The sequence below is a fragment of the Nuphar pumila genome, chromosome 5 (genome assembly GCF_984573655.1).
Source record: "Nuphar pumila chromosome 5, dmNupPumi1.hap1.1, whole genome shotgun sequence".
NCBI classification, from domain to species: Eukaryota; Viridiplantae; Streptophyta; class Magnoliopsida; order Nymphaeales; family Nymphaeaceae; genus Nuphar; species Nuphar pumila.
Window position 1 is genome coordinate 106,499,911 of NC_143253.1, and position 144,179 is coordinate 106,644,089.

The window sequence follows — 144,179 nt, forward strand, 5'->3', positions numbered from 1 at the left end:
TCAATCGTTCAAATTCATCATCTAAACGGCAGGGATCAACACATGCCAAGGGATGGGATTCTTTTTTTTTCTTGAACCCACCTGGTTTTGATGATGTTCTCTGACAAAGCGAGCAATTTCCAAGTGGGGTCACCGACACCCAAGCCCTTACACAGCCCACCAGACACGACCAGCAAAAGACCTGAACACAGCACACCCAGTTGGAGTCGAACGTGGGATAAAGGGGTCATCACCTCATCTCAGAGTCTGCTACCACTCGGGCGCTCCGGAGCGGGTGTCTTCGAACCCACATGGCTACTCCCGACTCCCGCAAGCTTGCTCACAATGTACAAAAGAGGGGGAGTGTCAGAGGCCTATTTCCTTCAATGGGCCAGCGCGGTGCGACGGTCCTTCCTTACCGCCGCAAGCCTACTCGTCAGCTCGCTTGCTGGTCGCGGAAGCTTGTAATCAGAGTGCAATAGAGCAAGAGAGAATAGAGGGAGAGAAATTGCAATAACAAGAAGCAATCACAATGAGGGTGAACAAAAGAAAGCTCAACGCATTTACTTCATTCACAATTTTGCCTGCAGGCTATTACAGTTCAAGTATACGGGCTGCCCCTTCGGGGCATTGATTCACCTGAACCGGCCAGCTTATATCAGACTCAACAAAAGCAAAACAGACTCTAAGCGCAAATGTACACTATAAGTCGCAAGGGAACAGGGAGAGCATCAAATATAAGAAAGAGTTGCATTAGCTGACGTGTGTACTCTCATCAAACACGTTAAAAAGGAGCGTAAACCGTGAGTGGGTATCGACGTGGCATCGACGCCCATTTGGTGTAGCGCCAAAACAGTCAGCTTGGGCAGTCAGATGCTTTATACCAAAGCATCCCCCAAAAACACCGAAATAACAAAAATATCCCTCACAGGGCAAAGTCCACTTAAAGAACTCGCAACCACGAACTCAACCGAGCCCACGAAGATATCGACCTCAAATGGCTGAGTTGACTATTTGACTAGGCTAGCTTCCTTATCTCTCGAATGACTCACTTGATTCCAAACTAGAATGACTTGCGCTCCATCTATGAGTCAAAGTCAAGCATGATCAGATCCAGCTGTGATCCTCTTGAGTTTGTGAGCGCGGTTCACATTTGTCGATTTTAGGATTGAAAGTCAGGACTGGATGATTTGGATATGAGGTAGTTATATACGAGTTGCGCTCAATTGAGCTCTCAGACTCGGACTTGAGCGATGGATAAGGCTATCAACAGGTCCTCAGATATAGAGCTGCAAATGGTTCGAATCTGGAACGGTTAAATACACCGAGGTTCGAATCAAAATCGAATCTGGAACAGCTCAAGTTTGCAAAACCTTCTTGGATCTGACACATTTGCACCCCTACTCAGATACCTAAAGAAAATCGTAACAGGTCCCAATATAATTCGGATCGGGTTAGAGTTGAATAATATCTGGTCAGTATTGTGTCTCATATCCGGAAGCCTGGAATGCTGCATTTCAATTTGGGTAGGATATACGGAACAAGTCCGACCCGTTGATGGTCATGCCTAATGCCCATTGGCCATGACACACCTCGGTCAACCTGAAGCGTCAAGGGCTTGTTTCCGTCATAAATAGTGAAATGATGTACATAAAAGTACTTTCGTCTCCCAGCGTCACCCATAAATAGGGCGAGGGAATGTTCAGAGCTGAGTGATCGTCTTAAATCTTACTGCGGAAACCACAATGGCCACATCGAATGCCTTCGTTTCCTACGCCTCTCTCCGACGTCTCAGGCCAGTCAGTCCGATCATTCCGTTGAGACTCTCGCACTTCCCTGGTTTCGGAAACCTTAATTTCTCTGATCTCGATCTCAAGCCCGCCAGGATTCGAGTTGATCGATCCATCAGAAGGTAAGAATCTCTTCATTTTTCTTATTCGGATCGATTTGAGTTTTTTTCCCGTCTTCTGATTGCTGGTAGAGATGCGAATCTATTCGTTTTATCTATTGATTTGTTTCTGATTCGGATCCACACTGTCAGGATGCTTATACTGGCTTGTTTTTTCGTTGAAATGACGAGTAGGATAGGGATTTAAATGCTGATTGTTTGTTTCTCGTTTTTAGAATTCCGATAGTGATGACCGTAACATGCAATTGAAATTCCGGTTGTGCCGGTGAAAAATTCGGATATCTGATTTGTGTACACCGCAAATCTATTTCAGTAGCTTCTTATTTGTCAAAATTATTGATTAGTTTGTCGTTTTAGTTATAGATCGTTGGAATTATTGTGTTTTGGAATTTCTAAACTGATGATTGTGGTAGGAAAACATGAATTCTAGTTGCACGTGTAAAATTTTGGCGCGCTGATTTGCATGTGTCCGGTTAGTGATGAATTTGATTTAATAGTTTAGTCTATGAGATAGTAGGAGAGCGGTCTAGTTGTATTCGTGTAAATTTTTGTCCATTGGTTTGTCTGGCATCCAGTTAGTGGTAAATTTGGTTTAGTAGTTCAGCATACAACATTGGTCTAATCTCTCTCCCCCTCTTTCCCCATCTCTGTTAGATTTTGGAGGGTTTCCTTAAAGCTTTTGGATTTTGTGATTTAGTTTACACTAATATGACTTTGTAGGATGACTTCTAAATACTTCTTCTTTCTTAGAAATTCCACAACTCATAGGATTTAGGTCCTGGAATTGAATGAACATTCCATGAAAGCAGTAGTTGTTTTCCCCCACTGTGATCATGCAAAATTTTTCCTCTCGTTCCTCTTTTCTTTTTCTTCGCTTTTTTCTAACCTCTATTTCTCTTTTTAAAAGGGAAAAAGACAAAAAAAGAAGAGAGAAAAAAAAGGAAGAAGAGAAAGGAACTCTTTCGCAAGGTCTCATTTGACCAAAGAAACGTTTTGAAAATCACTCGTCTCCGTTTTAAAATATTTGCGGGAAAATGGAAAGACGAGATTCGCTCATCGGTACGAGGTTCGACCGTTCCTAACGCCTTTACTAGAGGTAATCGAACCAAAGATCAAATTTATGCCTTTTGATTTACTGAAAATATTATCTAAAAATTTATCTTAAGTCTAAAATGCACAAAGAATCATGCTTGTGCAATGCAAATGCAGAAATGTATGCTTTTGAGAAAATAGTTTGGAAATTTGGGATTTTTCAAGTGATTCTGAAATAATTTTGATCAAAGAGTAAATAAATATTTTTTTGAAAGTTGAACCTAACTTAGAACTTGAGATAGATCTGAAAAAATATTTTGAAGTTCTAAGTCTTGAAATAATCAGAGCTGGGAAAATAAATCTTGAATTTGAAAAGAATGAAGAGAAAGGGAGATTTGAAGTTGAGATAGAAAAAAAATGAAGTTTCAAAGTCAAAATGGACTTTGAATTTGAATTTAGATTTTGAAGTAGAGATGAAATTTGAAATGAAATTGAATTTCAGATTTAAAATTCGAAATCAGGATGAAATTTTGGGTTTTAAGAAATCCAAATGGAATTTGAAAATAGAATTGGTTTTGAAATTTGGATTTTTGAGAATGGAATTGGATTCGAAATCTGGAATCCAAGATGAAATTTGAATCCGAAGTCTGAATCCTAAATGAAATCGGATTTGAAGTCTGGAATCCAAAAAATAGAGTTGAATCCGAAATCTAGAATCCTAAATGGAATTGGATCCGAAGTCTGAAACCCAAAATGAAGTTGAATCCAAAATCTGGAATCCTAAATAGAATTGGATTCGAAGTTTGGAACAAAAAATGGAGTTGAATCCAAAATCTGAAATCCTAAATGGAATTGGATCCGAAGTCTAGGATCCAAAATGGAGATCGGATTTGGAAAATTCAAATGAGACTTTGATGGATCTGGATTTTGAAAATCCAGATTTGAATTTAAAACTTAGGGAGAATCGGATTTTGAGATTCAGAATCAATCTCAAGACTTTTGATTTTGAATTTAGAATCAAGACTCAATGAAAAATAAAGGATAAGCTTGATTTAAAGTTTGAGTTTTGAAATAAGAAGATGAATCAGGAATTTCAAAGTTAAATTGAACTTTGAAATTTGATTTGAAATGTTAAATTGAATTTGAAAATTGAGTCCTGAAAATGAATTTGGAATTCTACAGTTGAATTGATCTTTGCATTTTGATTTGAATTGAAAATTGAATTTTGAATATAAAAATGAATTTGAAATTTTCAAAGTCAAATTGGACTTTGAAATTGAACATTAAATTTTTGAAATAAGATAAAATTTGAGAATAGAAAGAAGAATTTTGAATTTACAAGAATTGAAGATTGATTTGAGAAGTGAAGAAGATGGTTGAAAAATTATCACTTTGGACTTTGAAATAATATAAAAAGAATTTTGAAGATATGAAGCAATTCTATCCTAAATGATGAATGAATTAAAAGAATTTGAAATTGGGCTTTGAAAAACATATTTCATTCTTTAAATGAATTGAAATAAGATTGAAGATATAATACATCTCTAACTATGGTCATAAGATGTATTATATAATAATCATATTTAAATTCAAATAAAGAATAAAACATATTTTGGTGCCTCTATAGAGTTTAAAATGAAATTAACTCTCGTGATTGATATGAGATAGTGCCAAACCAAAGATGTAGCAAGGAAGGTCATCCTAATTTTGAAGTGGCTTCACAACAATCACAGATCTTATTGTACTTAGGCTACACTTATATATAACCTGAGATAAAACTAGAACGAGAGGCAAGATACAAGTTGCAACAGTAAGAACACAAGGGAAAAAATTAACGCTGGAGTCTAAAGATGCTGATGCACAATGTATCTAAAGTAAAATGCTCTAACACGTTAATATTCAAAATTGCCTATAGAAGAAGAAAGAAAAGGAAAGAGAAAATGAAAAGGAAAAAAAATGATGCACTTAAATAAAAAAAATACTTACAGTAGTAACTATTTAGCATTTGACTAAACTTATGTATAAATGCACTTAAATAATAAGGAAAAAAAATACTTACAGTAGTAACTGCAGTTAGAGCACGAAGGTTACCAATTAAGGCTGGCTCCCTGGGTAAAAATCTGTCCACCAACGAATTAAGGCAATGAAAGTAGGGAAAGTATTTAAAAGAAACACGAAACATCTGGCTTTATCCTCCAGCAGAAAAATAAATAGCAAAGTTGGAGTTATCAACGCTCCTGTGGCAAGATATGAATTCAACTGGCTTGACAACAATGCCTTGGATATTTTACGAGCTATTAACCGACCTTAGCTCAACCTGGGAACCGCATGTTCTCGCTTGGTTGTAATTCTAGCCTTGATTTAGTATGCTCATAGATGGATCGAACAACAAGGTTTATCTTAGGCTCAGGCAGAGCAGACAAATTTTGAATTTTCAATCACAGTCGTGATTTAGAATTATTCTCTCGTGGGTCTTTCGAACCCAGAATCCCTTTTGATGGTCGAAATGCAAAGGCACAACAAGTCGGTTCCTGCAGATGATGTAACTGGGGCGCGTTGGAGACACCACAGTATTGAATGGAACTGAATCATCCTCAACGATTTTAGAAAAAACCTTGTGGATATTAACCACATTTCCACGCTTTGAGAACACGGTCATGAGTGGATTTTACAGTTTGTTTTCTAGAAGACAATCCTAATACTTCAAAAGAATGACTGATTCTCATGATCCTGTCAGTAAGATAAAGCCTAAAAAAAAAATCTGGAGCGCAGGATGTAGGACATGCATACGCCGAAGATGAGAGGCGATGATCTAACGTTATATAAATACCACAGATGAACAGAGGATCAAGTCTGACACATGATGCAGTGGAAAACAGAAGGTTAAGCTATGTCACAGGGATTCGGCTAGGAGGGTGCCGCACCCGCGTCGACGCGGGTGCGGTCAACCCGATCCTGGGTGCGTTGACCGCACCCAGGATCATTAAGGTCCATTTTTTTTTTTTAAAAATTTGCCCAAATGGGCTTCGATTTTTTTTTTAAAAAAAATTATGCTGACAGTCTGTCAGCTGTCTGTCAGTTGCTGACAGCAGCTGACAGCTGCAAAATTTGAAAAAAAACCCGCCTATTCCCCGACCCCCTTTTATATATATATATATTACATTTTTGCCCCTGCCGCAGCCCCGCACCCGAGTTTTTTGGAAGTGCCGAATCCCCGCACCCGCGCCCGCACCCGCACCCGCACCCATGTGACATAGAGGTTAAGTATAATTTGAAAACCAACATTGGCATAGGAAATTAATAATGAAATGAAAGATTACATGTAATGATCAAACTGAAAATGAGAGAACGATGTAGGAGGCTAATGGATTTATAAGGCGCAGGGCATCCACACCCAATACCGCATGCTGGAGAAGAGATTAGTCTACGAGGATGATTTCCTCCATACGATCCCAATAATGCCGAGTAATCAGAAAATGAAATATGAGGATGCCAACGGATAATGTCCCAAAACCAGGAATCAAATATGAACCGAAATTCAGGGTAAAACATGAAATCAAAAGTTGAAATAAGAAAAAGAAAAGTAGGATCTAATTACCGGGACATATTGGACTAACTAATAATCATCGAATATCTAAAAAAAATGTAATTGAACATTCATTCAACAAGGGGATCGGTCCGATCTTACTGAAATGGGGCAACATACATAAAACAGATAATTCGATATGAGTATCAATAATAAAAACAAGATGATAGAAAAGGGGAAACAGGATATTAAAACAAGAGACGAGACTGGATGTATTAACATTCAAATTTGCTTAAGCGTAAAGAAATAAAAACAAAACAAAACAAAACAAAGAAATATCAGAATAAGGTCATTCCGTTGATGTCGCCATCTAGAAGCCGATTCTATTATATGTAGACCAACATTATAGAGGGGCTTACTAAGAAAAAAGAAAGAAAAAAAAAACTCAGATGTTCATAAAACAAAAAGAAAAGAAGAGTGAATGAAGTTCTTACCGAGGTTCTATCGTGGGATTTGTCCCCTTTAGTCAACTCGGGAGGAAGATCAGAGAAGATACAAGAGAAGGAAAGGGGGGAATGTGAGAGACGCCGACAGAGGAAGGGGTCTTATCTGAATCAGGCTAGGTTGAGGAGAAAGAGGTCTTCCTCTGTGTGCTGCTAAAGGCTCGATCGAGCTTCTTCACCTGCCGAGTAGAAGAAGCTACCTGGAGAGAAAAAAGAGAGAGAGAGAGAGGGAAAGAGGAAGAGGAGAGGAAGCGTATGCCAGAAGGGTGGAGGGGTGAAGGCGATCGTGTAAAAAGAAGAGGGGTGCGGTGGTGAAGAAGCGGTGCCTAAGGGCTTCTCCTGTGCTCATTCTTATAGAGGGGAAGTAAGAATCTGGAAGGATGGCAGTTGGAGATGAGCGGGGGAGGAAGAAGAGGGAGGCGTGATCGGGAGAGATCGAGAGAGCTCGAGGGAGTGAGAGAGAGCGGCCTCTGCGGCTTCTCTCGTAACGGAAGGCCGTTAGGCCCATTTCGAAGGAAGTCCCTCACGTTTTTCCGAATTTTCAGAAAAAGGGTTTTTCAAAAAGGGTTTTAGCTAAAAGGGGTTTCAGAAAAGGCGAGCAAACTAATTTTCCAAAATTTTTGAAGGAAAAACCCGAAAATGTAAGGAAAATGTGAGGATTTTAACAAGCGGGACCCAATTGAGGTTTTTGAAACATTTTTACAAAATTTTTGTTTTAAGACTTTAAGATTTTTCTAAAATGAGTTTTTTTGGAAAATACTGGGTTAAATTGGGAATCGAGTTTCACAAATGGATGTGGGTCCAAATTTTTTGATAAAACATTAGAATTCAGATCTCAAATCGAGATCGGACCCTGAAGTGAGAAAAACCTCTGAGAAAATATGGAGAAATTGATTTTTTTGAAGAATAGGAGATCCGAGATCAGAATTGGATCCGGATATCCGATTTGGATCCAAGATTGGGTCAGATAGGGAAATTGAATCTAGATTCCAGCGAATCCGAGAAATGAATGAAATTTTTGATTGAAAATTGACCCGATTATTCAGAAGATGGAGCCAAGGGCGAAAAGGGAATTTTTGAATTTTTTGGGAAAATTTGGGGTGTTCACACCCACCCCCTCTTAAATATAGAATTCGTCTTCCACAAATGAAGAAAAGCATTCCCGTGTCTTAGTTAATAATGTTCTTTCCTTGTATTCTCTGGAATACAGATACCACAGGTTACAAAAAAAATTAATGTTTCTGTACAATCTTAAATTCACAAACTGACCATGCTACATTATACTCTTTATGGAATGTACCAGATCATGTATAAATCAAGTGAAACCACATTCAAGGCCTTTTTACCTCTTCATGTAACTCATGGGCTTCCCCAAATATTCGCTGTCAATTTTTTATTTATTTAATGTTCCGTTGATAAAAGAAATAGGACTTACCAGGATTTCACAAAACCCTTTTCAAATTTGTTCAAAAATGTGGGATGCTCATTTCAAGCTTTGGCTGTCCTTAGGGGCAAGTTTTTTGATCTCTGCAACTTGAAGCACACCGTCAGGATCCAAGATATGAGATAGAAATCAAACATGTATAAGAATTCTCAAAACAAATTAAATATAGAAGTTAAAACAAATGAATAACAAGCTTATCGATCAGAAAATCACATTTTTTGGACTTTCGGGGTCTGCTTAGTTTTTTCAGGCTTCAACTGACTTTTCTCGGTTGTCAGCACCTCCGCGTAGGGTATGACAGTTTAGGAGAGAGAGAGAGGCAAAGTGAGGGCAAGGCTAGGGCTCATTCTGTCTAGGAACATCACTTAGGTAGAGAATTTTCTGATCATCCAAGCTATAGGGCTGAGCCCTTATTTATAGGAATCCTGGATGGGATACAAATCAAGGGCTATGTCACATGGGTGCGGGTGCGGGTGCGGGAGTGCGACAGGGGCAAAAATGTAAAAAAAAAATTATATATATATATATATAATTTTGAAGTTTTAACAGTTTAACATTTAACAGTAAACATTGTCATAAACTCATAATATGATTCATCATGCATGCAATATATCAACCTAAATATCAAATTATCAATCAAATAAGTAAAGCAATTACATAAATCGACCTAAATATCAATCAAATAAGTATTGCATAAAAGAACTAAATTACATACCAAAGTATATCCTGATGAAGTAATGGATGCTAATAATTTTCTTCTTCATCATCAAATGCATCATTAGAAGGAATACTGGGCTCAGCTAAATCCATGTTTGTTATGTTGAATTCATGTTCTCCCTCGAAGTCACACTCTTCTGGGTTTACATCCCAAAATTTGGATGTTTCTTGTCTGCATTATAAACCCAATTTGAAAATGATAAATACAATACAAGTATATTTAAATGAAAACTAAGAAAGAATCAAATAACTAAGAGAGCAAATTAGTACCTGTATTCATCATTGCTTCGCGAAAGTAATCGAAGATTTGAATGAACATATACTAAATCCTCTGCACGCTTGCTGGTGAGTTTATTTCTCTTCATGTTGTGGATTTGAGAATATGTGCTCTAATTTCTTTCACAACAAGATGAACTAGCAGGCTGCGATAGCAATCTTAATACAAGACGTTGCAGACGAGGTGTTTCTGATCCAAATGTTGACCACCATGTGATAGGATCTATATTATCTTCTTCTCTCGCGAATAATGCCGGTGCATATAATCTCGAAGATGAAAAATTTTCAAACTCTTGTGTGACTTGATGTAGAAGATATGCTTCTGAAAAAAGTCTTGTCATACACATATTTCTATGTCTTGATAGCTCTGAGTCTAAATTTGGAGGGACACGACCAATACCACCAGCCCACCACTTATTTGCATAATATTTTGGATTAAGAGAATGTGACATGCAATGCAAAAGAGTGTTGCTCTTATCCCATCTTCTGACTAAAATTGAATGAATATGATTAAAAAAATCTGAATCATCCAATGCAGGATTTTTTTCTTCATGCATGAAAACTATAGCTTGTATTTTTTCAATCATATTATCCCACATTTCATAAACTCTGTGAAGCATGGACTCATCCTTATCAACTTCTCTTAACATTTCCCAAATAGGTTGCGTAAATTGAAGGAAGTATACCACTCTGTCCCAAAACTCATCATCAAGAATGAATTTCTTAATTTCTTGAGCCTTCATATCATCATCAACACGATAGAATGTCCAATTTTCATCAGTCACCATGTTAATCAAAGCATTCTTCACTCTTTTAATCCTCTTCATCATCACAATGATGGACGCAAAACGTGTTTCAGCGACCTTCAACAATTTCAAATCAGAATGCCTATTAAATATAGCATTAGCACGATGGTGGTTAACAACAAAATTCCTAATGCTTTTGACATTTCTTTCTAAATCTTCAATCCATGAACATAAAGCATATGCTTGTGAATTTTCTTCTTCTTTGGGATTGCATATGCTCTTTAGGGCTAGATTTAAGCTGTGTGCTACACAGGGAGTCCAAAAAATATGAGGGTACTCACTCTCCAAACTCAACGCTGCACTTTTACAAACCGGAGCGTTGTCTGTAATGATTTGTACCACTTTCTGATCACCCACTTCTTTTATCACTTATATAAACAATCCCTTCAAATACTCTGCATTTTTATATTCCCCAGATGCATCAACTGCTTTCAAGAATATTAGGCCACTAAGCGAACAAGCAATGAAATTGATTAATGGACGCCTTTGAATATCTGTTCATCCATCAGACACAATGGAAACTCCATTTTGCTCCCATGAATATTTTTTAATTTCTAGCAACCTCTCCACGTTTGCCCTCTCTTCTGCAAGAAGTGTGGTTCGTATTTTTTCTGAACTTGGAGGCACATAACCACTCAAATTACAATTTGCCAAGGATGTTACTAAATCCTTCCAATAAGGATTTCTAGCCGCATTAAATGGGAGTGAACCAGAATAAAAATACCTCCCAACTTTTCTATCAAATTCTTCTCTTCCATATGTATTGAATGCTGCTTGTATCGTTCCTCTACCTCCTAGATTGACTTTTCTTTTTTTTCCAGCATCTTCTTGGTGGCTTGCAAATGGCACACTGACTGCAGAAGAATCGGCCATTGCCTTTCTCTTCTCATATTCTTCTTGTATTTTCTTGTATTGCCTTCGCATTGCCTCATCAACTTTTTTGCAAGCTGAAATGCCATGTCCTGGTATCTTCAACAAATGAGCCTTCACTCTTGTGTAAGACCCAACAAAATCTTTTTCGCAGAGCTTGCATCGAAATCTTTTGTTTCCACCACCTCCTTCTCCAGTTTTTGCAAGTTTATCTACATGTATCCATAGTGGCCCCACATCATCAATCCCACTGCAACTATCAGCAAAACTAGCAGCAGAACTCACATGTTGGGATGAGGATGACGCAAGTCCTTTCCCTTTATCCGTCATTTTTATCCTGAAAACACAAAAAAAAAATACATTACAATTTTCAAATCAATTCGAAAACACAGGGAGAAGGGGGGGCTCAGCCTCTCCCCTGCCAACCCAACAAGAGAGCGAGAGCGAGGGGGGCTCAGCCCCTCCTCTGTTGACCCAAAAAAAAAAAAACAGATGGGGGAGGGGCCCCATGTCGACCCAAAGAAAAAAAACAGATGGGGCTCGACCCCTCCCCTGTCGACCCCAAAAAAAAAACAGATGGGGGAGGGGCTCGGCCTCTCCCCTGTCGACCCAAAGAAAAAAACAGATGGGGGAGGGGCTCGGACCCTCCCCTGTCGACCCAAAGAAAAAAAAAACAGATGGGGGAGGGGCTCGGCCCCTCCCCTGTCGACCCAAAAACGAAAAACATAAAAGGGAGGGGCTCGGCCCCTCCCCTGTCGACCCAAAAAAGAAAAACATAAAGGGGAGGGGCTCGGCCCCTCCCCTGTCGACCCAAAAACGAAAAACATAATGGGGAGGGGCCGAGCCCCTCCCCTGTCGACCCAAAAAAGAAAAAACATAAAGGGGAGGGGCTCGGCCCCTCCCCTGTCGACCCAAAAAAGAAAAACATAAAGGGGAGGGGCTCGGCCCCCTCCCCTGTCGACCCAAAAAAGAAAAACATAAAAGGGAGGGGCTCGGCCCCTCCCCTGTCGACCCAAAAAAAGAGCTAGATGGAGGAGGGGCTCGGCCCCTCCTGTGCAGAAAAACGAGGGAGCAGGGGAAGCTCAGCCCCTCCCCTGCCGACCCAACAAGAGATCGAGAGAGGGGGGGGGGGGTGCTCGCCCCCTCCCCAGCCGACCCAAGAAGAGAGTGAGAGACATACCTGCGAAAGGAGAGGAGGAGCCTGGGAGGCGGAGCTGGGGGCGGCGGCGCTGGGAGAGCTCGAGCTCAGGGGGAGAGAGAGGAGAGATTAGGGCAAAATTTTTTTTTGCCCTAATCCTCCTCCTTTTCATCGGGGGGGGGGGAATTTTTTTTTCGCCCAAAATTGTGGACAAAAGTGACCCTGGGTGCGTTGACCGCACCCAGGGTCGTGTTGACCGCACCCGGTGCCGCACCTGCACGCGATCCCGCGTTGCGTCGCGTCGACGCGGGTGCGGCATCTGTTTTGCCGAGTCCCTGTGACATAGATCAAGGGTTTTCTGGGTTTGAATCCAACCCAAACAGATCCATGCTTATCTCCAAGGGGGATAAGGCTCATCCAAAAGAGTTATGCATGGAATACACGCCTGAGAGTTTGAGTTTGACTGATACACACCTCCTTTTGAAGCTTTATCCGCGTGCTCGATGGGGTAAACAACAGAGATGGATGCTGTCCCATGGGAGGACGGCACCTAGGAGTGCCGTCCCAGGGGAGGATGACACACGGGGTGCCGTCCCAGGGGAGGACAACACACTGGTGTGCCATCTGAAGGCAAAACAGAGATCTTTTGATTTCTCTAGTTTCAAATCCTGATCTTTAAACCCTGAGCGCATGTTTTCTCAAAAGAGGTTAGCATTTTGGACATCCTAAAAAAATTGAGTGTCTACATGTTCCAACAACATGATCAGGATATTTTCTGAAGGCTTGTCTATCGTGTTTGGAAGCGACACAGTGAATCGTCACCATATAGACATGTTTGCATGTCACAAAAATGCAGGGGTTTCCACGAGAATGCATGGAAACCTGTGCATTTTCATGGGCTCCACTGCTGCAATGCAAACAGCAGACTCTTTCCTTGTGGTAAGGAACCCTGGTCCTCAATGAGGAACCCGGCCCCCTGCCCTTGTGCCCCCACCCCCTGTTCTATGGCTGGAGTTCAGCGGAAGAGGGTGCTGACCCTAAAGTGGAAAATAATTATAGTAGACGGATTTTGGGCTATAGGGTTCCTCTACAATTTCTGTTCTTTTGGTCATTCAATTGTGGTTTGGGTCCAGCAGCCCTGCTTATAAGGCTACATTAATTCTATTCATATCTAGTTGTATGATATGTAAGGTGTAACACAAATTTTCATCTTTTTCTAGCTTTTCCTTGAGCATAATGCTATGCTTTATGTGTTTGATACCATCTATTTATTCCTAGTTGTAACTCTTCTGGGTTTACTTTGTGATTTTCTGCAGGGATGTCTGCCAAGCTTCTCCAAGGTCTACAAGTGTTCCTGGCTCACCATCTGTGGTTAGTGATTGATTTTTCCTCTACTTTGAAGCTTGTCCTTGATCCTAGAAATCTGAATCTTATTGAATACATATTGTTGAAAACATCCTAAATTCTCATGCTTTTTTCCTATGTTTTTAAGAAATGAGATTCAGTGCTATCCCTGTTTCTAAGTTCTAACCTTATATATTTATTTATTCTGTTGTAGAACAGCAAGTATACACACTGTAGGAAATCAAGTAAGAAAATGCAGCATATGAAAGATATATGATATACTAAGGGAAATCTTTAGCTATTGGATTCTTCTTTTAGGTTATGTTCCATCTTTCAAATCATGCTCTGGTCTTCCCAGAACACTTTCATGGTTTGTCATGTTCCCATCCGATGGGAGCATGTTTCTGCGAATCATATAACAACCAACAAATGTGTACTCTATTTAATAAGTAAATTGCAAAGATGGTAATCTCAACAAACTCTAGAATAGACTCTTCTCTAAAGCAAGAGTTTATGCATAATCTTGAATGTATGTCCATGTGTATATCTTATAAATCAAGCCAGACTTCAAAAGACACATTAGAAACCAATACATATAAATGTAACATATCTAGGGTTAGTAAATTAACTGAGCCAAGTCACTCTGCTTGTTCCCTCACCTGTTCAGGTTCTCAGATATGCTCAGCAAGCAGGGAAAAAACTTGTGTTTTTGAGCTTGCCAAAGGAACCAAGCCCCAGACAGGGGATGCTCTGCTTGGTCCAGTTCGTGTAAGCTCATTAGTGCAGTGTATATGTTATTTAATTTAGAAAATAACAAACATGTTAGGACAATTGGTTGGAGTGCGTGACTGTGATAGATGAGATTAGGTTTTCAAATTCCTTCTCTTTCTTTGTTTCATCTTTCAACTTTAAAATTGTAAAAAACGTAAACAACTAATCAACATGAGCCAGTTCATGCTTGGATCGACCTTTAGCAAGCTGTGCCTGAGCTTGAGCTCAAGGTGATTGTGGCTATCAAAGGGCCAGATCTGAGGTCGAGTATCTGACTAACCCAGTTTGAAATTTTTGGATTCAGATAAGGAAAATAAGACTAAAAAAAAACAGTGGGTTTGGAAGTGATAGTTCAAACAGGCTCTTGTTTGGTGTGCTTAGAAAAGACTTGGAGTTGATAGCTGATCTGGTTAATTTTGCAAATATCGGGTATACGACCCTAAAAGTGCATGTTAACATTTAACATTGTGGCCTTGTGGAAGATTGAACCAGGGTAAGTTGAATAACAGCAACCTAGGCCACCATTGTGGCATGCACACGTGTGTATAGCATACACATCCCAAAATGCACAATTATGCTACATTCCACAGGATGCTCTTAATATGAAATTAAAAACACTGTTCCTTCTTTTGAATGGAGTTCTAGATGGTCGGTTATGGATTAGAAGTTTAAAACATGTCGAAGATGTGCAATAACAAACCAATAATGAACAACAAATATTTATTTAATAGCAAACACTTTTGATGTTGAGCATAGGGCGCAGATTGATTGGATTATATGAGGGATAAAATGAGTTGAGTTAAGTTTAAGACCTAAATGACCCGTATTCAGGTGTACTTAGTACCAGTACAGGTATGACAGGTACAATGTGCAGGGGCTTGGTAGAAGTACCCATGTTACATAGGCTATTCAACCGAATCTGTTCCAACTCAAGATTGACATTTTTTTCTAAAACTATTTCGCATTTTAAGTTTCAGCATTATTAATCATCATTTCTTCGGATTGCTATCACAACTTTTTACTTTCAATATGGCAAATTTCATGCTTTAGGTTTTGATTAGTATTCAACAAAAAAAAAATGAAAGGAAAGAAAAAATACACTTGCACAAATATATACCACTCGTATGTATATATGTCTCATTATATTTTGCTTGGGACCTATGTCACCTGGGTATGGGTGCGAGTATGGGTACCGAGGGTACGACACAGCAATTTCAAAAAATGTGAGTATGGGGACACGACTATATATATATATATTAAATATCACATAAATACAAAATAAATTCAAAATAAACTGAATATAATCTAAATATATATGCTATATCTAAAATATATATTATATACTGAAAATATGAAGTTATAAACTGAAAATATAATTATAAATTATAAATTAAATACAAACTTGTATGTACGGATACAGAGTGTAAAATGGCGTGTCTGGGTGTCAACGCTACGGAGGGCAAATTGGAGTGTCCGGGTGCCATAGCTTGGGACATGGAAACACATTTTCTTATCATATTTCTTGATGCTCCCAGTGTGACTGATGTATTGATAATCATCTTTTTCTATGATAGAAAATTGATCAAGACATAGATTCCATTCCTCTGCCAGTGGTTTTAATTGATCAAGATTCAGATTCAGATGCAACAATTGTAGAGGTCAGCTTTGGAGACCGTTTGGGAACTCTGCTTGACACGGTGAGATCCATTGCTTTTCATTTGACAATGGTAGCACTGGTACATGTTGCTACATATCGATTCTGGTTGTGTAAACTTTGAACAGATATTGCAACCTTATGTCTACTGTCTTCCAAGACACTATTGTGGTATACATTGCTATTATTTGAATACCCATGTTTTGTATAATAATATAAACTCTGGACAGTCTGGACTGGGTTGTACTATGTGTCATTTCCTCGTTCCCCTGGATAAGAGGACATTGGTGGCATGCTTTTACTTTTTTGAGAATATTTTCAAACAATTGAAGCATGACTTTTGTCAATTGTATGTTGGAGTGGGGCAGCATAATGCAGTTTTGAACTTGATATATTTTCAAGAAATGAACAAGACTGGCTGGGATATTCATAATGGTGGTTTTCCTTCGAAAGATATTTGTTAAAAGGCTGTTGCTGTCAAACATCGAATGGTTGCTTGTATCATCTCCACTTGATCAACTGGCCATATTGATCAAACTCTGTTTGTCACCATTTGTGATTAATATAATCACTTGCATACTTCAACATCTCAGAAATATCAAAACTTCATGAGCTTTCCTAATATTTTTTATTTTTTAGCTGGGAAATCCACAGTTTTCACCATTAAGATAGGGCATCTCAGGAACAAACATTCACTAAACATCGAATGATTGCTTGTATCATCTACACTTGATCAACTGGCCTTACTGATCAAACTCTGTTTGTCACCATTTCTGATTAATAGAATCACTTGCATACTTCAACATCTCAGAAATATCAAAACTTCATGAGCTTTCCTAATCTTTTTTCTTTTTTAGCTGGGAAATCCACAGTTTTCACCATTAAGATAGGGCAGTTTTCACCATTAAGATAGGGCATCTCAGGAACAAACGTTCACTAAACATTGAATGATTGCTTGTATCATCTACACTTGATCAACTGGCCTTACTGATCAAACTCTGTTTGTCACCATTTGTGATTAATAGAAACACTTGCATACTTCAACATCTCAGAAATATCAAAACTTCATGAGCTTTCCTAATATTTTTTTCTTTTTTAGATGGGAAATCCACCGTTTTCATCATTAAGATAGGGTATCTCAGAAACAAACAGTCACTATCTGGATCCATTGTTGCAGCTCTTACTCTGGTTTTTGATAAAAGCAGTTGCCTATTCTTGAACTGCTCCCGTCTGTTATCTAGTTCTTACGATGAATTGAAAATTGCAATTCTTTTGCTTATATTTCATACATAATCAATTGTGTGATTTTTTTGTTTTAATTCTTGCAGATGAAAGCTCTCAAGGATTTGGGGTTGGATGTGTCTAAGGGAACTGTATCAACTGAGGCCTCAGTAGTTCGAACAAAACTATTCATAACACGCCTGTATGTGCCAATGCCCATATTTGGTAGCCATCAGTGTAATTTGTGGTGTTTTATGGCTATAAGTTCAATTTATTGGTTTTTGTTCTCTGGAGCATATGGATAATGTTTTTGGTTGGTCTTTAGTGTTCGCATTGTAGCTTTTAAGATCATGTGTTTGTGTGATTAGCAACAAGAAGCCCAAACTAACCGGACTAGGCGGGACAATCTTTGCCAGACTTTGCTGGGAAATTACAGAGGACTCAACCGGAAGTCTTATGGATCTTCTCTTGGAACTACATCTACTTTGGAAGGACCCTCTAGATGACTGAAAAGTATTTAAGCGAGTTACCCATATCGGCTAGTCATGCAAACCACTTAAGCATTTGTGCTTGAAATATGGCCCAGGATAAAAGTTTGAGTTGTTTGAGATCGTGGCATGTTATTGAACTTCTACAGTTGCATGCTTCCTCTATATAAATTGAAGTTGAAGTGGTGAAAAATTTAGCTGTTCTTAGTCCCTCTATATTTGGCCTAGTTATTAATTTCCCTCATAGATGAGGAATCTGCAGCTCCTGTTTCCTCTTTTTTTTTCCTAAAGTTTTTTCTTCTTGGTAATAGAGAACCTAGCTTAGGGGTTGTTGGTTTCTGCCATCATAGGTTACCAGACTGTGAAACTAGGGCTACAATGGTGCTAACACCAAGCATGCTCTTGAGAATGTCTAAAAACCCTAACCTGTTCTGTCCAACCATTGTGCAATGTGCCATTGCTGTGGATCCTGTTCTTAATAGATTAGGCAGTATCTATATGTGTGGGGCGGGTAGGTCGGTGTGGGTCTGCATTTCATTGTTCACTTGTTGCAAAATAGAACCCGTCTTGCCATTTTAAATGGTTGTTATTTTCTGAATAATGAATTGTCACAAGATGAAGTGTATGCCTTGGTGCGCCACTTATGGGCAACAAAACACTTAGAAAAAATAACCTCTTATGGGTGAATACATGAAAACACAAGAATAAGCCACTAAAGGCTCAGAACACACATGAAAATACTGAATATTATTGTCCTTTTGAAAATACATACAAGAGAGAGGGGTCTCACCCCTTTAAATACAAAAGAAAGTCTCTAGGGAGACATTGGGACCTACCCAACGACTAGAATTCTAGCTGTTGGGTAGGGTCCAACGACTCTCTACCCATTTCCCAAAAAGCCCTTCAAGGCTGGGAATAAATAAAAATAAATAAATAATAAAAATAAAAAGAATAAAAATAAAATACTTATTTTGAATATACATGTAAAAAGACTAAAATGCCCCTGAACAATATATGTATAGACATACATATGTAAACACATATAAACATATATATGTTTATATTATGTGTATAGATAACACTCCCCCTCAAACTTATGTGGAATCACCGAAAGTTTGTCCAACAAAAAGTGAAACCTCGGGGAGGGCAAAACTTTTGTGAAGAAGTTTGCAAGCTGATATTCTGAAGTGACATATGACAGTGAAATGGTCTTCTTCAAAAACTCTTCGCGAACATAATGACAATCCATTTCAATATGTTTAGTTTGCCTATGAAAGGTGTGATTTCGAGTAATGTAGATGACACTCTTGTTATTACAACATAGACTTGCTGGATCTATCACGAATACTCCCATATCTTTGAGAAGGTGCCTCAATCATACAATTTCAGTTATAGTAGTTACCATAGCTCGATAGTCAGCTTTTGTGGAGGATAGATACTTTCTGTTGCTTCTTACATTTTCATGAAACTTGAGAATCTCCTACAAAAATACAAAAACCAGTAGTTGAACATCTGTCATTTGGGTCTCGCCCCAATTAGAATCAGAATAAGCAATTAAATTAAGAGGAGAAGACAAAGATAAAAATAATCCTTTATAAGTATAATTTTTCAAATATCTAATAATACACATCACATCACTCATGTGCATAGTGATAGGAGAGTGCTGAAATTGATTGGTCGTGTGAATTGCATGCACTATATCGGGTTTGATAATGGTCAAATACATCAATGCTCCAATCATCTGCCGATATGGAGTAGGATCATCTAGAGGTTCTCTATAATCAATCTTCATCTTTGCATTTATCACCTCTGGAGTATCTACTCTTTTGTCATCAGTAATTCTAGACCTATCAATAATTTCAGCTGCAAATTTGGATCAAGATAGCAGATACCCTCGAAGGCAATATGCAACCTCAATCCCTAAGAAAAATTTGAGAAAACCAAGGTCAGTCATTTCAAAACTTTGCTTGAGAATAAATATATCTTGATCTACTCCTTATTTATCTGCTCCAGTTATGATCATATCATCAACATAAAGTAATAAAATAATAATACCTACAACCGAATTCTTAACAAACAAAGCAGTGTCAGTATAACAAGAAGTATATCCAAGCTTAAGCATAACAAAACTAAAGCGCTCAGATCATACAGAGCTTTTCTAAGACGCAAAACTTTTCCCTTAAGAACATTATATCTAGGGGGTGGATCTATATATACTTCTTTTAAATCACAATTTAAAAATGTATTTTTAACATCTATTTAATAAATTGGTCATTTACTAACAGATCTGGCTGTAATAATTCTAACAGCAGTCATATGTGCTACAAGAACAAATTTTTCATCGTAGTTAATACCGTATTCTTGAGCATATCATTTAGTGATTAACCTAGCTTTATGTCTTTCTAGAGATCCATCACTTTTAGTTTTGACTTTAAAAACCCACCTACATCCTATTGATTTCTTATTGGTTGGTATATCAGACAATTCCCAAATTTGAGATTTTTCTAAGGCTCTAATTTCTTCACTCATTGCATTTTGCCACTCAGGATAGTCCTTTGCTTAATTATATGTGGAAGGTTCAAAGTATGAATAAATTTTTGCTAAACAAGCTTTATAGTGAGGTTCGAAAAATTCATATGGTATAAATCTATCTAGAACTCTACGTGGTTTCTCTAAGTGTCTAATTCTTGTGTTTTTTTGTTCTTCTATGGTTGAATATTTTTAAATATTTTGTTGTTCATTATCTTGTCTTCTTTGAAATTAAATGACATTTGGATGATCATAGGACTTAGTAGCTTGAGATCCGTTGCAAGTTATCTCATTAATGTCTTTAATTAGTAAGGATATTTCTAAGAGCCTATGGACTCAGTACTATTTAACTCTTTCTCAAGCATATTTTGAGGTGGAGTGAAGATCAGGCTTTGCCTCGAGAAATGTGCCTACTAACCTTCTTGAAGATTGGTCTTCTTATGAATTCATAGCGATTGTCACGGGCGTAGGATTTTTCGCAAACTCGCAATGCGCCAGACTGCCTCGCTCAACGACCAATGGCCGCACACCGACATTTTTTCATGTGCTAAATCATTTTCATTGGCTCTGTGCACCACTTCGTGTGCAACTGCCTAGCGAAAGTTGATCAAACACATCTTTAAATGCGAATTCCATCTAGTCCATGCCGCTTAGTGCATAGCCGTTCCATACCAGCTATCACTTCCGAAAGGAGCACAAACTTACCTTAGCCTTGCGTGCCATGAAGCGTATTGCGGCTCCATGTGCACGACACAACAAAACCTCACCACTAAATGAACAAGACCTTGCGCCCCCCAGTCCGAAGACCAGTTGATGATTGAACACCATAGGAGCACCACCCAGACTCATTCGTCGGCGCCTAGGCATTCACTCGCCTGGCCCTGAGTCACCATACTCAGTTGGAACCACCTAATGTGATTCCTGGGAAAATTAGCCCTAACTCGCATGCACCCCCGTGCGTCCAACCGCTACGCGTGAGAAACTCTTGCAAGCCGAGAGGTCTTTAACTAAATCTCCAAATGCAACATCCTCTGATCCACTGGCACTACTTAACTAAACAATGCTCCATGTCTGTGCCGTCATACAATGATGCACTAACGATGATACCGTTGCCTATCACTTGCCATGCTACCATCGCACACTACCGATCAAGCCAACGCACACTGCTCGTTCCTATAGTCGATATATTTTCTAGTCAGTAGAGCTTCACACTGCACATGTCCTATTTCGAAAGATCGGCCCGAGACATTCTCATCCACCCAAAACCATTGTCAGCCTTGACAAATGCTGGTGTAGGTAAAAATACAGTCTTAACTCATATGCCAGTTTTCCTTTAGATTTATCTTTGGTTTACTTCATTTCTTTACCCTACTCAACTTGTTCTGGTTTCCATCCACCATCGCCGCAACCTTTAATATGCCAAGTCCCATTCCTTAACGCGCCTCCGATCACTTAGAGCGGTCTTCCGCTCTATCAATATCGAGCATCATTTGCTCGTAGGACCTCAATGCAGTCCCAAACACAAGTAGACCATCCTCGCCCGCACGACAAACTTGTCGTCTTCATGCTCATGGCTGGGGTGGCTTCCAACCCTAACAAGGGCAATTCCAAGCCCTTCGTGGTCCTCACAAAGAAAGACGACCACCAACACTTGCCTCAATAATATCAACTCCCTTAGGCACCAACTTGCGGTTTTCCAATGATCCAAACTAGTCCTCAAGTGAGGGACGCTTACTTGCATATCACCATAAAGCGGTCCTTCAAAGCGTCTTCTTGGACACTCGTACACATAAGAGGCAACACGGCCCAACGCTGCAACTCTTATCCGAAGTCAGCATGCTGAAACTCTCATCCGGAGCCAATAAAACGTTCCTACAAGAACCAAATCGACGAGTCACGAACAACTTTTTCCGCACACATAATCCAAAAAGAAACTGCCAACTCAAAGGACCAAAACAATGAGCATTTTGCTCAACATGGACACTCCGCTAACCTATAATCTTGGGAGAGAATGTAGAAGTTTAGTTGAGTCTCCCATACCCAAAGGTGCAAATCCATCCAGCTGAATCCAACGTGCATTCTCTACATGTACAAAAGGCAAACATCACGTTCTACCTGTGAGCTTAACACACAACTGGTAGGAATCTTTGGCTTATTCACGTTTCCTTAGCCAACTGAACAACAACCTTACACTTCTGCTTGTCATCGACAAGATGACTCATACCAACCTACCAACATCTTGCTTTCTGTGCTCGGTCAACCACACTTCAGTTGCGCAAAATTGCGTAACCAAGATAAACCATCAATGTCCTCTTCAATGTCACATACAATGAACAACAAGGTCCCCGTGAATCTTTCTACTCTGATGCTAATTTGTCATGGGCTTACTTTTTTTAATAAGCCAGTGCGGCGCGACAATTCTTCCTTATCGTCGCAAACCTCTCTATCTATCTGTCACGGGCATAGAATGCTTTGCAAACCTGCGATGCGCCAAGCTGTTCGGCCTAACGGCCTGATCAAGCGTATCTTCAAATGCGAATTCCATTTAGTCCATGCCGCTTAGTGCATAGCCGTCTCATACCAACTATCACTTCCGAAAGGGGCATAAACTTGCCTCAGCCTTGCGTGCCATGAAGCGTATTACGACTCCATGCACACGACACAACAAAACCTTGGCACTGAAGGAACAAGACCTTATGGCCCCCAGTCCGAAGACCAGGTGATGATTGAACACCATAGCGAAGAGCACCACCCAGACTCATTCACTAGCGCCTAGGCATTCACTCGCCTAGCCCCGAGTCACCATACTCGGTTGGAACCACTTAATGTGATCTCTGGGGGAATTAGCCCTAACCCACGTGCACCCCCGTGCGTCCAACCGTTATGCGCGAAAAACTCTTGCAAGCTGAGAGGTCCTTAACCAAATCTCCAAAGGCAACATCCTCTGATTTGCTTGCACTGCTTAACTAAACAACGATCCACGTCTGTGCCATCATACAACAATGCGCTAACGACGATACCGTTGCCTATCGCATGCCATGCTACCACCGCACATCACCGATCAAGCCAACGCACACCACACGTTCCTATAGTCGATGAATTTTCACTCAGTAGAGCTTCACACTGCACATGCCCTATTCCGAAAGATCGGCCATGGAGAGAGACATTGGTGCTTCAAAAAAGAGTTGAAAGTTTGCTCAAGTATTTATTTCTCTTCCTCTTTCTTCTCTCTTGTTTTGTTTTCTTTGGTTCTATGGTTGAAAAAGAAGTGGTGACGAATAAAGTTTGATGGAAAAACTACAATTTATGGTCTTCCGCCATCAAAAGAATCCTTATTGGTATGGGATTGTGGGAGTATATTGATGGTTTCGTAATAGAACCACAACTCACTCTCACATAATCCATTAAAGAAAATGATGGAACCATTAAAGAGGAGGTTATTAAAGGAGAAGAAAAGAAAAAAGCTCTTATAGGCTATAAGAAAACTTTGAAGGAATGGGAAATTGCCCATACCAAGGTATTTTTCTTATTTATGGAAAGTATGAACGAAGATACATGTGAAACTATTTTGGAGTTTGAAAGAGCTAAAAACAAATAAACAATGACCAATTCTTTCAATTTATGAGAGGGTTGCGACCTGAGTTTGAACAAATGAGAAACTTCATACATAGAAGGCAAGATGAGCTTCCTTTTATTCAAGAGATTTTAACTCAAGTTTTCATGAAAGAGATTAGATTAAGGTCTCAAAATGAAGCAAAGGAAGCTAAGGACACTGTGTTGGCCATTTCAAAATCGGGTGCCAAAACTCGTAGATCTATGTCACACGGACTCGGCTAGGGGGTTGACACACCTGCGTCGACACGCCTCGACACAGGGTGGACACGGTCAACCAAGTGTCAGACTCAATCAACGCGCAGGGTTGGAGTCCATCCACATTTTGGACTCAGTCAACTTTGACCGAGTTTATTTTTGTTTATTTTCGGACAAAAACCTAAAAAAAATCATTTTTTATATGTTTTTTAATATATATATATATATGTATATGACTGAGTCTTATTATTGTTATATATATATATATAAAAATATATAAAACCGAGTTCCCGTGTCCAAAATTTTTGAAATTGCGCCGCACCCGCACCCATGTGACATAGTCGTAGATACAAACCCCCACACTTTTATAAGAACAATAACTATGAGAAGAATCATGTGTATAAAGGAAAAGGAGATGGAAAGAAAATATGAGATATTTTTTGCCATAAATTGTGGGGAATTGGGACATATTAGACTATTTTGTCCGAAATTCAAGAACAAAGATGAAAAAAAGTTGCTTCAGTTGAAATTTCACAAGTTGACCAAGATTCTTCAAGTAAAATCAATTTTGAACATGCCTCTTTCTTAACTCGTGGAGGCATTGCAACCGCCACTTAAAGGACAATCTGTGACCGGCGTCACCGTCTCCTTCTCTTCTCCTTCAGGTATGACTTCTTGGCTTTTAGACTCGGGGGCATCATTTCATATGACATATGATAAATCTATACTTTCTAATTGTAGAAGTTCTACTAGTAAAAGAAATGTTTGCACTTCCGATGAAACCTCTATTGATATTAATGGAATTGAAAATTTTGAAAAATGTCCTAGTTTTAGTATTCCTCAAATAAGATTTATTACAAAATTAAATTTAAATTTATTTTCTGTTTATCAAATCACTGATCATGGATGTAGAGTCTCCTTCACTTCTAACCAATGCTTAATACAAGATCTCCAGTCCGGGAGGCAGATTGGAGAAGGGTATAGAGAAGGAGACTTGTACTATATGAATTGGTTGAAAATTCATGTCAAGACTTTTTTCTTTAATGTTCAAAAATTGGATAAAGTTTTATAGCATCAAATACTAGGACACCTTAGTATGTATAAATTATCCAATATTCCTCATTTGAGGATATTTTGTAATGAACAAATCTCTTGTACCGATTGTATTCTTGCAAAAATGAAATCAATTCCACCTCAAAAGAGGTCTTTCTTTGCTACTAAACCTCTTGAACTAATTCATTCTGATGTTTGGGGTCCTACCCCTCTTGCCTCCAAGGGAGGATACATTTATTATGTTATTTTTGTGGATGATTACTTCTGCTATACTTGGATATATTTTCTCAAATATAGACATGAAGTATTTGAGAATTTCAAAAATTTTCATAAGTTAGTGACAAATCTTTTAAAGTCAAATATATCTATTTTTTATTCCGACTTAGGGGGGTGAATACATGTCTAATGACTTTCAACAATATCTAAGAGAAAATGAAATAATTCATCAAAGGTACGTGCTAATACACCACAATAAAATGGTTTGGCTGAAAGAAAGCATCGACACATAATAGAGACCACTAAATCTCTTTTTATATATAAAAGTGTTCCCAAATATTTTTTGGGCTGAAGCAACTCTCATCTCTGTATTATAAATAGGTTACCTTAAAAAATTCAAAATCTTTAATCATATGAAAACATTTATAATGTCTTTCCTGATTATCCTATACTAAGGATCTTTGGGTGTAGATGCTTTGTTCTCCCTCATAAGAATGATAAATGATCTCCTAAAACAATTTGATGTATATTTTTAGGATACGGAGAGAGCCAAAAAGGATTTAGGTATTATGATACTAAAAGTAACAAACTTTATATTTCTAAGAATGTCGCATTTCTAGAACAAAAAATGGTTTTGATACTGTCTCATCCAAAGATGAAAGTGATGCCATGTCAAGAATTTAAGTATATGCCTTGGTGCGCCACTTATGGGCAAGAGAACACTTAGAGAAAATGACCTTTTAGGGGTCAATACATGAAAATACAAGATCTTTGGGTGTAGATGCTTTGTTCTTCCCCATAAGAATGATAAATGATCTCCTAAAATAATTTAATGTATATTCTTAGGATATGAAGAAAGCCAAAAAGGATTTAGGTATTATGATACTAAAAGTAACAAACTTTATATTTCTAAGTATGTCACATTTCTAGAACAAAAAAAATGGTTTTGACACTGTCTCATCCAAAGATGAAAGTGATACCACGAGAACTGAAGTATATGCTGGCGTGCCACTTATGGGCAAGAGAACACTTAGAGAAAATGACCTTTATGGATCAATACATGAAAACACAAGAATGAGCCACTAAGGGCTGATTACACACATGAAAATACTGAATATTATTGGGGAATAATCCCTTTGAGAATACATACAAGAGAGAGGGGTCTCACCCCTTTAAATACAAAAAAAAGGCTCTAGGGAGCTGTTGGGACCTAGGATGGGAATAAATACAAAAAAATAAATAATAAAAATAAAAAGAATAAAAATGAAAATACAATTATTTTGAATATACATGTGAAAAAATAAAATACCTTTGAACAATATATGTATCACATCTAAACATATATATGTTTACATTATATGTGTATGCAACTATGCATTAACATGAATAGCATGTCATTTTTAGTTACATAGCAGTATTTGGTGATATCACATTAATTTTCATTTTTCTTCAAATTTGGCAAGATTTCCTTCTTGAATATATAGTAATATATCAAACAAGGTAAGCCTTTTTTTTAGGTGAAATTAAATATTTGAATGTACTGCTTCAATATAGAGAGCTTTAAATCCATTTTCTCTTTTCTTCTTTGAAAACAGAGAATTTATTGCTCATTCTTTTTCCTCTAAAACAGGAAACTGCTGTCTCCCCATTTTCTGTTCTCTTTCCAAACGAACTTAATATTATAATGTCATGACATGTAACTCCATCATGTTACAGCTTTACTTTTTGTTCAAGAGTAAGTAATTTACCATATATTAATTAATGTTAATACTATATATTAATCAATGTCAACTTCTTCGTAAAGTCTAACTTACTGATACCCATAAAATGAAACAGTGAGGGTTTGACAAAAGATTCTTAGATCTAAACAAAACAGAATTAAATTACAGAAATTGGAAATGTTCTCAAAAGGACAGAATGAGAACATAAATAGTTCAATAAATTTGGTTATTAGTTTCTTCCTTGTAATTTGCAAAAATAAGTAATTAATCAGTTATAATAATTTTAAGTTTCGAATAACTTGTCATAGAAGGTGAAATTCTTAAATATGAAAATTGTTAACATCATTAAATATTAGATTCTAATATTGGACTAGATGATGTAAATAAATGGAGAAACAGCATTTAACATCTTGAAGCTTCGAGCAAATTCTTTCAAATAAACATTGACAACGCTATTAAAAAAGGAATCTATCTGAAAAGAAATTGAAAATAGAAATTATGAAGCGCCATGTAATAAAATAAACTGAGATAGTTTTTCAAAAGTTAAACATAACAATGTTAAGGACTTAACAAATTTTAAAATTCCATAAACTAGTAGTTGTTAAAACAATGTCATGTTTGAAAACATTATATATTAACCAACTTTGAGTCGCTGCTACTGCTGATGTTGCTTCTATATATCATATGACTTAGCAGCCATCATCCTCAAGAGCATGGAGGTTCGAGTCTTCTTCGAGGCATAATATTGAGAATGCTCCTTCAATGAACAGTTCAATGGCTAATGCCATATCTAGTTAATATATCAAGTACCTCATGTTAGGATATATTTGTAATGAAATATGCAAAAATACAAAATGAGGGCCTTTACGAGCTTAGAAGATTATAAACACAAAGTGCACATGCACTTACATACATCCAACTAAGGGACAATACATGAACACAAAGACACAACACAAGCACCAAGTGCATTCAAGACATTAAAAAACTAAAGAGAAGAACACAAAATATAAAAAAATATTGATATTATTGAGCACAAATGCTTAAGAGAAGCATTTTACAATGGGGAGGAACAAAGTAAAAAAGGAGTCGTCATTTATGATGAGGTTTGGATCTCAGATCCAAACCCAACTCGAATTTATTTAGTCATATGTTCATTAATGGCCTATTATAATTTTGCTTGTTGTGTAATGGGTATTTTCGTACCCTAATATTTGTACCAGCCTATATATAATGATAAGCCAAATACCATATACCCTAATTGGGGCTTACTGCAGCCACCACGTTTTCTCTCTCTATTCTTTATTCGTTCTTGTGATTGAATGACATAACCCATGATTTCTAACATGGTATCAGGGCAGAAGATCCAATCTTGAAGATCATGTCCTTATGAGCCTCAAGCCGAGTTTCTCTGTCTCTTTCTAAGGTATCTCTGAATCCAATTTCATCTATTCTCCATTTTATTCTCTTGTTCTTAAACTCAATCTTAAATCTATTCAAGTTAACGTGTTTCCTTTCTTCTAAAATCCGAGTTTTGGATTTGTTCATGTCGACTTTTCTTTTCATCTATTTCTTTTCTTTGCTTTTCTGTTCTTTTTTTCTCATTGCTGAACACGATCTTCCCCAATAGCAGTTTTGATAATCACGCAAGATCACATTTGATCTTTGCGTGATTTCAAGAGTTGAAATCACGTCAATCTTGTTTTCTCATCGTTTTCAAATTAACGTCAGATCAGATTCTTATCTGAACGTGAACTCAGATCTGTTTTAAATTGATTGATATTATCTTTGAATCTTTTTCAGATCAGATTCACCCCTTGGAACTTCTGTCTCTTTCCATTCCGAAAACGAAAACACGTTATTTTCAATAACGTGCCTCTTATTGGTTAACTTCATTCAGAATAGATTTTAATGCATCGCCTGATTTTCTGCCTCGGATCTGTAGATCATTAAAAAGGGGGGGGGTAAATCACTATGCGATTTAAGGTGTTCTTCAGCAAATCGCTACGCGATTTACGGTGTCCTTCCGCAAATCGCTACGCGATTTACGATGTTTTTCAGCAAATCGCTACACGGTTTTGACTCTTTCTTCTTTTTAGTTTTCTCTTGTTTCTTGTTTTCGTCTTCTACCGACTATGGATTCATTTTCCTCTTGTCATTCTGGTCTTTCTTCCAACTTAATCAACTTGTATATGAGAAACTGAACAATTCTAATTTTCTAACCTGGAAGAGACAAATCATCCCATTCATAAGAAATGATCTTTCTGGACATTTGGATGACTCTGCTCCTGTTCCTCCAGAGTTCATATAACAAGAAGAAAATAATGGGGAGGGTGACACTTCTATTACCTTTGTTAGAAATCCAGAGTACATATCCTGGATGAAGCGAGATCAGGCTTTGGTTGCCTACATCACTTCCACTCTGTCACAGTAGGTGCTTGTGGCAATCTCAGATGATTGCTCAACCATGCACTTATGACACCGACTTGTTTAGACGTACTCTCAAGTTTCTCAGGCCAAAGTTTTATTTTTAAAGAAAGAGTTTCAAATGCTGAGAAAGGATTCCATGACTATCATGGAGTAATTCAACAAATTGAAGACTATCACAAATCAGTTGGCCATCGTGGGTTGTGCGATCAGTGACAAAGATATGGTGCAACAAACTTTGAGTGGGCTGAGACCCGCTTATCATATGATGGTTACTTCCTTATTGTGTTTACCAGACTTGTTTTTGAAAATCTTCGTGCTAAACTTTTACAGTATGAGATGACTTTTAAGGGATTCTCTAAAGATACTCACACTCACATTGGAGCACAATACGTTCTTGCCACAGGAGTTACTTATGGTCGAGGACGTGGCAAGTATAAATCTCGAGAAAGAGGCAGTCAAGAGAGGAATAGATAAGGAGCTCGTGGAATATTGCCTACACCCAATATTCCTCCTAATTTGCAAAGGCAAAGGACAATACCCACTTGCTTTCTATGTAACAAAAAGGGGCACATCAAAGCTAACTGTTGGTTTAATCCTCAAAATAGAGGAAAGCAATCAGGGACAAGAAAGGGAACAAATAAATTGAATAATAGTGGAGAAGTCAAAGAGTTCTTATTATCTGCCTTGGCTGACTTGAATCTGAAACAGAATGATCAAGGCACTTGGTATGTTGATTTCGGAGCAGCTACTCATGTTACGGGTGATGCTGGTAAGCTCCTAAATCTTGTTCCTTATGTTGGTAGAAATTGTATAGTTACTGAAGATGTATCTCATCACCATATTTCTCATATTGGAAACTCTGTCATCCCTATGTCCAACTCTTCACTTGCTCTTTCAAATGTCATTCATGCTTCTAATATCAAGAAAAATATTGTTTCTGTCTCTAAGCTTGTAGATGATATTAATGCTTCAGTTGAGTTTACTTCCTTTTCTGTTCGTGTCAAGGATCTTCATACGAGGAAAACGTTCGTTGAAGGAAAATGCTAAGAGAATATGTACGTGTTCCAAGAGAATCCTTCCACTCGTGTTCAGCCTGTTGCTCCCACCTTGAAGCTCACATCTTCTTTAGTTCCGCCTGAGAGTGTTTTTAATATTTCTAAATGTATTGAGCCAAACCTTTGGCATGGTCGTCTGGGTCATTGCAGTAGTCGTTTCAAGCAGTCTTATTCCTAAGTCAAGTCTAAGTTTAAGTCTCAATGATAAAAAATGTTCTAGTTGTCTTCAATGTAAGAGTCATGTTCTCTCTTTTCATTCTATTAATAAAAGAGCTTCAAGACCGTTTGAAATTATCTGTTCTGATGTTTGGGATCCGGCTCCAGTTCCTTCCATGTCTAGCATTCGATATTATCTCATCTTTGTTGATAGCTACTCTTAGTATACATGGATCTTCTTTATGAAATGTAAATATGAAACCTTCAAGTTACTTCAGAATTTTCATTCTTTTGTTCAAAATCAATTCTCTGATAATATCCTTTGTTTCCAATGTCATGGAGGGGGTGAATTCTCTTCACATGACTATTAATTTTCTCCAGACTAATGAAATAAGTAGGCGGGTGTCTTGCCCTCATACACCTCAACAGAATGAGATTGCTGAACAGAAGCATCACCATATTGTCGAGAGTGCAATGAGCATGATGCATGATAGTGACCTTCCAGTTACTTTTTGGGCAGAGGCTTTCTATTCAGCGGTCCATATCATAAACCGATTGCATATGAATATCTTGGAAAACAAATCACTCTATTTTTCTTTGCATGATGTTCATCAAGTTATCATGATTTACGTGTCTTCGGGTGTGTATGTTATGTTCATGTTGACAGTTCAATGCGGCACAAGTTTCAGGATAAGGCCTTGAAGTGCAAATTTGTGGGGTATATTGATGATTATAAAGGATATAAATGTTATGATCCCGTGACTAAACATATCAAAATATCCAGGAATGTTGTATTCGATGAATTAAATTTTGACCACAATGCTAACAATTCTCTTGAAATTGAAGTTTGTCACCCTTTGTTGAATTCTGATCTGTTTTCTAGCATTGATGATGTTTGTCCTTCAGAATGTAATAAAAGAGATGAGGAAAACATGTCTGAGTCTGCCCAAAAGACTCAGGACAGTGTGATTTCAGAACCACTCTTAGCTCTCGAAAGGTATAAAGGCATTGTTTACTCTCGATGTGAGAAAGAGACCCCAACTTTGATCAGGAGATGAATTATTCTTCTGTTGATTCCTTTGCTTCCAGAAGATCTACTCGTTCTCGATATCCTATTGATAAGTGGGTTAGTTATGAGAATTTCTCGATGGATTTCCAACTCTTCTTAACCTCTTTAGGTAAGGAAGATCAACACACAATATTTTATCAAGCAACAATTTTTAAGAGATGGATTGAAGCTATGAATAAAAAAATGGAGGCCCTTCATGAATATGACACTTGGGATATTGTTCCGAGACCACATGATCAGAATGTGGTTGGGTCAAAGTGGGTGTATAAAACAAAGTATAAGCCGGATGGTACTATTGAGCGATATAAGGCTAGACTGGTTGCCAAGGGCTTCACACAGGAGCAAGGACAAGACTACGATGAGACCTTCAGTTCGGTTGTGAAAATGGAAACTATCCGCATCATACTATCATTGGCTATTGAGCATCAGTGGACTATCAGTCAATTGGATGTGAAAAATGCATTTCTTCATGGAACTCTGAAGGAAGAAGTGTACATGGAGCAACCCACTGGGTACACAAAAGGGAACTCCAAAGAATATGTGTGCAGGTTAAAGAGATATGGTTTGAAGCAGGCGTCTCGATCTTGGTTTGATAGTTTTTCTCTTGAAGTAGAGAAATATGGCTTTAATCGGTCTCTTATTGATCATTCTCTTTTCATATTCAAATGCAAAGATACAGTTACCTTGTTATTGATATATGTAGATGACATTATCATTACAGGTAACTCTAATGAACATATTGAGCAGGTCAAAGAACTCCTGAACCATAGGTTCAAGATGAAGGATCTTGGTAAATTGTGATATTTTCTTGGAGTAGAAGTCGGCAGGACTACTAAAGGCATGTCACTCACCTAACATAAGTGTACCATTGATGTTCTCGGCAAGGCATGTATGAAAGATTGCAAGCCTCTAAACACACCCAGTGTACTTCATCAGAAACTCAATTCTCAAGATGGAGATTTGTATGAAGACCCTACAGGGTATTGTAGGATAGTAGGGATGCTTCAGTATTTCACCTTCACTCGCCCTGAGATTGTCTATTCAGTCAATCAAGTATCTCAGTTCATGCATGAACCACATATTGGGCATATGAAAGCTGTTAAACGCATTCTTCGATATTTGAAGGGAACTATTGGGGATGGTCTTAAAGAGTATGAATGAGCATCACATGCATGAACTTCTTGTTTACACAAATGCAGACTGAGCAAGAGATCCATATGAGCGCATGTCAGTCTCAGGATACTGTATTTTCATTGGCCATTGCCAGGTCCAGCACAGAAGCTGAATATAGATCAATGACAGCTGCTACAACATAAGTAACATGGATTAGACGCCTGTTAACAGAAGTAGGAGAATCCATATCTAGATGTATTCTCTTATGTGACAATCAAAATGCCATCAATATGTCGTTTAATACTATCTACTACAGTCGTGCCAAGCATATTGAAATTGATCAACATTTTGTAAGACAGAAGGTCGAAGAGAAGGAAATTGAACCCAAATTCGTTCGGACTGCTGATAAAGTTGCTGACTTGTTTACAAAAGGGCTTATCAAAGATCGATTTTGAATGTTAAAAGGCAAGTTGTTCATGGTTTAAAACCATATACAACTTGAGGGAGGATAAAAAGGAGTCATCATTTATGACTGGGTTTGGATCTCGGATCCAGACCTAACTCGAGTTTATTTAGTCACATGTTCATTAATGGCCTATTATAATTTTGCTTGTTGTGTAATGGGTATTTTCGTACCCTAATATTTGTATCAACCTATATATAATGATAAGCTAGATACCGTAGACCCTAATTGTGGCTTACTGCAGCCACCATGTTCTCTCTCTCTATTCTTTATTCGTTTTTGTGATTGAATGACAAAACCCATGATTTCTAACACAAAGCCCCTATTTATACACATTACAAGAGAGGATAACCAAATGAGAGCTCTCAATAGAGTCGTTGGGAGCTCCCAATGGTCATATTTATGATCATTGAAGAGCCCCCAACGACTCTATGGTCAAAAGATCATAGAGTTCTTGCTTAAAAGGGCAAAATACAAAAAGAAAAAAATAAATAAATAAAGGAAAAACTGTTCCTGATGAACAATCTCTATTACATTAGTAAAATAATAAAAATACCCCTAGAGGATATTTACCTATTACATCATTATAAATAATACATATATATACACACATGTACAACTTTACACTCTCCCTCAAACTTAGTGTGATATACCGAAAGTTTGAAAATAAAAACAAAGATTCAATGGGAAGGATCCAAGTCTTCAAGTGTCTTTAAGGGAAATCTTCATCTTTATGACACATCAGATAATTTTGCAAATACTAGTCTTCAAGTGTCTTTATTGGTGATCATCCCCAAACGCCTTCATCGGTTATTTTGATCTTCATGATATGATGCATCAAAGATATTCCTTTCTCAATCCATCACATCTTTAAGAAATTGTAAAGAGAACAAAAACAAAGATTCCAACTACAAAAAAAAAAATTTCTAACCCAATAGTTATAAAGTTTTAAAACCAATATATTTTTAAAACAAGAATAACACTTAAAGTAAAAATTTCAAACAAAGTAGCAATAATTTTTAGAAACATTAGATAATCATTAAGAAAGATAAGAGGAGTATTCCTCATGGATAAATTTTTATGAAATCAAATCATGAACCCAAAATCAATATATTTTTCAAGAAAACATAAATATTGATCATAAAAAAATTTGATCACTAAAGGATGTTATAAATTAAGAAGAGATAAACAATTATGCGTAAATAATATCCTAAGATTTTCTTTTAGAAAAGCATTTCAAATAACAAATCATCAATAACAACATGCATGTAAAATATAACAATTCAAAAAGAGACCTCAAGAAAAGAGAAGCTAATTAAATTCATGCATAAAATAATGTGAACAATATAATCAATATGAAACACACATATATCCAACATGCAGTTAAAGCATATTTAATGCACATGAAACGACAATAAAAAAATTACTATTTTTATCAATAAAATGCACACAAAATGCATGAATTTAATGTAAAGAACCAAGTAGCCTTCAATAATGGACCAAGGTGTCCACGAATATCAATTGGACAATACACAAGTGTTCTCTTAGGGAACACACTCTCAAAACCCACAAAGGGGGGCACACACAAGTGCCCAAGAAGGCTCACAATATAAAGAATAAGATTTTTATTAAACATCACAAGTATGCAAAATGCATGAAATTTTTATCAATAAACATTTTTCCATATAAGGAAACACAAATATAATAAATTTAGAAATTTCATGGAGAAATTCTTTAAAAAATCTCACACAAAATAGTTCGACCACCACAAGCAATTACCTCACTAGATTTTCAAACCTCAAAAATCAAGTGTATCAGCTACTAGAACAAGGGCATAATCACAATGCCACTAATGGGCTAAAACACACACAAAAAGTGTGAATAACCAATATCTCTTGTCTACATAAATTGACACTTAAACAAGTGTATCAACTACTAGAACAAGAGCATAATCACAATGCCACTTTTGGGCTAAAACACGCACAAAAAGTGTGAATAACCAACATCTTTTGTCTTCCTAAAATAACACTTAAAACAGGTATATCCGCTATTAGAACAAGAGCATAATCACAATGCTACGTATAGTAAAAACAAACACATAAAAAATGTGAATAACCGATGAGTGCACATAACTCACCACATTAAAAGACATCTCTTGTTTATATAAAATGACACTTAAATAAGAGGCATAATAGGAGGAAACACACGTGGTAAGAGAGCTTGTAATGAAAACAAACTAATGTCATCAAGAAGGTAAGGACAAAATTTATAAATCAAGGCAGAAATATTAAATTTCCTAACCTTTCAAAACACTATGGTTTCAAAAAATAGATAGCCATCACATATAAATATAATTATAAGCATCCATAATACAAATATCCAAATATCCAAATGAGTGATACAACATACTCACAAAACCAAAGATCAAACAAACATCAGTTAGAACCAAACTATAAGTTGACAATCTAAACTGATAAAACCGAGATGCACACAACTTACCCTAACAAACAACTCTTGGTTCAACAAAAGCAACATGGATCAAGGTTTTAAAACCTAGTGACTCGGGACTCGACTCGTTCTTTATTGACTCCTGACTCGGTGGGTCAACTCGGTGACTCGGATTGGGTTTTGTTAACTTTTGATTTTAAAAGAAAGATAATATATAAATTGTCATTTAAACATGTAAAAGTTTGTAGAATGACTTAATTACTAGTTTAATTGATTAATAAGTAAAATAACATCAAGTAAAACTGCTCTTAATTCAAATCTCACATTTACTAAAGAAACTACACAAGCAGGAACAAGTCTTTCAAATTTTCTTACAAATAATCTTTAGCCGTTGGTGGCAATATCTGCAAATTGAAGACTTATTCCCAGATAAATGAAAAGCCAAAATGAATATTTATTTATGACAATTAAGAATCATAATCACATTACTTAGCAAAAAACTTGTCAATAAAATCTGCAAAGTGGATTGTTTGTATTATAAGTGGTACCATCGTGAGATCGACGACTTAGAGAAGAAAACTATGAGAGGAAACATAGAGTGAGGGAACTTAGATAGTTTTGGCATTTGTTACAAAAGATTTGAAAATCAGAGATAGTGACAAAAGATGAATGCTTCCAAAACGTCACTTGCATTGTGACTGAATTTGTCAGCAACTTACTGTTAAAGATCAATCAGAAGCCAATTTGTTGAGGACTACCTCATTTTTGAGAAATCATTTTTTGGTGTGGAATCACATATAAAACACATTTTCACTGCAATCAGGTGTTCTATCTTTTATGGTGAATGTAACCGAACATGACCTTTTTTTTTACATGCTTTATTAGAACAAAGGTATTGCACTCTAATCATTGTATAGCATCATGGCACTTGGAAAAAAATGCCCATAGACTGTTACTAATTTTGTGATTTTATATTAAGTTGGTAAGCCTATTGTTATTATGATATTTGTTCTTTGAAAAATGAACACTTACATGTGGTTAAATGTTATCAATGTACACTAAGGTAGCTGACATTTATTAAAGAAACTACACAAGAGGAACAAATCTTTCAAATTTTCTTAAAGACGAAAGTGCCCAGAACTCGCCCGAGTCAAGCCGAGTCAACAACCGAGTCAGGCCGAGTCAACAACCGAGTCTTCGCAAACCGAGTTTGCCTCGCCGGGTTGACTTGTTGGAGGGCTGAGCCGAGTCGAGTCAACGGAATCACCGCGTTGACTCGGCGAGTTTTAAAACCTTGACATGGATTGAGAGGCTAATCATATATCAATTAGATTTAAGACATGTGTTAACATGACACTCATAAATTTTGATAATTACAAATTAATAAGATGACTTGAGGTGCACACATGACTCACCTCAACGGCTAACTCTGACTCAACAACAACAAAGCCAAAAACAAAAGATGCATCATGTAAAAAATCTGTGATGAACAACAAATGCTATAAGAAGACAATAAATACTCACGAAAATCAATTTCCAAATAAGTGAGTTCATATATAAGAAGCGATTTGAAAAAATAAAGTTTCAAATCAAATCCAATAACGATAGATGAAAACTTAAAATGAATATAGTGCAATCATATGCACAACAAGATGTCAATTGATGCAATCATATGCATAGACAATATAAGCGAGGTATATAGAGAGATAACTCAATCTAGATTACAAGTCTACTATGACACAACAATGACATATAACATTAAAGAGGGCCAAAACATATATAGATATTCTCAAAGAATCATATAGAAAACCAAATGCATACACAAGTACGACCAATCATGGATACTCGCAAAGAGATAAAAAACTCATGTATATGCAATAAATTAAGAGTCTTTAATCAAGAACACACATGTCCAACAAAGATCTAAGTTAACAAGCACGCCCATCAATAATGAACAAGTACTAAAGTGAACCATGAGGGAAACACTTATAACATCCATTGAGCATAATATTTTATTAAAAAATAAGTATGCAATAAAAACATAATATTTAATCCCATGCAAAACATGTAAGATAATGTTCATTAAAGAATGAGACTAAGAAAATAACACAATCATAAGGACCAACAAGAGACATTTATTAAAGTGAATGACTCATAAAAAATCATGCTCAATACCTTATGCACAAATAGACAATCTTATCCATCATGTAAGGCAATCACAAATGCACAACAATGATCAAATATCAATATAAAAATTATTTATTCATAAGCTAGATCATAAATTTTGATACTTCAAGAGCTACTTTAAGTTTCACATAAGATTACACCAAGAATACAAAGAGAAAAATTAAACTCAAGTTAAGCACAATTTCATAAGATCATACTTATGAAAGACATAACACAATTTCAAATTATTTTAAAATATATGATAATTTTTAAAAAAGAAACAAAACAAAGTTCAATAATAAATACGAACATGATTTGGTATTTATAACCATGAATTGTTCAAATGAAGCATTTAAATGCCAACAATACATGCTCAACAATAATATACCTACATATCAAATAAAGCAAGTTTTAAAAAAAACTAAGATTCAAACTAGATCTCATAAAAGCATACACATATATAATTTCACAGGATCAAACAAATATTATAAACCTTATAAAAATAAATCCAATGATAATTCTAAAAGGAAACATTTAAAAAATTTAATTTTTTATAAAAATAACAAATAAATTTTCAAAGATAAGGAAAAAGAGTGCTTTCTCATAATTCATGAGATAGATACCACAAGAAACACTTAAAGATATAGGTTACATACTGGGGTCAAGATTTCTCTTGAATCCAAGCTATACAACGATCAATCCTTCACAAAATATGAACTCAAACCGAAAAATTCAAAGACTCAAAAGAAGCCAAATACCAAGAAGGATTTCTTGGCTCTATACCATGTAATGAAATATGCAAAAATACAAAATGAGGGGCTCTAAGGGCTTACAAGATCATAAATACAAAGTACACATGCACATACGTAGGTCCAACTAAGGGACAATACAACAGCACAAAGGCACAACACAAGCACTTAGTGCATTCAATACATTAAAGAACTAAATAAAAAACACAAAATATAAAAAATATTGATATTATTAAGTATGAATGCTTAAGCGAAGCATTTTACAATGGGGGGAACAAAGCCCCTATTTGTACACATTACAAGAGAGAGAGACCAAATGGGAGCTCCCAATAGAGTCATTGGGAGCTCCCAACATTCATATTTATGATCGCTGGAGAGCCCCCAATGACTGTATGGACAAAAGACGATAGAGCTCTTGCTTAAAAGAGCAAAATACAAAAAAAAACTAAATAAATAAGGAAAAAACTGTTCTTAATGAACAATCCCTATTACATTAGTAAAATAACAAAAATACTCCTAGAGGATATATATATATATATATATATATATATATATATATATATATATATATATATATATATATATATATATAACTTAACAATATTCTGGCTAGCCTCACTATCTGAGTCTGAGCTGTTGGAATATATTCAATGTTCGACAGCAGATCACAAAATCTCAGCAATTTTCTTTGTCTAATGAATGAAGGCGCCTGTTTCAAAACCGCTCACTCTGCATCCACTACCAGATATATGCTTCAATAGAAATATTGCAGGGTAGATTGACTTGATAGAAGCTTCTGGTAAATTGCCCACCTGTAATCCAGCAGATAAAGTACATCACATGACCAGTTCATGTCAGGGATTGGCAACTTATCTATTCAGTGGCATTGGTGCTGGATTGGATATGTTGCGTACTCTAGGCTTCCTTCTCCTTTTAGGGGGGAATATCTGAAAGAGAACCCAGTGCCTACAGCAACTAGAAGTTTGCAATTCATGAGAGAAGCATGGACAATAGTGTTCTAATGCTTTCAATGCAAACATTAGACAACGACATCATGTGACTGTCCTGGACAAGGTCAAGATAAGACTGGACAGAACATGGTGTCCTTGTCCAGCGTTGTCTGTGAATCAAACACCCCCTAAGGATTGACTTAAAATGTTTACAGCAAGAGCCAAGATATAAATTCTGAGCCTAAGCACATTCATTTGGACCACTCCACAGTCTTTGTCTTGCAGATTCTCTCAAGACATGCTTAGGACTCTAATTCAGGCACAATATGCGTCCAATTAGATTTACTAGCCTTGCAAAATGCGACCGTGTCTGGCTATGTCTCACATATGCTTTAAAGTTGGAGTTACTCTGTTCAACGGCCATATGTTTTCCTGCCCATCTGTCTTGGTCTAACTTGTTCGATATTGGATTTTATTCATGTCCCAACAAATCTGGTATCGTCTTGAAATGTAAGAGGGTAATATAAGTTGCATAACTTGTTGTTTGGAAGCCTGTATGTAATTTCATTTCCATAGCTTGTTACTTCGTCCTACAAATTCCTCTATACATGATATATAACATATTTATTCCAGTCAACAAGGTATACTTCTTTCCACATGCTTGATGTTCTGCCTTCTCTTCCCATGCCTATTTATTGCTCTCTTTTTGTATATACGGAATGCATATTCTTGATTATATGTCAACTTCTCTCAACTGCAATTTTTTAACAGTTTCTTTAAGCATCGGTATTTCTTGAATTGATGCCTTTAATTTGGTAAAAGCCCCCCCCCCCCCCCCCCCCTATTGTAAGCTGGATGCAAATGTAACTCTCCATCTGACCTTGGATCTCAGGCACACTGGCCGAAAAGTTGAGAATCCTGATGTGTTAGAGAGAATTCGTCTTACTATCATTAACAATCTTCTGAAGTATCATCCAGTATGTTTCTTTCAGTTCAGTTGATTAATACACTTGTCTAGTTGGGATGACATTCTTTAGTTCACCTCCTTTAAGCTATCTTCTTGTTTCCCTAGGAATCTAGTGAACTGCTGGCACTGGGTGAGGCTTTTGGAATAAAAGCACCTCAGAAGAAGGTCCCATTATTCAGTAAAATATTAATTTATTTCTTCTTTACCATGCTTTGATTCTGGTCTATGAATGCACGTTATTACTGAGCAATGTAGTTTATTTCATACATTGTAATTCAAGGAATCATTTCCTTGCCTGCAGTTTTATTTGGTATTCTCCATTCTGACAAATATTGTGAGATTTTTTAAAATTTTCATGAAAAGGCATGATTTTTGGTAAAAATAAAAACGATACAATAGTGGTGTTTCCAAACTATCACAATTTATCAATAGATCAGTATCCAGTGATTTTATCATGCTATGTGCGTCTCTATTGGCAAATACTGGGGATTAACTTTCATCTTTTTTATTCAAATTTTTATTCTTCTATTTTTGTATTTTGAAATTTATTTTTTGTGAGGTTAAATGGAAATATTGAAAATCATCCGAGAATTCCATGGCAGATAAATTGAACCATGCTTTGCTCTAGTTCTAAAATATAGTAATATAGCTTGTATTTAGAAACTTTCAAGTATTTGGCATGTGCTGCAGGGAAACATTGTATATCTTTTCAACATCTTGGCACGATATCAATTGGAATTGTTTGCTAGTAGTTGCCAGATCCCATCCTTATGATTTTTTAAAATTATTTCCTTTGATTGTACAATTTTATCATTCTGCAGTGTCTAGACATACCATGTGCATACATTCTTTGCATAAGGCAACAATATCATGAAGTGCACAAATTTTATATTTTTTCGTCAGTCATGGTGATGAGCTAACTAGCTCCATTAACATTATTGGACTTGATTTATTGATATTTCTATGGAGTAAACTTCTTTTATAATTGTGTTGCTTGTAATCAATGCATATGTGTGATGTATTTGTCACAAAGAAAAGAGTGTTTCCTAAATTTTGACTTGAATCTTTCTTAAATTACAGATTGACATTGACATAGCAACCCATATACATATTAAGGACGATGGACCTAAAAGAAGGTTTGTATTTTGTAGTTCTCCTTTGTAAACGAACAACTTGAAATGGCCTCCATATCGCAGAGGCCTAAAACTTAATCCGCATTCATAAGCTTAGTTCAGAAGAATGATGTCCTGAACCTACTTATGCTTGCCAAATGTGCTTTTTGGTAATGCTGATTATTCTTCATGTTCAGTTTGCTTTGCATAGAGACGGCTGATCGGCCTGGTCTTCTGATGGAGGTTATCAAGATACTAGCAGACATCAATATCAGTGTGGAATCGGCAGAGATTGATACTGAAGTGAGTTTCTTTTTTGGGCATGCACTCGTGAAGCTTTTTCAACTTAAATGACCATTTTTCCTGCTGTTACAGGGTCTGGTAGCTAAGGACAAGTTCCATGTCAGTTACAGAGGGGCTGCATTGAACAGTTCTCTCTCACAGGTGGCCTTGCTTGTTTTAGTTACCTCTTCAGTTTTGTAAACCCATCATCCTGAGTGGAACTCTTTCATAATGAAGAAAAGGGTGAAATGTTTCTCTCGTCCTGAATTGCAAGCCTGTAATTCTGCAGGTGTTGATGAACTGCCTGCGCTATTACCTTAGGCGACCTGAAACGGACGAACACAGTTACTAGCCAAAGGCATTGGCTTGACATGCTGTTGCGTCCAAACTATGGTGACATCAAAAGGACAGATTCAAGTACTTGAACCCTTATGCGGCGACTCTATCTGGCGATCAACAAGGTAGGCCTGACAGATTTCTTCTGGAAGCCCTTGCTTCCTCCGTGTTCATTATTGGGCCACTGTTCTCTGCCATTATAAAAAAAACACACTATTCCGTTTGTAACATTGGTCAAAGCCTTGGTACTTTCATTCCTATGTAACACTCGCCACTGTAGTTGCAGCATCTTTAACCGACGGTGGGGTACCACCGCATTAACAGTGTTACACAGGATTGGACGTGAGTTGCAGTTCAGCCGTCTCTCGTCGTGGGTTGGATCCTCTAGGTCGCTCGAAATCTGTAGACTCCCAAAGACCCGAATGGCCTGGTTGCAGATCGATCCAAGGCCCAGACAGAGATTGCGTTTCGCTGGGTGGACTTTAATGTTTTTGGCAGCAAAGCGTTCTATCCATGCTCGTTATCACCGAGGATCGATCATTTTCTTGTGTTCATTCTCCCCTTTCTAGGCAGCTCTTAGTCGGCATGTCTTCTCTTAGCCCATCGAACACGCCCAGAAGGGAGTCACCTTGAAGCTACAAAATATGTCAGGAGGAATAAGACCAAGCAATTCTAACATCATAACGAAATGCCCACAATGCTTTGACTCCTTTTGTTTCCCAACTTCCTCTTGCTTCCATAATCCCAAATATCGCCAATGTTTCAACATGAATTTGTTGCTCGATAGTTTTAAAAACAGGATTATGTTGAAAAAATCCGATCTTTTTCAGATCTCATCAAATTTGAAAATATCATAGTTCGTTAAAAAAAGAATTTCTAGTAGTTTTGTATTATTTATATTATATATATTTCATGTAATTTCATACTCTTATTTTCCCAAGATCTTGACTAAAAACCCATGAATTTTGAAAAAATTGAAAGATTTTTTTGAGAATAGGATGTGATTGCGATTACTTCCAAAATAGATATAAATGGCCGGACGCAAAACCTGCCTGGGGTGAGTTATTGGACAAGCGCACGGCCTTTAATATTTGAATCGATCTACATTCTACAAAAAGCTGGCCAACATGATCAGCAACTATTTACAAGAACGTTAACTATTTCTCAGCTATTACACTTTAGGTTCTCATCGACTTTTACAAAAAATCTAAAATCAATCAGTTTACTCCAATAGTCAAAATTCCCTACATTCCAACTCGATGTACAATGAGTTATTTCACAAAGAACAAATGTTGTTTCAACAGGCCTTGTTTTTTTACAATGAAATAAGTTGGCATGTTCTTGCAACTAATTGATACAGTGATTTGCAAAAGAGGAACGAAAAAGAAGCCCAAATATCGTGGTTACATCTAATTGCCTATTTTATCTGATGTATATCATTCTCTTTTGAGACAAAACATTTTTTGTCCCTCTTATTTAAGAGCTCACCTTGACATGTCATTTTTTGGTCTTCCGCTTGCAGCTCGAACGCTGAACGAGTAGGCCGCAGGCGGTCCCACGTTCGAATTCCACGGTGGTTACTCCTCCAGCTTGCCAATAAAACAAAAAAGTCGTTTGTTTTACAAGGACAATTCTGTCCCACCGATGCATAAAAAGAAAGCATCCCATGGATATGTCCATGCCCTTGATCATTGATCACACTACGCGACAAGGTTTCACGTGTGAGCTGCAGATAAGATTACAAGTATTTGCGCCGACGACATGGCTCCCCAACCACCCACTAAACCTATCAAAATATGTTGACGAGACCGACGGACGGAGACTAGAGAATAATGAATAATCATACAATAAACGCCATGCAGGCCCACATGATAGTGCCAGCCTGCCTGCGCCTGAACCCCCCAACCACCACCCTCTCACCATCATCATCCGTTCCACATTCCAACGTAAACGCAGAAAAGACCAAAAAAGAAAAAAAAGAGACGAACCCCGTCACCCAGAGAGAGAGAGAGAGAGATTGATCGTATTTATTGCTCAATCTTTAGATAATCTATAAGGCTAGACTGCTCCCCTGTACAAAAACCAGCGTCTATACGTATATGTACACAAAAACCTTAAGACGCCTCAAATTACGGAGAGCATCTTACGTAAGAAAAGAAAAAGCATTACTTTATTGAGTATATTGTAATGACTCGGCCATCATAATTCACAATCACCAGGGCCCAGTACGGGTCCTTCTGAGTGTCTGCTCTTCAGCTGCTGCCGTTGGCGCCAGGGCCTCCAGTAGCTGTTTGGCAAAAGACATACGAACACAACATCAACATCATACGACTCAGTACCGTAATATAACGGCACAAGCATGATATAAATAAATAAAAAATCCACTCAACGCCCCATTGTTCGCGTTTTATTAAAAAAAAAACGATTTCATTTATCTGAAAAGACGTTTCAGGACCAATATTTTAAAAGAAATTGTCAAACAGGAACATCACTAAGTTCCGAAATCACTCGCTAAGTCACTATGACTAAACCACGTTTACCCTGATCTAACTGCAATAAGCATACTACACTGTCCTTACTGTACGAGAACATAAGGAACGAGCATAAAAAAGATACTTCACACGTATCTTAGCCATGAAATTAGTTTCAGGTCACAAAATGTCTTTTCGGATAAAAAGGGTCTTTTCAGATAAAAAGGATCTTTTTTTTTGGATTAGGATGGGTCCCAAAATGGAATGGAATTATCCCAATATCAAATTACAACCTATCATTAAAAAGAAGAAGAAGCATAAGACAGGTTACCTTCTTTTTTCTCTTCTCCTTTTCTTCATCCTGCATCACCATGACCACAAAAGGACACATATCAACAGCAATCCTCTATATGCAACAACTCTAAATCCCTTTCTAACCAGAGTTTTTTTCGTTCCAATTCCCAAAATTACTTATACGGAGATTAGCCTGAGAGAGAGAGAGTGTGTCACCTGAAATTTTTTGAGCCCCATGTTCTCCTCCTTCAGTTGATTGAGTTCAGCTTCAAGCTCAACAGTGTAAGCCTGGTGCATGAAACACAAACTCTTAACCAATACTAGATCTACAGGACCAAATACAAAACTTGTATTAGTTATACCAATGACATGGACAGTAAATCATTGAGGGCTGTCAACATGGGTTATGTCATTTCCTCACCTAATGAGATTTTAGACCAAAGGCCTTGCCTAAACGTTTTCATAGCTCATAGACCCTACTATGGTCAATGGCGCTACTAAAATAAACCAACTTGAACTTATGGACAAGGACTGGCAGGAAAAATGAGGTCCAAGGGACTCCGAATCGGGAGACGACCAGGAGCCATCTCAGATAGAAGTCATTCTACCTACCCAATCTTCCGGTTGACAATAAGAATGATAAGGAGGATAGAAGACCCAATTCATCTACTTCACGCCACCTAAATCCTCATAATACTAATGGTAACAGATATCTCCGAAATCATAAAGGGTTTCTGAAGCGTAAAGCTGGCTATCCATGGCCCATTTCACGATGTTATATATAGTAGAATGTCTTGGTCCTTTATGGATGGTTGGTGATTATCTGAGTTATCTTTCGTTTGTGCAACAGTATTTGGCCTATCCGCTGGTCTTCAACCCACAAGTGAAAACCAAGACAATCAGAAAACAGAAACAAGAAAAGATTGACACATCAACCAACTCAGACGGTATATGATCATGAAAAACCAAATGTGTAGCAGCATAACACTTTCCCCAAATGACTACTTGGCTAGTCCAATTATAAACCATCTAAAGGACGGGAGCAGATACAGGCAATGCCACAGAAGTGCTTCAAGGTGATGGCAAGGACTTCAAGAAAAAAAAGGAGACCAAACTCGAGTAAGATTAAGGACTTGTTTTTAACTGGAAGATTGTTCAACCAGAGGAGTAGCATTGGTTAGGTAGAAATTCACGCAGAGCAGCAGAATTGCAATACAAATTAGGGATGAAATTAAACAACCACGAAGGGGGGAGGTTCACAGTGGCACCCAAAAACAACCAGCAAAAACGAATCTAACAAGCAATGAATAGAAGTTTCAGTGACAAAATTCAAAGGACAAAAAGGCACCTGCTTCCTTGCTCGAGATCTAGCAGCAGACTCCCTGTTCTTAATCATCCTTCTCTGCCTCCTCTCCACCACTTTCTCCACCGGCCCATCCAACGCCCTCTTCCTCCCCCTCATCCCCACGGCCATCCCATATCGCACCGGCGACATCCCGGGGTCAATCTGGCTTGTACACATCCCGTCCGATGAACGCGGACTCACCGGCGAGCCACACCCCACGGCCCCAAATCCCCCATTAGAGAATCCGCCCACTGCAATGCCTCCATTCCCGGCCCCACCCAAACACCCATTGTTACTCATCCTCCTCATCCCAGCATCATTGACACCCAGTTGGTGCTGCATCATCTGCTGCCCCATAGCCATCGGAAACCCTGGAATACTGACCGGAGGTATCCTATTACCACCCAATTCCCCATTTCCGGCACTCCGATCACCGTAACCCAACCCAAGGACCTGCCCAAAGTCGGGCTCTCCTACCGCATTCCCTTCATTCCTGAACATCGATGCAGCGGCGTCATCTCTGACCACCCCGTCATCTCTGACCACCCCGGCTTTGATCAGGAAATCCTCAAGAGTCATCTCGCCGAAGGTGGGTTGACGGGTATGAGGCGGATTAGCTGAACCACAGCCATTGTTGTGCCCGTGTTGCAATTGTTCTTGCTGTTGCTGCTGCTGATGTTGGTCCTGGTCCTTATGAATTTCAGACCAGACCTCTTCTACCGTCTTCCTGCTAAGGGGATCAGGCAAGGTGAAGGAGCCCTGCCTGGGCAAGCTGGGCTGTCTGGAGAGCAGCCCCTGGCCAGCCCACGTCGCCGCTGCGGCAGCGGACATGTCGTGGCTATCTTCGGCCGTCCAGATATTGGAAATGAACTCGTCCATGTTCATGGACCCGAAGTTCTTGCCGGGCTCGCCTATGTGGTTTTGGAACTCGTCCAGGGTCAGCGAGTAGATGCACGGTTGCCCCGCTAGAGAGAGAGACCCTGCCGGCCTCTGAAGACCTGAGTCCACAGACACCATGCCGCGGGAGTCGGTATCAGAACTCATCCTTTTCCGGCCTTTATACGGCGGGGAGAAAAAGTGCGCTTTCAGCAGAGAGCTTGTCTGGCTGGTAATGCCTTCCAAAGCTACAAAAAATAAGGGTAAAGCATGTTGAATATTATATAATTTATGTAATGTATGACATTGAAAATCAATAAACAACTTGTATTCACTTCATGATTCCTTTTGTGATTATTATAAAACCATGAGGACATGGTTAATAGAAAGGAATAAGATGCGCATAATTCTAGGCAAAGATTGACCAAAATTAATCTAAAAAATGAGAAAAGGAAAACCTAGAAGTACAATTACAAGTAGGGCTGGGGAACAAGACGAGCAGCTCCCCATTCGGCTCGGTGAGACGAGCCACGAGCCATCTCGTTCAGGTAAACGAGCCGAGCATGAACATCGCAAACTCAGCTTGGCTCGGTTCGTATAGGCTTGTTTTACATATTATAAATTTAAATATTATATATATTATATTCATAAAATGTATATTATATATGTTTTATACATATATTTTTCATGCATTATATGTATTATACATATATTTTATATATTATCAAGCATTAAAAAACACTTAAAGAACAATTTTTTTAGAAAATAAGACAGCTCGTGATCGGCTTGTGACGAGCTCGGGCTCGGCCAATTCACCGTTTTCACCTGCAAATTTGATGCCGTTAGTCTTAGTTTCTCCAGCACACTGGAATAAAAAAGAAAGCCTCTACTGAGAGAGAGAGAGAGAGAGAGAGAGACGAAAAAAACAAAAGCAAATCGGAAGATGACCATCAAAGCTAAGGTAACAGAAAGAAATTTTCAAAATTTTCAGACTAAAAGACCAACATTAACTTTTACCCAAAAAAAATAAGAAGGGTTGATAGGATTCTACAGTACAAGGACTTAATACTTGTGACTTCTCAGCATAAAGATAGGGGAAAAAAGACAGTAATGTCGTCAGAGGGTGCTTTGGACGCGTTCATCCAAGAGACTTGAACAGCAACCTCCCTTAGCCGTTCATTTTTTGTGCTTTAGATGCTGTTCATCTACGAGATGAATGACTCGGACAGTATTTGTGGGGATCCATATGAAAGGTAAACTATCCAACCATGTTGTTTGGGTTGCCGTTCATGAACGGCATCTAGCCTGATCCTGCCTAAAAAGAATCATGTCCAAAATTTGTTCTTTTACTTTTCTTGCTTGGACCCCTTCTTGGGTTCGGTAAACATAGCAAAACTTCACTCAGAAGTCAAGAAACCCAAGTGATCGTCCATTGAAGTAAAAATCAGAAATTACAATCTTTGACTCATGACCAAAACATGCAAATAAAGCAAAAACCTATGTAAAATACAGAAACCCTTACTCCAAAGCCAAAAAAACACTACCCAAAAAATATCTTGTGGGTATCAAAATATCAACATCACCAATAAAGCACACATTTACAAAAGAAAAATTACTTCAACCAAAAATGGAAAATCGCAACTCCTTCCCCATGAAACCTTTCCCTTAAACAATCAAAATAGAAAAATTCAATTAGAGCCCCACCCTTCGCCTGGTATTCCAGAAAGAGCTAGACCCATGTTTTCTGAAAAAACATTTCATGACCGAATTTTACTTAAACTGTCAAATAAACGAACTTCGGCCACATAAAATATCATCTTTATATTTTAACCATTGGTCTGTAAAGGAACAGCAGCTTAGAAATTTTAATATGCACAACTCACGGTTAACAGCTTAACCTGAGTTACTCTCCACCTGAAGTCGCTCGACTCCACTTGAGGTCCAGAAATGTCTTTTCCTTCAAGAGGACTCTTTCTTGGTATATCAGGCAAACAAGTGTCTATATAAATGAAAATTTCCCTATCAAAACGATTCGCAAACGCCCTCAAAAGGAGAAAAACGAAAAGGAATATACTTCCAGAGGCAAACTTGAAACCGACAAACAAGACAAAGAACACATAAGCCAAAAAATAGACACAAAATACAGATAAAATCCGAGGCGATCAGTCCGGATCCGGGGGAGGCCTTAGCGGCAAGTGGCGTTGAAGATCCGGAAGGCATATGCGTAGCGATGCGTATACATCCGCCGAAATATAATTTAGGTACAAAAGCATTTATGCACATAAGAAAACAAGCCCTACTTCATAAAAAAGAAAGCAAGCAAGCAAGCATGCACAGAAGCAAGTTTCAAAGCAAGCTTGAGAACCATCCATTTTTCTTTACAAACTCTTCCACACACACACACACACACACACACACAAGAACATGCATGCAAATGAAAAAGAAAACAAGGAAGCGAATCCCAATTGGACCAAACTTGATTCTTTCCCACATGTCGATTGATGAGGCACCAACACACACACACGCACGCATGCACAGGCACCAATCATCATCAACATGTTTTGAGACGAACAGTGCATCGAACAACGGAAAGACGCCACAAGAAGAAAGAACACATACATGCAGGAAAACAACACTCCCAATCTGACTGCAATAAATAAATAAAATCCAAATTCACACATTTTTTCCCTAAGAAATCTTCACATAAAAAGGAGAATTTTCGCAAAAGACGCACTCAAAGACCAAAATCGAGACCCGATTTCACCGGAAAAGACAGAAACGTCCATCCGAGCCTGTATAACAAATAAAAGCAAAAATCGACTCGGTCAAAAAATAAAAAATCGACGCCAAAATACCATAAAATCGGACAACCGTCCGATTGGCCTACCTCACATATCAAGCCATCATCCCCACCGTCCGATCCATACCAGAAGCTTCAACCCCTAACTACTCGCGAGTTTTACCCCACCTAAACCCTCACCTCTTAAACTCAGCCAAGATCTCCAGCTCTAACACTGCTCTCACTCGCATGTCGCCATCTTACCCCCAAGCTTCTCTCTCTGAAGATTCTCAGCCATCGCCGCCGCCAATCGGACGGCCCAAGATCCCCTCCTCCTCTCGAACCAATCGACTCCACAACAGTAGAGAGAGAGAGAGAAACCCTACCAAAACCCAGAGAGAGAGCCTCTACTCTCTACCAGATGGTACAAGCGTCTAGCAGAAGCCTCTCGTCCTTTCGCCGTTTTATACTTACCCCCACTTTTTTTCACAGATGCGATACATGTATATTACTGTTAAATTTTATTGTCAAGGCAGTGGTTTTTGCCTTGCCACCTGTATCCCCTTAATTTTCAATTCCCAAAACATTCATCACCGACTCTCCACTAAGCTCTATAACGAGAGGATTCATCTGTAAGGCTCCTCCGCGGTCACTCTTACTGCTAACTGGCCCTTCCTATAGTTATCCTCTCGCATAGTTGTGGGACCCGCACTCTTTATTTCTACTTCATTGGACGGATTTAACTACATTGACTGTCGGCAGTGGGCGCGCAGCCCGAGCATGGCTTCCCTGTACGTCTTACCGACACGTGTCTTACGCGTGTCGCCTGGGAGTGCCCTTTTGTCGTGAACGGACATGGCGGGATCCGCACGTGCCTCATGTCGTGAAGGTCTGTTTTCTTTTTTCGCGGGAATGAAAATTTTGGCCTTTCTCTTCTTCGGAATTACGGTCGTGTCCGAACCGCTCCGTTCGGGGGGGGGGGGGGGGGGGGGGAGATGAGTGGTTACGATCTAAATTACTGAAGCAAGCAGATCTATCATGGACCAAACCATGGTTGATTCAAATCCAAACCCACATTTCAGCAGTAAGTCCAAGTCCAAGCTCTGAATTTGAAAGTATATTTGAATCCCAAACCAAAATTTTATACGGAAAGGTTGGATCTGGGAAAAAACAGGGTGGAAATATGCTTTAAATGTAGAATGTAAAATGGATTAGATTTGATTTGGGATCTGAGACACATCCAATGAAAATATTTATTTGAATTAGAGAAGGGTCCAAATCCAGTACGAAATCACTCTCTGAACGTATTTTAGGATCCATATAATAAAAATGATGCATCTTTCTCCAAATCAGAAATCCAACCAAATCTGATCCATTTGCACTACCCCTCGCCTAAATTGACATGTAAAATGGGCTAATTGGAGATGGATCCTTATCCTATTTGGACTTTTTTTCTACATTTTTATTAGATTTGGATTTAAAACAGTATTCAAATCCTGATGTTTCTACTGGTTCTTGGCCTGGATGATATCCAGCTAATTGAATTCATGGTGCTTGGGTAGACACAGATCCACGTAAGGGTACGTGGATTGTACAAGTTCGCGTTTGGTATTTAAGCAACTCCATTTAGTCATATTTGTATCTACAAATTAGAATCAAACCAAGACGAGTTAAATTTGCTCAGATCCTTTAAACCATCTAATTTAGGTTGGATTCATTTTTGGGCTTTTTATGTTTAAAACCAAATCCTAATCTGACCCTCAAAATGATGAGACCCGTACTCCCTTTTTGCATTTGGTTAGGAGCTAATAGAAACCTGGTTAGGTAAAGTTTTACTTCATCTGTATCCAAACATGAACAAGGATGGACCATATGCTATTAAGAAAGATCCGGGAATGCATCTGACCTAAATCCGATCCCTCACATCCAACTGTAATCAGAATCCGATCAAATAGCTGTAATCAGAATCTGATATCCCTCACATCCAACTAATGGGAGTCAAATTCGGGTCAGATCTTGGATAACATCCGAACTGGTTGTCGTCCGCAGATAAATCGATTGCCGAATCGTCCCAGATCCGAGTATCCGTTCTCTTTAACGGTAACGAACCGTTACGGGGATATCCGTGCGAATATTGCCAAAAGTACTATCTAATATTGTCATTCCGGTTGCACCCAAAAGCTGGGTAGGCGGTGGTACGCTTACGGAATCACGCCTTGTTTTTTGTGAAATTCACGATTTTACCCCTAAAGAAGTGAAAAATAACGAAAGCGTCCTCCCACCGACCTAAGGCTAGGGGACAACAAAGCGTGCCGCTTGACGAAAATGCCCTCATCCCCTTTTTGCAGCTATGAGCTCTATCCCCCCCTAGGGGTTGCCTAGGACAGAAAAAACAAAAGATCTCATATGGGTGAAAGTGGATCGGGTTTGAGGGGGATACTTGATTCGATTTAGATGCATTATCTTCAATAAGGATCATTAGCATTCAGATCACATTCGAATTCGCTTAATAAGAATATGTTCGGATTGTATTGATTTGAGTCAATCAGTATTTAGAGTTCGGACATAATCCCGAATTCGATGAGATAACTTAAAAAACTTGATTTTAGCATTTTTGTATTGCCACATCTTTCGGGCCACAATTCCCATTGAATACTTTTAGGGATTGGGGCGGGTGCTGGGACCTCACCCCGTCTCAAAATTTTGCCCTCCATCCCCAGTCCTGAGAACTTTGGATATTCACTCCTGCCCATCTCAAAAACCCGGTCCGGTTCCCTCATCCCCTTTCATATAAAGAAAAATGCCAAAAAAAAAAGGAAATATAAAAAAATGTCAAAAAAAAAAACAAATGGAAAGGAAATATATGTCAATGTTTTTTTTGAAATCCTCAGCGCTTCATATAAAGAAAAATCCAGGAACTGAAGTCCTTAAGAGTATCATCACTGTTCATTCAAGAAAGAAACCATGAACGATTAGGTTCAAGAGGAGATAATTATGAAAATTTGCAGAAAGCAACCTCAATTTTGAATAGATCCATATACAGAATCAGATGATCGTTGCTTAATCATGTCACCAAAGCATTGTCAACTAATGAAATGTTGCTTTTTCATGATTTTTCTCCAAAATTTTCTTATCTAGTTGTAAACAGCACAACTAAACCGAAGATGACGACAATGATTAGTTCTGGGAGGAGTATCGTTCCCTCAGTTTATAGAAGCGAAAGAAATAAACAATTCTTCATAAACTGAAGTTTTTTCCAAGAAAGAAAAACAGCATTTAGAGGGCCTAGACGCCCTCAATCAAGAGGAATTAACAAATCAAAATCTCCCGATTCACTTTCATCGGCCTGATTTTCAAAAGCAGAGAAGAACAATCATTTGGACTTAATTCCAAAAAAACAAAAAAAAGGACGCTAAGAATAGAAAAACATAGCTGTTGTACCAGGGCTCAAATGAAAAAATTGCGCTACCAACCTATTTCGAACAGAAATCGACCGAAGAGAGGAAAGTGATGATGCCAACGGCAGTACCCAGCCAGTGTCTAGTTCCGCCTTCCTCCGCTAGGGTCTTTCCCGGTAAATTAGAGTCGTAAGAAGAAGAAGAGGAGAGAGAGAGAGAGAGAGAGAGATCGTTTTAGAGTTGAAAACTTAAGGTTAAAAATATATATATAAAGGATTAAATGTTATTTTATAAAATAATAAAAATATATTAACAGCTAGTGAGTCTGGGACAGGGTAGGTCCACCCGCGCCTGAGAGAGAAGAGAGAAAGGGATCGTTTTAGAGTTGAAAACTTAAGGCTAAAATATATATATATATATATAAAGGATTTAAATGTTATTTTATAAAATAATAAAAATATATTACCAGTTTTACTAACGAGGATTAGGGGCGAGTCGGGGCAGGGCAGGAGAAAGGGTAAGTCCACCCGCGCCTTCATTCCGGTACGGATTTTGATTTTCACTCGCATAGGTGCTGATTTTCACCTTCATATCTCTGTTTCATGTCCTCTATTCTTGCTCTAAATGGGGCAGGTTCATAAGGATTTTCATTTTTCTCCCAATCCACTACCATTCCTAAATACTTTTTGGGTCTGGATTTGGATTGATGGTATGGCATGTTCGATTGACACCTCACGGCATGCTGCACACGACGATCTGCACCATGTTGCTGCCCAACTTAAATAACAGGCCGGGTATATGACCCGTTATGGTACGCCAAAGAGTCCCAAATAACTAACTAGTTTCGGGTTCGGGTTCGGGTTCGGGCTCAGGTTGTATTGGGACCAGAAAACGCAAGCCAAAACTGACCTGATATAATTTAAAAAGCATTTACAATACATCTTCCCCCCGCAAGAAACTGCCTAAGGAAACACACCTATAAGCCGGGTCGGGTTGGATGTTTGGAAAGAAATACTTTAATCCGATCCACATATTTCTTGTGTCTGGTTTTGGCGTGAATCCGTGATCCAGAATGATATTGGGGTCGAATTTTTTTTAACTCGTACCCGGATATTTGAATTGGATCGGATCGGATACCCGATACAAACTTTACCCGTTGACGCCTGCACCTGCTACGGAATGACGTTCGATCATAACAAAAGCGGTCGGAGTTAGAAGAGACAATTTAGAGGGTGACACGTGGCATGTCATGAGGACGTCATCGTCACGTGATGAGATGCTTGCACTACACGATTCAAACCGTACGATTGGACAATCGTCACGTGTCCCTTGAGGATGGTTATCCACGTATGCAGAATCCTTCATCCTTGGCGACGGAGCGGCATCAAATTTTGTACCGAACCGAGTGCGTGGCCACGCGGGATGCGAACACCCTGACTTCCTTGTTTTCCAAGCTTTGTTGGAACCAGGATACGAATCTTGGGGAGTTCCGATCAGATCGAGACTGGAACCGACCCAACAAGTCTTGCGGAATCCTTCATCCTTGGCCCACTTATCTGGCATGGGCACTTAGTGCACGTCGACGTCGTCACCATGTGTTGGGACGTTGCAAGTTCAAATCCTAATGGTATGGTTGTATAACCGAGAGGGGTCTGCCCAGAGCCGTACCTGTGTTTTATGGGGCCTGAGGCGGAGGGAAAAAATGGGCTCCCTATTAATAGTAGGAATTGGGGGCAGCGCTTTCGATTTTTTTTTAAAGAATCAAAATAACAATAAAATTTGCATTCACATTAAACAAATATAATATTCCAAATATTTATATTATATTAAATAAAAATATATAAAATATTTATATAAACCACCTAAACAATACTTGTCTGATTGTTTTAGAGGCAAAAATAGTTATCAAATCAGTTTAATCAAGTTGTTCAACATTAATTAACATAGATTAACTAATACAAATATTTATATTATTTTTAGATTTAACTAGAAATAACATCAATTAACAGAAATTAACTAACAATAATTAATAGTAATTAACTAAAAAAAATTAACTACTAACAGAAATTAGAAATCAGAAATTACAGTGAAACAAGAAAGTCAAGAGAATAAGACACAACCTGATAGTATCATCATTCAAATAATGATAAGATTTATATTTTTACTAAACAAATATGATATTCTAAATATTTATATTATATCAAATGGGGAGCTCGGGCCTTAAAAATGGCCCCCTAAATTTTTTTTGGGCCCAGGGTCCCTGAGGCCCAAGCCTCATTGACCTCTTTACAGGTCCGGTTCTGGGTCTGCCTAACCCGAGCTTTCTCGGTTGAAAAAAGAAAAAAAAAATTGACTTGTGATTTAACGTGAGTTGAAGGACAATAACAAATGTAGGCGGGAGCGGATCCTGTCAAACCCTGAGTGATATTAGCAAAATGTCACCCAGCGTTTACAACCACAAACCCCGCATCTGTGCAAGTGGGACCCACAGAGTGGAGTTTGTGGTTGTAAACGCTGGGTGACATTTTGCTAATGTCGGCTATCAATGTAGGCCCTGTTTGGCAGTTTTCAAGAAAAAACAGAAACCGTATTTGGAATTTCAGAAACGTGAGGCCCATGTTTGAAATTAAGAGCAATTCTCTTTTTCTTAAGATCTCAAAATTTAATTTGTTGCAAAAGTTGCTCCCAACGAGAAATCCCAACTCTCAAATTCCATGCTTGGACCAAATATACTGAATCAAAATCCATGTTCGATTGAAGGCGCACGTACATCTCACTATTACAAGAGGTGGTTGGATGGATACAATGCTTCTGACGGATGGGATATGGGCTGAATCATGGTTGATTTGAATGCAAACCTGAATTGTTCCAAGCAGTAAGAATTCGAGTGCAAATCTAAAATAAATCCAACGGAGTAGATAGAAAACCCGAATACCAATTATATGTGATATCATTGGTTCCCAAATAAATAGATTGAAAAAACCATGTAAAAATTATAGGCTGATTAAACTTTATCCAGATTTGAACACAGATCCAACAAAAAATGACTCCCAATTTGGGAGTCCAGCCATCAACTCACGTTAGAGTTCTCTTTGAGACCTATATTCAAAATGTGTCATGTTCCTCTCACCAAATTCCCCAAAGTACTACCAACGAGAGCACTCACCTGGCGAGATGTCAGTGAACTCACGCGCACCAAAAGGCATCACTAAAAGCTTTAGTGGCGCTTTTGAAGCCTAAAGGAAACATTTTTTTACCTTTAGCGGTACTTTTGAAGCACGCTGAATCATGTTGATCAGAATACTTTTTAATTTTGGATGGAGATTCGGTGGTCAGAATTTTCCAACCCACAGAGTGGGCTTTCAAGTTTCAACTCCACAAACCAAACTTGCTACAAGTGTTCATAATGAACCTTCATAGTGACATGTTAAAAAGATGTTAAACAAAAATCTAGGATAATATACAGCTTTGACCATCTTCTTCCACTGAGAAAATCACCTTTTCATTTTTCCCCAACAGAGTCTTGAATCTAATGAGGATGAACAACAGCACAAGATCGACTTGTCCAATTTCACCTTCATTTCAACCGAAACTGAAAAATTAAAAGGAATGGACATAGGTCAATACAATTCTTGAAAAGCATTATCAAAACACACAGTCTAACTGAACCAGGACAAGGTTGCAACCAAGAATAGTTTGGCCACTTCAAGTACATGGAAAACGCTATGGTTAAAAACAACTGTTGCCACGATCCAATCGATAAAATCATACCGCTTAACCAACAAAATTTCACAAAATTATCCATGAAACAAACAAAATCTGACCTACTTTGCACCAAGATGGCATACAAACTTTCAGAGTAAGGAATGAAAATCCAAACCAGTAACCGTCTCCAGTCTAGAAAATCAGTCTCTAGAGCATTATAGTTTTGTTCATCAATTGATATTGTCTACACGTACAAGATCTTCTAGCAAGCTTAGGATGTCTCCCAGTAACAACATAATATGGGTAGCAACTTAGCAGACCGAGGCTCTAGCAAATTTGACTAGACCAGAATCAAAACTCCAAAAAACGGCAAAAATATGGTCACCAAAGCTTAAAGTTAGGGGCCATTTGGATTATGCAACTTAACAGTGCAGCTAATGAGTTCACTGGGTTGTTATGATGTTGGGGTGTCACACCACCAACAATGTTAGCAAGAACACAGAAGCACAACCAAGGTCAACACTAATCAGTGTCATCCATCATGGCATTAGGCATGAGACCCAAACTGTGCAACCTTTTTCTTGATAGTGATATGTGCTTTGCATCATACATACTTTTATAGATTTCTTACATAGGGCTCCGATATAGTGTTTGATCAGTTATAATCATACTGATAAATATTGGGAAATTTGTCATATTTAGATCCCTGTCTTAAACCGCCAAAATATCACATTATTTTTAGAATATTGTGATATTATCATTTTAATGAAATATCATGGTTTTATCGCAATATTTATGTTTTTGTCTGCTATTCAAAATTTGTTCCTTTTTACATATTTTTATCCTAAGTTTTCCATTTATTTATTTTTGCCAATGAAAACCTGAGGATAACATAAACTTGCAATACAAAAGAAATACAATATAATCCATGACTTACTAATAAAGTTAGCAATCTCTAATCTAATGAATCTGAAATTAAATATACTGCTCCTTTGCAAAACCGGGGTGCAGAATGCAACCAGAAGGACCATACTTTCACCTTATCTGAAACAAAGTATTTTTTCAAAGTCCAGCCTCACCAAAATCACTGATATTAGGAGGCCGACTTGGAGCTCTAACAGGCAATATGATAATCAGATCCCACAATAAACTGCAGCAGCTCAGTATTGACTTGAAAAAATTCCTCGTCAAGTTGCTTGATTAAGGGGATCTAAATCACAAAAAAAAGAACCTGTTGTCAAGTTGTTCATCAAGTTCAGGAACAATGGTGAATGATACTGCTTGAAGTTTCAAATTGACTGAAGCAGTTCCAATTCAAGTTATTCAGTCTAGATAACTACAAAGATCCAAAGATCAGCACAAATCAGCACCAATAGTGTAATACACTCTGATCTAACCTGGAAGGTATGAGTTCAAATCCAGAAGCGAAGCACTCAAATTAAGCCTTTGAGAATGAAGTGATCTGATAGGATGAAAATTAGCAGGGTTCAAATGAGATAGCTGAAAAGAATCATTTATGGATCTGGATCCAATCCAGACCCGTATCCATATAAGAGTTGTGTTATGTTGTAATTTTAAATATTCATTAAAGGGTATTTCTGTACCCTAATCTTTGTAATCTCTTATATACGTATGCTTTGAATAGATCAGTCATGCATGCTAGATTCAGCCGTGACCTGCAGCTCTCTTTCTCTTTCACTCGTTTTCCTCCTTGTGCAGGTAAACCTAGAGTTCACCTCTTAACATGGTATCAGAGCAGTAGAAAGCTGGGCCTGGGATTGCTTCTCCAAAAGGACTGTCCAAAGAGATCTTAAGTTCCAAGCCGAGAAATCTGTGAGTTCAATATATCTAATCTGCGTCTTCTCTAAATCCCTCTCTAAATCCAAAACTGTGTCTTCTTCAATCTGCATTTTTTTTTCTAAACCCAGAATCAATCTGCGTTCCTTTTTTTCTAAACCCAGACCTCCAATCAATCTACGTTTGTTCCTCCTTTTTCTTAAATCAGCGTCCTTTTAAATCTGTGTTCTTTTCTGAACTTATACCTGCGTCTCTTCTGAATTTATATCAGAGACGTCTTTAAATCTGTGTTTCAACCTATAAAGTGTTTTTTTGTGTGTTTGTTAATCAGCGTATTCCTGTTCCTTTAATCGCCAATTTCTGAAACTACTTTCTCTAAAATCAAGAACGTCTCTCTCCACGCCGAAATATCGACTCCCATCTTCTTCTCCTGTTGCCTTTGCTCTTTTAAAGGGATCAACGATCTGCTGCCAATCTGGTTTACTTGAAATTTTTCTGTGTTATCTATATCATTCTTACTGTTCGAGATTACAGGATTTGTTGAAGACTAGTTATATTCATTCAACAAGGGATTTTTTATCAATCTGAAACCGATTCATCGTTGACAGCATCAGACCTCTTATGTTCGCTGGCCACGACAGGATATAATTTTCCTAGTTAAACTCTGCAAAAAAAAACAGGCAAAATATTAAAAGTGATTGATTTTTTATCAATCGACTGAATCTGGTCCAGAAATTCTCCTTTTCCTTTATTACCAATCTCTTGTGTTTCCCTCATTCTCACAAACGCCTCTTTCTTCTAATCTTCTTAGTCAACTCGTCTCTGAGAAGTTAAACAATAGCAATTTCTTGACTTGAAAAAGAGAGATTGTCCCTTTTATAAGGAGTCAAGATCTCTCTGAACATCTGGATGGGTCAATTCCAACCCCTCCAGAGTTTATCTCGCAGGAAAAGGAAGATGATAAAGGGGCATCTTCTACCGTGCTTCTCAAAAATTCAGATTACATCGCATGGATGAAGAGAGACCAAACATATAAGTTACTTCAGACATATTCGCAAATATCTGAGGCTAGAGTTGTGTTTCTTAAGCGAGAATTTTAGATGTTGAGGAAAGATTCCATGTCGATCATGGAATACTTAAATAGAATGAAGAGTATCACGGATCAGCTGGCTATCGTGGGATGTGTGGTTAATGATAAAGATAAAGTAAAGCAAACTCTAAGCGGATTGGGGCCAGATTATCATGTTCTAACAACGTCCTTATTGTGTCTCCCAGAGCTTCCTAAGTTTGAAGATCTACGTGCAAAATTGTTACAATATGAGATGAGTCCGAAGGGGTTTTCTGAAGAAAATCATGTGTAATCTGGGACTCAAGAAGTTCTTGCTATAGGGCTGGCGTATGGCAGAGGAAGAGGATGTGGTGCTTTTCGAGGCAGGAGTGGACATGGAAGACCTGGTTTTGGGGGTCGTGGGCTACTTCCAACGCCCAATGTTTCTTCCAATCAGCAAGGTCAAAGGCCCATTCCTACCTGTTTTTTATGTAACAAAATGGGACATATTAAAGAAAATTGTTCGTTCAATCCCCAAAATAAAGGAAAATCTTTGCAATTAGAAGCCAAGAAAGACACAGAAAATTCAAAGGCTTGGGGAGAAGTAAAGGAGTTACTATTGGCAGCACTGAATATGAAGCAAAATGATAAAGGCACTTGGTATGTTGACTCAGGGGCAGCAACCCACGTTTCAGGTGATGCGGGTAAACTCCTAAACCTTATTCCTTATGTTTGTAGAAATAGCAGTCACAGGAGATGGGACTCACCACTCCATCTCATACATTGGAAATGTTGTTATACCCATGTCTAAGTCTTCCCTTCAACTTTCAAATGTTCTTCATGCCCCAAATATTCAGAAAAATATTGTTTCCGTCTCAAAACTTGTTGATGATATTAATGCTTTAGTTGAATTTACTCTCTCTTCTGTTTATGTCAAGGATCTTCGCACGAGGGAGACATTCGCTGAGGGAAAAAGGCGAGGCAATATGTACATTTTTCAAGAGTATCCCTCCTCCACAGTTCATTCCACTTGTTCATCCCTGAAACTCTATCAGCATCTATCATTAGTTTCATCTGAGTCTGTGTTCGTTATTTCTGAATGTAATAAGCCAATCCTTTGGCACAGTCGATTGGGTCATTGTGGTCATCATTTCATTGAAAAACTTGTCTCAAATAATTTGATTCCTAAGTCTAGTCTGGGTTCAGAAACAAATGAAATAAAATGTCTGAATTGTCATTTATGTAAGAGTCATGTTTTACCTTTCATTCAATCAATAAAAGAGCTTCAAGGCCTTTTGAGACCATATGTTCTGATGTCTGGGGCCCTGCCCCAATTGCTTCTGGTTCTGGAAGTAGATACTACCTTATCTTTGTTGACAACTATTCACGTTACACTTGGATATTCTTCATGAAGCATAAATCAGAAGTCTTTGGATTATTTCGAAAGTTCTATTCCTTTATCAAAAACCATTTCTCTAAAAACATTCTACATTTTCAATGTGATGGAGGGGGAGAGTTCTCCTCTAGTGATTTTATTGAATTTCTCCAGCATAATGGAATAAGGAGGATAGTGTCTTGCCCACACACACCTCAACAAAATGGGATTGCTGAGAGGAAGCATCAACATATTGTTGAGAGTGCAATGAGCATGATGCATGATAGTAATCTCCCTATTACTTTATGGACAGAGGCTTTTCACTCTACAGTGCATGCGATAAACCGCCTGCCTATGTCATTGTTGGAAAACAGATCACCATACTTTACACTTTTTGGCATTCATCCTGATTACCATGAATTACGTGTTTTTGGATCTGTTTGTTATGTGCACATTGACAGCTCATTAAGGCATAAGTTTCAAGACAAAGCCTTGAAGTGTAGATTTGTGGGGTATGCGGATGAATATAAGGGGTACAGGTGTTATGATCCTTCGAGTAAACACATCAAAGTGTCGAGAAACGTTATTTTTAATGAGATGAACTTTGATAATCAACCAACTAACTTTTCTGGCTCAGGATCCAATGTTGAGGTATATTATCCATGGCTAAGCTCCGAACTCTTCTCCACCATTAATACTGAATGCCCTTCGAATTGAAGTCAGAAGGAAGCATGTGAGGAGTCAGAAGATTCATCACAATCAGAAGAGGTTGATGGTCAACCCTTGGAAACAAGAAGGTATAAAGGCATCGTCTACACTTGACGTGAAAAGGAACTTCCACCTGTCTCTACTCCCTGTCCGGACCTTAATATGCTTCCTACTTCCTCAAAGATGTTGCCTGTCAGGAGGTCTACTCGGGCTCGACACCCACTTGACAAATGGGTCAACTACAAAAAAATTTCACTGGATTTTCAATTGTTTTTTACAGCCATAACCAAAGAAGATGAACCTTTCACCTTTTATCAAGCTGCCAACTCAAAGAAGTGGATTGAAGCGATGAATGAAGAAATTGAAGTTCTACATGAATGTGGTACTTGGGAGGTTGTTTCCAGACCACCAAATAGAAATGTAGTCGGATCAAAATGGGTGTACAAGATTAAATATAAACCTGATGGGAGTATTGAAAGGTACAAAGCTAGACTTGTTGTCAAAGGATTCACACAAGAGCAAGGGCAGGATTTTGATGAAACTTTTAGTCCTATGGTGAAAATGGGGACCATTCGAATTGTGATGGGTCTAACTGTTAAACATGGATGGATATTAAGTCAGCTAGATGTTAAAAATGCCTTTCTGCATGGAGATCTCAATGAGGAAGTTTATATAGAGCAGCCCGCAAGATATACAGAACAAGATACTGATCAATACGTGTAAATTGAAACGAGCGATATATGGTTTGAAACAGGCATCTCGTTCTTAATTCGAGAGTTTTTCGCTTGAAATACAGAGACATGGCTTCTCTAGGTCTCTTCTTGATCATTCATTATTCATCTACAAGAAGCAGAGTGTGACCACACTCCTATTGATATATATATATAGATGACATCATCATTACAGGTAACTACGAAACTCATATTGAGGAAGTAAAGAAATTGTTGAATCAGAGATTTAAAATGAAGGATCTCGGAGATCTACGATATTTCCTTGGGGTGGAGGTCGACAAGACATGCAATACACTTACTCTCACTCAATACAAGTACACAATGGATATTCTCAGTAGAGCGGGTATGATGAATTGCAAACCCTTGGCAACCCCAAGTGTCATACATCAGAAACTGAGCTTTAAAGAGGGAGACTTATATGAAGATCCTACTAGATACCGCAACATAGTAGGTATGTTACAATACCTAACATTCACTAGACTCGATATAGTGTATTCTGTCAATCAGGTATCTCAATTTATGCATGAACCTCGTACATCACATATGGAGGCAGTTAAGAGAATACTAAGATATCTAAAAGGCATTGTCGACGATGGACTTGTGTACAGAAAAAGTGGGTTGAATCAAGGCGCACATGAGATCATTGTTTATGTTGACGCTGATTGGGCAGGGGATCCAGATGAACGCCGATCGGTATCTGGTTATTGTAGTTTTCTTGGGTCAAACCTGGTCTCTTGGAGCAGTAGAAAGCAGAAAGCCATAGCTAGATCGAGCACAAAGGCCGAATACAGATTGATGGCTTCCGCGACTGCAGAGGCTACATGGATAAGACATCTCCTCAGAGAGAGGAGAATCGATTGCTCGATCACTCTTACTATGCGACAACCAAAGTGCCATCAATATGTCCTTCAATCCTATTTATCATAGTCGAGCAAAACACATTGAGATAGATCAACATTTTGTAAGGCAAAAGGTCGAGGAAAAAGAAATTGAGCCCAATTTTGTCGGAACAGAAGAACAAGTTGCAGATATATTCACAAAAGGATTAACAAAGGACAGGTTTTGGATGTTAAAAGGCAAGTTGTTCATGATCCAAGATCATGCACAACTTGAGGGAGGGTGAAAAGAATCGTTTATGGGTCTGGATCCAATCCAGACCCGTATCCATATAAGAGTTGTGTTATGTTGTAATTTTAAATATTCATTAAAGGGTATTTCTGTACCCTAATCTTTGTAATCTCTTATATACGTATGCTTTGAATAGATCAGTCATGCATGCTAGATTCAGCCGTGACCTTCTGCAGCTCTCTTTCTCTTTCACTCGTTTTCCTCCTTGCGCAGGTAAACCTGAAGCTCACCTCTTAACAATAGCTAGATAGTTAGGTCACTCTATCATAACCAAAGGGTCTTGGTACGAATCCACAAGGGCTATCCCCCAGCTTGTATAAAAAATTAGCAGCTGTGTAGCCTAGTTTAATATTTTATCTCCAAAATGTAGGAAGTGGCTGAGATCGCTGAAGACAAAATTATAGAGGACATAAATATACTTATCTGGATATTCATGTTTCCAATACTGGGGGAATAGAATCACACAACTTGTAAATCAAGATTATGCCACTTAAAACTGATTACAAAACCATTCACAGTTATCAGTCCATAAAGAAGACAGGGAATAAGTGGAAACCATGGAAAGCATAAATATCTTGATAAGCAAAGTAAATGACAACTCTTACTGTGCTCACAATTCAATATGCAACTTACTCAGAATTAATAAGTAGCTTACCCGCCCACTATAACAAACTACCATTTAGTATTTAATATTTTTGATTTGTGAGTAACCATATTCATTAGTCAACTGTAATAGAATATATCAAAAATAATACTTCACAGAAGAAATGAAAGCTGAAAATAAACAAAGAAAATAGACTAGATGTAGGGTTGCTTACACGTATGAAGCAACTTGTTCCAGCTTTTCACCATCAGACATAGCCACACACATATCCTTTTCTCTGAAAAATAGAAAATATGATGAAGACCTTGAGCTAAGCCACCAGCCTAAAATTAGTCCCTGAATACACAGAAAAGAAGAAGTTACTAATAATCAACAAAGAAGTACCACATCTAGAAATAATAGAATTTTCAAGCATGCAAATAAGTAGAAAGGGAAACATGAAAAAATACATCAAAGATGCCATACTGAGATACACAATATAAATGTAACTCCAACGCCACCAAGATGGCATGTGGGTTTTCACAACAAAGGAAAAGAAAAAACATGCCAACGTTGATATAATCTGCACTTTTCATGCGTAGCAGTTCACGGGCCAGAAGGTAGTTTTAACTAAAGATGTGATGTACAATTATGCAGTGCAAGTCAAAATCCAAAAAGATTGCAACAGTCCTCAAGTCGAATTCTCGCTAATAAAAAAAGCAAGAGGATCAAACTCTAAATGATGATGTGTTTAGAATAAAGGAGGCATCATCTATATACTAAACTGGTGACATTTTACCAAGTGATAAGTTCTTCTCAGATTACTTAAAAACATTTCTATCACATTCATTTTACAATGGAGTACTTCTGCTTCCTCTACCTGTATATTAAAACTTCAGTTAGACACCCATAGCAGAGATCCTTCTAATCCTATTTGCAGTATTTCATGATCTCACTACCCAAAAAAGGGGTTAATGAAAGCCATAATCTCCACATTTCCATATTAAAGATATCATGGCTAGAAGTGTATCACTCAATGGATGGTTAGTGATGATTAGCTCCCCAGCACCTTCTTATAATTTGCGATGGAAAAAATTCATATAAACCAAAAAAAGAGAGGAAGAAGCTAAAAATACAAGTTCATCAATCAAATCAATAAAGCAATTACAGAGAATAAACTGGGAGAAGAATCCAACCCAATTTCTTAACATCAATTGTCAAGAAGAAAAATGTCTTAACTCCACAAGACAAAGATCCGCCTAAGATGGAATTTATATCCCACTGAACAATATAAAAAGGAATATAAAAGGGAATTCACAATTTGCATTGCAAACATAGATGGAATTTAGAAATATTCGACTTTGTACTACCATACCAAAAACAATAATCTCCTACTTTAGAGTTGACAATGAACATAAAATGACGGTATCATACCAGTACTTGATCATTCCATCCCAGCCACAAGTAGCAACTTTGCTTTGCTCCAATGGATGCCACTCACAACCAATGCAAACGCCCTCGTGACACTTCAGAGTTCGGAAAACCTTGCAACTCTTCCAATCCCAAAACCAGCATTTTCCTTCTCCATCCCCAGACATAACAAACCGTCCATCAGGTGAGAAATTCACTTGACAAGCATACCCAGCAACAATATGCCCAGCAAACCTCTTCTTCTTGTTCAGTTGAAACCTCTCTCTTGTACTATATATCAAAATCTGATTATCCAGGCTCTGAGCAGCAAGCCAGTTCCCATTTGGATGAAGTGAGATGGATGGCATTGAATGCATATGAGGTTCACTGATATACTTTATAACAACTGGAATTCCAAATTCCCATACTCTAAGAGATTTGTCATCACTAGAAGTAACAAATCTTCTATTATTGTCAACAAATGTAATCGTGTTAACCGCTCCAAGGTGCTGATCATACTCTTGAGTGATCTCTCCGCTATTCATATCCCACTGAACAATCTTTTTATCACTCATTCCTGCAAGAAGCACATTCTGCTTGTCTTCATCGGGATTGAGCTTAACCACATACGGAATTTTACCTGTAGAGAAGGTGGAGATCACCTTTCCGGTCTCGGTATCCCAATACTTGATGTTCTTGTCATAGCCAGCACTCAGAAATTTCGTGCCATCGTTTGAGAAAGCAATATCGCGAACAGCCTTCGCGTGACCCATGTAAGTTCTCATGCATTTACCAGAGTTGAAGACGTCCCAAATCTTCACCTTTGTATCCATACCAGCTGAAAGAAGAAGGTGCCCGTGTTTGGGGAAGAATCTGATAGCAGAGACACCCTTGGTGTGCCCACTCCAAGTGTGCACCCATCTCTTCGGAATGTAGCAATGATCATTCGTCGCCTTTGCATCCTTGGGAGGAAGGATCCAAGACCGCCCCTGATAATCCCTCTCTTCCTTCCCATGAAAGGTACTCTTTTCTGTGAATTCTGTGACCCCACTCTTCTCCCTCTCCGCCGCCGCCTTCTTCTCCGCGTACTCCTCCGCGTATTTCTTCTGCTCCTCCGTTAGTTCTGTCTGCACCCCTTCTTTCTTCCCGGCCCACGGGCTCTTCCGATTCTTCAACAGCCATTCTTGAGTCTCCGGGTTGTCGGCCTCAGGATCCAAATCTTCCTTCTCGCCGTCGTCGCCGTCCTTCTGCGACTCCGTTTTCCTCCTCTTCTTCTGCTCGTGCTTCGGGATGTTGTAAACCGACAACCCACTGTTCTTCTGCAATGCATCCAGATCACCAATGTAATTGTTGCCCACATACCCGGAAGGGTCTGCTGCATAGCCATACTTGTGGAACGTGTTGTACTGCTCATCAAAGAGAAACGGCTCGATCGCTGCGTCTTCGACGAACCCTAATTTGTGGTTTCTCATCCCCTCTGCAACTCCATCCTTGGCGTAGGGATGCGAGGGGCCGTAGATGGGCGCCCATAGTTGATCGAAGGTCGGATTGAAGGAAACCGCATGCTGAACGGGATCGATGGGTTTCTGGAAATCGCGGGAGAGGTTCGGATCGGCGACTCCCAGAGCAACCACGGCGTCGTCTACTCGAGGAGCGCAGCTCTTCGAGGGTAACGACAATCTCAGCGGCGAAGAATCCGGCGAGGACGGCGCCGATCCGGAATCCGGTCGCCGTTCCGGGCTCGATCCCTCGCTGTTTTCTTCTTGGTAATCTCGTATCAGATTCATCGCTGACAAGAACAGAAAATCCACAAGAACGGGAAGGGAAATACCAAAACCCCAAGAAAATTCTATCAAACAGAAACAAGTCTCGTGAATATCTGTACTTAAAGAGTTTTCCAGGAACCAAAATTCCGACGTTTGGGTAGGGATTCCGGAGAGGAAAACCTTCAGGCAAAGAGGCAACCGAGTTCACGGAAAGGGGAACAACAAATCCCCAACTTATTCCGGGAAAAAGAAAGAAGCCGAAGAAACCCTAACCCCAATTTACAGAGCAAAACACTCATCCGGGAAGCTCCCCAACGGAGAAGAAAGGGCTCAAAATGAAAACCCTAATTTCTCAAAAGGTTGGGCGGGCTTCTGTAAATATGTCAAGGGTTGAGCGTGTTTTTGTAAATTCATTTTTTCTGCTTCCTCCTGTTTCTTGAATGGGTGGGTCGGAGTTTTGACCTGGATTTGAACTTGATCCGACTCATATTATTTGATCTAGTAACTTATACCTGAATTTTGGGCTGGAAACAAGCCGAGCCGCTCGTGGCTTGGCTCATGTTCGGCTCGTAAAGTAGGCTTGGCAAGCTGAATATGAACAGTAGATACTCGGCTTGTATAAACTTGTTAGGTAATAATAAATATAATATAGATATATTTTACATGCATTATTTTGTAATCTTATTTTTTTAGCAAGAAAGCAGTGTATTTTTTCTATAAACAAGCTGACTTGAACTCAGCTCGTTCAACTCGGGCTAATTATAAGTGCTCGCCACAAGAATGAGCCAATCCATTAAAATCGGCCGATATCGATTAACTTGGTGCATAGCTTAACTCTACATGCCTGCTCTGAATCGGCCGATATCGATTTTCAAGTGAATCGTTTTGAATTAGCCAAAAAACAATTAAAAAATATTATGTTTTGACACATGTTAAATCCATTAAAACAATACTAAAAAAATAAATTTAAGCTATTTTTTTATATTTTATTAAAAAATAACTTATTTAGGTAAGTATTATATCAATTTTTTGGAGGTACGTAACGTATCGGCCGATATGCACTGATATTGACAACATTGCCAAAAACATTTAATGGTTAATTCACTTAAGCAAAATACACATATACAATACTAAACCACAAAAGCTACCTTACTAAAACTTCATAAAGAAAAGATTCAACAAACCAACTAACAAACAAAACACGGAAAGATTCACAAACGAAGTCAGAAGCAACATATCATACAAGAATTTAAATCCAAAGACCCACCTTACAAGAACCGGATAAAGCTTCATAAATAAAGGATACGCCTAGATAATGAACGAATAAAAAACCAACATATCCACAAAAGAAACTAGAAACAACAAAGCATATAATAATTCAAAAGCAAAGAAATACTGAAGTTGCATAACTTTCCTAAGTTTCTTCCTATTCTCTTCTTTTTTCCTAACCTAAAAAAAGAAGAAGAGCTTCGACTCTTCTTAACCTTTCCCATCCATTTTATACCTTGTTCTGAACACATGACTACACACATAGTTCTGTCATGCATCATAGCTTGGGGGTGAGTTGACTCTTAGAAGAGACGGCTCATATTGTTAAGAATTGACTCTTTTAAAGAGTGCCTGTGACTAAGAGAGTTGACTTATGAGTAATAAAATACAAATTTCTCCTATCTTAGGCTCGAGTTTGGGTTAAGCATGAGATTCAAGTGAATCACCTTGAGAACAGCTTGAGAGGCTTATGTTTATGATATTCTTTTATTGCAAGAAATTATATTTGGTGGTCTAATGATAGACCTGGTTTGTGTTAGAATGCATGGGTACATGAACATGTATTCATGGTATGATGTATATGATTATGCATGTTTTTCTTTTTAGTATTACTGGTGAAAGGAGTGTTGTTTTGTCAGTAGTGTAAGTGTGGCACTATGTGATTTGCACATAGACGACTTTGCTTGTGTTCGTATTTGCAAGTATTGCAATATGAAATATAGTACTTATGAGAGCACGAGATTTTAGTTTTGTATATTGCAAAAATGAACAATATGTAACTGAATGTATGACATATAAATGGTGTTAGTTAGAGTGTGACTTGTGTGGGCATTGGCCTAAGGTACCGAGAGGGTACGATATTATGCATAACTAATTAATTAAAAATAAACTTCATTAAAAGTTTGGTTTGTACTTGCCAAAATGTGCGGCTTATACATACTTGTCAAAGATGGACGAGCATTAGCCCAAACCTTGTAGCAAAGCGTGTAACACTAGTTGGTTAATTATAGGTTCTCCCTAGCTACAGGGATTAGAGGATCGGGACTCTGATACTCGAGGCGAAGGTGGAGTTGCTGCACTATGCCTAGTAGTGCACTACATTGACTTCAGAAAGGGATAAAGTTCCTGTATTCTGGGTTCTGAAGAGAGTGACACTTTGATGAAGGGTCCTGAACTCTAATGCAAGTGTTCTGATATTTTTCAAAAGTTAAGACATAAGGAAATTGTTAAATGAACACCCTTGAACAGGTTGAAGATGCCCATAAGGGCCAGGGAGTGGTGCTCATTGGATATAAAGTAGGATCATAACAAAAAGTGTATGTTAAGCATCTTATAAAAGGTAACAAAAATTAAATAAAATATTCATGTATATAGGTTGACATGGCATGAGTTTGTGAGCTTGGTGCATTAGGCACCTGAGGGTCGACCCCTATGTTGGAGGAGTCAACTCCTTTTTAATGTCATTATAATTTTTCTATTACGAGAGTTGACCCTTGTGTTCGGAGGTTCGACTCCTCTTGTGTAATTGATGTTCTGTATTTTCAAGGGTCGACCCCTGCGAGTGAAGGGTCCACTCCTCTTGTGTAATTGATGTTTTGTATTTCCAAGGGTCGACCCCTGTGTATGAAGGGTCGACTCATTTTTGGTCTATTGATGTTATGCTTGTTTCTGAGGGACAACTCTTGAGATTGCAGGGTCGACTTCTCTTGAGTTTCTTATGTACGTGTTTATGCACTTTGGTCTGTGAATTGACTCCAGTTTGGGGTGAGTTGATTCCTCTGAGTTCTTATATTGAGTGTGACTCATACTCACTAGAGATTGTATGAGTGGAGTACTGCATGAAGATAAAGTTTTATCTCACCCACATTTTTACTAAAATATTTTGAGGGGCAAAACCAAAGGCGAAATAGGGTGAACAACAGAGCCTCATGGATATTGGTTGATGGACTTTTGGACTTCCTTCTGGGGAAAACTTTTGGGGTTTTGTTTATGATGGATATATATATATATATATATATATATATATATATATATATATATATATAATATAATATAATATAATATAATATAATATAAAAAAAACTCTTAGATTTTGTGAATAAATTATATGAGAAGACTTTTGTCAAACTATTGAAACCCATCCCTAATTGTGATCTTGGGATTCCTAAAAAAATGATATTTCATCAAGGTTTTTAAATAGAAAAAAATGCTAGATAAATACTTTCGAGGTTCGGGTGTCACACTTACATTTATTCAATAATAAATATGTTTAGACATTCATTCATTTATTCATTCAAAATGAACTTTCTTATTCATTTTATTCATTATAAAATGAAGATGCTCATACATACATTCATTTTTTGCATTCAATATGAATAAACTCTAACATTCATTCATTTATCACCAAATGAACATGCTTATACATACATTCATAAAAAGTAAACTTGCTCATATGTACATTTATTCATTTATTAAAAAATGAACATGTCTATACATACATTCAATCCTCAATTAAAAAATGAATATACTCATACATACATACATTTATTTAAAAATAAATCAGTCTATACATTCATTAGAAATGAACATGCTCATTCATTTATAAATGAACATGCTCATACATGCATTTATTTTTTGTATTTAATAGTAACCAATTCTGACATTCATTCATCACCAAATGAACAAGCTTATAGATTTATTCATTAAAAAATAAATATGCTCATACATACAATCATTTATTTATTAAAAAATAAACATGCTCATACATACATTCAATCATTAATTCAAAAATGAATATACTTATATGTATATTCTCAATCATCAATTTATTTAAAAATGAACCATTTTATATATGCATTTATTTTATTCATTCAAAATGAACATACTCATTAATTTCATTAATTTATAAGTAAACCTGCTTATACATATATTCATTTTTTGCATTCAATATGGACAAACTCTGACATTCATTTATCACCAAATATGCATGCTTATAAATACATTCAATAAAAAATAAACTTGCTCACACATACATTCATTCATTTATTAAAAAATAAACTTGCTCATACATATATTTAATCAATAATTAAAAAATAAATATACTCATACGTGCATTCATTTAAAAAAGAATAAATTTATAATATTCATTCATTCAAAATGAACATGCTCATTCATTTTATTCATTCATAAATTAACCTGCTCAAAGATACATTCATTCATTTATTAAAAAATAAACTTGCTCATACATACATTTAATCATTAATTTAAAAATAAATATACTCATACATGCATTCATTTATTAATTCATTTAAAAAAAATAAATGTATACATTCATTCATTCAAAATGAACATGCTCATTTATTTCATTCATTCATAAATTAACCTGCTCATACATACATTCATTTTTTTTCATTCAATATGAACAAAGTCTTACATGTATTTATTTATTCATTCATTCAACACCAATAAACATGCTTATATGTTCATTCATTCAAAAATAAATCTGCCCATACATACATTCATTTATTAAAAAATAAACTTGCTCATACATACATCTAATCATTAATTAAAAAATAAATATACTCATACGTATATTAATTCATTTATTTAAAAATAAATCATTTCATATAGTCATTCATTTCATTCATTCGAAATAAACCTGTTCATTCATTTATAAATGAACTTGCTCATACATATATTCATTTTTTGCATTAAATATGAACCAACGCTGATATTCATTTATTCATTACCAAATAAACATACTTATATATATATATTTATTTATCACTAAATAAATATACTTATACGTATATTCATTAAAAAATGAACATACTTATACATACATTTATTTAAAATAAATATTCTCATACATACATTTATTTATTTATTAAAAAATGAACCTGCTTATATATACATTCAATCATTAATTAAAAAATAAATATGTTCATATATAAATTTATTTAAAAACAAACTAGTTCATACATTCATTTAAAATGAACCTGCTCATTCATTTCATTTATTCATAAATGAACTTGCTTATACATATATTCATTTTTTGCATTCAATACGAACAAACTCTCACATTCATTTATTTATCACCAAATGAACATGCTTATACATACATTCATTAAAAATGAATCTACTAATACATATATTCATTTATTTATTAAAAAATAAGCCTACTTATATATACATTTAACTATTATTTCAAAAATGAATATACTCATACGTACAACCATCCATTTATTCATTTAAAAATAAACCAGTTCATACATTCATTAATTAAAAGTGAATCTGCTCATTTATTTTATTCATTCATAAATGAACTGACTCATACATATATTCATTTTTCGTATTAAATATGAACCAATTCTTATAATCATTTATTCATTACTAAATGAACATGCTTATACATTCATTTATTAAAAAATGAACATGCTTATACATACATTCATTCATATATTAAAAAATAAAATAGTTCAAACATTCATTAATTTTAAACCATAAACAACACAACATTGTTAATATGACATAGCAAATATCTAATGACTAGGGATGGTAGTGGACCAGGGCGAAGGCGGTGGACAAAGTCTCCACCCCGCCCCGTTTCAAAATTTTGCCCTCCATCCCCGCACAGGTTTTGATTTTAACCTCCATTCCCAGTTCATTCCCCATTTCATATCCTCCATGACCAGTTCAAATGGGGCGAGACAGTGCCCCATGTTCCTGATCCTTCCGTTGTTGTCGCCTTCCGTCGTTAGAGGAAGGAGAGGAGAGAAATGAGAGCTCACATGGCTTGTTAGAGGAGGGAGAGAGGAAAGATTCATGAAAAGATTTTATGTTAGGGTTAAGAATATATATAATATTTTATAATATGTATAAGGGAGTAATAATAATTTCTTAACAAATATTGGGGATGAGGCGGGGCCCCATTTTTCCCATCCTTCCGCTGTTGTCGCCTTCCACCGTTAGAGGATGGAGAAGAAGGAGAGGAGAAAAATGAGAGCTCACGTGGCTCGTTAGAGGAAGGAGAGAGGAGATATTCATGAAAAGATTTTATGTTAGGGTTAAGAATATATATAATATTTTATTATATGTATAGGAGAATAATAATAATTCCTTAACATATATCGGGGATGAGGCAGGGCAGGGCGAGGCACGGTGGGGGCAAGAGTAAGTCCATCCCCACATGGGTTTTGATTTTAACCTCTATCCTCGGTCCATTCTCCATTTCATGTCTTCCATCCCCTGTTCAAACGGGGTGAGGTGGGGTGGAGCCCCATTTTTTCCCCTGTCCATTGGCATCCATACTAATGACTTAGCATGCATTTTAAATTCTTGCGTAAATGCTTGTGATGATTCTAGTCAAGGATTTTTCATCTATTGAAAATTGAATAATAAGTTAAAATCTAAATGATAACTAAGAAAAAAAATCAGATTTACCATGCATTCACTCACTAAATAACAAAAATAGCAATTAAAATGCAAAACCCCTAAAATCTAAAGTATACATGACAAAAATAATTTGGATTTATCATATATTCACTTAATAAATTATAAAAATAAAGATTAAAATGCAAAACCCTTAAAATCTAAAGCATAAATAATAAAAAATCATATTTAACATGCATTCAAATATTAAATTACAAAAATAGTGATTAAATTACAAAAAATTTAAACCATACATAAAAAAAATTAACATGCATTCACTCAATAAATAAATTATAACAATAAAAATAAAAATGGCAAACCCCCAAAATCCTCTCTAACAAAAAAAAAGATTTAATATGCATTCAATAAATTATAATAATGACAATTGAAATACAAAACCCTTAAAATCTAAAGCATACATGATAAAAAAATTTGAATTTACCATGCATACATTCATTAAAATGCAAAAATAATAATTAAAATATAAAATCCCTAAAATCTAAAGCATACATGACAAAAAAATAGAATTTAACAACATCCAATCAATAAATTATAAAAAAAATAATTAAAATGCAAAAATTCTAAAATCTAAAGCATACATGACAAAAAAAATTAGATTTAGCATGTATCCAATTATTAAATTGCATGCAAAGTTAGAAATTAAAATGTAAAACTCCTAAATTCTAAATCATATTTAAGAAAAAAAATAGATTTAGCATGCATTTACTAAATAAATTATAAAATTAAGAATTCAAATGCAAACCCCTAAACTCTAAATCATATATAAGAAAAAAAAATATTTAGCATGCGTTTACCAAATAGATTATACAATTAGAAATTCAAAAGCAAAATCTCTAAAATCTAGATCATATATAAGAAAAAAATCAAATTTAGCAAGCATTCACTAAATAAATTACAAATATAGAAATTAAAACATAAAACTACTAAATTTTAAGTCATATATATAATAAAAAATAAGTTTAGCATGCATTCACTGAATAAATTATACAATTAAGAATTAAAATGTAAAACCCTTAAAATTTAAATCATATATAAGTTTTTTTAGCATTATTCACTAAATAGAATACAAAATTAAGATTTCAAATGCAAAACACCTAAAATATAAATTATATATAAGAAAAAAACATATTTAGCTATGCATTTACTTAATAGATTACAAAATTTGAAATAAAAATATAAAACCTCTAAATTTTAAATCATATATAAGAAAAAATATATATTTAGAAATAAATTACACAATTAAGAGTTAAAATACAAAACCCTTAAAATCTAAATCAAATGTAAGAACAAGATCAGATTTAACATGCATTCACTCAATAAATTATAAATCTAATAATTAAAATATAAAGCCTTTAAAATATAAATAATAAATAAAAATACTAGATTTAGTATGCATTCACTCAATAAATTACAAAATTAACAATTGAAATACAAAACCCTTAAAATTTAAATAATAAATGGAAAAAAATCAAATTTAGCGTGCATTCATTAAATGAATAATAAAAATATGAATTAAAATGCAAAACCCCAAAATCTAAAGCGTACATATTTAAAAAAATCGGATGGATTAAAATGCAAAACTCCTAAAATCTAAAGCATACATGAAAAAGATTTAGCATGAATTCACTCAATAAATTATAAAAATATGTATTAAAATGCAAAACCCTTAAAATATAAAACATACATAAAAAAATTGGATTTAGCATGGGAGGAGAGAGAGAGAGAGAGAGAGAGAGAGAGAGAGAGAGAGAGAGAGAGAGAGAGAGAGTAAAAACTAAAAATGGAAAATCGGGTCATTTTTACGTTTTTACTTTCATTGGTGTTCTCTTATAGTGCACCAAAATAGAGGTTTTTTTTTGGCACACTGTGTGAATGTGCCAGAAAAAAATGTCTTTTATACAATATACCAATAATACATAGTTTTTCATTGGCACTAAGAAACTTAGTGCCAGTAAAAAATGATCTTTTAGTGTCGTGCCAATAGAAGATTTTTTTTTGTAGTGTGTGGTTCATTTTGCAGACCCAGATTCATATTGAAACTGAGTAAACTCATATCCAGACTCAAATCAAAGTTGGGCCTGATTCGGACCAATGTCCAATCAAACCAGGCGTATTTACATGACCCCACCTCTCTCTCTCTCTTTGTATTTCAAGTCTGCAACTAAGTATAAGATCATCAACAAGGTACTTTTTTTTCTTCATATTTACAATGTTTTTGTTAATCTCTCTCTCTCCCTCCAAAAATGTGCATGATATAAACTGTGAATTGAACTTTGATGTTGTGATATTATGTATGTAATAGGAATGAATAAGATTGCATTGTGCAAATGTGTAAAGTAGGCTTTGTTCTTTGTTGTTGGCCTTTGCAAGGTAAGGCTATCAAAGTATGGTTTTAACTCTCTTTTTATAGGAACACTTCTTTGGCTTTGTCACTGTGTTTTGATCCATTTGCTTCCATTACTTCTTTAATTGCAGTTTGTTTGTTTGTTTGTTTTTAGTCACGAACTGTCACAATTGATGGCACCAAATAGAAACATTATGAATAATGAAAAACAATATATATATATATATGTGTGTGTGTGTGTGTGTGTGTGTGTGTGTGTGTGTGTGAGTGTGTGATTCGATGATGATGGCTATATCCATGATCGACAACATGCCTCACTCTTTTCAACATGGAATATTTGATAGAAATCATGTTTTCGATCATTTTTTTGACATAAAAATACTTTTTTTAAGTCATACAATTTTGGTACATTTTGAGAGGTCAATTTTAAAGATCTTAAGAAACCAACATACGCAAATTCCCATAAACAAATTTTGGCTTTGTTTCATTTATTGAATCAAGTTCAGATTTCCCATAATAAAAAATTTACTTAGATCCATGCCAGTGGGCTTGCTTTTTAGGACTTGTTTGGTGACCCATCCATCGAGTGATTTGGGATGGTGTGACCACAAATCACTCAGTCACCACTAAACATTGAACGCAGCAGACGCGTGGAAGGCACGTCCGCTGCGTCAACCATGTCTCTAGAATGGTATTTTATCGTTACATCACATGTTACATCGAGAAGAGGAACAAGAAGAATAAACTTGAAAAAATATCAGGCAGAGGAGGGTCTAACCCCGACCCCTCTCTCTCTCTCTCTTCTTTCTTCCCCTTCTTCGTTCCTCTCTATTTGTCTCACCCCCTTCTTCTTCATTCTTTGTTCTCCATTCTTCTTTTTAGGGCTTATTTATTTTCTTTGATTAGGTTAAATTTTTTAAATAATTAGGTTTTTATTTTTATTTTTATTTTTAATGATTAGGGTTTTTTCTTTTGATTTTCATTGATAGTTTTGTTTTCTTTGATTTTTCATTGATTAGGGGGTTTTCTTTGATTTTTAATTTAATTTCCTCTGATTTGATTAGGGCTTCTTATACTTAAGGCATTTCTTGTATTTGATTAGGGTTGTTTTTCTTTGATCTTCTTTCATTAGGGTTTTCCATATTTAATTTTATGGTTCATTTAATGTTTCTTTGATTTTATGATTTGTTTTTCTTTATTTTAAGGTTTTTGGATTTATTTATGATTTATTTTCTTGCATTTTAGGTTTTATGATTTATTTATAATTTATTTATTGTTTATTTATGAATTATTTATGGTCTTTGATTTTCATTAATTCAGAGGTTTTTCTATGTTTTTCATTGATTAGGGCTTTGAATCAAATATCTTTAATTTGGGTTTTAGATATTTAATTTGATTATGACTTTTTATTTTCTTTGATTAGGGATTTGAATCAAGTTTCAATATTTAATTTTATTAGGGTTTAAATTAGGGTTTTTTATATTTAATTTTATAGTTTATTTATAATATTTTTTATTTTATGGTTTATTTTTCTTGTAGTTCAGTTTTTTATTGTTTATTTATGTTTTATTTTCTTGCATTTTAGGGTTTTATAATTTATTTATGGTTTTTGCATTTGTATATAAAAAATATAAGTTCTTATTTTTTTCTCAATTTACCCAAAATGTAAACATTTTTTTCGTACTTCGATCAAGTTTGAGATCCATATTTGGAGCTAAAATCCATAATTTTGTGATAAACTTTCATAATTAGATCCAATTTGACACCATTTATATATCAACCAAATATGGATTCTTATTTTTTCCTAAATTAACCAAATTTTAAACATTTTTTAGTTTTTAGATCCAATCTGAGAAGATCTGTATCTGAAGTTAAAATCCATAAAAACACTTATATAGCTGGGTAGATAGAGTCGTACGATCTAAAACGAAGTTATCTGACCCATTATGCATGTGTATACGTAAAACAAACATTGACATTTAAGTAATACAACTTCAGTGAACAAGCCACCAAGCATCACACTCCAGGACTCTCAGTACCCCTCTTCTTCCACAGAATCTTGCGATGCACTCTCTATGTTTTTGTTGATTTACTCATCATCTCTCCTAGGGTTTATGGTTAAAGTCTCAACTCCCAATCAAATTTTATGACTTTATCTCTTATCTCCCCCCCTCTTTTTTTTTTGTGATTTACGGATGATTTATAGCACTAAGTTGTTAGATTGATGATGGAGTGCTCGGATGGTGTAATGGTGGAACTAGGATTTGGAATTGGAGGGAGTGCGTGCGGCCGTTTTAGATTTGGTGTTTCATTTGGGCATGTTATCTGTAAACCACACCCTGTGTTTTTTTTTTTTGCCTCTTGATTTTCTTGTGAGTTAAATGCTCCCTTGGGAGCATTTGGGGTTGTCTAGGGGAAGTTGGTCGTGAAAATTTTCGATTGGATTCGGTTATAATATGCTTTTCTAATGACATTGTATAGAATGTGATGCAGAAAATGACTGCAATATTGTAATCTTGGGAACACTTGAGAATTTGGGGTTGCCTAAGGGAAGATTTTTTTTTGAGGGGTTACTTCTTTTCATTTTTTTTACTCTACCCCTTTCTCTAGTTTCACACATTTGAAAAAAAAAGATCTTGCAGAGACATTTACTTAACATACCTCTTGATGTACTTCCCTCTGAAAACCTGATACAAAAGTTGATATCCAGCATTAGCTGCTCAAGAAAATGAATCTTTTAGTTTTCCAAATTTATTTTATTTTTTAGCCAATAATCGTGTGATGTTGTCCCCAAAGGGTTTTCTGAACCTTACTCCTCTTAGATTGTAGCCTCAAGTATTTCACGTTGTGTGTCTGTAAATGTGTCTATTCTAGTATGATGTTGTCATCTTGTATTTTATGCCAAAGACCATGCTAGTCATGCAAATGAAACACAAAATCCTGCTCAAGAAATCAATGTACTTCTGATCCCCAACCCATCACTTGTAGGATATTTATCGAAAAAATTGGTGAATCCAGATCAAATTGGCAAAAATGACCACACTCCACAGTAATAATGCACTTTCTTCCATGCATACAAGCAGTTGGTTTAGGAAAGCATGTTACATTGTGTCATTTGTTCTTCATTTATTGCCCAAGCTGTTTTTAAGATCAAAATAATTGATAGAGGAGTCAAGGGACTAATATTTGAGTCAAATGGTACAAAGATGTTAGATTCTAGTCACATGAAGATTCTTGATTAGTCTATGTAGGGTTTGTATGCATCAGTCTATGTGGGGCAAACACATTAAGGGATATTCTGCATATACACAACATCTTTGGATTTATATTTACAGTACATGAATGAACAAGCTTTGACAAAAAATATTTATGCTGCTGGCACATGAAGGGATATTCTTATTTTTGACATTTATCTGATCATGAAAACTATCATAGTATGGTACTTTGTGTTTGGACCAGGTTGTTGCGGGAAAATTTTTGCCCTTTTGCAACTCGTTTGGGTGATTTCTGACAAATTGTCCAGTACTAGAACAAAACATACTTATATTTTCGGCATACTTTGCGTGTGTGTAAATAAGGATTGGATTGTGCATTTTGGCTGATTTTTAGTTAGTGTGATTTCTTTGGTATAGACTTTACAAATTTGTGCCAAGAGATTACTTGTTTTTTATGTACTTTTGCTGTGTCAAAGTCTGGTTCAGAATAAGTATGTGTCCTGTATTTTCTATTTGTTGCTAAGTTTGTAAAGTTTTCGATACTTTGTTTTTGAGTTCATAATTCTTTTGTAAATTGGCCAAGTGTGGCCTATTGTGATCAAATGGTCTGTAATTGATTAAGTACAGTTGGTTTTAGCGCTTCAAAGAGGTGGAATCATTTGTAATGGATGCATAAGCTTATTTCAGCAGCTAAACTGAGCTGAGTTGCAAGAGGCTTAGCTCATTTACCAGTCCCACTGAGTCTAGTAGGTAACAAGGTGCTGAGTTGGGAATATAATGTTGAGGCTTTACAAGACATCATATGAACTCTGTCTTGCATCATAAATTGTTTATGAGAGGAGCTTACAAGATTCACTGTAACATATATCTTTCTTTTATTCAGTTGCTTCCGACCTAGTTACTTTTGACAGTAGAGAATGTCTTGACATATTTCTGCTACTTCCACATCCCAAGTACATTCAAAATTGGTTCTTTCAAAGCACTCACATGGCTGACGTTAGAACTGTTTCACTTACGATTCTAGAAAGCGTTCAGTGAATAATCATGTTATTGTTAGGCTATTGATTGGCTTCGTTTGGTAGTTCTCATATTCTATTTATGAAAGGACGAATTTTGTTGTATTTGTTTTGTTTTTGTTTTAGTTGTCATTTATACTACACAAAGCATAGAAATTATGTGAAATTCTTATTCTTAAGTTTGACATTTGGAAATGGCAAACCAAACTAGGATTAAGATGATGTTTAAATGAAGATATAAGAGGTAAAGAGGGAGAATCTATATTTTAACTTCAAGATTACTTCTTGAACGAAATTGGTAGTGGTTCTGATTCTGGTTCCTTCATTTCTAGAATACAATTGGTTTGTTTTTAAAAATGAGTAGCAAGTGATTTGCAATGATTATGCTACCCATGTCGGTGTTCATCATGATTTTTCCATTGGTTTGGTTTGAAGGCTGTGGAAGATTTTCATTTTTCTTTTTTCACTGTGATAATCAAAGGGTCTCATGTTTGAATCCCACGAGGGTTAAAAAACTGACATTATCTCTTGTTATATATATATATATATATAATCTATTTTGTTTTAGTTCTTCTACAATGACGTCTTCGTGTTGACCGACTCAGGCGGGGTTTCGCTTGGATCCAGATCGTTCTCTCTTGGATCATGATCCCAAAGAGGAAGAAGGCAGAAACCCTAAGTTTTTGGGGCAAAAATTCATATTTGGGACAAAAATATAATTCGAGATCCATATTCGGGGCAAAAATCTAATTTGAGATTCATATTTGGAGCAAAAATCGAATTCAAGATCTATATTCGGGGCAAAAATTCATATTTTGGGCAAGATCTAATTCCAAATCCATATTCAAGGCAAAAATTCATGATTTTAAACATAATTTCGTAATTGGATCCATATCTGAGCAAAAAACCATAATAAACTTATTAAAACATGTAAAATGGTGGAGGAATCAGGTCATACGATCCAAAACGAAGTAATTTGAACCATTATCCATGACTGTCCAAGTTACCTTCACATCGTCATCAAACAACGGACATTTGAAATATAGCATCTGAGTACGGTCCAAACAAACGTTGGACTTGAAACATTTGTTACGGAACAAACATAACCAATGTACCAATGTTTTATTCCATCTTTTTTGTTCATTTTGCTCAATCCTGAACAAGCCATCAAACATATCCTTAAGGTATATTTGATAGCTCATCTCGTGCTTCGCACGGGACAAAAAAACACATCAAGAGCACATTTTTTAACAAACATTGGATGCAACGGACGATGTTTCGTGTGTCCGCCGCATTCATTAACCTATGTTATTTTTGTTCCACCTTCTCTCCTATTACAAAAGTAACAGGGACAAGGGAAACAAAGTTTTCTCGATGGGCGCACCTCTCTCGCCTGACACACTCTTTCCTTATGACTCGATGGACAGGGGCCTACCGAAGATGAGCAATGAGCAGCCAGTAGGGCGATCGTTGACGTTGTCGCTTGCCCAGCCGATCAGTCAGCAGAATGGAAGGAGAGCGCCGTCGGGTGGGCGAGGCGGCTCAGCTCCACTGAATTCTCGCCCGCAGCCTTCAGTGATGACGTTTTCGATGATGTTCGGGCGCTGCTCAAGCGGTACAGTGAGGGATGGTCGATGGTTTTTGACAAAAATTCAGCCAGAATATTTCTGACATGAAAGGAACATCAAGTGGTCTGGGCGTCGGCGTGGAAGCCGTGAGAGGTGAACACGATGATGAGCAATCATTTGGGTCGGGTCGATTGGACTCGAAGATCACGACCTGTTTCCATTCTATATTTTTTATTTGATTGATGGGAAGAAAAAAAAACAAGGAAATGGAAAATTAATAGAAACAAAAAAAAGAGAAAAGAATTTTTTTTTTTCATTTTATATATATATTTTACTTTCTATTTTTATTTTTTTAATTAAACAAAGGATGGTGTATTAGGTACAAAGGGTGAGGTGAGACCATCATTGTGTTTCAATGTATTGTGTGTATGGCATACACCATTATTTTGAGTATTTTGATAATTGACAGCCTTTTTTGTTTTTAATTATTACATATTTACAAAGGAATCATCCGGTGAGGGCCCAATTACTCGAGTTATCAACAAACATGGTTAGGTGATCCAGTGAGGGTCCAATTATGGCGACGTACAAGCATGAGCCGAAATTATGATTTTAGATATAATTTCGTAATTGGATCCATATCCAGGCAAAAAACCATAATAATCTTGTTAAAACATGTAAAATAGTGGATGGATTGGGTCATATGATTCAAAATGAAGTAATTCAACTCATTATCTATGACTGTCCAAGTTGTGCGTACATCATCAAACAACACACATTTGGAACATAATATTTGAGTACGGTCTAAACAAGCGCTGAACTTGGAACAATTGTTACGAAACAAACAGAACCATCTTTTTGCTCATTTCGTCCAACCCTAGACAAGCGATCAAACATTCCCTTAAGGACACACTCTTGCTTGGGTTCAACTTTCTGAACTCGTCACTAGCTAAGTCCAGCCCAAACTTGTTGGGCGCTTATCACAATCGGGCTGGTCATGTTCATGCTCGGTTTGCCTAGCTCAAAAGTATATGAAAATTATATGAAAATGATTGTGGCCTTGCATAACAGGGATGGTGTTTTGTACTAGAAACACAAGCACCCACCCAAATGGTTCCATCATGTGACTTTGCTCAACGTACTGATGTAATATTTAATATTTTTGAGAGATTTAAATTGAATGAATATTAAGGGTTCCCAACTCCCAACCCCAAAAGCAATATATAATTTGCCTGTTTACCCCTGCTAGATATAAAGGCTATTGGAAGCATGCATTCAAGAAGAAACTGCATTTTCCTGTTCTTACAAGGACCATTTTCAAGTTCTTTTGACTAGTAACAGTAGCCAAATAATGATCATGGAGGCTGACCAGACAGGTGAAGAATGTGAATGGTTTGGTTGTTTTCTGTAGCGAACAATACAGTCCTAAACTTGAAAAAGATGAGAATGCACGGTTAGGAAGTTCGATGAAACACAAAAACATATGAGAAAACATGCCTAATAAGTTTGATACTCATTTATATTCTGATACATACCCAACAAACTGAACTTTGGCATTACAGCACACCTATAATATTGAGACAAAAGGAGTAAAAAGAAAAGTGCTTTTTGCTAATCAAAAGCAGTTACTTATTGGCCATAGACTATATGAGAAGAGAAGCCCGAAAGCTATATCACATGTACACGGATGCCGGTAGGAGGACATGTTTATGAAGTTTTTAATATGACTAGTATATAAGGAGACACGACACTAGGGCCAAAATAGAGTATCCGTGTGACAGCCCAAAAGGCTACTGGAACACTGTGATGTGCCATAAAACAATGATTGAAACATCACAGACATCAGTTAATCAACTGATAAAAGAGTAGGTTTCTCTCCAAGTAAAAGTGCCCTCACAATTGCATCTGGATAACTGTCACCAAAGATGAACATATGGCCTGCACCTCTAATCTCATGGTAGTGTATCCAAGGGAGCCGTTTAGCAATGTAACTCTGCAGCAAAACAGTCACAAACCTATCCTCATCACCATGCCAGAGGTGAACTGAGCCCTCATTATTTGGAAATGGGTTCTCAAGGTTCATAGGATCAAAATCCCACTTTCCAAAACCAATCATTACATCACGATGGTGGGCTTCATGGAAACCTTGTTGACATATCTCTGCCTGAAAAGTGAAAAAATTGATGGTTGTCAAAAGACAAATATATAAGAAAGCATAAAAAGAGTAGCAGATTAAAAAAATCATTGTGGTGAATACATGCTGTACATTGACCATGACAATGACATGGAGAATATCATGATATCAGTAAAAAGGAAACAAAAAGAAACGAATGCCAAATATGAGAGAGAGAGAGAGAGAGAGAGAGAGAGAGAGAGAGAGAGAGAGAGAGAGAGAGAGAGTAATGGCGTTTACAAGTATAATACTTGTGCAGGATAAATGTTTGCGACAGAAATACATTTAATCAGATTAGAAATGCAACCGATTTCTTGCTTTCCGGAAGTATTTCTTCAATTCTGCAGGGCAATCTTATATGGGAAAGATGCAAATCCTAGTCATTTTCATGTGGAACATGCTTGAAATTTAATTTGAGATATGTAGCCAATTTCTGAACTACTCCATTACCAACATATAAAACTAAGACGGCCCACAAGGGCTCCACTCATCTGATAGGGGCGACTTGTGAATGTCACCAAGTTGACCGGACATCACAAGTTTGAAACTCACCAGTGGCATCTCTTGCCGCAAGATGGAAGCTGGGTGTACTCCCGGGTGGGCAGAGGGACCTCAAGGGTTTTACCAACCAGAGGTCAGCCAATGTGCTGCGGGTGATGGGGGTGTTTTTCCCTTGGATTATAAAAAAAAAAATAAGACAGCACATAGAAAAAACAAAAGAATGCACGAGCATCATCAGTTTCCTACATGCACTTGAAAATTTCAAGAACACTACATGAGCATTAAACTTTTGCACTTAAAAATTTAAGATCACTGAATGAACATCCAACTTTTGCACTTAAAAGTTTTAAGGTCACTTGTATTTCAAGCATATACAGAAACAATGAGCAAAAGTTACCTGATAAGACCTAGGTGGAAACATGGATAAGAGTTTCAGATCATGGGAGCTATATATCCTAGGGTCATCTGCTGCAACAGTAGACCCAGGAACCCATTTCTGAGTCATCCACCAGTATGTTAGCCAAGGCAAATAGTGACTAATTCGCATCATCCACCGATCTTGTACAAATAGCTGGTCGAATGCCTCTCTAGCTAGATTTGCAGGGAAACCGGGCCACCAGTAGTTGACAACAGGAGCTAAGAGTGCTGCTCCTGCTAACCTGTTATTGCTCAGTTCTCAGCCATTATCATTTATTACTAGTGGAGGAAAGGCAAAATCAAAGCAACCGAGGAAATAAACATAATTTTACAATACCATGATGATATTCAATATTTCAAGGAAATCTATAAACACCATACATTACACTTGAACTTCTAATGTGATTAGAAATACAAATTATTTTGCCGAAAGCCTGTACACAAACTCAGAAATTATTTCCAGTTAAGAATGACAAATTCTTGTTCCCATGAATGGAATGAGATAGTCCCAATTATTGACAGTTAGCAACACAAATTCAGCAATATAACCAAACCAGAAGAAAGAATCTTATCTGAAGCAGTAAACTACATACCAAACATTTCAAGAACCTAGTAGTACCAACTTCATTACCTGTGAGGTATATACTTGAGGCAACTCCAAACATGCTGGCCTCCCATGGAAAAGCCAACAACATAAAACTTGGGCCCAATCCCCAATCCATCTGCAAGATCTTCTACATCGAGTGCCTTGCTCTTCACCGACTGCTTCGGGTTTGGACTGCTCTGTCCGTACCCTGGCCTGTCAATGGCTACAAAGTATACTTCTAACTCTTCCAAGAGATCCTGAAAACTCAGCAAGATATAGTTAATTCAATTTTACCATAAAAGAACCACATAAAGTAAAAACTTATGATAAGACAAAGAAGGGAGTAAAAATATATGATGGGAAACACAAAGAAAAAGGACCAGAGGAAGAGAAACAGAGATACTAAGAAAAACAGAGAGATACAGAAGTGGAATGAAAGGGAAAAGAAACTACCTTGGATACAGGCAGAGCATCTTTGCGACATTGATCAAATCCATGAACATAGACAATCTTATGTTTTGCTTTCTCTTTAAGGACTCCAAATTCTTTATAGGCAAGATACCTTCCATCTCTGAGCTTAACTCTAGATGCTGTAACAGGAGGACCGTTCCGGGAGCCGCATAGTTTTGGGGGAGGTGGTGTGATTGCCTTATACACCAGTACTGCAACACCCACCAGAATAACTGTGGCAATTTGGAAAATCATCCCTGAAAAGTTTTGATCTTAGCATCAGCTTCACACTCAATTTGTCAAAAGCAGAAAGAATGGTAGCACCACCAAATTAGGACTCCTTGAGAATAAGAAACTTCATGGAATTTAAGCTTAGCAGGAGTGAAGAAGGAACTAGAAGCAGAAAGGTGGAGATACTAAGAAAAGATTCATCCTTGCGTCTTGAATTTAGCTCTTTTTGAGATTGGAGATACCAAGTACACGAGACAAGTTTTTTCCTTCTTGGTTCATTTCCTTTTTATTTTAGAGAGCCCACCTTTTCTCTCTGTCTAAAATTTCCTGTGATTTTTCTTAGTCCTTCGATTCTTGGAATTGGTTGCCTGTATAGTGAACGGTTAACATTTTTCACCTCACAAGGAAGAGAGAAAACAAAAGCAAAGAGAAAAATTTCAGTTACAATCACGCCTTCATCTTCTTTGCTGGCTCATTAATTCTTTCTTTTTTAGTATTTATAGCATTTTCACTAAGACGTCTTTCTATAAACACCCAAAGAAAAAATAGCGTAGATTTTTTTTCAAGTCATCTTTCAGTGTTTTCTTTTCATAATAAATCACCGATTTTTTTTTGTTAATAAAAGGGAAAACCCTCGTCACCCACCTCACAATGACTAGCCTCGGGTTGGAAAAGCCCTTGGATCCCCCTACCCACCAGGGAGTACACCCAACTTCGACACGGGTTTCGAACTTGTGACCTCTGCCAACTTGGTGACATTCACAAGTTGCCCCTAGCAGATGAGCGGAGCCCTTGTGGGCACAAATAACAGCAACAAAAATGAGAAAGAAAAGAAACCAAAGAAAAATGAGGTAGTATTTGTAAAATTCTGAAAAGAACCAAAGCGTAAGACTCTTATCCTGCATGTTGAAATCATTCCCATATAAAATCAAATGTCCAAGAAGAGAGAAATTCGTTAATAAGGCCTAACAAAAGAAAAGAAAAATAACTATTTTTTTTCTGTTTATTGCACAAGAAAACCACATTCGGGATTGAAGATTTGAAAGTGCTGGTCTTAGCCTGCAGTACTTATGGTCGTCGTCCAACAGGGGATCGAATATTTGGCAGCGCTGGTCTTAGCCTGCTGAACTTACGGTCGTCGTCCCAGAAGCATAAAGCCCTGCAGGCGTTTCCCTTAACCCTCAAAGAGCTGCATTCTTTGCCTCGAAGAAGGGGTGGGGTGCCCGCACAGGGATTCGATCTCAGGAGTATGAAAAGACCTCCCTATCACGAGCTCGAGACCACGTGGGTGACCCTTTGAAGTGACTAAAATCTTCTAACTCCTCAAAAAAGCAAAAGCAAAAGCAAAAGAAAGAATGAAGAAACTGACTGGCTACCTAATGGAGACTTGGAACTTGCTTAGTGCCTTGCTCTGCTTTCCCTGGTGTGAGTTCTACAAGTAGAGAGGCTGATATCTTTATATGGGCACCTACCCAACTTTAGAAGCTTCAGTCACTTAAAAAATTTACTATCAGGATGAACTTCTATTGAACTTTTGGTCAGAGCCACGTGCACAGATGACAAAAGAGGTCATTTTCAGTTAGGGACCATTTTGGCTCTTAGTGAGGGATGATAACATTCTAGCAGAAGCGTGGGCCACGGCTAGTAAAATGGGACATATACTTTACATCTGGATCCATATCCATGCTATAGAAACAAAAAAGTGATTGTGTTTACTGATCCAAATTTAGAGTGTCCATTAACTAGATTCATACAGCTGATCCAATGTATGTGTAAGTCCGCTAACCCGATGTCTGATTCACATCATGGCCCTTAACCACAACTAGATATGGGTCTGAATCATGGTGGATGGATTTGGGTCCAGAGAGGTGGTCCATTAGGTTTTTGGATTGGAACTGTACCATAGAGAGTTGGAGTGAATGAAATAAACCTTACTAGAGGTTGGGACCTAGATAATCCGCGTTAGGATTTGGTCATTTGTCAGATGAGATTTTTTCTCATTTGATAATCCTACCCCTTGAGAGATACGCTATGATTATTCCACGCAGCACTCTCATTTTCCCACCGAAATATCATTACCGGTGTTCAAAAACATCATTCCTTTTCCTCTCTCTCTCTTTTTGCAGAGTTGTCTCTTGCTTTTACCATTACTGCGCAGGGGACTTCTCGTCTCTCCCCCGCTTTTTCTCTCACCTTTCCCTCTCTGTTTCACGCTCTCTATCTTTCTTTTTGCAGTGTCCTCCATTTTAAGCACATTCTCTTTAGCAGGACCTGGAGGCATCCGGAAATGTTTGTTAAGAAGGAGTCTTTTGCGCTAGATCTGATCTTGGGTCTGGTTTGTATTAGGCGCAACACGATGTGGAGGTTCATCTGGCAAATGTGGTTGCTTAATTCTTGGTGGTTTGTTCGGATGACACGAAACAATGCTCATTTTTGTCAAATTTCGGTTAACATTCAAAACCTGGTGCATAAAAATCTTGGTAGATGTTTATGCGATCTCCCTCCTGCTGACGCTACGTCTCTTTTGCAGCAATCTGGGCAAGCGGCTTCGACGTGAACCCGTTTTTTGTCTTATGTTCTTTTACTCTTGTTTTATGTCTTATGTTCTTTTTCTCTTATGCTTTCTTTATTTGTTTTGACTTTGGGGCTCAACATTTTGTTGATCTTGATGAGTGGTAATGTTGAATTTCTTTCGGCTCTTTCTCTCTTGTGCGCACGTGCTCGGCTTTCACAATTACTGTGCAGGAGGCTATTGGAGGCCCGACGAGCATCGTCTCCGCAACTTCTACCTGCCGAGAGTGAGTCTCCTCCTCTCTCTCTTCCCCTTTTTCTCTCTCCTTCCCTCTCAGTCTCATGCTTTCTATTTTTCTTCTTTTGCAGCGTCCTCCTTCTCGTGCCCTCTCCTTCCTCTCTCTCTCTCTCTCTCACGCACGCGTGCTCTTTTTCCACCATTACCGTGCAGGAAATGCAAGATTCGAGTGATTAGTGGGAGGTTTATGTAAGTTTCAGAAGTTGTTTCTTAATAGACTAGTTTTGGTCTCCTGTTTTTGTTTGTTGTTTTTTTTTTGTATATTCAACGACAGTGAGAAGCAGATCGAGTTTGATTTTGGCTTTCGTTGTTCTCTTATTTGTTGCGAGATTTTTTATTTTATGGCATTTTTTTTTCGCATTGCCACTATTTATCTTGTCTTTTTTTTTTCTTTTTGAGAGAGAGAGAGAGAGAGAGAGAGAGAGAGAGAGATCTGAGCTCAAAGATTTGTGATTTGGAATAATATGAAGATTGATTTGGTTTCTGATCCAGAATTAATTTTTCTTCGGAGTTGAGTTTTTGTATCTTTAGTGAGGTCTTCGTGGGACTTGCAACTAAGGATAGATGTTGATTACGTACTTATGGTACTCTTTATCGCCTTGAGTTTGGTTCTGTTGTGTATTTTCCTTGCATATCGACAATCTGTCCCACTTGTTTTCTTTGTTGCATTCTCATTGCTTGTTTATGCAGTCATCATCAAGAACAAGAGTACAAGAGCATTTATTGGGGTCATTGCTGTCGCTGCAGATTTCTGGCAACCTATGGGGAAAAGAAAATTAAATTCATGATGGCCATTTTATGGTGCCTTTTCTATCATAATAACTTATATTTAAAATCACATTTTTTTTTTGTTTTTTAAGAGAATTATTTAAAATGAGTTGGGTTGGGAACTAGTATGTTGGTGGTGGGAAATTGGTGATTCATGTTTCGAAGTCGATTGCGATGAAGGAATCTCTCTTATGGTGGTCCAGACTTGATTGGAGTTATCTGGAATTCCTTCCGATGTGCAGCTTCTCCTGTGCGGGGATATGAAGCTCGAGCCTAATCGGCATCTTTCGGCTTACAAGCTCCCATGCGATGGGCGAGATTTGTTTTTGTATAACTGAGCTAGGACTGTCCCCCCATGCTCCTGAACGGATTGAATTGCCGGAAATTGTTGAACCCCCATTGGTTTCAACTTCACGGAACCCTATCTTTTGGACTATGCCACAACCAACACTCAGAAGAAGCGGGAAGCGAGACAATTTCAAAATTTTAGGAAGCAAAAAACGCCTGATGACTTAGAAATAAACCAAAATTTGTCTCAGAAGCGAACCAGAAGCATTCTAAAAAGCCAACCCAAAGTGAGGAAAAAGCAAAAAAAAGAGGAAAAAAATAAAAAAAAATTAAAACATAAAAAAGAAGAAGCGAGATTTGTGCTTTCTAACACGTTTTGAAGCGTGTTTTTAAAATTTTTTTATGCTTTCCAGCATGTTTAGAAAGCGTCAAGCTTCATACTTCCGAAATGCGCTTTGGAGAAACACGCTTCTACATGGGGAAACCTATGGTGCTTCTGGTAACCCTGGACAGCATTGAAGGCATTGTCCTGTGAAAGACAGTTCTGTTACCATTTCTAGAAGAGGCACACTATCTCTGTATTGTCTCAAGCTAAATTTGAGATATGGAGACTACTTTTCGGAGAGAAAAAGGTGCAAGAGAAGGCATTGGAGACTGATAGAGGGAATATTTAAAAAATTACAATTAACTTTTTTACAATTTTATTTTTGACAAATATTGCAATACAATGCGTTTCAAATAAGATTGTTCATAACTAATGCTTAAGGAGGATGTTGAAATTCTACTATTCCAAATTTGCATGCCTTGTAAGAACAATATTTTGTTGGTGCTCGGTATTGAGCAGCCCAAGTCACTGGGTTATGATGTGGCTTGTTATAAACATTGTTATAAAATGTGTAGGGCTCTTGCATCCCATAGAGGGGAATGTAAAAGTGTTTCCATGAAGCATTTGCTGCCGCCCGCCGCGCCCCCCCACCCAGATTATCTGTCTTGGAGCCAGGTTTGTGGGTCAATGCAATTGAAATATGGTCATGAAAGCAACAACATGCACAACCTTGACTGAATGAACCAGTCTCTCTTAGCAGCATTTATGCACAAAGCTAGGCTTGTGGATGCTGTGTTTGTACTAGTAACCAGTTTAACTAATGGAATTTGTTTCCCCTCAATCAAATTTCAGAGGTTTTCTGCTCACCTATCTTCTACAGTTAACATACTCAATTGAGCTGGTTTGGAGAACACCCAACCAGAGAGAGAGAAAGAAAGAGAGAGTTTTAATTATCATTCATTTTAATTACTATGTAATCAAGAACTGGGCATAACCAGTATTCCTCATAAAACCAGATTACAATCGCAAGAGCCAAGTTTTGTCTGTTCATCCCCATCAATCTGATATACAACTAAAACAATGTTCGCAAGCCAATGGATGAGATGAACTCAAGGTAAAGGAGACGTCAACTGAGATCACCCCAAAGCTCCTCTAATGTTCATCTGTGAAAAAAAAAAGAGAAAATCAAAACAAAGTTTGACTTCAATGGTGCACAAGTGGATGGTAGTTTGTGCCATGATTCTAATCATCAGCAACAAATCAAGAACATAAAAAATCAAGCAATAGTATAACCTATTCACCTGCACCTCAAGAACCTGAGGGTCGATGATAAATATAGGTGGAATGACATGCTAACCACAAATGAAAAATTATTTACAACATTTTCACTAGATTTTATACAATTTTAGTACAACTATGATCACTAGGTTCTACACGAAAATGTCAAAATATGTTAAAAAGAATGATCACAAGTATGGGTGGCATCTTTCCAGACAATTTGACCAAGCTCTCGAGACTGTAAGGCAGCGCGCCAACTGTTCGTAGAAATTGATAAAAGTGATGTTATCACATGAACTGCCATGATTTCTGGGTTGAACCAAAATCAGCTTGGATTAATGGTGAAATCCGCACTAGCTCAACCAATAAAAGCTGGCTATAACTTAGATTTTTCCAGAAAATTGCGATTAAAGTGAGAATGAAAATAAGAAACCAGATCAATCTTCATATTGTTCCAAAAAAGGCATCCACAAATCTTGGAGCTCAAATCTCTCTCTAAAAACGAAAAGAAAAGAAAAATAGCGGCAAAGCCAAAAAAATACCAAAAAACCCTAAAATATTGCAACAAATAAGAGAACTATGTTGGGATCCTGTAGCTGCGCATAATAAAATCGGAGTGAAGGGGTACCTAAAGAAGCCATTGAGGAAACTGATGATGGCTGGTGGTTGGCGCTGGTGGCTGAAACGGGATGAGCTTCGCTCCTCAACCGAACTGCAACCCTCCAATGAGCGCAGGCTCCTTCAACAGTCGGTGAGCAGGATCCCTAATTTCCCTCTTTAGTCGAAAAACTCAGAAATAGGTAAATTTCTTTTCCCTTAACCTTTTTTTCTGTGTTTTTCTCTTGATGCTCGCTTGTTCAGGGTCGCTCATGGATACCCTCTTTATAGTTGCAACAGGGGATCAGTTAACGTAATCGTTCCCTCCCTGTATGTTTATCGGAAGGAACACCAAAAGGGAAAGTTACAAAAAATATGGGTAACTGCCACATATCGTAGCTTATCCCAACATTCTATCACTTGTTTCGACGATAAACCAGCAAACTTTATGAAAATTGCTTGATGAATAGATTAGCCTTTAAAATCTATTCTACAAATCCTTAGTTAAATCTTTAATCCTTATAAGATTAACAACAACTATAATGAGAATAAATAAACTGTATGTGATCACTTTATTCATATGCATATGTCAAAATAAAGAGTTTAACAAGCCCATCCTCAATACATGTTCGAAATACAATCTCGGTGCTAGCTCTTTAGTAAGAGGATCAACAATCATCTCTTTGGTACCAATATTAACAATTAGCAACAAAGTACTTTAATTTCATATGCATACATGACATAGTACTTTTATTGTTATTAAAAAAGAACACTGCAACTTCATTATCACAGTAGACCTTCAGTGACTTCTCAATGGAATTGATCACCTTTAATTGTGATATGAAGTTCTTCAACCATATAGTCTGCGAAGTAGTCTCGTATAATCTATAAATTCTGCCTCCATGGTGTGAGCAGTAGTGGTCGTCTGCTTCTCATTCCTCCAAGAGATCGCGCCCCCAGCAAGTAAGAAGACATACCTAGTAGTAGACTTTCTACTATCAAGGCATCATCCTAAGTCCGCATCTGAATAGCCAATGACCTCGAGGTGATCAACTTTATGATACGTCAACATCTAGTCTTTTGTCTCTTGCAAATACCGCAAGACTTTCTTGGTAGACTTCCAATGGGATATGCCTAGGTTAGACTGAAATTTACCAAGCATCCCTACTGCGAAATAAATATCTAGACGTGAACAAGTCTGCGCGTATTGCAAGCTGCCAACAACTGATGCATATGGATAATCACTCATCTGTGTTTTGTCAATTTCGTTCTCTGGACAATACTTTAGGCTCAATTTGTCACCTTTTGATATGGGTGTTGTACTAGGAGAATAATTCTCCATCCCATATCACTTTTATACCTTATTTATGTAGGATCTTTGGGAGAGGATTAAAAAGCATTTTGCTCTGTCTTGGCGGATCTCTATGCCAAGTACATAAGCAATCTCACTCATATCTTTCATATCAAAATGTGATGCAAGAAACTGTTTTATCTCTGTAAGTAACTTTATATCGTTGGTTGCAAGCAAAATATCATCCACATACAACATCAATATAATGAACTTACATTCACTTTCCTTAATGTGTATATATTGATCAATAATATTTTTTGTAAACCCGAAAGTCACAATGACTTGGGAAAATTTAATATACCACTGTTGGGAGGCCTCTTTAAGTCCATATATTGATTTGTTAAGCTTGCAAACCAAACGATCATCTTCAGAGAAACCAAAAGGTTGTTCCATGTATACTTCTTCATTCAGATCCCCATTGAGGAACACTGTTTTTACATCCATCTGATGTAGCTTTAAGTCATAATGAGCTACGAGAGACAAAATTATCCTCATTGACTCCTTAGTTGAAACAGGAGAGAATGTCTCATTATAGTCAATGCCCTCCATCTGGGTGAATCCTTTAGCAACCAATCTTGCCTTACATCTCTCTATGTCACCTTTGAAGTCCCTTTTGGTCTTAAAGACCCATTTATACCCTATGGGTTTTACTCCTTTTGGTAACTCAACATGATTCCATACTTGATTCTTAGCCGTAGAGTGCAACTCTTCTTTCATGGCTTTTATTTAGTGCGAAGATTGTTTGCTTTCAACAACTTTCATAAAAGTCAACAGGTCATCATCTATATCTATGAAATCATCAGGCTCTTGAAGGTACACTACATAATTAAGATGTATGGCAGATTTTTTAACTATTGTAGATATCCAAACAGGTCATTCTTCAGACTCTTATTGAACCTGTTCATCCTGTTCATGCTTTTCTATATTGTCCACAATAGGTTCACTTTGGATTTGTGCATCAACAACCGGGTGATCAACCACATCATTATTAGGAATAACAATATGATATCTCTCGATGTTTTTCTTAACAGGTGGTGAGACTGGATCCTGTATTTCCTCAAAACCAAGGTTTTAAAGTGCACTTAGTCCAACTGAACCATCTTTAAGAAATTTTGCCTTATCCATTTCAACAATCTGTGATGAATGAGATAGGCAATAAAACCTGTATCCTTTTGATCTCTCTGGATAACCAATGAAATATCCACTGATTGTTCTTGGATCAAAGGCTTTAACATGGGGGTTATACAACTTAGCCTCTTCTGGACATCCCCATATATGCATATAAGACAGTGATGGTTACCTACCTGTTCACAACTCACAAGGAGTTTTAGGCACAAAATTTGTAGGAACCTTATTCAAAATATGCACAACAGTCTTTAGGGCTTCACCCCATAACTTCATGGGAAGTGTTGAGTAATTCAACATGGCCCTAACCATTTCTTTAAGCGTACAATTTCTTCTTTCAGCTACATCATTCTAGTAGGCACTACCAGACATATTGTATTGAGGCATAATGCCTTCCTTTTTGAGAAATCATGCTAATGGTCATTCCCTTTGCCCTATCTCAGTAAACCTACTATAATATTTGCCACCTCTATCAGACCTGACTATCTTAATAACTTTATCGGTTTGTTTCTCTACTTCTTTCTTAAATTTCTTAAACATTTAAAAAATATCAGATTTTTCATAAATCAAGTAGAGATACATATACCGTGAATAACCATCAATAAATGTGACAATATTTTTTGCCTGTGTAACAGGGGTAAAAGGTCCATATACATCCGTATGGACTATCTTCAATGTCTCACTACTACGTTTGACACCCTCTTTATATGTGCTTGTATGCTTAGCCTTTATGCAATCAACACACAGATCATTATCGATAAAATCTAGAGATTTCAAGATCCCTTCATTTACAAGTCTCTTTATTCTCTTTTCAGAGATATGACCCAACTTTCGATGCCAAAGCATGTAGGTTTTATCATTACTCATGCTACTTTTATTTTCAACCAATGCGTATTCAGAAGTCAAAGACTTTTGAGTTTGGATCTTCATATTTAATTTGTACAAACCATCATAAACTAATGCAGAACCAATTTCAATAGAATTTCTGTAAATGAATAACTTAGAATTTTTAAATTTAAAGCAATATCCAAATTTATCCAATCTTGAAATTGAAATTAAGTTTCTACTATATGATAGAACATAAAAGACATCATGAAGATTGAAATATATACCTGTATCTAAAATGATCCTACATGTCCCAACACCCTTCACATGCAAACACATCTTGTTCCCCAAATAGATGCTCTTCTCATGCATTTTTGGTTCTCTTCTGTTCAGAAACGACTGTAGACAATTGAAAATATGAACAGTAGTACTAGAGTCAATCCACCAGCTATTTTTAAAAATTTGTAATAAATTCTATTCATGATAAATAAATAACAAATTACATTTATTTTTTAACCATTTCTTGTACTTTATACAATCTGCCTTCCTGTGTCCCTTCTTCTTGCAAAAGCAACACTTTATGGGAGCAGAATCAGATTGCTTGCTCTGAGATGACTTATCTTATGGTGACTTCTTCTTAGCATTTTTCTTGAATACATTCTTCGTTGGTTTTACCTTGAAGCCATGAGAAGCCATATGTGCACTTTGCACCTTTTCTACTTTCAATCTCTCTCCTCTTCAACACACTTGGACATAAGTTCATTGAATATCCATTCATCATTATGTGTGTTGTAAGAGATTTTGAAAGGTCCATGCTCCAAAGGTAAGGACGCCAGAATCAAATGCACTAGGAATGAGTAAGAAATGGTCAGCTTCATGTCATTCAGCTGAGACGCTATGTTCCTCATTTCTAAAATGTGCTGGCGAATATTATATCCTCCAAAATATTTCATAGTTATAAACTTTGACATTAGGGTACTAACATTGGCCTTATTTGAACTCACAAATTGTGCCTCAATGGCACTCAGAAATTCTCTCACTGTCCTATATTGTAAGATAGCACTACGAATATTCTTATTCACTTTAGAGCAAAAGCAACAGGCTAAGCCTATTTGAGCGCTCCCACTTCTCAAAAGCACTCTTTTGTTCAGCAGTGCTTTGACCAGTTAGGGCAACAAGTTCATCTATTTTTAGGGCCAGATCTAAATCCATATACCCTAATGTAAAAAGGATAGTTTTTTTCCAATCACTAAAATTAGATCTATCAAGAAAAGATATAGAGCTTAAGCAATCTAAAATCACAGAACTAGAAACTGCATGACAAAATACATGTATCAAAAGAAAGCATATATGAGACAAGCTTGATGAAAAAACAATAAAAAAAAGCCCTAAATATGCTTATTTTCGGGCGAGTATAGGGGGTCATCAGAGTCTTACTTTGGTAGGAGCTCCGACACACGTAATCACTACGCCTACCGACCATAGTTGATAAAACTGAGGCTCATGTGAAGCTAGACCATCAACACATGGTACCTTTGGATACACATCTCCAATGCATTTCAACACAATTGCCTCATCTTACCCTACCTAAATTTCAAACACGATAAAACTATCTTTGGGTTGTTTATCGCTTCATGAATCTAAGTACAACAATAATATTGGCTAAAGCTATATGATAGAACAAAAATTTGACTACATGTATTCAGTTACTTTGGTGACATAAATTCACTAAGTCATCTAGCTATCCTTGATGCCAATACTATACATACATTTATGCATGCATAATTACAAATAAAATACACGAACAATAACAAAAACCAAGCTTAAATAGGTAAAACCCTGGGTCCTCAAGCAAGAACCGGTCTGAAAACACTATGAACTGGTCTGAAACAGCCCCAAATCAATCATTTAAGGGTCCAAACTAGTTCATAACCTTATGAACCGGTGCTAAGTATGAACAAAACTTTATAAAACCCTATAACCATATGCCAAAAACCTTGTATCTTCTTATATTTACGAAAATAGAGAATTAGCATCTCGGAACCGATGAAAAACTGAAAAGAACCGGGCAAAAATAGCTCTGAACCGGTCCTGAAAAAGGGCCAAATTAGTCCCTAATTCGGTTCAGGTCAAATAGTGCTTGGACCCTTACTGGATCTGGGTCTGACCCAGTACTAATTGGATCGGGGTCTAACCCGACATGAACCATATCCAGGTTTGACCTAGTACTTACTGGATCTGGGTCTGACCCGATATGAATTGGATTCGAGTCTGATCCAATATAAACTGGATTTGGGTCTGACCCAGTATGTGATGGATCTGGGTCTGACCCGGTATGAACAGGATCCAGGTCTGACCCAATACTTATTGGATCTGGTCTGACCCGGTATTAACTGGATCTGGGTCTAACCTGGTACAAATCAGATCTAGGTCTGACCCGGTATGAACCGAACACGGGTCTGACCCAGTATGAACTGGACCCGGGCCCTACCTGGTATGAACCAGATCCGGGTCTGACCCAGTATGAACTGGATCTGAGTCTGACCTGGTATGAACCAGATCCAGGTATGAACCGGTATGAATCAGATCCGGGTCTGACCTGGTATAAACATAACTCAGGCCAGACCTGGTCTTTTCGGACCAGACCCATACCCGGACCCGATCTTTTCGGATCAAACCCATACCCGGACCCGATCCGGTTCCACTGATAAAAATAAAAAACAGAAACTTGAGGGTTTCTGTTTACAAAATCAGTGAAACATAAAAGGGGTTTACCCATCTGGCCTACCGACGATCAATGTCGCCTACCGGCGACCCAGGTCACCGACTGACTCACGACAAAAAACTGCATCGGCTCCGACGGCCTATGGCGATGTCTCCACCGACCTCGCCTGACGGTAAAGGGGAAGCCGAAAATAGGGTTTCATCACTCTGGATCCCGCGTGACGTCGGGCAGACCATGACGCCAGTGAAGTGGCCGGCGAAGGCCGCCTCTTCCCGATGACGCACCCACGACGTCCTGCAGACGACGACAAGAAAGCCCCACTGCCCGACGACAGATGGAACAGGGAAAAGGGGTTTTTTAAAACCCTTGTTGTTGCACGTCGCTAGACGGATGCCGGCGATCAAGCGAAAGCAACCCCCCCCTTCCGGCAACAGTCCGTGGCAACCTCAGCGCCGGTCGGCCTCCCTGTAACCCAACGATACAGGTAAGACCCCAACTCTATTTTTTGTTTTTTTGTGTCCGGCTGTCATCGCCTGCAGCCAACGTCGCCCCACAACGACTGTGCTTCACCGATGGACGAATACCGGATGAACCATATTGCCTTGCTATGATAGGCTGCCAGAAAACACTGTCACCCAACGACGACAGTCGCCAGAAAAAAGTGCCAATAGGGCCACGCTGCAGAAAAGTGTGGCATAGGCCCATAACCCAATGTTGGGATCCTATAGCTGCGCATAATAAAATCAGAGTGGAGGGGAAACTGAAGAAGCCATTGAGGAAACTGATGATGGCTGGTGGTTGGCGTTGGTGGCTGGAACGAGACGAGTTTCGCTCCTCAGTCAAATTGCAGCCCTTCAATGAGCGTAGGCTCCTTCAACAATCAGTGAGCAAGATTCCTCTTTCCCTCTTTAGTCGAAAAACTAAAAAATAGGTAATTTTTTTTCCTTAACCTTTCTTTTGTGTTTTTCTCTTGATGCTTGCTTGTTCAGAATCACTCATAGATACCCTCTTTATAGCTGCAACAGGGGATCAGTTAGCGTAACCATTCCCTCCCTGTATGTTTATCGAAAGGAACACCAAAAGAGAAAGTTACCAAAAATGTGGGTAACTGCTACACTTTGTGACTTATCTCAACAAACTAAACCCAAATCGTACTGGATCTGCTTCTCGCTGCCGTTGCATACACAAAAAGAAACCCTAACAAACAAAAATAGGAGACCAAAACTAGTCTATTAAGAAACAACTTCTGAAACTTACATAAACCTCTAATAGATCACTCTAATCTTGCATTTCTTGTGCTGTAATGGTGGAAGAAGTGCGAGAGAGAGGGGAAGGAGAGGACACAAGAGGGAGGACCCTGCCAAAAGAGAGATAAAGAGCATGACACAGAGAGGGAGGACATTGCCAAAAGAGAGATAAAGAGCATGACACAGAGAGGAAGGAGAGAGAAAAAAGGGGGGGAGAGAGAAGAGGAGACTCACTCTCGGCAGATAGAAGTTGCTGAGACGATGCTCGTTGGGATTTCAATCGTCTCCTGCGCAACAATGGGGGAGAGAGAGAGAAAGAGAGAGAGAGAGAGAGAGAGAGAGAGAGAGAGAGAGAGAGAGAGAGAGAGAGAGAGAGAGAGAGAGAGCCGAAAGTAATTCAACATTACCACTCATGAAGATCAACAAAATATTGAACCCATGAACTGAACAAGAGCAAAAGCCAAAACAAATAAAGAAAGCACAAGAGAAAAGAACATCAGACAGATAAAGGGGCTCACGCCGGAGCCGCTTGCCCAGATTGCGACAAAAGAGAGGTAGCATTAGCAGGAGAGAGCGAAAGATCAGTAAGATGCATACGCAAGATCGCATAAACATCTACCAAGATTTTATGCACCAGATTATTAATGTTAACTGGAATTTGACGAAAATGAGCATCATTTCGCGCCATCTAAACAAACCACCAAGAAGTAAGCAACCACGTCCGCCAGATGAACCTCCACCTCTTGCTGCACCTAATACAAACCGACCCCAAGATCAGATCTAGCGCAAAGGACTCCTCCTTAACAAACATTTCCGGATGCCTCCAGGTCCTGCTAAAGAGTTACACAAATATTGGGCAAGACCAGAACAAGTGAAACGTAGATTCTTCTACAACTTGACAAAGCACGCACCAACTCGGGAGCCGAATGCCCCATTTTTTTAAATTATTGTGGGTCTGAATCCTATCGTGCAAAATTAACCAAACCAGGACTCGAGAACGGGGAGAAGAACCCTTCACCCAAAGCACATCCTCGGGCAACCAATCAGCCCCCGGCGAGAGCAACGATCTATAAAATTTTTTTGTGAGAAACTCTCTGCTTGGCTCCAACAACCACTGCAACCACTGACCAAAAATTTCAAAGTCTTCAAAATGGTCTATAAAGCAGGCTAAAGCCCTCAACCACGATTTACGCAAGTGCGAGAGCGCCAAACCCCGAGTTCCCAGATGAACCAGGATAAGAGCTGGAGCCCCATATTTAGCAAGAAGCAAACTAGCACAAAGGTTATCCGGTTGGTGGGCCAACCAACATTGGTTGACGACAAGAACAATGCTTCACAGTCTGGGCACAAGAATGCCTAAACCAGCCATACGTTGAGGTAAGACCACTGAACGCCAACCAATCAAGTGACGCTTTGTGATCATCGCAAAATTTTTCCTCTTGGTTTCTCTCTCTTCCTTTCTCTTTTCATTTCTAACCTCTATTTCCCTTTTTGAAGGGGAAATAAAAAGACAGAAAAGAAGAGAGAAGAGAAAAGAAAGAAGAGAGATCGATGAACTCTTTTGCGAAGGTCTCACTTGACCTTAATTTTGAAAAGATTTAAAAAATTACTCGCCTCTGTTTTTGAAATATTTGAGGGAAAATCAGGAGACGGGGCTCGCTCGTCGATACGAGATTCGACCGTTCCTGACGCCTTTACCAGGGGTAATCGAACCAAGGATCGAATTTATGCCTTTTTGCTTTGCTTTAATATTGTCTAAGAATTTATTCTAAGTCTAGAATGCACAAAGAATCATGCTTGGGTAAAAGCAAAATGATGTATGCTCTTTTGAGAAGAATTTTGGAAATTTTATCCAAGTGATTTTGGAATTATGAAGAATATGATAGAGAAATGATTTTTTGAAAGTTAAAGACGGACTTGGAGAAGTTAGATTTTCTAACTTAAGATTTGAGTTTTGAAATAATCAAAGATTGGGATGAACCTAAATTTTAAAGAGAGTTTAGGAAATAAGAATTGAAAGTTGAATATGGACTTCAAAATGGATCTAGAATTGAGAGTCAATATGAAATTTGAAGATAGAGTGAAACTCTAGATTTAAAATCAGAATGAAAGGTGGCAGAAATCTAGATGGGATTTGGAATTTAGAATTGGGTGTGAAATCTGGAATCCACGATAAAATTTGGATCCGAAATCCGGAATCTGAGATGGGATTGGATTTAGAATCCAGGATGGGATTTTGAAAAGTATAATTTGAATCTAAAATCTAGAGTTTTAGATGGAGTTGGATCCGAAGTCTACAATCCAAGAAGGAGTTGAATATGGAATCTAGAATTCTAAAGGGGAGTTGGATCCGATTTATGGACTTTTGGATATGCATTTGGTTTTTAAGATCTAAATTGGATTTGGATTGAGATCTTTAAAATATCCAAGTTGGAAAATCAGATTTTGAGAAGTCTGAAATTGAATTTGAGAATCCATATTGAATTTGAAATAGATTTGAGAAATTCCCATGGAATTTGAAGATAGGATAGGATAGGATTTCAGAAGTCCAGATGAAACCTGGAATTGGATCTGAGAGATCTAAATTAACTTTTGAAATTTGAAAGGAAGGACAGAAAAATGAAATTTGAATCAGGACATGAATCTGAAGATTGCAAAGTTAAACTGAACTTTTGAATTTTGATCTAAAATGTTGAATTGAATTTGAATTTTGAAGATGATTTTGGAATTTGAATTGAACTTTTGAATTTCGATGGGAATTTGAAATGTAAAAATGAATTTGAAATTTCAAAGTCAAATTGGACTTTGACATTGAAATTTGAATTTTAAAATGAGATATAATTGAGAAAAAAAACAAATTTGAATTTATAAATGAGAATTGATTTAAGAAATGAAAAAGGGTATTTGATGAATTATGTCAAAATCACTTGGATTTTGAAAAACAAAATTTTGATGGAATTCTATCCTAAATGATGAATAAATTAAAGAATTTTGAAATTGAATTTTGAAAAGCATATTTCATTCTTTAAGTGAATTAAAATAAGATTAAAGATATAATACATTTCTGACTATGGTCATAAAAGGTATTATATAATAATCATATTTAAATTCAAGTGAAGAATAAAATACATTTTTGGTGTCTTTATAGAGTTCAAAATGAAATTAACTCTCAATATATCCTGACTATGACCATTGATATATATTTTGAGTTAATTTTAAGTTAAACTCTGATAAAGAGAGAAAATATTTAAAAATATGATGATTTTTGAAAAGGATATCCAGTGTAGATTCAGTGTTATTCCATAAAAGATGAAAACCATAAGTTTTGTTCACACTCTGACTATGGCCATTGATGCAAATCATCAACTTAGGGTTTGATCACCTTTTATTAGAATGGTGCACGTGCCATTCGTGTTTCCATTCGTGAAAATTTTGAAATAAAGAAGAAAATGATATGAAACAAGCATTTCTAAAATATGCATGCTCATGCATTCTAATCTAGGACTGAAACATAAAGAATTCTCATTAGATCTAACTATTACATTATGGAAATGGATTCTGAAAAAAAGATGAGAAATATCTAACTTAAGAAAAGAAGACCTAAATTCCTCATATATTCCTGCAAAACAGAGTTAGCATGAATATTACAGAAGAGAGAATGTCATGTTAAAGAATATGCATGTATATATCTAATAACTAAATGAGAGCATGCATATCTATAACGCAAGAGTGGCATCCTAAATGTTTGTGGAAAATTGAATGTGACAATGCATATATACTATACTAAATCAATGGGAAAGTGTATGTGCTGACGAAAGATTGCAAAGTGGTGTTGATGTTGAAAGGGTTACACCATAAGAGATGGGGAAAATATACACAGGTCGATGGAATGGATAAGTGACGTGCTGGGAGGCATTGAAAGTGGGTATCATGCTGCAGGGATCACACAGGTTGCAGTTGGTCATTACAACAGTGAATGCATGATGGTGGTCATATGTTACAAATGGGAGTGTGGCAATGGATAGGGCAAGGAATAGGTATATGAGAAGGCAAGGGATGCAGGTAATAGCTGAAGAAGCTGTGTTGTAACAGGGGCTAGGTGTTGGAGGGGTTCTAAGAGAAGATGGGGTGTAAGTGGCAACGTGTATGGCAGTGTGAAGCTGGGTTAGTAAATGGTATGATGTATCAAAAATAGCTGGTAAGTGGGGAGGCAGCAAGGTGATGAAAATATGGTGCTGGGAATGGAGGGTGGGCTGACCAGGTATATCATTACAGGTGGTAAAACCATTCTTCAACCAATCAGCGATTGCACCCATCTAGAATGATACAAACAGGCTAACCGAGGATGCACAAATATAAAAAAAGCATATTAATCTCAGTTTGATGCATAATGGTCCGAAGAAAACTATCAACGAATTGAATAAACCAACCAATAATATAAATTGCAATTGCAACAGTGATGAAAACAAGTTGATTATTACCATCTAGTCATGAAAACTTTTTAGAGGCTTGGATCTGCAAAAGAAACCCTGATCATGATTAGGATTATCCTCCTCCTCAAATGTTAATGTTAGCTGAACCTTAACTATGTATACATCCAACTCTTATAGTTTGAGCACGTAGGGGTAACCGCAACATTTTGTAATAAATCACAACTCAGACTTTTTTTTTTAATCAACATGTTAAAATGGCAGGTAAATGTGTCAAATGTATAGCAGTGAACAAGGGAAGTATGATGAGTGGTGACGTGCATACACTGTGGAAGTGAAGACAAATGTGAATAATGCAACAGGTATGGCAAGTAGCTGGATGATGGACAACAATACACTATGCATATAGATACTTATTTCTCGGGGATTCCCTAGAAATCCCATAATCTTCCGGATTATCATCTGAGTATTACATTCGACTCCCAGAATTCCAGACTCCAAGAGCACCTAGAATCAATGTAAAACCTAACATTCACAATATCCAGTGTATTGATGACAACAACCAAGCATCATCACACATTTTCAGCATCAGGACTAGTACAATTTTGCAAAGTCTTTACTCGAAGGGACGGTCTAAACAGCACAACAACAGTTGATTTAGTTTGGTCAATATCCGAGCCCCTGAAGAAGAACTGCCTACTGAAGTTATTTTCAACAATGTCTTTATCTGTAATGAATGTACTTGCCTTGAGTGTCACAGAAGACCCCTCCACCATTTGAGCTTACCTTGCTTGCAAATTGGAAACCCAAGGAGTTCATCCAAATCAATGCACTCCAAGAAATCAGTAAATAAGTAGATAAAACATAGATGCTAGGAAGGAGATAACGTCAATGATATGCAATGCAGAAGGGACGATGAACCATCAACTGGTTGCAGAGGAAATGAATGGGTACAATTATACTGGTTCCATCTGAATTGTATGAGTAAACCACGATGGATGGGTGCCCTAGTGCATAAACTTTGATCCCAAGCGTACTTCTGCAAGCTTTTCCTGATGGTCAGTTTATCTAGATCTTGATCATTGACAATTATTGAACACCAATCTACTAATTACCATTCCTTCAATGTTTTTATATGAGTGGAATGGGCAAGGCATACGGAATATTCACATTGGTTCTAATGACAATCGATTGTCCAAGATTAATAAGTGTCTTGAAGTATCTAACAATGTTGGGTCAAACTTTTAATGGCATGAAGGGAAGTCAGTTTATCCAAGTAATGAGACTCTAGACAAAAATACTGAGTGAAACATGATGCTCGGGATGGTACGCACATGTTAACAATGAAAAAGATAGAGTTGCAGAAACAGAAAAAACAAAATCAAGCAACATATAGGAAACAAAATAAAAACAATATAACATGGAAAACATGGATTATAACAGGGGTGATGAATGAAACCTTTACTCGTTGATTCTTCAGCAACTCAGCGAGTGGACTTACAGTTATTCAGCAGGAATCCCACATACCTCGTAAACCTGGATTTGACCTCTTGAAATACCACTGCCAGCAGTGGGCTTCTTCCCAGTGCACCTTTGCTTGCCAACGCTGAATAGAGCATATCCGTACTTGCTCATGAGCAGAATCTGGTGCTTCATGGATTCACTGTTATGGATGCTAATGTGCAAAGACCAGATGCCATGAATGGGCTATGCTTAATGCCTCTTGGATTTGCTGTTATGGATGCTAATGTGCAGAGACCAGATGCCATGAATGGGCTATGCTTAATGCCTCTTGGATTCGCTGTTATGGATGCTAATTTGCAGAGACCAGATGCCATGAACGTTTAGGATGTATAAAATCACAATGTAACAGGAATATAAGAGACGAAATGGATGCTTATGATGAAATGCCTGGATCTGCAGGACATCAGCAAAACATATGCATGGGATAAATCGTGAGACCCTAGTGAGAATGATGAAAATATCAATCGTAAATGTAAATTAAAATTGAATGCTACGATGCAGAGAGGTATAAAATTGAAATGGGAGATTGATTCACTGCTATAGGGTAGTTCTAATGAACAAAAATTCACACTTAAGCAAATGAATTTTACCATAAATTGCAGAAACAATCAAAGAAATGTGAAGATAGGGGAGATGCTATCTATGGTGTCTCAGAGGATATGGTTAACCAACAAGCAGCATTATAGCTCAAACCAGACCACTCTCCCTCTGTATTTTCTTATATGCTTGATCTTCCAAACTATTTTCAGATCTCAGGAACGCAGACAAACTTCTTCTCATGACCCTATTAACCAAGAATTCATGACCCATATCAAACAAAAAATAAATCATAGATGATTGAAGATAAACATTATACGCTCCACTCCCCTCAATACAGCCTTGGAGAGTGCGTGAACCGTCATATGTCATTTAACTGAACAGACAAAACTGATATTAAATACCGCTTGAAATTGGAAGGTCAAGTGTCGAATCTACAAATCAATATAAATTTCAGGGATAAATGGAAAATCCACAGAAAAGGGAAATATGATATAAAACAAAGAGGAGATACATAATTAACTGATATTCAAATCACTCAAGTATAAAGAAATTTTGGAAATGAAGAGAACGAAATATGTTGGAATCGGAGATTCCGTTGATATTGCATATCCATCGACTGAATATGCTATAGGCAAATCAGGATGATGGAGGATGCGTTAATGGGGTAAAGTAAGGAAGATCAAAAGGAAATATATGTATAAAAAGAAGAAAACAGAAAAACAACAGAGAGGGGAGGGAAAGAAAAAGAAAACCAGAAGATAAAATCTGTAAACAAAAGAAAATATAATGAAGAAGGAAGAATTTGGCAGAGAATCCAAGAAGGGAGAAGTACTTACTTACCTGTAACTGCAGCAAAGGTAGTTGATCTATTTCAGATAACGGATCGCTTGCAACAGATCGACCTTCTTATTTGGCAGGGATTTAAAATAGATGAGAGCTCGGCTGTGGAACTCCCTTCAGAATCGAAGTGAAGAAGAAGAAGGAGTTCGACAAGAGAAGTGCAATGGAGGGGTAGAAAATGGATCGATTCGTGAGAGAGAAAAGGCTGTGGAGGGGTGAAGACGAGTGATGGAAAAGGGACCCCTGCGTGCTCTTTTAAAGAAGGAGGAAGGAGGTTCGGGAAGGATCTGGAGAGCTCGAGGGAGAGAGAACGGGAGGTTCAACGACTTCTTTCGTAACGGGAGACCGTTATTATTTTTCAAGAAGGTCCCCTTTTTTTGGAAAATGTTCAAAAAGAGGGCCCATCTACAAAATTTTTCTAAAAAATTGTGTAGAAGGCTATATTTTTCAGAAAATTTTCTTTTTATATTTTTTTTGATAAAAATTCTAAAGATATGAGGAAAATATGGGAGTTTTTAAGAAAATGGGATTCAAAACGAGGTTTTGAAGGATTTTTGTAAAATATTGGTTTTGAAATTGCAAGTTTTCTTAAAACGGGGTTTTTGTGAAAATTACATGATTTATTTCTAAAAATGACTCCTGAAATGGATCTGGATCCAAGTTTTTTAGAAAGTATTGGGTTTGGATCTCGAATTGAGATTGGATCCAGATAAAACATCCGATAAAATTGATTTTTTTTTATTTTTTTGAAGAATAAAAGTTCCGAGATCAGAATTGGATCCGGATATCCGATTTGGATCTAAGATTGGGTCAGATAGGGAAATTGAGTCTAAATTCTAGCGAATCCGAGGAATGAATGAAAATTTTATCAAAAATTGATCTGATTATTCAAAGATGGACTCAGGGGCAAAAAGAGAAATTTTTAGATTTTTTGGAAAATTTGGGGTGTTCACAGATGCTCCTCTTTTCTTCTAAGCCGGTTGTAACCTGAGCTTTGTGGCAAAGAAGACACGCCAAATTTTCTTAAAAATGCCCCAGTCAGAAAGTCTGAACTGGGTGCGGAAGAATTTTTTTTGCAAAGCTTTGTTTTTCGGGTTTTGTACCTTATCCTGAAAGGTTTTGGGAAGAGAATGAAATCCTTGAGAAGAAAGTAATTTGGACAAAAGAAAAATAAGGAAATCGTGATGGGACTTTTGAGATGAATATCTTGAAATGGTAGAAGGAGAGATTTTAAAGAAGTCTCATGGATGAGACAAAAATAAGATTTTTTGAAAAGACTCAAGTTTAGCCCTTAACCTGGATGAGAATAAAATATTTTGGAAGACCACGATGGGACATTTTTTTGAAAAATACCCCGTGAGACGAGGTTCATGTATAATTCTTATTTGAATGGATATACAAAGCATGTGTTCCTTGATAGGGGAAAACCATGATGAGACATTTTTTTGAAAAATACCTCGTGAGATAAGGTTCAGGTATAATTCTTATTTGAATGGATATACAAAGCATGGGTTCCTTGATGAGGAAAACCATGATGGGACTGAGAGAAATATCTCACCAGAATGAAGCAATTCTCTTTTGAAAAATATAAACAACGCTAGGTTGTATCAAAATAGATATTGAGCATTTATTTCATTTTGGATAACCAAATTTTTTTGCCAATAAGATAAAATTGTAGTTGATTCAAATGCTTGAAAGTGTACATGTATGTGCGAAAGATATTCCCTCTTTTTACCTAGAATATTTCTTCCAAAATGAAGGTTAACTTTCAGTATTCCAGAGTCAGATTCAAATTTTACGCTGTTGAGTTTCTTTAAGGAAGTTATCCATTTCCTTGATATGAATAGAGAAGACATACTCTTAATTTCATAAAAGCAAGCAGTGAAAAGATATTGATGAAAGGATTTTGCATGAGAAAAGATGATTTCTGGCAACTTTGGAAGTTTGATATTCTGAGGCTTTTTCCATAATGATCTTTCTGTCACTCCTTTTGAGACATTAAGCTCTCTTGGGTTTCGGGGGAAGTTCATTACATCATCCTTCATTTTGGAGATGTCCTGATTTTTTTTCCCTTTTTTTTTTCTTCGAAGAAGGGTACGTCACAAACTCCTTCATCTTGAAGATGCTCCGATCCTTCTTTTTCTCAGGAATTATATTGGCTCATTGGTCAAAAATCTCTTGATGATAGCAACAATCAAATATCTTTTAGGGTTTGTCGAGAGGTTCAGCGCAATCACCTTTATCTTGACGGTGATCTGAAAGTTCCCTAGAAGGATTCGTCGCAAACTCCTTCATCTCGGAGATGACCCGAATCTTCTTTGGCCCCGGGGGTCTAGCTCGCATATTCACCTTCAACTTGACGACAATTGAGAGATCCCTTTTGCAGATATTTGATTAAAGCTTTAAATGAATGAGAAGATATGGATTGAGTGGATTCTTTTTATCGCTCAGGATATTTCCACTGCCTGATTGCCAGAAAGTCGTCTTTAAACATGCATCATAGCTATGATCAATATCGATTCGCTTCTGGCTTTTCAATATCATTGAATATTTCTTTTGCTAATCATACCAAAGATATTTCTTGCATCCTTTTGGTTGATCAACGGAGAGAAGATTTGAATTTTACTCTTTTTCGCAAAAAACTTCACCCTTTTGAAAAGAATACTAGAGGTAATCTGAGGTAATTCTTTTGTGCAGTAAAATATTGGAATCAACACATATTTTTAGCAAGTTGGCAAAGTTTTCGAGAATCTTTTGTGAAATAACCACTCAATATAGATTTTGATATGACCTTTAGTTGACATTTGGAAGAAATAACATGGAGATATTGGTTTTATTAAGGACAACATTATCTCAACAGGGACTCAACCTAAGATCCGTAAAGAATATTGGATCCATAGAGATTCATCCTACAGACCGAAATTTTGAAAAATGAAGTTAGTTTAATAGGAATTCAACCTAAGAATTGCAAAAGATTTTTTGACCAGTAAGAATTTATCCTGCAGACTGAATTTTTGAAGAATGAATTTGGTTCAATAGGAATTCAACCTAAGAACCACAAAAGAATATAGATCAGTAGGAATTCAACCTACAGATTGGATTTTTAAAGAAATGAATTTGGTTCGATAGGAATTCAACCTAAGAACCACAAAAGACAGATGGATCAGTAGGAATTCAACCTACAGAGAGAATTTTTGAAAAAAAATGAATTTGGTTCAATAGGAATTCAACTTAAGAACCACAAAAGAATATGGATCAGTAGAAATTCAACCTATAGATTGATTTTTTTGAAAAAAATGAAGTTGGTTCAATAGGAATTCAACCTGAGAACCGCAAAAAGATATTTGATCGGTAGGAATTCAACCTACAGACTGAAATTTTGAAAATGACTTGTGGTTCAATAGGAATTCAACCTAAGAACTACCAAATAACATAGATCAGTAGGAATTCGACCTATAGATTTACTTTTTGAAAAAAATGAATTTGGTTCAATAGGAATTCAACCTAAGAACTGCAAAAGACTATGGATCAGTAGAAATTCAACCTACGGATTGGATTTTTGAAGAATGAATTTGGTTCGATACGAGTTCAACCTAAGAACCGCAAAAGAATATGAATAAAAAAGAATTTAACCTACAAATTGGATTTTTGAAGAATGAATTTGGTTTGATAGGAGTTCAACCTAAGAACCGCAAAAGAATATGAATAAGTAGGAATTCAACATACAGATTGGATTTTTGAAGAATGAATTTGGTTGGATAGGAGTTCAACTTGAGAACCGCAAAAGAATATGGATCAGTAGGAATTCAACCTACACATTGACTTTTTGAAAAATGAACTTAGTTCGATAGGAATTCAACTTAAGAGTCGCGAAAGAATATAGATCAGTAGGAATTCAACCTATAGATGATTTTTTAAAAAAAAATGAATTTGGTTCAATAAGAATTCAACCTAAGAATCGTAAAAGAATATAGATCAGTAGGAATTCAACCTACGGATTGGATTTTTGAAGAATGAATTTGGTTCAATAGGAATTCGACCTGAGAACCGCAAAAGAATATAAATCAACAAGAATTCAACCTACGGATTGGATTTTTGAAGAATGAACTTGGTTCAATAGGAATTTAACCTAAGAACCAAAAAAAAATATAGATCAGTAGGAATTCAACCTACAAATGATTTTTTTAAAAAAAAATGAATTTAGTTCAAATAGGAATTCAACCTGAGAACCGCAAAAGAATATAGATCAGTAGGAATTCAACCTACAAATTGGATTTTTTAAGAATGAATTTGGTTTAATAGGAATTCAACCTAAGAACCGCAAAAGAATATAAATCAGTAGGAGTTCAACCTACGGATTGGATTTTTTTAAACAAAACAAATTTGGTTATAGGAATTCAACCTGAGAAACGCAAAAGAATACTGATCAACAGGACTTCAACCTACATATTGGATTTTTTGAAGAAACGAATTTGGTTCAATACGAATTCAACCTGAGAACCGCAAAAGAATGTAGATTAGTAGAAATTCCACCTACAGATTTGATTTTTGAGAAATGAATTTGGTTCAATAGGAATTCAACCTGAGAACCTCAAAAGAATATTTGATTGGTAAGAATTCAACCTACAGACTAAAATTTTGAAAAATGAATTTTGGTTCAATAGGAATTCAACCTAAGAACCTCAAAAGAATATAGATCAATAGGAATTCAACCTACAGTTTGATTTTTTTGAAGAATGAATTTGGTTCAATAGGAATTCAACCTAAGAACCGCAAAAGAATATGGATCAGTAGGAATTCAACCTATAAATTTGATTTTTGGAGAAATGAATTTGGTTCAATAGGAATTCAACCTGAGAACCTCAAAAGAATATTTGATTGGTAGGAATTCAACCTACAGACTGGAATTTTGAAAAATGGATTTTGGTTCAATAGGAATTCAACCTAAGAACCTCAAAAGAATATAGATCAGTAGGAATTCAACCTACAGTTTGATTTTTTTGAAGAATGAATTTGGTTCAATAGGAATTCAACCTAAGAACAACAAAAGAATATTGATTAGTAGGAATTCAACCTACAGATGGATTTTTGAAAATGAGATGGGTTCAGAAGGAGTTTGACCTAAAGATCGACTTTTTAAAGGAAAATTGGTCCAAGAGGAGTTCAACTTAAGGACCGTGATCAATAGGAATTCAACCTAAAGATCGACTTGTTGAAAGAAAATTGGTCCTAAAGGGGTTAAAAATGAGGATTGCAAATCAGTAGGAGTTCAACCTAAAGATCGCGGATCAGTAGGGGTTCAACCTAAAGACCGACTGAAGGAATGATCCTAAAGGGGTTCAACATAAGGATTGCAGATTCATAGGAGTTCAACCTAAAGATTGCGGATCAGTAGGAGTTCAACCTAAAGATCGACTGAAAGAATGGTCCTAAAGGGGTTCAAAATGAGGATTGCGAATCAGTAGGAGTTCAACCTAAAGATCGCGGATCAGTAGGGGTTCAACCTAAAGACTGACTGAAGGAAAGGGTCCTAAAGGGGTTCAACCTAAGGACTGCAGATCCGTAGGAGTTCAACCTAAAGATCGCGGATCAGTAGGGGTTCAACCTAAATATCGATTGAAGGAAAGGGTCTTAAAGGGGTTCAACCTAAGGATTGCGGATCGGTAGGAGTTCAACCTAAAGATCGTGGATCAGTAGGGGTTCAACCTAAAGATCAACTGAAGGAAAGGGTCCTAAAGGGGTTCAACCTAAGGACTGTGGATCCGTAGAAGTTCAACCTAAAGATCGCGGATCAGTAGGGGTTCAATCTAAAGATCGATTGAAGGAATGATCCTAAAGGGGTTCAACATAAGGATTGCAGATCCGTAGGAGTTCAACCTAAAGATCACAGATCAATAGGAGTTCAACCTAAAGATCGACTGAAAGAATGGTCCTAAAGGGGTTCAACCTAAGGATTGCGGATCTGTAGGAGTTCAACCTAAAGATCACGGATCAGTAGGGGTTCAACCTAAAGATCGGCTGAAGAAAAAGGGTCCTAAAGGGGTTCAACCTAAGGACTGCAAATATGTAGGAGTTCAACCTAAAGATTGCGGATCAGTAGGGGTTCGACCTAAAGATCAACTGAGAAATGGTCCTAAAGGGATTCAACCTAAGGACTACAGATCTGTAGGAGTTCAACCTAAAGATCGTGGATCGGTAGGGGTTCAACCTAAACATCGACTGAAGGAATGGTCCTAAAGGGGTTCAACCTAAGGACTGTGGATCTGTAGGAGTTCAACCTAAAGATCGCGGATCAGTAGGGGTTCAACCTAAAAATCGATTAAAGGAATGGTCCTAAAGGGGTTCAACCTAAGAACTATGGATCCGTAGGAGTTCAACCTAAAGATCGCGGATTAGTAAGAGTTCAACCTAAAGATCGACTGGGTTGAGAAGGAATTTTGGTTCACAAAGGGATTCAACTGGTGAGCCATATTGGTTTGACAGGGGTTCAACCTAAAGATCACAATTTAAGAAGGGAGAGTTCAACTCGTGGGTTGAATGGACCATCATAGTTAGCCGTATGTGGTCCAAATTTCAAGATTAACCCCTTATTCTGAACGGGGAAAGAATAAAATTGAGAAAACAAAGAGATAAAAATTGATGGAAGAAAAATTGAGGGAATTGATAAAAATTGTTTTGTAAAAGAATTCTCATAGGTAGCATTATTGCTCCTATAAGGGGTCTCAGGATTATCCCTTATCCTGAATGGGAAATTCAGGTTTATCCCTTAACCTGAGTGGGAAAAAGAAGGAAAAATGAATACCTCATGGGAAAGATGCATCCGATTTATCCCTTAACCTGAAAGGGTAACTGAAAATAAGAATTTGACAAGAAGAATTAAAAATGGATGAAAATCAATAAAATTGATAAAGATGAATAAAACTGATAAAGATTGATAAACAAAAAATTGTTAAAAATTGCGGAAAAAGAATTTGTTTGATTCTGCCTGCATGTGGGATCTTTAAAATGAGATGAGAATGTTCATGAGAAAATCATTTTTGGAAAGAGGATCAACCGTGAGGTTGAAGAATGATCAACATGAGAGCTGATCTTTGAAGAAGAATCAACACAATGGTTGATTTTGAAAAGAGATCAACATGAGGGCCGATTCTTTGAAAACATTGGTTTGAGACCGATTTGAAAAGGAGGATCAACACATTGGTTGATTTTGAAAAAGATTGGATTAAAATTTTGAACTTTTGGTGATCATGACGAAGATTTTGCAGATTTTTTTTAGATTTTTACGATTTTGAAAAACCCTCATAGGTAATATCATTTCTCTCATGGATGATGTCGAGATTGCCCCTCATCCTGAAAAGAATGAGAATTTGATGGCAAAAGAATATTTTGAAGTGTAAATGTAATTTTAACAATAAAAGATGTCCCAATATGGCGAAAGAAATAAGAATTGAACATCAATGATAGGAAGGAGATTGACATTTCATTTATAAGCAAAAACCGATAACAAAGACTGAAATATTTACAAGCATCTTGACCAAAAGGTCACAAAAGACTCGGGCTGACTTGCCCTTACAAGATGGTTGGTAAAGAAAATGGAGGAAAGCAGAAAGACTCTAGCATCGTCAGCTTTTTGAATGATCTGGGAAAGGCTTGGTCAGAACGATGGGCTGCTCTTCATCTTCATCCTCTATTAGAAGGTTTTTATCGATGCAGTCCTGGATTATATTTTTGAGGACGAAGCAGTGCTCTGTATCATGCCCCATTGCTCGTTGAAACTTGTAGAATTGTTCCTTGAATTTGCCCAAGATTACCGAAGGATCGATAATTTTCGGTAGACGAATCATATTCTTTGTGAGCATGTATTCCAGAACCTCCTCGAGTGTCTGCTCCAAAGGGGTAAACTCACGGTCGGGACTCCAGTCCTTGCGCTTTGGTTTTTCCTGATCCTTTTCCCGCTACTGAGGATTGGATTGGAAAGGCTTATTATTGTTGAAAAACTTCCCTTTTTGACCTCTGAATCCTTCTGAATTGTTGTCATGATCATTCTTGTTACCTTTGTTGTTGGATGAGAAACTATCAGAAAGAGTGAAATGGGCTTTCTTCTTTGCATCTTGACTGCCCCTTGTCAAGGTGATGCCATCATAGACTCCGTTATCCATTCTCATCTTGAGCCATTCAGCTCGTTCAATGAGTTCGATGAACGATTTTGATGAGAAGGTGGAAATAAGGCTCCTGAAAGGTTGAAAAAAGTTGTTTAAGATAATCTGGAGCGCGTGCTCTTCTAAGATAGAGGTTCTCATTTTGTTGCATGTATCTTTCTATCTGCGAATGAAATCTATGGCCTTTTCCTTGTCATCCTGTTTCAGATTATATAAGTGATTGAGGGTCGGCAGCGCCTCAGTATTGAACATGAATCTCTCTACAAACAGATTAATGACCTTGTCAAAATCTTACAGCTCAATAGGGTTGATGTGCTCTGCATACCACTTTGCTGCCACATCTTCTAAACTGCGAGGGAAGCATAGGAAAAGAGCACGATTGTCTTCACTAAACCTGTCACACTCTACGAAAAACATGGCGAGATGGGCCTTTGGATTGCCTGACCCATTAAACTTAATGAACTTTCTGGGGAGGTTTTCTAGGTTGCTATCCCCATCCAAGCCAAGGTAGAAGTCTTGCTTGATATATACTTTCTTTCCCTTATCTTGAACTTGCAGGTCCTTGACCATCTTAGTCAGTGCTTGAATTAAATTTTCTGCGGGGACCCCATCTCTAGGCTTGTTCACTGACTCAGGCTCTTCTGCCATCTTCTTGGGTTGTCGCAGATGTCTTGGGATGAACACGAACTGCTCTTCTTCGGAGTTCTCTTCTGCCGATTCTGTACCCTTAGATGTGTTGTCTTGTTGAACTTTCTTCTTGTTGATCTTGACATGTTTCTTTACTGGCTTTCTCTTGATCTTGTTCTTAGAGGATGTTTTCTTTGAACTTGCCCCCGCTTGTTCGGACATCATTTTTGCCATCATCTTTTGAAATATCTTATACATTGCTGGGTCAACATCATCCTCATCTGAAACATGTTTTCGGGATAATCTGGAAGAGTTCACTTCCTCCATTTCACTGTCATTGTCTTGTTGAGTTGCTCTCTTCCCTGCTCTTGTTTGAACTATGATGGAAAGCCTGATGTTTTCTGTAGAATAAAGGAAGGGTTTAAACTTGAGGAGTTTTCGGGAAAAAGAGACGATGAAGGAGATATTTAAAAGATTTTGAGAAGAGATCTCATGATAAAAGAGATATTGGATGGGAAGATAGAATTTTAAAGACATTTTTGAAGATGGATGACAAAACCTTGAAACTTTGAAAAATTGCAGGCATGATCAAAAGAATAAATCAGAAGAAAAGAAGAAAATACGCCTGAACTTTTGAAAGATATTGGAAAGGCTTAAAAGAATGTCCAGGGTTTAAGAAAATTATAAAAGAATAAAGAAATGAGAAATATACAATCCTGGATTTTTGAGAAAATAAAAGAATTTTTGTGAAATAAACATCCAGGGTTTTGAAAAATAAGAATAATATCCATAAAAGAATCAAATTATACAAGCAATGATGTGCAAAATAACATTCCCTATAAGCTGACTCTAAATGCAATATTTGAAATGGCTCGTAGGACCTTAATCCTAACTCTAAGGTTCAGATCATCTGATTCCAATCAAGATATACCCATATACTCAAGCCGAAGCTCGAAGTACGTGGCATAAGAATTATTCCTCCGGTTCTAAGGTAATGGCTTCCCAACATCCTTGAGCACCTACCGATATACCTCAGACTATGGCCCTTAGGTACGTGGTAGGGGGGCGCGAACCCAAATAAGTGGTTCAGTTATGAGGCTCTCTCCCAAAATATGGTTTAGTGAGACAACCCAGCAACGTGAAGACCAGGACAATATAGGTAGGGATGTTTTCAAAAACATGTTCAACATGCAAGAAATCAGATGACTCTAATGCAAGTCCTAAAGAGATAGAATTTAAATGAAGAGAAGCATACACTTGCATACATTGTTTGCATTCAATCCCTAGAATTGAAGAGAGTTGTATTTCAGACCTAAGTCTAAGTGAGCATGGACAAATCTCCTCAATATGGTCCTACCAAACCATACTTAGATCCTATATGCAATGATGTCAGCTAGAACAGAGTCTAGGCTCCTAAGGTTTGCATGGAAATGGAGCTGACATTTGTAGAATAAAGAGTTAGACAACATCAAAGCAAAGCAAAGGCATAGATTCAACCGGACAAAGACTAGTCCCATCATGGTCGCCAAAACTGTGATCATCGCAAAAATTTTCCTCTTGGTTTCTCTCTCTTCCTTTCTAACCTCTATTTCCCTTTTTGAAGGGGAAATAAAAAGACAGAAAAGAAGAGAGAAGAGAAAAGAAAGAAGAGAGATCGAGGAACTCTTTTGCGAAGGTCTCACTTGACCTTAATTTTGAAAAGATTTAAAAAATTACTCGCCTCCGTTTTTGAAATATTTGCGGGAAAATCAGGAGACGAGGCTCGCTCGTCGGTACGAGATTTGACCGTTCCTGGCGCCTTTACCAAAGGTAATCGAACCAAGGATCAAATTTATGCCTTTTTGCTTTGCTTTAATATTGTCTAAGAATTTATTCTAAGTCTAGAATGCACAAAGAATCATGCTTGGGTAAAAGCAAAATGACGTATGCTCTTTTGAGAAGAATTTTGGAAATTTTATCCAAGTGATTTTAGAATTATGAAGAATATGATAGAGAAATGGTTTTTTGAAAGTTGAAGACGGACTTGGAGAAGTTAGATTTTCTAACTTAAAATTTGAGTTTTGAAATAATCAAAGATTGGAATGAACCTAAATTTTGAAGAAGGGAGTTCAGGAAATAAGAATTGAAAGTTGAATATGGACTTCAAAATAGATCTAGAATTGAGAGTCAAGATGAAATTTGAAGATAGAGTGGAACTCTGGATTTAAAATTTGAAATCAGAATGAAAGGTGGCAGAAATCTAGATGGGATTTGGAATTTAGAATTGGGTGTGAAATCTGGAATCCACGATAAAATTTGGATCCGAAATCCGGAATCTGAGATGGGATTGGATTTAGAATCCAGGATGGAATTTTGAAAAGTAGAATTTGAATCTAAAATCTAGAGTCCTAGATGGAGTTGGATCCGAAGTCTGGAATCCAAGTAGGAGTTGAATCTGGAATCTAGAATCCTAAAGCGGAGTTGGATCCAATTTATGGACTTTTGGATATGCATTTGGTTTTTAAGATCTAAATTGGATTTGGATTGGGATCTTCAAAATATCCAAGTTGGAAAATCAGATTTTGAGAAGTCTGAATTGAATTCGAGAATCCGTATTGAATTTGAAATAGATTTGAGAAATTCCCATGGAATTTGAAGATAGGATAGGATTTTGGAAGTCCAGATGAAATCTGAAATTGGATCTGAGAGATCTAAATTGACTTTTGAAATTTGAAAAGAAGGACAAAAAAATGAAACTTGAATCAGAACATGAATATGAAGATTGCAAAGTTAAACTGAACTTTTGAATTTTGATCTAAAATGTTGAATTGAATTTGAATTTTGAAGATGATTTTGGAATTTGAATTGAACTTTTGAATTTCGATGGGAATTTGAAATGTAAAAATGAATTTGAAATTTCAAAGTCAAATTGGACTTTGACATTGAAATTTGAATTTTAAAATGAGATATAATTGAGAAAAAAAACAAATTTGAATTTATAAATGAGAATTGATTTAAGAAATGAAAAAGGGTATTTGAAGAATTATGTCAAAATCACTTGGATTTTGAAAAACAAAATTTTGATGGAATTCTATCCTAAATGATGAATAAATTAAAGAATTTTGAAATTGAATTTTGAAAAGCATATTTCATTCTTTAAGTGAATTAAAATAAGATTAAAGATATAATACATTTCTGACTATGGTCATAAAAGGTATTATATAATAATCATATTTAAATTCAAGTGAAGAATAAAATACATTTTTGGTGTCTTTATAGAGTTTAAAATGACATTAACTCTCAATATATCCTGACTATGGCATTGATATATATTTTGAGTTAATTTTAAGTTAAACTCTGATAAAGAGAGAAAATATTTAAAAATATGATGATTTTTGAAAAGGAGATCCAGTGTGAATCCAGTGTTATTCCATAAAAGATAAAAACAATAAGTTTTCTTCACACCCTGACTATGGCGATTGATGCAAATCATCAACTTAGGGTTTGATCACCTTTTATTAGAGTGGTGCACGTGCCATTCGTGTTTCCATTCATGAAAATTTTGAAATAAAGAAGAAAATGATATGAAACAAGCATTTCTAAAATATGCATGCTCATGCATTCTAATATAGGACTGAAATGTAAAGAATTCTCATTAGATCTAACTATTACATTATGGAAATGGATTCTGAAAAAAAGATGAGAAATATCTAACTTAAGAAAAGAAGACCTAAATTCCTCATATATTCCTGCAAAACAGAGTTAGCATGAATATTACAGAAGAGAGAATGTCATGTTAAAGAATATGCATGTATATATCTAATAACTAAATGAGAGCATGCATATCTATAACGCAAGAGTGACATCCTAAATGTCTGTGGAAAATTGAATGTGACAATGCATATATACTATACTAAATCAATGGGAAAGTGTATGTGCTGATGAAAGATTGCAAAGTGGTGTTGATGTTGAAAGGGTTACACCACAAGAGATGGGGAAAATATACACAGGTTGATGGAATGGATAAGTGACATGTGCTGGGAGGCATTGAAAGTGGGTATCATGCTGCAGTGATCACACAAATTGCAGTTGGTCATTGCAACAATGAATGCATGATGGTGGTCATATGTTACAAATGGGAGTGTGGCAATGGATAGGGCAAGGAATAGGTATATGAGAAGGCAAGTGATGCAGGTAATAGCTGAAGAATTTGTGTTGTAACAGGGGCTAGGTGTTGGAGGGGTTCTAAGAGAAGATGGGGTGTAAGTGGCAACGTGTATGGCAGTGTGAAGCTGGGTTAGTAAATGGTATGATGTATAAAAAATAACTGGTAAGTGTGAAGGAAGCAAGGTGGTGAAAATATGGTGCTGGGAATGGAGGGTGGGCTGACCAGGTATATCATTACAGGTGGTAAAACCATTCTTCAACCATTCAACGATTGCACCCATCTAGAATGATACAAACAGGCTAACCGAGGATGCACAAAAAAAAAAAAACATATTAATCTCAGTTAGATGCATAATGGTGCGAAGAAAACTATCAACAAATTGAATAAACCAACCAATAATATAAAATGCAATTGCAACAGTGAAGAAAACAAGATGATTATTACCATCTAGTCATGAAAACTTTTTAGAGGCTTGGATCTGCAAAAGAAAGCCTGATCATGATCAGGATTATCCTCCTCCTCAAATGTTAATGTTAGCTAAACCTTAACTCTGTATACATCCAACTCTTATAGTTTGAGCACGCACGGGTAACCGCAACATTTTGCAGTAAATCACAACTCAGACTTTTTTTTTTAATCAACATGTTAAAATGGCAGGTAAATGTGTCAAATGTATAGCAGTGAACAGGGGAAGTATGATGAGTGGTGACGTGCATACACTGTGGAAGTGAAGACAAATGTGAATAATACAACATGTATGGCAAGTAGCTGGATGATGGACAACAATACACTATGCATATATATACTTATTTCTCGGGGACTCCCTAGAAATCCCATAATCTTCCGGATTATCATCTGAGTATTACATTCGACTCCCAGAATTCCAGACTCCAAGAGCACCTAGAATCAATGTAAAACCTAACTATCACAATATCCAATGTATTGATGATAACAACCAAGCATCATCACACATTTTCAGCATCAGGACTAGTACAATTCTGCAAAGTCTTTACCCGAAGGGACAGGCTAAATAGCACAACAGCTGCTGCAGCAGCAATTGATTTATTTTGGTCAATATCCCAGCCTCTGAAGAAGAACTGCCTACTGAAGTTATTTTCAACAATGTCTTTATGTGTAATGACAATACTTGCCTTGAGTGTCACACAAGACCCCTCCACCATTTGAGCTTACCTTGCTTGCAAATTGGAAACCCAAGGAGTTCATCCAAATCAATGCACTCCAAGAAATCAGTAAATAAGTAGATAAAACATAGATGCTAGGAAGGAGATAACGTCAATGATATGCAATGCAGAAGGGACGATGAACCATCAACTGGTTGCAGAGGAAATGAATGGGTACAGTGATACTGGGTCCATCTGAATTGTATGAGTAAACCACGATGGATGGGTGCCCTAGTGCATAAACTTTGATCCCAAGCGTACTTCTGCAAGCTTTTCCTGATGGTCAGTTTATCTAGATCTTGATCATTGACAATTATTGAACACCAATCTACTAATTACCATTCGTTCGATGTTTTTATATGAGAGGAATGGGCAAGGCATACGAAATATTCACAATGGTTCTTATGACAATCAGTTGTCCAAGATTAATAAGTGTCTTGAAGTATCTAACAATGTTGGGTCAATCTTTTAATGGCATGAAGGGAAGTTAGTTCATCCAAGTAATAAGATGCTAGACAGAAATACTGAGTGAAACATGATGCTAGGGATGGTACGCACATGTTAACAATGAAAAAGATAGAGTTGCAGAAACAGAAAAAACGAAATCAAGCAACATATAGGAAACAAAATAAAAACAATATAACATGGAAAACATGGATTGTAATAGGGTGATGAATGAAACCTTTACTCGTTGATTCTTCAACAACTCAGCGAGTGGACTTACAAATATTCAGCAAGAATCCCACATACCTCGTAAACCTGGATTTGACCTCTTGAAATACCACTGCCAGCAGTGGGCTTCTTCTCAGTGCACCTTTGCTTCCCAACGCTGAATAGAGCATATCGGTACTTGCTCATGCGCAGAATCTGGTCCTTCATGGATTCACTGTTATGGATGCTAATGTGCAGAGACTAGATGCCATGAATGGGCTATGGTTAATGCCTCTTGGATTTGCTGTTATGGATGCTAATGTGCAGAGACCAGATGCCATGAATGGGCTATGCTTAATGCCTCTTGGATTCACTGTTATGGATGCTAATGTGCAGAGACCAAATGCCATGAACGTTTAGGATGCATAAAATCACAATGTAACAAGAATATAAGAGACGAAATGGATGCTTATGATGAAATGCTTGGATCTGCAGGACATCGGCAAAACATATGCATGGGATAAATCGTGAGACCCTAGTGAGAATGATGAAAATATCAATCGTAAATGTAAATTAAAATTGAATGCTATGATGCAGAGAGGTATAAAATTGAAATGGGAGATTGATTCGCTGCTATAGGGTAGTTCTAATGAACAAAAAAGCACACTTAAGCAAATGAATTTTACCTTAAATTGCAGAAACAATCAAAGAAATGTGAAGATAGGGGAGATGCTATCTATGGTGTCTTAGAGGATATGGTTAACCAACAAGCAGCATTATGGCTCAAACCAGACCACTCTCCCTTTGTATTTTCTTATATGCTTGATCTTCCAAACTATTTTCAGATCTCAGAAACGCAGACAAACTTCTTCTCATGACCCTATTAACCGAGAATTCATGACCCATATCAAACAAAAATTAAATCATAGATGATTGAAGATATACATTATACGCTCCACTCCCCTCAATACAGCCTTGGAGAGTTCGTGAACCGTCATATGTCATTTAAATGAACGGACAAAACTGATATTAAATACCGCTTGAAATTGGAAGGTCAAGTGCCGAATCTACAAATCAATATAAATTTCAGGGATAAATGAAAAATCCACAGAAAAGGGGAATATGATATAAAACAAAGAGGAGATACATAATTAACTGATATTCAAATCACTCAAGTATAAAGAAATTTTGGAAATGAAGAGAACAAAATGTGTTGGAATAGGAGATTCCGTTGATGTTGCATATCCATCGACTGAATCTGCTATAGGCAAATCAGGATGATGAAGGATGTGTTAATGGGGTAAAGTAAGGAAGATCAAAAGAAAATATATGTATAAAAAGAAGAAAACAGAAAAACAACAGAGAGGGGAGGGAAAGAAAAAGAAAACCAGAAGATAAAATCTGCAAACAAAAGAAAACATAATGAAGAGGGAAGAATTTGGCAGAGAATCCAAGAAGGGAGAAGTACTTACTTACCTGTAACTGCAACAGAGGTAGTTGATCTATTTCAGATCACGGATCTCTTGTAATAGATCGACCTTCTTATTTGGCAGGGATTTTCAATAGATGAGAGCTCGGCTGTGGAACTCCCTTCAGAATCGAAGTGAAGAAGAAGAATGAGTTCGAGAAGAGAAGTGAATGGAGGGGTAGAAAATGGATCGATTTGTGAGAGAGAAAAGGCTGTGCAGGGGTGAAGACGGGTGATGGAAAAGGGACCCCTGCGTGCTCTTTTAAAGAGGGAGGAAGGAGGTTTGGGAAGGATCTAGAGAGCTCGAGGGAGAGAGAGCGAGAGGTTCAACGACTTCTTTTGTAACGGGAGACGGTTATTATTTTTCAAAAAGGTCCCCTTATTTTGGAAAATTTTCAAAAAGAGGGCCCATCTACAAAATTTTTCTAAAAAATGGTGTAGAAGGCTATATTTTTTAGAAAATTTTCTTTTTATATTTTTTTTTTTTGAGAAAAATTCTAAAGATATGAGAAAAATACGGGGGTTTTGAAGAAAATGGGATCCAAAACGAGGTTTTGAAGGATTTTTGTAAAATATTGGTTTTGAAATTACAAGTTTTCTTAAAACAGGGTTTTTGTGAAAATCAAGCGGCCCTGTATAAGTGAAAATCAAAGAAAAAATTGAAAGGAAAAAGGTCGAGAGACTTTACCTTTCCATCCAGTATTTTCCATTCAGTGAGGAAAGAGGGATCCTGCTCACCGACTGCTAAAGGGAGCCTGTGCTCATTGGAGGGCTGCAGTCCAGCTGAGGAGAGAAGCTCATCCTGTTCCAGCCACCAGCGCCAACTACCAGCCATCATCCGGTTCTTCGATGACTGCCTTAGGTACGCTCTCCATGTATGCTTTGTTTTGTGTGCATGCCCGCCCCCAACAATGGGTTATGGGCCCACGCATCTGCCACTGTGTTTATGCCCTTCAGACCGGAGTTTTTCCCGATGGGATCATCACCTAGATGGCTACCCTTTTCTTCCTCTTTTCTCGACCTAAATAGGGTCAATTTTTAAAGGTAGAAAGGGGCAAATGCCATGATCAGGACCAGGCCGACGATCTATTGCCGTTTTTTGGTGATGCCGGTCGAGGAGCCGACTTCTTCTTGAAAACACCCCAAAAAAATTCATTTACCTTCGTTTTGGGCATCAATCAGGAACGACAAAAACCGATTGTTCTCCCCTTTCCTTTTTTTTTCTTAAGGGGCACTGCAGAGATGCTGACATTGTCACCGACAACTGTTGAGTCACCGGACCTCTGCAGAATGCCCAGCTGCGGGTGAAGTCGCTTCTCCCACCATTGAAGGAGATGACCATCGGGCCACTGATGATGGAGGGTGCCACCTCCATGCCGTCAGGGTCGTCAGCGATCATTAGATTGCCGGACCGCAGGAGATGGTGGTGGCGTTCTGCAGAAGGGAGAGAGAGAGAGGAAGACGAAAAACGAAATAGGGTTTTCTGAAACCCTATTTTGCAGATCGCGTTTTCTTATTGATTCGGGTTGGGTCCATTTTTGGATTTGGACCCGCCCCACCCGAACCGATCCATAAAGCCAACTGGACCGAACCCATGATTCGGGTAAGGGATCCAGTTTCATAAGAAACCCTTACCCATGCTGATTTGGATCTGAATCCAACTTACTCGTACCGATCCATAAAAGTTATTTGGATTGGATCCAATCTCTGGTAAGAGATCCAAAATCCTTGTGACCCAGACCCACTTTGATTTTGGATTCGAGTCGGGTTTTGTGAAACCCATTTTGGGTTTCTGGATCCATGCCCGATCCACTATGTTCTTTTGGATTGGGTTATGGTTTAGATTTGAATCAATTGACCCGTACCAACCCATAATGTCTACCAGGTTGGATCCGAATATAGGGATGCGGGTCTTAAAATCTGAATCCGAAAATCAATTGATATCTGGATCAGATCTGGGTAAGTTGGATCTAGTTCTTTCATTGACAGATCCAGAATCCGATTAAAACCTGATTATATGGTTCTGGATCCGTCAGCATGACAGAACCAGATCCAATGCACTGTAATAGTGCATGAACCTTCTCAACCAGTTTGGCTTGTTTCTGGACCGATTCGGGTCTCTATGAAACCGGTTCTCAGTCACCTGAGACCGGTTCATTGTAGCAGAGACCGATTCATACTGTTACAGACCTGATTTAATGAGTTTTGAGACCGGTTAGGGGGTCTTTTTAATCGATTCTTTCAATTTTGAGACCGATTCATGGGTCTTTTTGACCGGTTCTTTCAGTTTTGGAGACCGGTTCAAGAGATTTTATCGCTGGTTCATAAGGATTGAGAACCGATTCAATTAATTGATGACCGTTTCAAGCCTTTGTTTCAACGGTTTATCAATTTTTGATATAGATTATTGATTTTTCTTTGATTTACTAGCATAAGCATTAAGTTACAGTAATGATTAAAGCTTTACTTCATCTTTTTATGAATGTTCAATGTTGGCATTAAGAGTAGTTAGATAATTTAGTGAGTTCATGTCACCAAAGTGACTGAATACACATATGTTATCGAAATTTTTTAGTACTATCATACAACTTTAGCCAATATAAACATTATATTTAGATTCATGAAAGGATAAATGACCCAAAGGAAGTTTTTATCGTGTTTGGAATTTAGGTAGGGTAAAATAAGGTAAATGTGTTGAGATACATCACACATGTGTATCCAAAGGTACATTGTGTAGATGGTTTAACTTCAAAAGAGCCTTAGTTTTATCAAATATGGTCGGTAGGCGTAGTGGTTTCGCGTGTTGGAGCTCTTACCAAAGTAAGTTTTCAATGACCCCCTACACTCGCTTAGAAATAAGCATATCAAGGGCCTTTCTTCAATTATTGCTTCTTTCATTAAGTTTTATCTCGTATGAATGCTTTTTGATATATGTCTTTTGTCGTACAGTTTCTAGTCTTGTGATTCTACATGGCTCTAGTTGTATTCCCTTTCTAGATAGATCAAACTTTAGTGATTGAAAAGAAATCGTTCTTTTTACATTAGAGTATATGGATTTAGATCTGACCCTAAGGATAGATGAACCCGCTGCCCTGACTGATCAAAGTACCGTTGAACAAAAAAGTGCTTTTGAGAAGTGGGAACACTCAAATAGGCTTAGCCTGTTGCTTCTGCAATCTAAGGTAGCTAAGAATATTCGCAATGCTATCCCACAATGCAGGACACTTAGAGAATTTATGAGTGCTATTGAAGCACAATTCGTGAGTTTAAATAAGGCCAGAGCCAGTACCCTGATGTCAAAGCTTATATCTATGAAATATATTGGAGGGGAGAATATTCACCAACATATTTTAAAAATGAACATAGCGTCTCAGCTGAATGACATGAAGCTAACCATTTCTAATTCTTCCTTAGTGCATTTAGTTCTAGCGTCCTTACCCTTGGAGTATAGACTTTTTAAAATCTCTTACAACACACATAATGATGAATGAACGTTCAATGAACTTATGTACAAGTGTATTGAAGAAGAAAATAGATTGAAAGGAGAGAATATGCAGAGTGCACATATGGCTTCTCATGGACCCAAGATAGGAACAAATAAGAATGCATTCAAGAAAAATGCTAGGAAGAAGCCAGCAGGGGATAAGACATCCCAAGGCAAGCAATCTGACTCTGCTCCCATAAAGTACTTCTTTTGCAAGAAGAAGAGACACAGGAAGGTAGATTGCATAAAGTACAAGAAGTGATTGAAAAAAAAAGTAATTTGTCATTTGTTTTTCATGAATATAATTTATTACAAATTCCTGAAAATAGCAGATAGATTGATTCTGGTGCTACTATTCATATTTACACCTGTCTAAAGTTGTTCCTGAGCAGAAGGAAACCAACAATGCATAAAAAGAGCATCTATTCGGGAAACCGGATGCGTTTGCATGTGAAGTGTGTTGTGACCTGCATGATCATTTTAGATACAAGCATAAATTTGGATATTCATGATGTATTTTATATTTCATCATATAGTAGAAACTTAATTTCAATTTCAAAACTAGATAAATTTGGATATTATTTTAAGTTTGAAAATTCTAAATTGTTCATTTACAGAAATTCTATTGAAATTGGTTCTGAATTAGTTTATGATAGTTTGTATAAATTGAACATGAAGATCCAAACCCAGGACTCCCTGACTTCTGAATACGCGTTAGTTGGAAATAAACGTAGCATGATAAATGACAAATCCTACATGCTTTGGCATTGAAGGTTGGGTCATATCTCTGAAAAGAGAATAAAGAGACTCATAAATGAAGGAATCTTGAAATCTCTAGATTTTATCGACAATGACCCATGTGTTGATTGCATAAAAGCTAAGCATACAAACACATATAAAGAGGGCACCAAACGTAGTACTGAGATATTAGAGATAATCCACACAGATGCATGTGGACTATTTATCCCCTGTTATATAGGCAAAAAATATTGTCACATTTATTGATGACTATTCACAGTATATATATATCTACTTGATCTTTAAAAAATCTGATGTTTTTCAGATGTTCAAGGAATTTAAGAAAGAAGTAGAGAAACAAACCAATAAAGTTATTAAAATAGTCAGGTCTGATAGAGGTGGTAAATATTATGGTAGGTTTACTGAGATGGGGAAAAGGAAATGACCATTAGCATGATTTCTCAAAGAGGAAGACATTGTGTCTCAGTATACCATTCCTAATAGTGCTTATCAAAATGGTGTAGCTCAAAGGAGAAATTGTACACTTAAAGAAATGGTCAGAGCTATGTTGAATTATTCAACTCTTTCCATTAAGTTATGGGGTGAAGCCTTAAGGACAACTGTGCATATTTTAAATAAGGTACCTACAAAATTTGTGCCTAAAACTCCCTATGAGTTATGGACAAGTAGAAAACCATCTTTGTCTTATATGCACATATGTGAATGTCCTGCAGAGGCTAAGTTGTATAACCCTCACATTAAAGCCTTTAATCCAAGAACAACCAGTGGATATTTCATTGGTTATCTAGAAAGATCAAAAGGATACATGTTTTATTGCCCATCTCACTCACCACAAATTGTTGAAACAGACAAAATTTCTTGAAGATGGTTTAGTAGGATTAAGTGCACTTCAAAACCTTAGTTTTAAGGAAGTATAGGACCCAGTTTTACCACCTGTTAAAGAAAACATCGAAAGATACCTAATTATTATCCCTAGTGATGATATGGTTGATCACCTGATTGTTGATGCACAAATCCATAGTGAACCTATTGTGAACAATGCAGAAGAGCACAAACAAGATGATCAGTTTCAATCTGAGCCTGAAGAATGACCTGTTTAGAGATCCACAAGAATTAGAAGATCTGCCATACATCCTGATTATGTAGTGTACCTTCAGGAGCCTGATGATTTAATAGATATAGACGATGACCCGTTGACCTTTATTGAAGCTGTGAAAAGCAAACAATCATCACACTGGATAAAAGACATGAAAGAAGAGTTAAACTCTATGGCTAAGAATCAAGTGTAGAATCTTATCGAGTTACCTAAGAGAGTAAAACCCATAGGGTATAAATAGGTCTTTAAGATAAAAAAGAACTCCAAAGGTAACATAGAGAGACATAGGGCAAAATTGGTTGCTAAAGGGTTCACCAAGATAGAGAGCATTGACTATAATAAGACATTTTCTCCTGTCTCAACTAAAGAGTCAATGAGAATAATTTTGGCCCTCGTATCTCATTATGACTTGAAGCTACATCAGATGGATGTGAAAATAGCATTCTTCAACGGGGATCTGAATGAAGAGGTATACATGGATCAACCTCTTGGTTTCTCTAAAAATAATCGTCTCGTTTGCAAGCTCAATAAATCTATATATGACTTACACATGCCTCCCGATAGTGGTATATTAAATTTTCCCAAGTCATTGTGACTTTCGGGTTTACAGAAAACATTTTTGATAAATGTATATACCTTAAGAAAAGTGGCAGTAAGTTCATTATATTGATATTGTATGTGGATGACATTTTCCTTGCAACCAACGATATAAAGTTACTTTCAGAGACAAAACAGTTTCTTGCATCACATTTTGATATGAAAGATATGGCTGAGGCTGCTTATGTACTTGGCATTGAGATCCGTTGAGATAGAGCAAAAGATTTTCTAGGTCTCTCCCAAAGATCCTACATAAATAAGATATTAAAGAGATATGGAATGAAGAACTGTTTTCCTAGTTCAACACTCATATCAAAAGGTGACAAATTGAGCCTAAATGATTGTCCACAGGACAATATTGACAAAGCATAGATGAGTGCTTATCCATATGCATCAGTTGTTGGCAGCTTGCAATACGCGTAAACTTATTTTCGTTCAGATATCTCTTTCGCAGTTGGGGTGCTTGGCAGATTTTAGTCTAACCCATGCATACCCCATTAGAAGGCTGCCAAGAAAGTCTTGCAGTATTTATAAGAGACAAAAGACTATATGTTAACGTATCATAAAGTTGATCACCTCGAGGTCATTGGCTACTCAGATGCAAACTTAGAAGGATGTATTGATAGTAGAAAGTCCACTATTGGGTACATATTCTTACTTGCTGGGGACATGATCTCTTAGAGGAGTGGGAAGCAGACGAGTACTACTGCCCAAACCATGGAGGTAGAATTCATAGCATTATACGAGACCACCTCGCAGACCATATGGTTAAAGAACTTCATATCACAGTTAAAGGTGGCCGATTCTATTAAGAAGCCATTGAAGGTCTACTGCGATAATAAAGTTGCAATGTCTTTTTTGAACAACAACAAAAGTACTATGTCATGCAAGCATATGGAGATAAAGTGTTTTGTTGTTAAAGAAAGAACAAAGAATCATTTAGTGCATATTGTTAATATTGGTACCAAAGAGATGATTGTTGATCCTCTTACTAAAGGGCTAGCACCATGATTATATTCTGAACAAGTATTGAGGATGGGCTTGTTGAACTCTTTTTGACATATGCATATAAATAAAGTGATTACATTCACTTCATTGATTCTCGTAATTATTTGTTTATTATCAATCTCATAAGGATTAGAGATTCAACTAAGGATCTATAGAATAGATTGTAAAGGTCAATCTATTCATCAAGTCATTACCATAAAGTTTTCTGGTTAAGAGTTTATCGTCGGAACAAGTGAGAGAATGTTGGGATAAGCCATGGTGAGTGGAAGTTACCCACGATGTAAATAACCTCCCAATACGTGTGTTCCTTTCGATAAACATGCACAGAATCAGGAGAGGGAACAATTACACAAACCAATCCCCTGCTGCGCCTATAAAAGAGGGTATCCATGAGCGACCCTGTACAAGTGAAAATTAGAGAAGAAATAGAAAGGAAAAAGGTTGAGAGACTTTACCTTTCCATCTGGTATTTTTTTATTCAGTGGGAAGAGTGATCTCGCTCATCGACTATTAAAGGGAGCCTACGCTCATTGGAGGGCAGCAGTCCGGCTGCAGAGTGAAGCTCATCCTGTTCCAGCCACTAGCGGCAACCACCAGCCATCATCCAGTTCTTCGATTACCGCCTCAGGTACACTCTCCATGTATGCTTTGTTTTGTGCGCAGCCCCTCCCCCCCCAACATTGATTTCTAGTTTGTATAGTTTTGCTAAATTTTGTATTAGAAATGCTAGATTTATTTCCAATATGATATCGAGACAACTTGCCAAATTGGCCAAATGGGAGTCCATATAAATCTTGGAAGGACCATCCTCTGACTATTGTTTCCCCTTGAGGGAAGGAAAAAAACATGTAAGCTTGTTATTTTTTAATATGAGAAACATAGAAACTAAGAGGGAAGCTAGTGATAAGTGACAAGAAGAAAGCGGAAAACATTATCAAGTCTTTATATTTCAAGAGTGAGTTTCCCAAAGCTTTTCCTCCTTTTGAGAAAGTGAGGAGTTTTCACTTGGGAAATGAGGTTTTAAGGAAGTGAGCTTCCTCATGTAATAAGAAGTTTTCTAGTAACTATGCTCATATACATCACTGAAGGAGGGGATGAGAGAGAGAACACATGTGGGGCCAACATAAATTTACTAATACATCAAAAAAAGCCAATGTTTTACATGAGTCATGTTCATGATTGTACCGCAATAACAAAGAAGTTACAACAAATTTGAAACATTAAACCCACCTTAAATATCTGTCATTTAAGAAATCTTCAAAAACTGTACTTTGATTTTTTTATATTTTTTTGTCATGAGTACCCCATCAACGCTCCTTTATAATCTTTTGTGACTCAATGTTTATCCCAAAGTTTAGGAAAACTAAAATGAGAAACAAAGTTTCTCAAGCACATGTGAAACAAAAAATGGGAAACTAATAAAAAAACGATTGAAAATACATGAAAAACCTTTAAAAAAAATAACATATAAATTAATGAAACAAAAAAGAGAAATATGTATCCCATGAAAAGCTAATGCTTTTCTCACATTATGCAAAATACATTTCCTATGATTTTTTTTGTGTTTTCTAAACATTCTAGAAACACAATGTTTCTTGATTAAAAAATAGTTTCCTAGGAAACACATTTTCCATCCTCTTATGGCATTTCCAGTAACCCTGGTTTATCCCATCTTTTTTGTCCACTCTTTTGTAATGCAAAACAATCTTTAATCATGTTTATTTTTGGTAGGCTCTGAGACTTGAGACTTGAGACAAACTGAGACTTTGGTTGTGATAGTAAGACCCTGTCACAAGTAGGGATGGCAGTGGACTGGGGGGAAACAGGGTCCGACCCTACCTCATCCCGTTTGGACCAGAGATGGACATGAAACGAAGATGGAGGTGGGGATGAAGGTTAAAATCAAAACCCGTGCGAGAATGGAGGCAAGGATGGACTTACGCTTTCCCCCACCCTGCCTCATCCTTGTCCCGATCCCCGCCTTTCCCTACCCTGCCCCACCTCGCTTCACCCCTGTTTGGATCGGGGATGGAGGACATGAAACAAGGATGGAGGTAGGAGTGGAGGTTAAAATCCAAACCCGTGCGGAGATGGAGGCGGGGATGGATGTTCAGATTTTGAGATAGGGCGAGGGTGAAGACCTTGTCCCCCACCCTAGTCCACTGCCATCCCTAGTCACAGGGACACCATTTTGGTGGTACAACTCTAGTTGTAAGACTGAATACACTTAGGGGTGTCAGCAGGTAGTATCTGGTTCGGGCCTGTGAATACCCCAAATTTTAAAAAAATAAAAAATTCCCTTTTTGCTTCTAGTCCCCACCTTTTGAGCAATTAGGTTAATCTCTATTTAATTCTAAGATTCATTTTCTTGTTAAAGATTCAAAATCCAAATTCATTTGCCATATTTGACACAATCTCGGATCCAGATCAGATATCCAAATTCGATTATGAGTCCGGATTTTCTATTTTTCAAAAATAAAAAATCAATTCTCTGTATTGGCTCAGGTATTTGATCCAGATCCAATCTCATCATGTTTCCTCAATTTAAGATCCAAACTTGATATTTTCTCAAAATCCCGGATCCAGATCCTTTTTGAAACCCAATTTTAAAATCCATCCCGTTATTTCATAAAACCCTTCTTTTTGTAAAATCCTCAAAATTTCAAAACAAAATAGTTTTACAAAACCTCATAAAAACTTCATTTGGACCCCTTCCCCCTCTTTGTATTCTGGATTTTCTTTCAAGAAAATAGAAAAAGGGCAAAATTTAAGAAAAGTTGTTTTAGGGTTTTTGAAGTTTTTACAAAGTTAAAACCTTCTTTTGAAAATTTTTGGAAAACTAAAGGACCCTTTCGAAAAATCTCCTAACGGCTTCTTCGTATTTAACAGGCATCAAGAGGCCATCTCTTCATCCACACATACCTCTCTGATCCACCTCTCACATCTCCTTTCTTCCTTTCTCCCTTCCTTTTGCTCTCCTTCTTCCTTTTTCCCCTTTCTCTCTACTTACCCTTCTCTTCTCTTTCCACACAGCGTAAGAAGATCGATCCAGTGGCGGTGTAAAGCCAGAGGCTCCTCTTCTGAATTCACAGTGAGAATCCCTCTTTCCCTTTTTCCTTCTTTTATCCTTGTAAATTCTAATCTCTTCATTTCAATAATGCTTATCCATTCTATTTCAATTAATTTCTCTTTTCTCTTCTAGAATGCATTTTCAAATATATTTGTTGTTGGCGCATTGGGTTATTTTTATGCATCGAGTTTGCTTATTGCATGACTTTTCTGTTATTTTCAGTGTGTTTTACAATGGTTGTGATTAATGTCTCACTGCTTTACTTCATCTTCATTGCATAACGTTAGCATTTGCTTCTCCCGTTCTGCATAAGCATGACATAAAGTCTGCAATTAGCATCTGAAGGCAGAATTAACCCGCTGTAAAATCCAGTGTCCAATTAGGATTTGCTGGGAAATCTTCTATATTATCACTGCACGATATCATGCTCCTTTTCCATTCCCTGTTTTTAACATACACAACATTATCTTCATGATCTAGGCATTGCTTCTCATCTTTTAGTTTATCGGATCATCCCTCCATTTTTTGGTTCATCCCTCCATCTCTGGTCTCTCTCGTTTCTCATACTCTTCTCTCTCTCTGGTGTGGAGGTGGAAATGCACTGGCATCTTGCAGCAAAGGCTAGCTCCATCCCAGAGAGCAATGGCATGTTGGATGGTATTGAGCCGTTTTGAGTAAGGAAGTCATCAACAGTGATTTGTGCAAGGATTATCTCATTTTGAATGAGTTTTGAGGGAATTTTGCTGGGTATCGATCACTGCAGTTGCCCTGATAGGATTACACGTGTTGTCCTGCTTCTAATGCAAAAATCCTACAATCTGGTTTGTATTTGTGGGTCATCTTATACACTTTTTGGGGTTATTATTCATGCTTTCGATGCTGAATTGATTTGGGTGCTTATATTGCACCAGGTAGTGACTGTGATAAGTTTGGGTTAGTATTGTTGCTCATATATTGTTTGTGCTATCGACTGCATCCCATTGGTATTCTGAGAAGCATATCTTAGTAATAGTGATTGTTTTGCTGTGTGTGCATATGATTTTGTATATCGTTACACTTGTATAGCTGCATTGGCGTGGTGGTACAGGAGTTAAAATTTTGTGGTTGTGGTGAGTCTGTCACTTCTTTAAGTTTCTGATTCTGCTTCATCATGCTTGTTGATCAGTTGCAGTTTGTTTTTGCAAAAGATACAAGTCATCCTTTTGCTTTCGAGTTGTTTTCCTGTTTCTATTATAGCATGCATTCACAATGTTGAAACAATTGCATTTCACTGTTATCTGGGCATATATTTTATTGTATAAAACTCAGATCTCATATCTGTACTTCATCAAATGATATTTGTCATAGTTTAATGCACAACAATTGTGTGCGATCAGCCTGTGTACATCACTAAAGCTTGATCTGTAATTTCAATACCTTGCATTACAACCACTCCTGTTCATCACAGTATAGTAGCACCCCTTCGTGCATCATTCTATGATGTAACTGCATTACACACACTTCATTGCTTCACTATATTTATGCAACAACATAGCGCCTGCACAACATCCTTCTTACCCTGATGATATTGTGGGAAGCACATGATCAGTAGGCAAGGCCACCATGATCTTTCTCCCTTCTGTTTGACTACACACACCTTGAGTATGGGTGCCATCCAAGTGTATTAAATCTATGACATATTCGTTGGGTCTAAGCATCATGTTTTGCAGGGCTTTATTACCAGAGACATTGCAAATATTCCAGCACACTACCAGTCACAGTAGTGAATGTTTTCACAAATTAGTTTACATCAAAATTGATTTGTTTTGAGTAATCTATTTGCTGCAAATCAACTTGTTGTTGTCTTAAGCACATTATTTATGAGAGGATTAGTATGTGCATTATACCTTTTACTAATGAATAGGTAGCAAAGTGGTGTTCAAAAATAGATGAGAGTCTCTCCAATCCCCCTCATCATTTTAGATCGGAAGAGTGTTTGAAAATAATAACAAGGTTCTGCCTTTAACTTCTCAATAAAATACTGCTTGAGCATGACTTCTTCTAGGAAGAAGTCAAACGGTCATCAGAGGGTAATGTGTATTTGAGCTGCTTTGACCAATTTTGTCTCGAGAATCGGTCACACAAGCCAATCATTGTCTTGCTTGATGATTCAAGCTTGTTGTCTTGCTTGATGATTCAAGCTTGTGGGCTATCATTAGCTCAACTCCCACCAGCAGCTGTTACTGTGTCTGAGGGTTCCAGATTTCTTAGTGCTCTGTCAAAGTTGGCATCTGAATCCAATATTTCTGCTCTTATTGGCCCACTTGAAGAATTGTCTGATGTTTGTCGACACCACTTGCAATTCGATCATGACCTTCATGCCTGATGTTTTTGATCTTGCAAATTCTGCTAATGGGAAGGAGTGTCATTCTGTAATAGACAATGTGGTCCTTCCCAGAAGTTGAAATATCACTAGAATTTTGATAGTCTCAATTACTAATGCACTTCCATGTCTCCCTTTAGCCTCATTTCATGCACTTCACAATGCACAACATTGTTGCAGCTTCATTATAGTCACATAATGGATCACTTTAGCCTCATTTCCTGAACTTCACAATGCACAGTACTGTTGCAGCTTCATTATAGTCCCATATGCATTCGCTGTAGCCTTATTTCTTGCACTTCACAATGCACAACACTGTTGCAGCTTCATTATAGTCACATAATGCATCACTTTAGCCTTATTTCCTGCACTTCACAATGCACACCACTGTTGCAGCTTTCTTATAGTCCCATATGCATTCGCTGTAGCCTTATTTCCTGCACTTCATAATGCACAACACTATTGCAACTTCATTATAGTCACATAATGCATCACTTTAGCCTTATTTTCTTCACTTCACAATGCACAACAACTGTCGTAGCTTCATGTACATTCATATGCATTCTTCATTAGCATATGCATTGCACTTAGGCATTACATATGCATTTCTTAGCACTTAGGCATATGCATATGCATTTTCTTCATTCGCATTAGCATAGCACTTAGGCATATGCATATGCATTTTCTTTATTCCCATAAGCATAGCACTTGGGCATTGCATATGCATTTCTTCATAAACATATGCATTGTACTTAGGCATTGCATATGCATTTCTTCATTAGCATATGCATTGCACTTAGGGATTGCATATGCATTTCTTTACTAGCATAGGCATTGCACTTAGACAATTCCACATGCATTTCTTCATTAACCTAAGCATTACACTTAGGCAATTCCACATGCATTTCTTCATTAGCATAGGCATTGCACTTAGGCAAATGCATATGTATTTCATTCATGCATTAGGCATTGCATCTTCATTAATATGTGCATTTCCATTATAGCTTAGGCATAACCATATGCATATTAGCTTTAACATGATATTTTCGATTTCTTTTCTATATTTTGCATTTCTCTTGCCTTGTGTTATATTTGCAGGGGGTCTTGGAAGATCATGATTTCTTTCCTAGAATAGGAAGTTTTAATATTTCAATATCCAATTTTAATTGTAATAACTTCATATTAATGAGAATTTCTGTTTTTCTGTTTAGAATAGAATTTATGAGCACTAGTTGCAAATTTTAAATTCTCATAATTGCTTGTAGCATTTCTTTTTCCTTTATTTTCAAAAAGCACTGTGGGATAACATGAATGACACGTGCACCATTCTAATAAAAGATAATTAATCCTAAGTAAATGATTCACATTTATGGCTATAGTCAAAATGTAAACAATACTTAGGATTTTTATCTTTATGGAATAAAATTTGACCTACACTTTAAGTCCTTTCTGAAAATCATCATATTTTTCAAAAATATTTTTTCTTCTTTTATCAGAATTCAATGTGAAGATTAAATAAAGATATATTTGTGGCCATAGTCATGGATATATGAAAATTTAATCTTGCCTTAAATTCTATAAAAGCACAAAAAGTAATTTTATTCTTTCTTGAAATTTAAACGAAGATTAAGTTAAAATATATTTGTGACCATAGTCATGAATATATTAAAATTTAATCTCATTTCAATTCTATTAAAGAATAAAATTTGCTTTTAAAAATTCTAATTTTAAACAAATTCTTTCAATGCATTCATCATTTTGCATCATTATTTGAAGATTTCCAAATTATTTCAAATCATTTTTCAAAATTCCAAGTGATTTTGAAATGAATTTTCAAAAAAACATAGTTTTCATTTCCAAAATTCAAAACCATTTTCATATTCCATTCACAAATGCAAATTTACCTTTTACTTCAAAATTCCACTCAGCTTTAAATCTTATTCCAATTTTCAAATCCTTATTTTTGAACTTCATATTTCTAAATTTCATATTTTAACTTTGAATTTTATTTCAAATTCAAATGCTAAATTCTTTATTCCAAAATTTTGAATTCTCATTTTCAAATTTAATTTTAAATTCTGAAGTTTATTTCAAATTCAATTCTAAATCAAATGTTTGAAATTTATTTCAAAATCCTATCTTAAATTCCAAGTTCAATTTCAAATTTCAAATTCCAAATCTGAAGTTCAAATTCAATATCATATCTAATTTCAATTTCAAGTTCAATTATGATTTCAAAACTTATTGTTGATTTCTAAATCTTGATTTTCAATTCAAAATCAATTCAATTTCGATTTTATGTAAATTTCAGATTTCAAAATTCTCAGACTTTGAATCCAATTTCCAAATCCTTAATTGCAAACTTTCAAAGCAGAGTTGATTTCAGTTTCAACTTTCAAAAATTCCAAACTTCTAAATTCCTTTTCAAAAATCTCAAAATTCATTTCAAACCCAAGTTTTGGATTCAAAGTTTCAATCTTTTCAAAAGAAATTCAATTTCTAAACTATTTTCTAAAGGATATTTTCCGAACCTATTTCAAAATCACTTAGAAAATCCAAATTTCTTAAATATCTTCGAAATAAGCATACATTACAGCACAAGCATGACTCTGTGTGCATTTAGGATTTCAGAATAGTCACTTAAACAAATTTAGGTAAAGAAAAAGGCATTAATTCGATCCTTGGTTCAATTACCTCTGGGAAATACTGTAAACACCCCAAATTTTCACTCACCTCCCCGACAGTTTCACCAAGCATCATCATTCAGCCTTTGAAATCACCGGAGGGCAAAATGGTCATTTTCTAAGTTTGGACCTTGTAAAAGTCCAAATTTCATCTGAAACTCTCAAAGTCTCCCTATTTTAGCTCAGATGTTCAAAATTTTATTCCTGACAGGAGACAGGCATCTCCAAGTCTTGGTTCAAGATTATATTGCATAAGACATGTCATTGTATAGCATTGCATGAGCATTTCATATCACTGCACTGCACAGCATGTCATTTCGAGGTTCAGAACTCTCGATTTCAAAATTTGCAATCCAGATTAGAATTTCAACTCTTTTCAAAATTGATTTCAAAACCCTGGGTCTTCAAAATTATCAGTTCTTCCCATTTTACCCCCAGGGCTCTGAATTTTAAAATATTTCCTAAGGAAAATGATCTGGATAGTTTTAATATGGATTTCAACCACCTTATCTCAGATTTTGCCCTTTTGACAATTTCAAATATCTTCCTTTTACAAAATTGCCCTACAGGGGCCAACTCTTTCCAAAAATTCCTGTTTTACCAATTACCCCAGATTTTATGAAAATTCCAAAAAGAGGTTGTTGTCTTGTTCTTATTTCAATAAAGAAACAATGTGGGACCCACACTGAGGTGGTGTCACATAGACTTTTCTTTTGAAAAACCTGAACTTTGAAAAACCCAAAAAAATAGGAACCTTGTCCCCTAGATTGGCGCCACTTGTCCTTTCTTTCTCCTCCCATTTACCTGCCATGTGTCAGCATAGGGTTCACCTAGAGTTGGCGCCACATGTCACCTTCTCTCTTCTGCCACCCTTTGACACGTGTCAGTGTGGGACCACCTTAAGATGCCACCACATGTCATTAGTCATCCTCTTTATTTTATGCCACGTGTCAATGTCTACCATCTTCACCCTGTGCCAAGTGTCATTCCAAGGTCACCATGAGATGCCACGTGTCATGTGTTGTCCTGTTCAGAAAAAGTAGAACTTGTCTCCCCTGTGGTGGCACCATTTGAATTATGTCTCCTGCAGGTGACACATGTCACTCTCTCCTTTCCTCAGGAAAAGCAAGCGACACGTGTCAATCTCTGCTCCTTTCAGAAAAAACAGAGGACACATGTCTCCCTCCTATTTTTCTCAGAAAAGTAGATGACACATGTCATCTTCAGCTTCCTTTAGAAAAAGTAGAAGACACATGTCACTCCCTGCTTTTCTCAGAAAAAGCAAGTGACACATGTCACCCTCTGCTCTTCTCAGAAAAAGCAAGGAACACGTGTCTCTCTCTGCTTTCTTCAGAAAAAGAAAATGACACATGTCATTTTCTGCCTCCTTCAGAGAAAGCTAGAATTCAAATGTTCAAACTCCAGTCTGAGGTGGCGCAAATCCTGAACTTCACCTTTTCTATTTTGTGTGAGATGGTGCCACGTGTCCCTTTTCCTCCCTCTTGCCACATGTCATTGTAGGAGCCACCCTGAGGTGGTGCCACATGGCAGTCTCTCCTTTCCTCTAGAAAAAGCAGAAATTTAAATTTCAAACTCTCTCTGAGGTGGCACCATCTGAATCTTCTGCCTTTCCTTCCGACACATGTCAATGAAGATGCTCTGAGATGGCGCCACATGTCAGTCTCTCCTTTCATCAGAAAAAATAGAATTCAAACCCCTCTGAGGTGGCGTCTTTTGCTTCCTCTGCTCCTACCTTCTGACACATGGCAATGTGGATGCTCTGAGATGACGCCACATGGAAGTCTCTCCTCCTTCCAGAATAAAGCAGAATTTGAATTTCAAACTCCAAGACAACACCCTCTGAGATGGCGCCACATGGAGGGCTCAGATTAAGCTTCTTTGAATTTCAAAATTTTCCAAAAATCTCTATAAATACAAGGCCCCATTCCCAGCCTAGGGGAGCTTCTTTTGGATTTAGCATTTTCACTCTGAGAGCCCTGTTTGAGAATTGAACTTCAGAATTCCATTTTCATTCTTTCTTGGTTTCCTCTGGATTCACGCCCCTCTGGAGCCCATTATCAAGGTAGCCACTCATTTTGGGAGTTCCAAAACCGCTGGAGAACACAAGGTAAGCCTCCATTCCTATTGATTTCACTATGATAATTCTTTTGGTTTGATTCGTGTTGTCGTTTGAAGAAAGAGCTCATCCGAGGGATGGATTGAGCTATTCTCATAAAACGACATATATAAAAATACATAATTATACTTACTTGATGATTTTTAACATGCATGTAGTTAGCTAGATTTAATTTGCATTTTATTTCATTCATTTAGTACATTTCATGAATTAATTAGGATTAATTTAGCATTTATTTCAATTCTGCTTATTTTCAGTAGGTCTCTGTTTTTGTCAGTCAGTCCACACGTCATTTCATGCATTTAGTTTTCATTAAAAATCTCAAAAAAATCACGAAATGCGCTCTTAGGTGTCCCTAAAAGTTTGCCAAAAATTCGAAGGCATTTGAATTTGTTTACCATGGTAAACATTCAAAATGGCAAGTCGGGTTTTGTTACCCGGGATGCGTTTTGAAAATCATTTGCCGACTTGTAAAATCGAGATATCCATCATGGGAGATCCGATTTTCGATCCGAAAAATATTCTGAACTCGGGAGAATGTCTAGTTTTTAATATGATTTTTTTAAATTTTTATGATTTTTGTTAATGTCTGACAAAAATCTGAGAGTTTAGGACACGTGTCAGAGCCTGATTTGGGCCTCTGAGATTTTGGATCGACTTAGGGCTATGGTTTCTCTTTGTGTGGTACTAAAAATCCAAAACTGTAAAAAGTGAAAGTTATGTACGAGGTGTCCTATGTTTTCATCTGAAAGCCTGTGATTTTTAGAACAGTGTTGACATCTGCTTCAGATTTTTCTTGTCAGCCCCCTGTTTTGCTACATTTGTCTATTCTGTTAATTTAGGCAGAAATAGTTATATTTTTATCTGTGTTTCCGTTGATCAAATGCCAAAGTCATGAACATTAACGTTGTTCATGTAAGTGTCGTGAGTAGCTCTGATTAATTTCATAAATTTCCATGGCTTTTTGATATTTTTTTAGCGTTTTACATCAGATTAATATGATGTTTACCTCTATCAGAACTAAATCTTTGTTATTGAACTCACCATGGCTCCAATCCCGAAGCTGTAAAAACCAAAAATGTTCCATTTCGGGTCTTTTAGCAGTATGCAAAATATCAGAAGTTTTCATGGTGTAAATCTTGCATTATCATATTAAGCATTGCATTTGGTTCGGATCCATAGGCAAAATCCATCATTTTTAGGACTTCCTTTAAATTTTAGCATTTAAATCATATCATTTCGTAATTTTTAGCATTCTAGGCTGTTTATCAGAGTAAGTAGATGCTTCATACCGAATTTGGTGCAATTTGGAACCCATTTGAGGTTCGGATTAGCTATAATACCAAAACAGGGTCCCGCAGGACCCGGATCCAAGCGAAAAACAAGCGAAATTCGTTATTTTGGATAAATTGCAAAATGTCAAATTCTGATTTTACAGTCTTAATGTGTTTAGCAGCATGTCATCATGTCTATTACTGCATTTTATCATCATTTGATTCAATTTGAATTTCAAAATCTCAATTTTATCAAAATTTCCTTCAAAAACCCTGATTTTAAAGGTATGACTTTGATTTTAGGGGTATTTTGGTCATTTTGACCACCATTTCGAATTTCAAACTATTTTTCACTGAATTTCTTGCATTTTACATCATTTCAAATATCAAGGAAGCATGAGAATAGGGTTTATATCCAATTAAATCCAATAATTTCATAATATTATTGGAAAATTGTGGAAAAACCCACATATTTAAGCTAACCTTATTTCAAGTTTGGCAGGGACATTCAAAAGAAGGAGCTGAAGTCTGCAAATTTCTTTTACTTCCTTTATTTAGTGATGTAATAATGTAAATTTTGGAATAAGAGAGTTAATTTCCTGCTTAGACTAGGATGCATATCATATAGTTTGAATTTATGCAAATATCCTGCTTATGTGATGCATACATCTTATTTCAAAAGCACTATGGATGTTCACGAATGGCACGTGCACCAACTCTTAGGGAGTTGATGAACTCGGTGGGATCCATATTTACGGCCCTAGTCGGAATATGGACGAGACCCAGATCCATCATCTTTCTACTAGTCACATTGAGCCTACACTCTTAGGCTATCTTAAAATGCACATCATATTTTCAATGTTTTCAAAGCATTGTGCATTAAATCAATTAAACTCCGAACATATTCATGGCCATAGTCAGGATATGCGAAGGATTTATTTTGACTTAATACACATTTTTTAAACAAATTTCTTAGAAAAGCTTTCAAAGTGCATTCATTCACTCATATCATTTGCATCATGAAATCATTGGTTTTCTCGTAATTTTCCCAAGAAAGTTTCATTCTCAATAAAATCGATTTCTCAAGAAACTCTGAGTATTTTCCAAAATCGGTTTTCCCAAAGTCAAGTTTTCACAGTTTTCCATGAAAACCAATCTCTCAAGAAACTTCTAAGTTGGATTTCCAAAATCAAAGCTTTCCCTCGATTTTCCCTGGAAAATGTTATTTCCTTAAGATTTCCAAAAGAAGTTTCCAATTTTCCTCAAAGATCAAACTCAATTTCCAAGTGTTTCAAGGTAAAATTCCCAGGATTTCGATTCCCCAAGTTTTGAATTTTCTTCTCCAATGAGTTTTCCTATAAATCTTCCATCATTTTCCTAAGAAAACTCTCAAAGTCCAAGTTTTCCTAAGAAATATTTTCCTTTTCAAAAGGTTCATCTTTTCTCAAGAATCACTTCCATTTTCCCAGGATTTTCAACCATTCATGATTTTCCCACAACTTCATGAACTTTCCCGTGACTTCAAAAACCCTTTTTTTCACATGAGTTTTCCTGAGAAATTGACTTTCATGCTTTTTCCTGAGAAATTCTTTTCAACTCCAAATATTTTCCAAGCATACATCATGTTTTCCCAAGCTGCATCTTCCAAAATCTCATAGCACATGCCTGAATTCTCTGTGCATTTAGGATAGAACATAACTTTGATGATTTAACTAAGTCAAGCACAATTTTGGTCATTGGTTCGATTACCCCTGTTAAAGACGGCAGGAACGGTCGAACCTCGTACCGACAGGTCGAGCCCCATCCCATGGATTTTCCCGTAATTTTCAAAACGAAGGCGAGTATTTCAAAACAATTTCCAAAATCCG

At 37.0% G+C, this 144,179-nt stretch overlaps 4 protein-coding genes across 7 annotated transcripts; 1 reads left to right on the forward strand and 3 right to left on the reverse strand.

Moving 5' to 3' along the window:
• The first annotated feature begins 1,695 nt into the window (after positions 1 to 1,695).
• On the forward strand, positions 1,696 to 43,091 carry LOC149838022 (ACT domain-containing protein ACR12-like). Of its 2 annotated transcripts, XM_090007563.1 has the most exons (10): positions 1,696 to 1,891; positions 13,517 to 13,571; positions 15,890 to 16,012; positions 17,298 to 17,392; positions 40,496 to 40,580; positions 40,676 to 40,735; positions 41,651 to 41,706; positions 41,880 to 41,985; positions 42,058 to 42,126; positions 42,254 to 43,091. In XM_090007563.1, the coding sequence occupies exons 1-10, from the start codon at positions 1,725 to 1,727 to the stop codon at positions 42,314 to 42,316; spliced, it is 879 nt and encodes a 292-aa protein (XP_089863689.1). In that variant the 5' UTR covers positions 1,696 to 1,724; the 3' UTR covers positions 42,317 to 43,091. The 2 variants fall into 2 exon arrangements, with proteins under 2 accessions (XP_089863689.1, XP_089863690.1); XM_090007564.1 differs by lacking the exon at positions 40,676 to 40,735.
• Positions 43,092 to 44,374: 1,283 nt separating this feature from the next.
• Positions 44,375 to 50,439, reverse strand: LOC149838023 (protein ABSCISIC ACID-INSENSITIVE 5-like). Of its 3 annotated transcripts, XM_090007565.1 has the most exons (5): positions 50,174 to 50,439; positions 46,414 to 47,534; positions 45,282 to 45,353; positions 45,103 to 45,132; positions 44,375 to 44,587 (listed from the first exon to the last, which is right to left on the reverse strand). In XM_090007565.1, the coding sequence occupies exons 2-5, from the start codon at positions 47,452 to 47,454 to the stop codon at positions 44,513 to 44,515; spliced, it is 1,218 nt and encodes a 405-aa protein (XP_089863691.1). In that variant the 5' UTR covers positions 47,455 to 47,534; positions 50,174 to 50,439; the 3' UTR covers positions 44,375 to 44,512. The 3 variants fall into 3 exon arrangements, 2 of the variants coding, with proteins under 2 accessions (XP_089863691.1, XP_089863692.1); XM_090007566.1 differs by lacking the exon at positions 50,174 to 50,439 and having other exon boundaries at positions 46,414 to 47,661; XR_016432156.1 differs by lacking the exon at positions 44,375 to 44,587 and having other exon boundaries at positions 45,059 to 45,132; positions 45,282 to 45,391.
• Positions 50,440 to 56,754: 6,315 nt separating this feature from the next.
• Positions 56,755 to 68,069, reverse strand: LOC149838024 (uncharacterized). Its single transcript, XM_090006322.1, has 3 exons — positions 65,973 to 68,069; positions 64,774 to 64,895; positions 56,755 to 57,055 (listed from the first exon to the last, which is right to left on the reverse strand). The coding sequence occupies exons 1-2, from the start codon at positions 67,733 to 67,735 to the stop codon at positions 64,889 to 64,891; spliced, it is 1,770 nt and encodes a 589-aa protein (XP_089862448.1). The 5' UTR covers positions 67,736 to 68,069; the 3' UTR covers positions 56,755 to 57,055; positions 64,774 to 64,888.
• A 15,992-nt stretch (positions 68,070 to 84,061) lies between these two features.
• On the reverse strand, positions 84,062 to 86,970 carry LOC149838025 (uncharacterized). Its single transcript, XM_090006323.1, has 4 exons — positions 86,708 to 86,970; positions 86,300 to 86,511; positions 85,649 to 85,910; positions 84,062 to 84,741 (listed from the first exon to the last, which is right to left on the reverse strand). Exons 1-4 carry the CDS (start codon positions 86,957 to 86,959, stop codon positions 84,424 to 84,426), a joined length of 1,044 nt encoding a protein of 347 aa, XP_089862449.1. The 5' UTR covers positions 86,960 to 86,970; the 3' UTR covers positions 84,062 to 84,423.
• Positions 86,971 to 144,179: the final 57,209 nt, after the last annotated feature.

Excerpts from the sequence above, each read along its gene's own strand:
- LOC149838022 (XM_090007563.1), top strand. The coding sequence starts at position 1,725 with ATGGCCACATCGAATGCCTTCGTTTCCTACGCCTCTCTCCGACGTCTC. Across the intron at positions 16,013-17,297 it reads TGGGAACTCTGCTTGACACG|ATGAAAGCTCTCAAGGATTT; the intron begins GTGAGATCCATT and ends TAATTCTTGCAG. Across the intron at positions 42,127-42,253 it reads TGAACAGTTCTCTCTCACAG|GTGTTGATGAACTGCCTGCG; the intron begins GTGGCCTTGCTT and ends GTAATTCTGCAG.
- LOC149838023 (XM_090007565.1), bottom strand. The coding sequence starts at position 47,454 with ATGAGTTCTGATACCGACTCCCGCGGCATGGTGTCTGTGGACTCAGGT. Across the intron at positions 45,354-46,413 it reads GATCTCGAGCAAGGAAGCAG|GCTTACACTGTTGAGCTTGA; the intron begins GTGCCTTTTTGT and ends TTCATGCACCAG. Across the intron at positions 45,133-45,281 it reads TGGGGCTCAAAAAATTTCAG|GATGAAGAAAAGGAGAAGAG; the intron begins GTGACACACTCT and ends ATGGTGATGCAG.
- LOC149838024 (XM_090006322.1), bottom strand. The coding sequence starts at position 67,735 with ATGAATCTGATACGAGATTACCAAGAAGAAAACAGCGAGGGATCGAGC.
- LOC149838025 (XM_090006323.1), bottom strand. The coding sequence starts at position 86,959 with ATGATTTTCCAAATTGCCACAGTTATTCTGGTGGGTGTTGCAGTACTG. Across the intron at positions 85,911-86,299 it reads CTCAAGTATATACCTCACAG|GTTAGCAGGAGCAGCACTCT; the intron begins GTAATGAAGTTG and ends GAGCAATAACAG. Across the intron at positions 84,742-85,648 it reads TTCCACCTAGGTCTTATCAG|GCAGAGATATGTCAACAAGG; the intron begins GTAACTTTTGCT and ends TTCACTTTTCAG.